This window comes from Cryptomeria japonica, chromosome 3 (genome assembly GCF_030272615.1).
Source record: "Cryptomeria japonica chromosome 3, Sugi_1.0, whole genome shotgun sequence".
In the NCBI taxonomy this organism is placed as follows: domain Eukaryota; kingdom Viridiplantae; phylum Streptophyta; class Pinopsida; order Cupressales; family Cupressaceae; genus Cryptomeria; species Cryptomeria japonica.
The window spans coordinates 689,618,477-689,762,655 of record NC_081407.1 but is presented as its reverse complement, the minus strand read 5'-3'; the positions used below and the strand labels follow the sequence as shown (position 1 = coordinate 689,762,655).

Genomic DNA, 144,179 nt, shown 5'->3' with positions numbered 1-144,179 from the left:
ATTTATCGCCTGATGTCACGATTCCTAGGAAAAGGGTCGATGTTTATCGAGCGGCAACCAGTAAACTCCATAGAATCGATTTCTAGCTTCTCCCTGATGCCCGATACTCACTCAAAGGTTGATATCGGAGCATCAAAAACTTTTCATCTCCCTTCTAGTCGCCTCAAAACTTACCAACAACCATACAATGCACGGTTCCTGAGGATCAAATCAAAAGGAGATTTGTTAGTACAATCATTTATGATAGGTTAAACAGTTGAGGGTACGTAAAGGTGGTGGCGTGAGCTGTTATTATTTGATATTATCATCTTTTTGTAGGAAAACTAAATGCACCACCTTTAGAAACTGTTCAAGTAACATATGCTATCATAAGTTTTATTTTCCTAGATGGTTCTTCCTCATGATGGTCAGCTGCCATTTGATAATCCAAACCTAAATTGGCCAACAACTGAGCAAGGGAATATTTCAGAATTGCGGTCTCTTGCATGGAAACAACAAAGTCACTTCGCCAGATATAGAGGGGTTATCACTCTTTTGGAAAAGATTGCAGAGCAAGCCAGAAATCACGAACAACGTCTGGAAGAGGAAATTGTTGCAAGAAGCGATATGGGTAATTAGCTTTTCAGACATGGTTCTTAAGGGAAAAGGACCTATGATACAACCAGATGTTGAACACATGCAGGATGACATCCTTTTCGACTTGAACGACCATGCTCGGGATCTCATAGAAGATGAGTACGAATTCTCAACAGTCCTTTGGGTGCTTATCGAAGAAGAAATGGAAGAAGAGATGATCAATAATCAAAACGTTGGTCAAAATCCAATGCCTGAGGAAGAAGAAGTGTGAATTTGATAGTTGTTTATAGTGTCAGAATTAATGTTAATGATGAAACCTTCTGGTAACTTTTGTTTTTATCTAAAATCATGTTTAAAATGGTCATTTTCAAGACCATTTATTGAAAACAAAAAAAGGGTTTTTTAGGTATAAATAGATAGGAGATAGGAAGAGTAAGAGGGGGGGGGTTCTTTGTGTTTACAAATACAGATTTGGTGTTGTTTTCTGAAAATTTTAAACTTACTAAATTTGAATGCTTTAATACTAAGAGATGGGATTCTGAATGGCTTATCTGGAATGATTGGACTTTGTGCTATGATGGATAAATAAGCATCTTTCTTATGTTGATGTTTTTCTATTCATGATCATGTACTTTTATTCATTAAGGCATGTGTTTTTTCCTTATCTTTCTACTGTTATATTATGGTTTGTCTTTGAATAAATATAAATAACAATTATTAGTGCGTTACAAGTTACTTTCTGCTTGTTCCTCCTCTCCCTTTCCTTTATGACTTTTGAGTCAAAAGTTTTGCCTTTCCTTCTTTCTGGTCAAAAGCATACCCTAGAAAAACCTCAAAACTTATATCATAAGAGGGAGTTGTACCTCTAAAGTTCAGAGGAAAGTTGCAGAAATAGTTGCAAATTATCCAACTATTGATTGATAGTTTGTTCTCTTGTGTGGGCATAGAGTCATATTGTTATATTTTTTAAGGGAACAAAATCTGTTAACCAACAAAGATCAATAACCAAGATTGGTCAAGACAGATTTGAAAAATCCCTGCATGCCCTTAAAATACTTGGACCAGTAAGAATACACCATACAAGATAACACTTTCCACGGTTGCCAATAGTTAGCACCATATGTTATGATTTTGTGCTCTTGCAATTGGATTTGGGACGCACCATTTTATCATCATGGGACCACACTAGGCTCTTCTTTGCTTAATAGAACACAAGGGGGCCACTCCATATAGTATGATCCTAGAACAACATAGAGTTGGGTAGGATCTAACACTTTTGACATTGAAGGGCTACATAACCAATCAAATGATGTTAAATTTGACAAAGCATGTGCATTTCATTGTGGTAAGATGGGGCCTACTGGACAGATGGCATCATCATGTAGCAATGCAACTTTAACAAAGTACAAATATCTAGAGCCCATGAGGTCATGCTAGTCATTGATTTTAGTCCTTATATAGGTCTCTGACACTTGGATAAATTAAAAAAGACAAAACTAGGTGGACTAGTTACTAGGAAAAGAGGCCAATAAAACATGACTCTTAGACACATACATTTGTAACTTAAGAGTGAGTAACCGAGCATAGAAAGCCAATAGAAAAACATAATACAAGGTTTAGGGCTTAAGGAAAACTTTGCTAAGATAATGGTTTCCATACGGGAATTTTTTTCATTGGGGCTTGATACACCATAGAGCCTAGGAAATTTGTGGGAGTTCCACCAATCTTTTTTGCTCTTATCATATTAAATTATTCTCATGGAAAGTTATTTTTGGGGGATTAGAACCCTTAGCTAGCCTACATCACTAGATAAGGGAATTTATTTATATCTAATATTTGTTTCCAAATCTATATGTCTAGACATAAATCTATTATTTGTAATGAAGATTTTTTTTTTGTAATTTCTCACTAACTAAGAAAGAGAATGTGGTTTCTTAGTTCATTTCTAGATCCAAGCACAAGCAAAGAATGTCGATTTGTAATTTTAATACTAACAAGATTTACTCAACCATCAAGGGATTTAATTGTGCACCATGAGTCAAGATCCTCTTGATGGCATTGATTACACCATGCCCCCCATCTATCACTTACATCTGCAACCACAACTCCAACTATGGTCATTTTTCAGCATCATCTATGTAGTGAGTACCTGATATGCTCACCTCCTACCATGAATCTATGAACTGTGAATCTACCACCGACAATGAATCTTCTACCTAGTTAAGTTATCTTAGTCGCCCAAGAAATGTAGAATCTTATGGTTAATTGATGTTGTCATGCTTGAAATTATAATAATCACCCTATTTTTTTAAGTTTTTAAAATTAAAATAAAATGAAATGCAATGTTTTTATCACTTTGTTCTTATCACTTTGATCAATCTTGATTCCCGATATGAGAAAGGTGAGATTTGTAAAAATCTGATGCCAATAGCTAACAAGATAAGAGGGGGGGGGGGGTGAAATATAACCAAAAACTGCTAAACATGCAAACTCATAAACACATAATCATCATAGCACATATATCACCAGATTTGACGTGGAAACCCAAATAGGGAAAAACCACTGTGGGATTTTGGACCCACTAAGAAATATACTCTTCTAGAGTATGCTCGGTTAAAAGAAAATCTTGTTAAAGATTACAAACACATTGCTAGATGTAACCCGGTTAAGGGATTTCCCTCATATCTGTTAGGATCTTCACTTTGTTAGAAGTGACCTTGTCAAAGGATTTCAAACACTCATTTAGAATGTCACCTTGCTATAGGATTTACAAATAAGACTGTTAAGTCCACTCGGTTAAGAGATTTTCTGTCACTTTCAAAATAATAGTAATAAAAATATATCTACAACTTCACATCTAAAATGCTAAAGCAAATTCTTATTTGCTCAAAACAATCTAGTCATAGGACTTATCTTGTCCCTCTGCTAGGCTCCCTACTATGTTATTCAAATAGGTCTTCAAGCTTTTGTTGCTCGATAATCACTATGTAGAATTCATGTGCTTACACTTGCTCGCATACATTGTTTATCAATAATTCCTTATTTATAAACAATTTGCTAACCGCTGAATCTCCTTGATCACATTTCCCATGATCAATCTTAGCCATCAGATCTTCAATCTTGACTAGGTTCAATGTATCCTTCAATCTGAAAACGTTTTACCTTGCCTAGGGACTTGCATTCCTTTCTTGGAACTTGCATAAGGTTATTGCGGTTCAATTTGCATTGTAGATCTTCCTGTCGATCTTCTATTGCCATAGATCCTTAACAAACTTCATGCACGACATACCAATCATTTATATAACTCCAACTCATCATTGTCTTTCATTAAATAATGCTTTTATCCATCCAATGTGATCTGTCATAACTCGGTTGCAACTCGGTAAATACTAAAATTTACTCGGTAGACATTCCACCTTCATTAACCGATATCGATAACCTTAGGGTTTACCGACTAGGTTCCTTAGGGTTTACTGACTAGGTTCCTTAGGGTTTACCGACTAGGTTCTTTGCTCAGTGACATAGTATAGTATTAACCTTACAATCAACAACATATGTAGGATATCAAAATAATCTAAACATCATGATCTCACCATTGTCTAACTCGGTAATAGTTTCCCATTGAATAACTTATTTCTCCCCTTATTCATCACATTCTTTTTGTGTCTTTTACCAACATCTTAATTCTCATCAAATCAATCTACTCAAGATATGGCAACATCATACTGAATCAGAAAATTAATTTCTTGACATCAATGACAAAATAATTATAAAGATAGTTATCATCCCTTTTTCAGTTATATCAATAATCTTCAACAACCTTCTCAATATCCTTAATGAATATCAACAATCTCCTTCTATTGAAATGACAACAATCTCCCCCTTTGGCATTGATGGCAAAACCAACTTTTAAATGGTAATACCAACAAGATATTCAAATTGATTCGGATTCAGATTGCTGTTAGCCTTCTCCTGTTATCCTTGAGCTGTTAAAATCTCCTGAAGTCTTCTCCCTTTTGTATTCTTCTCCCCCTATCATTAGTCTTCTGTTATCTTCTTCATTTAGGATTTTTACCATTTAGTCTTCTCCCCCTTTGACAACAATGCCAAAAAGTAAAAGAACTAAATCATGATTTCTTCCTCTATGAAGTGATTTGCCTTGTTGTGTATCATCTTAGTCTCAGTCAGAGCAACTTGTCTCTATTCACTATTTCCTGCACACCTTTAGAAAACCTTCTAAAGTGCATAAATCAACATCAATCCACACATAATATTTTGTAGATTCATCGAATTGATGCTTTCACCGAACTCGGTTCGTGAGTAGAAGGTAGGGGTAGGACCCCTAACTTGCTTCTGAGATACTCAAAAGTGTCCCTTGGTAGTGGCTTTGTGAAGATGTCTGCTAATTGCTCCTTTGAACTAATATATTCCAGCACAACTTTATTCTCTTGAACTTCTTCTCTGAGATAATGATACTTTATAGATATATGCTTTGTCTTAGAGTGCATTACAGGATTCTTTGAAATGTTAATGGCATTCGTATTATCACAAAATATAGTTACTGGCTCGGTAACTTTCTCATTTATACCTTCCAACAATTGTTTGATCCATGCTATATTGGTACAATTCAATGCTGCAGCAACATATTCAGCTTCTGTTGTTGACTATGAAATACATCCTTGTTTCTTGCTAAGCCAACTTACTAGTCTTTCTCCTAAAAAGAAAGCTCCACCACTTGTGCTTTTCCTGTCATCTATGTTGCTTGCCCAATCAGCATCAGTATAAACTTTTAAATCAAAATCATTCCTCTTTTCATATACTAAGCCATAATCTTCAATGCCCCTCAGATATCTAAAAATTCTCTTGATTGCTATCATATGGGTTTCCTTGGGATCTGCAAAAAATCTTGCAACAATACCTACTGCATGTGCTATATTTGGTCTACTATGCACAACATATTGCAACTTCCCAATCATAGATCGGTAAATTTTCTCATCAACAGATGCAGATTCATCATTCTTTGATAGTTTATAGTTAGTAGTCATAGGAGTACTTAATGGTTTAGAATCCTCCATTCCAAATTTCTTCAAGATTTCCTTTATGTAATTGGATTGAGTAATGAAAATCTCATCTTTCATTTGCAGTATCTATAAACCTATAAAATACTTTATCTCACCGATTAATGACATCTCAAATTCTTTGCACATTTCATTTCCAAAGTTCTTGCATAAGGAGTCATTACCACAAAAAATAATATCATCAACAAATATAGCTGAGATCAGTATTCCATTGTTCTCATCATTCTTTATGTACATGTTGTTGTTTTCACTTGTCCTTATAAAACCAATCTTGATTAAATAAGAGTGCAGTCTCTCATACCATGCGCTAGGTGCTTGTTTCAGACCATATAAAGCTTTGTTTAGTTTACATACCTGATCTTTACTCTTATCTTCAACAAATCCTTCAGGTTGTTCTATATAAACTTCTTCTTCTAGTATATCATTCAAAAATGCAGATTTAACATCCATTTCATATACCTTGAAATTTTTGAAAGCAACATATACCAACAATGTTCTTACTCCCTCAAGTCTAGCCACAGGTGCAAAAGTCTCACCATAATCTATTCCTTCTTCTTGAGCATAACCTTTGCAAACTAGTCTTGCTTTGTTTTGAATGACCTCACCTTTTTCATTTAGCTTGTTTCTGAAAATCCACTTTGTACCGATTACATTTTTGCCCTTCGGTCTTGGGATCAGTGTCCATGTGTCATTCTTCTTGATTTGATCAATCTCTTTTGTCATAGCATTTACCCAATCTTCACTGTTAAATGCCTCTTTTACTATTCTCGGTTCAAATTCAGATATCAGACATGTGTTTTGTCTCAGTTTGTTCCTTGTCATCACTTGATCATCCTTATCTCCTATAATCTGACTTGATGCATGATGTCTTCTGACATATTTGGCCAATATAGGCTTGGTAGGTTCTGTATGATCTTCTTCATCACTCGGTAATTGGACATTATCTTCATTTTCTTCAGCAACTTTTCTCGGTAGGACTTCTCGGTTGAACATAAATGAATTCTTCATAATCTTCTGGTTCTTTGGAATTTCCTTATTCATTTCTTTCTGCAAATTCATCAATTTTCACATTTGCACTTGGTACTATTTTGTTAGATGATTTGATCAGACATTTAAATGCTTTACTTCTAGAAGAATAACCAAGAAATGTTCCTTCTTCACTTTTCTAATCAAACTTTCCATTTCTGTCATCTTTGTGAACATAGCATCTACTTCCAAAGATTTTAAAATAACTTACATTAGGTTTCTTGTCATACCAGATCTCATATGGTGTCTTCATAGTTCCTTTCTTCAGTTGAACTCGGTTCAGGGTGTAAACTGCAGTGTTGTTTGCTTCTCTCCAAAATGTTTGAGGTACCATTTTTCTATCATCGGGGTTCTGGCACAATCTAGAATTGATCTGTTTCTTCTCTCAGCTATCCCATTTTGCTGAGGTGTTCTCGATGCAGATACTTGCCTTTTTATACCATGATCATTGCAGAATAAGTTAAATTCATCATAAGTGAACTCTCATCCTCTATCAGATCTAAGACATTTCAGCTATCTTCCTGTTTCATTTTCAACTCTTGCCTTGTACCATTTGAACATTTGAAAAGCTTCTGACTTTTCTTTTAAAAACATAACTGACATCATCCTTGAGTAATCATCCACAAACAATATGAAATATTTATCACCATAATAACTTTGAACTTTCATGGGACCACAAAGATCAGTGTGTACTAGGTCTAAAATTACTTGTAAAGCTTGATCTTGTCATCTTACCCATCTGGCATCCTTGGCACATAGCATTCTAAGGTTTTTCCAGACTCGATAGACCTCTTACTCGGTGCTTCTTACTTATTTTGATCAGATTATCAAAATTTACATGACAAAACCTTTTATGCCATAACCAGGTATCATCTATCTTTGCATAAAGACACTTGTTCTGAGTTGAGTCAAGATGAAATGTATTACCTTTTTTTTGTGTCAATGAGAGCAATGACACGATTCTCTCCTATCACACCCCTAACTCTAAAGGACTCATTCTTGTGAATGCTCGAGAGTTGAGCAGCCACTCCTCTGTCTTTTGACTAAGTTTCACGCCCTTTAGGAGCTTCTTCATACTCACTGTCCTCAATTTCAGTCTGTTGTTCTGACATTTTAGAATCTGATCCATTCGCAGAATAGCACTCCATTTGATGCAAATTGCCCTTCCCATGACACTTATGCCCTGGGCCCCAAGGTTTTCTGCAAGAATAGCAAAGATTCTTCCTCCGGAGCTCTTGACGAAGCTCATCATCCATTCACGAAGGAAACTTCTTGGTCTGATTTGTAAACTACTTCTTATCCTTTCGGAAAGGGAAAGGCTTGGACTGAAATTTGTTCTTTGGGGCAGCCAACTCCATGCTTCGAGCCTTCTTGATTGCATTAGCCAAGGTGGGCGGGTCAAAGGCTTTTACCCAACTTTTCACCCAACTTTTCAATGGTTCTTCAAGTCCCTTAGTAAATAGTACCACCAACCTCTTCTCTGAGATGCTACTAACCATAACTAGAAGACTTTGAAACTCAGTTATGAAAGTGTCCAAAGAACCTTGCTATCTGAGTTGAGCAAGTTCTCTAAATTTCACCTCCGGGTCCTTGGTATCCAACCTTTCAATGAGCTTGTTGGTGAAATCAACATATGTGGTGATCAAGTTATGACCAAGGGTGACCAACCTAGGGTACCACCATTCGTGGGCCACTCCATCCAAGTGCAAAGTATTGTTGTGCTACACTCAACAAATTGTATTTCAATCCTTCAACCCAGTACACATCATCACATTTAGCATTGTCAAGAAGTGTTATATATCCTTTACCTTTCACCAGACATGGTGCATCATTACCAAATCTTACATAGCCTCCATCATAGTCTTCTAATTTAACAAACTTGTGTTTATCACCTGTCATGTGATGTGAGCATCCACTATCTATGATGCAAGAATCATTATTATTTATGTGAGATATTAGGGCTTTTTCTTCATACATTTCTTCATCTAATCCATCTTTAATAGCCACATAACCAACTTCCTCAATATCAATTTCATCAGATTTATCATCATTGGATTCCTCATCAGCTACTAGGCATGTCTTTCTGTCTCTCCTTCTAAAGTCTCGGTGTCCTCTGTATTGGTTGTCTTTCTACCTGTTATCTTGGTATTCTCTCATTTCACTAGATTCTTTGTCAGGGCAGTTAGAAGCCATATGTCCTATTTTATCACAATTGAAACATTTTAAAGGTAGTTTTCCTTTATACTTACCTTTTCCTCTATGCAACCTTCTGGCTAACAATGCTTCAAACTCTTCTTGCTTCTTGATTTCCTCATACAGTTTGTGCACTTCTTCCATGTTCTTGTGAAATCTTTCACTTGCTCCACTATGATTCCCTTCAGAGTACTTACTCATTCTATCATTGTAATCATTAGATTCACCAATATGAAAAGAACTGAATGCAGATTCTACTTTATTTACCAAAGACCCACTGTTATCAAAATTACTTAACTCAAATGCATGTAGCTTACCAATAGTAGCATCCAAAGAAACGGGCATGTTAGGTACAGACCTCAATTCATTGATTGCAGAGACTCGAATGGCATAAGCAGGTAGAAGGGTTCTCAACAACTTACTTGTTACATCCTTTTCTTCAATAGCTCCTCTTGCTCCTTTAATTTGATTGACAGTCTCCTTTAACCTTGTACTATATTGGGTTATGTTCTCACCTTCATTCATTCTCATGGATTCAAGTTGTCCTCTTAGACTATCTACTTTTTCTCTTTGAACATGTTCATCACCACCATATACAGATATGAGCTTGGTCCACATTGCTTTTGCATCATTGTAGCCTTCTAGGTCATTAAACTCTGAGTCGGTCGATGCTGATGTTATTTCAATCATAGCTTGAATATGTTCTTGCTTTTCCTTTATCTCTTCCAAGGTCATTGGGTTGGTACTTGGTGGTATGTAATCATTCTCCAAATAATATGTTGCATATTCTCCAAATCCTGATAAATGCAGCTTCATCCTTTTCTGCCATGTGGAGAAACTTGACTTGTTCAGCTTTGCTGCATCTCTTTTATACATCTTCAGATCTTTGCCTCAAGTACCTTTAAACTTTTTCTTCCGGAGTCCAAAGCTCTGATACCAATTGTAAAGTTCTGATGCCAATAGCTAACAAGATGAGAGGGGGGGGTGAATCATACAAACTTAATCTTGCATAAAATCAACAGATTCAACCTTGGTAATTTATACTTCAGCAATATAACCAAAAGCTGCTAAACATGCAAACTCATTAACACATAATCATCATAGCACATATAACACCAGATTTAACATGGAAACCCAAATAAGGAAAAACCACTATGGGATTTTGGACCCACTAAGAAATATACTCTTCTAGAGTATGCTCGGTTAAAAGCAAATCCTGTTAAAGATTACAAACACATTGCTAGATGTGACCCGGTTAAGGAATTTCCCTTAGATCTGTTAGGATCTTCACTTTGTTAGAAGTGACCTTGTCAAAGGATTTCAAACACTCATTTAGAATGTCACCTTGCTAGAGGATTTACAAATAAGACTATTAAGTCCATTCGGTTAAGAGATTTTCTATCACTTTCAAAATAACAGTAATAAAAATATATCTGCAACTTCACATCTAAAATGCTAAAGAAGATTCTTATTTGCTCAAAACAATCTAGTCATAGGACTTATCTTGTCCCTCTGCTGGGCTCCCTACTTTGTTATTCAAACAGGTCTTCAAGCTTCTATTGCTCGGTAATCACTATGTAGCATCCATGTGCTTACACTTGCCCGCATACATTGTTTATCAACAATTCCTTATTTATAAACAATTTGCTAACCACTGAATCTCCTTGATCACATTTCCCATGATCAATCTTAGCCTTCAGATATACAATCTTGACTAGGTTCAATGTATCCTTCATCTGAAAATGTTTTACCTTGCCTAGGGCCTTGCATTCCTTTCTTGGAACTTGCATAAGGTTATTGCGGTTCAATCTGCGTTGTAGATCTTCCTGTCGATCTTCCATCGCCATAGATCCTTAACAAACTTCATGCACAGCATACCAATCATTTATATAACTCCAGCTCATTATTGTCTTTCATTAAATAATGCTTTTATCCATCCAATGTGATCTGTCATAACTCAGTTGCAACTCGGTAAATACTAAACTTTACTCGGTAGACATTCCGCCTTCATTAACCAATATCGATAACCTTAGGGTTTACCGACTAGGTTCCTTAGGGTTTACCGACTAGGTTCTTTGCTCGGTGACATAGTATAGTATTAACCTTACAATCAACAACATATGTAGGATATCAAAACAATCTAAACATCATGATCTCATCATTGTCTAACTCGGTAATAGTTTCCCATTGAATAACTTATTTCTCCCCTTATTCATCACATTCTTTCTGTGTCTTTTACCGACATCTTAATTCTCATCAAATCAATCTACTCAAGATATGGCAACATCATACTGAATTAGAAAATCAATTTCTTGACATCAATGACAAAATGATTTTATAAAGATAGTTATCATCCATTTTTCAGTTATATCAATAATCTTCAACAACCTTCTCAATATCCTTAATGAATATCAACAATCTCTTTCTATTGAAATGCCAACAAGATCATATAGTGTATAGGACCACACCAACTATCTACAATGAAACAACTTGAAAGAGGCGCACTAGGTAACAATACCAGCCACAACTTCACTTCTTTAGTGGAGTGTACTATGTAAGAACTGAAATAAAAAACACTTCCACATTTATTAAATGGAGTGTACAATTACAGTGAGCATATGCACTTCACTCTTATTCAATGGAATGCATTTGCAATGCGCAGGCACTTCGCACTTATTTATTGGAGTGAAATTACAAAGAACAAACACCTCTCACCTATTTAGAAAAGCTCAATAAAAAATCACGGACACTTCACATTTGTTCAATAGAGTGTAATCATAAAACACAATCACTTCCACTTGTTCAATGGTGAGTGTGATTACAAAAAGAGAAAAATTGAGACCACATGTGGGACTGCTATCCATGGTATTACAAAATAAGATAGAATGCATTACAAACATCATATATAAAGTTTAACTTTTGATATGTGTTGATTTAAAGTGTTAATCATAAATAAAGTATGCTACAACAATTCCAAAATGAATCAAATAACACGAATAAACAAAATACTCAAGTACCTAGCAAGGGTATACCTCTAACATATGACATTAGAAGTTGATTGAAGGTATGATATCTCTTGTTTCTACTGATAAATTGCCAAGTCAAAGTTGAATACATCAAGAGCACACTATAAACTATTGAAGACAATACTCGGAAGCACCCAACACAAAGTAGAACTAAAACATCATTTTAAATTATATGGCTAGTTAAAAACAACCCAAAACATCAAGGAACACCTCCAAAAATTTTGTCAACATTGGATAATGGTTGGCTGCTATTGAAGATGATAGGAGCTTTAATTTTACTAAGACAAAATAGTAAGATCATCCAAAGACTAGAATTTGTATTGTAACTCCTACAGATATGAAACCTATATATCAAACATCCTGAAACTACATACATGAAATATAACCTAAAGTATAAAGAAGTAAATGTCACTTATTCATAAATGTGTATTCCATCCCTTGTGCGCCCTCATGGTGAGTACATGTATGGCCAACAATAAAGGAAGCATGTCCCCTCATAGTGGGTACATATAAGACCACCAATAAAGGTTGCATGGCCTTCAAAACTACAACTACATCCTTCATTAGCATAGACAACTAAGTAAGAACTGTATGGCCAAGAATGATGCAAAATTTCTTAACAATTAATGTTAATGTTATTGCTAGGAGAATGGTATGGTCTACAAGAATAATTTGACCTGCTAAAATGGAATGCCCTCTCCTTAAAATCCTTCACAAACTCTTCAAAACTCATCAATATCAGTACCTACATATTAGAAAAATTAGAACACAACAAATAAATCTCTATAACAACAAATTGGTAAACTTTTCTTCAGCTCACTAGTGATTCTTGGATGAAATCACTCTAGCCAACTGGGGGGTTTCATCCATAAAAAACCAATATTTATTAGAGGGTTTTCATCTCAAGAAAATTGAAGATAAACACAAGTTCTCTCTAATGTAAAAACAAAAATCATAACATAGATGACCTCAACAACCAACTCTTATCCTCCTTCAATAATATTCTAGAGGATTTTTTTTTTAAATCCCTTTTTCTTCTAAAAATTAGTTTAAAATTAAATATTTATTTATTATGTATAAATGCCCCTATGCCAAGGCATCCTCTTGAAATTACAACATAAAATACTTTAATAAATAATTATACCTTAATTTCCTTTAAATATTTACTCCTTAGGACAACTTAAGTTATGATTATTTAATACATCACCCAAGTTGCAAAAGAATCAAAATGAGATAAATGTGAATTTATAACCATACCATAATATTATTGAGGATTTAAAACAATAAATTGGAACAACTTGGTGATTGTCTAAGAATAGTATGCTTCTCCAAGAAGTTTAGAAGCTCCCAAAAAGATAGATGATATTTTGAAAGCATCATAAGGATCACTAAGATCATCTGAACTCACTACCATGAACAAAATCACTGCTTGATCAATCTTGTGCTCTCCAAGAAAATTGGAGTTCTCCTTTTTCTCACCAATTAGCTTACAAAAAACTTATAAAATAGGCTAATTGTTCACAAATTGATTACGTTAGAGAAGGGAACACTACAAAAATTTACCAAATGAGCATGCTTAGTGGGTTGTGCCCAAAAGTGATAATCCTCCTTCACCCCCTAGTGTGATTACATATGCTATGTTGGAGTTTAAATTTGTGTTGTCATTTGTTTCTCTAGTTCCCTTCTTTGTGTATGCCTATGTAGCATGAACCCTCGTTGACAAACCAATCTGAGATAGTCTATAGGGGTCACCATATTGCAATTTACTTTTGGATGTGCATTTTTCCTTCCTTTCCCTTAGCTAATTCTTCAAAACTCAAAAAATCCACAAACTAGCTAAGTATGGGATATGTTTTTGTCCCCCATCTCGTAGTATGCCTTAATGGGGTACATGTGTTTCAAATTAGGGGAACTTTGAAGTTCATTTGTAGAAGTTATGTCTAGCTAAAGGTTTTCCTCTATCGATGCCTATAGTTGTTCCACGAACCACTGGAATCGTTGATGAGTTCTCAATTCCTTTTGTCTACCAAGCATCAATTTCTTCCTTTGTCCCTTAACAATTTTTGGGTGAAGTCCTTGTTGAAAGTTTCTCATGGTTCTCGAAACTCATTTCGACACAATAATGGCTATGTAGTTTTATATTTAGCACCCGATGTATTTTACGATTTTTTTCATGTTTTTCAAAATGAAGATTAAAATCATACGGTTTTTCAAAATCAGTTGTTCAAAAACACATCACATTCAAAAAATCATTTTTGAAAAACCGTATGTTTTTAACCTATATTTTGAAAAACATGGAAAATTTTGAAAAATACACTGGGAGCTAAATATAATGTTGTATAGCCAATTCCTTTCAACACCAATCTTATTCTTGAAGGAGTCTGGACTTTGAGTCACCGACTTGGCCAAAATGGGTAGGGTATGTATTGACTTAGATTTTAGTGAAGATCAGCACATTGGGGGCTTCCATTTTTTAGTTGACAAAATTTTGTGATTTTTTGTGCAGTTTTTTGAATTTGAATCTTTTGATGGTTCTAAGAACCACCAAAACCTTTGACTTGGTTCCACGTTCCTTGTTCCCTAGCAATCTTTTGATGGTTCTAAGAACCACCAAAACCTTTGACTTGGTTCCACGTTCCTTGTTCCCTAGCAATCTTTTGATTTTAAAGTGATGAGGAAAGAAGATGAAGTTTGTGTTGGGGCTTCCCATGGTTCCTAGAACCATGGGAACCCCCAACAGATTTTAAATTCATCTCCAACCACCAATGATGAGGTCAAAATTCTCTAAGTGTTTTCATTGTCAAGCTTTTAGTGTTCCACTTGTTCCTTTCACAAGCAATAGGTTTGAAGGTCAATTCCCAATGGCATAATATTTAAAGTTCTTTGTGGATTTTTGTGCTAGTTCCTACTTGTTTCAAGCCCTATTTGGTGTGTGATTAGTGTTAAACCCCTAACCTAACCCCTAAAAAACCTCTTGTTAGAGGTCTCAAAATTTTAATGCCTATTTTATTTTTGGCTTGTCTGTGCATTGGGAAAAAATTTAAAGTGTTTTTTTGGGCTCAATAAGGTTCTTGCTTATGTTTTTTGTGTTTTCCTTTGTTAATCTTCTCTACCTACCTACATTGATGATGTCCCTAGCTACTAAAGATGAATCTGGTTGGCCTTGCTTTGATCTAGGATACCCATTTTGAACGTGATTTATTTTGAGCCATAGATTTTGAAATGTTCTAGTGTTACCATATGGGGTTCTAGTGTCTAGGTTTATATGTGATAACAAGATTAGTGTTTGAGAGGTTGGTTCACCATGTGGTCTCTAGATGCCTAGAAAGTTGCAGACAATCACCAATGCCAATCTAGTTCATTGCATGGGAACAAGTCACTAGGATGGAAGAAGACAAGTACTAGAATGGGTTTTGTTGCAAAATGTCTCCTTCGCACTTTGTATGTATTTAGAAAGGATTCTTAGATGCGAATAGGGATTTTCCCTTTCCACACTTTCTATCACGAATGTAATTTAGAGCTGGATGAATATGACAGTATTCTGAAAAACATATCAAAGCTTGTAATGATCTTTCTAATGTTATGTATGGATATACATAGTTTTGTTTGGATAGCTAAGTATGTTTTGTTGTAAGATTATGTTCTTCTTTTCTTGTTTGTTCCTTCTCAATGTGTTATGGCTTGGTTTCTCAATAGATAGGTATTGGTCTAGGGCCATTCATTAATCTCAAATCATTCAAATCAAAACATTTAATCAATAGTTTATTTTAGGCGGTATTTTTTGTACACCCATGACTATCAATATAACCTAGGAATCATTCTTAAGTGCACAATCAATAACTATATTTTATATGGGACATGCTTGTATGGTCACATCAGCTATACAAGGGTTATATGCAACTAGTTTCTCTTGACCTAGTGAAAGCATTTGGGGTTAATATTACAATTGGATTTTTTAGTAGTTGTTTTGGTTGTCCATTATGTTTGATTGCAACGCCTATTAAGGCATACCCCAATGAATACCCTCTTGTGTCTAAGTTGAGCTTGAAGTGTAGTAGAGATAATCCACTCTCATAGAGTTGGCCATTAACCTTCCACAACCTATTGATGAGTTAATTTCACTTGTATGATGACAACCCTAACCTTGTGAGTGAGATTTGGTTCTAGAAAGTGGACTTGCATTTTTGAGACCCAATAGAATGGCATCATTACTAGGAAGAATTTAAGGGTCATTTATTGCAATTGTCAATGAAGTATGAGCTTGGTGCACATTTCAAATGCCTTTGCAACTTGCTAGATAATTTCTACTAATGGATTTATGTTGGATGAGTTTGGCATCTTGCCAAGTTATGCCAATAGAATGGTGCCATTGGTGGGGATATAAAAGGTAAAAGAATATTTTGAGAGCCCTGGTAGATTGAAGAGTTTTTTATTGTACATTGTACTGGATAAGTTGGCATCCCATCAACTATGCCAACAAAATGATCTCATTTCGGGGGGAATTTAAGGGTGGTCAATTGTCTTATCAATGGTAGATAGTTCACATTTTGTTATGTGTTAAATTTGGCATCTCATCAAATTATGCCAATAGAATAGCATCGTTGTTGTGTAGAATTTAAGGGTGGTTTGTTGTTGTTGCTAGTGGTAAGTTGTTTTCATTTTGTTGTGTTTAAGCTAGAATCTCATCAACCTACAACAACAAAATGGCACCCTTGCAAAGGATATGATTGAATCAACAATTGTTAGGTTGTGGGAAACTAGAAAAATCTTGAAGACCTCAATAATAGCATTAACCGATGTGTATTTTGTTTGGGTGAGCTTGATATTCCGTTTACTCGTGCCCAATAAAATGGTGCTTGAAATGTGAAAATGGTTGTTAGGTTTATATTAATTTGAAGACTCCACTAGTAGATACAATCCATGATAGAAATTATGCCTACAATGCTAATGTGTCTCAAGGTTTTTCTCACTATTGCAAGGTGATGACCCTACCATCAAATAATGAACTTTTACTGCTATTGTTCATGTTTCATGAATACATTTGAAGTGTTCTACAACCAAATGTAAGGTGCCTTTGTTTTTTTCTTATCTAAAATATGGTTTCTTTCTCCTCCCATTCCTACCTTGCATAAGTAGTTGTAAGCAACAATAGATATTTGGAATAGATGTATATACCCTTTGGGATTATGAGAGGATGTATGTCTAGGACTACTATAAAGATGAATCACCTTGTTATTCATATAGCCTAGCACAATGAAAAAAATCTCATTCAAACATACAATCATCCATACTTCAAAAGAAGTTGAGGATGGATGCCCTCCTCTAGCTTGAGGTGGAATGTGAAGAGCGAATTAAGGTTCTATAATCAGAGACACCCTTTTGTTACACAAAAATAGGTTTATTCATCCCTTGTTTTCCCACTTGATCCCATTTATTTGCATCTTGACCTCTCTTGGGTCAACTACGAGAGAAAAACGATGAGATCTTCAATCTATAGATTAATGCCCAAGTTTGATGGGTATGACCGGTGGGAAAAGGATGAACAAGTTGAGGTATTTTCAGAATTCATAGATAAAAATTAGTTTGAAGGTGAATACATGTTGATGAGATTATTTTTAAAGTCATTAGATGGAAGGGCAAGGAATTAGTACTAGAGTTTTCTTGAGCATTGTTTTGCTTTGTGGAATCAACTTGTGATTACATTTGAAAAGGAATATATATGTTTTCATTTCGACCTTTCTACTCTTGTTGAGGGATTGGAGAATATCAAATGGCAAGAGGGAGATTCCAACATGAGTTCAATCACAAGTTTTTTTGCTCTCTCCAATATCTGATAAAATTGAAAACCTAGTATACCTTCCTGTATTGACATGTTTTTTGGAGCCTATGATGTTGCTCTAGATTTTGATTCAGCATGAGAAGAGTTTCATTTAGTATACATGTAGCAAGCATATGGGTTCCTTGATTATATTGATGATATGAGAAGGGATATGGTTGCAAAATCATTATCCTCAAGAACAAAAAAAATTGTTGTTGAATTGGTTGTTGAAGATATCAATGACTTGGAGATGGTAATTATATTTGCAAGTGAATAGATCAAGATGTTGGTGCAAAATGTAACAACAATACAAATGAAGATGACAATGTGTGCACCGACCTCCAACTAGATCAATTATCTATGTATGATTGCGATGAAGTGATTAATGATGACATCTAAGTTGTGGATGAGGAATTTAACCTTGTCATTTGTTGAAACAATATGGACAGTGAAGAAGATGTATATACAAATAAATTACTAGATGAATCAATGTAGATATCTAATCTTAAATCTTGTGCACAAGTTGGTAATACAAATGGTAAACAAAAAACAATTTCCGTGTTTCATCTCTTGCCTTCTTTTGTTCTAGGTTCTAATTTTGAATTTGCTACTAATTGTTTGCATGAGGATAACATAGTGTTGGCTAATAGATTTATCACCTAACTCTATATTCTTATGCCCAAAAAGGTGACAAATGTAACCACAGTTGAACTAGTCTGAACAAACTATTTACTGACTGATTCTCTACTTATTTTACAAGGTGGCAACTACCTTCGGATGATATTCAATGAATAGAAATTAACTGAAATACTTTTAACCAAAAAGAAAATAAGGAAAGAGCTTTTGACTAGAAAGATTTGAAAAGGCATGCATAAAATACAAACACTTTTTAGATTTTCCAAGATTTTGAAAAAACAATATCGCTTCAAAATATCATTCAAAGACAATATTTTTGCAGCAACAGAAAACTAAAGCCATTCACCATCTCAAATACAGATGCATCCACTGATAACCATTCAAAATAACAGAAAGCATTCACACACCATAATTCAAAGATTATGAATATCTGAAGTTGCAAGTAAATTTTTTATATTCAAAATAGTAAACAGAAATATGCTTAAAGAAGTTTTTTGTTCTTAAGAGTAAAACAAAGTTTGCCCAAAAGATTCCTTCAAGATTCATTAATCTACTTATTTATAGCTACTAACCCCTGCCTTTTCCGTTTTCAAGAAACGGTTACTAAAGTAACGGCCTTGAAAGCGATTGTTTCAAAACAAAACTTATATAGAGAAACATCAAAATATAGACCATTTTACAATAGATAAGGCTATAAAGTCATCAGACTCAGGCTCCTGCGTCGGGCATCAGGTCCTGCCCTGCAACTCGTCTGTCGATCTCATATGCCTTCTCTTCTTCTTCAATCAACATCAACAAGATATCTTCAAATTCTTCCTCGTCAAAAATAGTAGCTTGGAAAAAGTCAGACAAGTCCAAAAGAATATGTCCCTACAATGTCTCAACATCTGGTTGTACCATAGGACCTTTCTTAGCTTGAAGCACTATTTTGTTGAAGTTAATTATTCAAGTTCCTTCATGTTGTGAGCTCGCTCTGTAAGCGTTGTTCATAATTTTCAGCTTGTTCTGCAATCTTATCTAATATGGTGACAACCTTCCTATATTCACTAAAATCAGTTTGTGCTTTCCATGCAAAATACCGTAACTGTCGGACTATATCCTCCTGCTCTTTCTTCGGCCAATTCAAATTAGGATTGTGAAACGACAACTCAACGTCATGAGGCAAAACCATTCTAATACGTGCACAATCATGACAATTTCCTCCTTCCATCTATCTTTAATGTTCTCTGCAAAAATATGGCATCATCAGGTGTAGTAACGCATGTTGCCACCTTTTTCGTATCCTTGGTTGCTTAATGGCCATTAATGACAGTACTTTGTAAATCTTCCCTTGATTTATTCCCTGGGCGCAGTGCATGACGTGGTAGAAAGAAGAATGGCAAGAGGTCATTACCCTTATCAGCCTAATAGGCTCATTTAATTTCGGCGGCGCCCAAGCATGACCTATGCTTACCATTACTTGTGTCGTCACCCCGATAGGGTACTAACATAACTTGAAATTGCATCACCAAAATGTCCTTACTTGCAGGAATTGGAGATGCCCCTTAAAGTCTCGAGGAAGCCAACATTGATCACAACACGAAGGATGTCGGAAAGTCAAGAGATCGAGCAAGTTCACAACCTTCAAACTCTTTCAAAAGTAACCACAAGTCTGACTTCCTGATGGCCCTGACTTTACGCAGACTTCCCCAAGTTGGTTGGGCGGTTCTAAAAGTTAAGAATCTCGTGACAGAAGTTAAGAAACTCAGACAAGTCATGACAAGGGAGGAAAAGGAGAAGAGTCAATAAGGGTTTACACCCTACTCGAAGTTTAAAAATTAATGAGTAACACATAGGCATAGGTGTACATGAAGTGATAAGTGCATAAACAAGCGTTTATACAACTGATGAAGTTCAATATGAAGAATTTGCACTGGATGAATGTGATATGGATGATCATAGGATGCATATGAGAGCCTCTTTCTTTGGTGTACAACTATAGTCTTCCTTATATGAAATACACTTTAATAAGGTCATATGGGAGTGTTGTTGTTAATAAGGTCATATGATAGTGTTGTTGTTAAGTGTGAAAGAAGAGGTGTGCCATAGATCTGGTTGTTGCAACACATGTAATAGAGCTAAGATGTGATTGAAACAAAGAGACAATTGGAAGAGTGTAGCTCCTCGCTCAAGGTTTCTCATAATTTAATTAGTTGTGCTAATGTAGTTTGCATAAGTTATTCCTTATTATGTTGTTTGGTTGTTGTCCCTAAAATGAATAGAGGTGAATATGAGATTTTCCTTTGTCATGAACGTGTATCTTCTTGTAGAGAGGATGAAAGTGTGCCTAAGTTTGAGTGCTTCACTTGGTCCCAACATACATCTTATGATGGTGTTTAGTAGAAACAACTTTTCTATGCTAGTGATCTGCCTTTTACTCAAGTTTCATAAATGTCCAAGCTCTAAAGTTCTAGTTTGAGTTGTCAAAGAATAAATTCCCTTCTACAAGTTAAAAATATGGAGTGGCCTACTTTTCTTTGACATGTATATTGAAGTGTCTTATTTTTGCCTCAATTCACTCGTGGAGGTCACCAAGTATGAGGATATTGTAGTTTCTATTGGTGTTGATTTAAGTTTACATTTGTTGCTCCTAGCTGCTATAAAATTGAAGAAAGCAATACAAGGTAGTATAGTGGCCTATGTTTAGTGGTTGTCATGCATTGGAAAGTTCAACAGTGAGGCAAGTCTTCACTCATTTGGTGGTAGTCATAGTGTTGTACTTGAAAGGAGAAGGTTGCACTTGTTGCAACTATGTGAAGGAAACAACTTTGGGCTAAGGGAAATCAATTCATTCAATGGGACAGTGTTTGACATAGGTAAATAATTCTTTCATCCTTTGCAGGCCTAATCTGCTTTGTGTTAAAATTTGTGCCATAGACATGCCTTAGTTGTTGGGTGTTTATCATACTAGTTCGTTGAGATCTCATCATGTATATAAGTTTGTTGTTTCTCATGAATCAATTCTGATATTTATTGTTCCCTCATCGTATTCTGAAAGATTTGGACCCTCACAATGCTTACAAGAGGCACATGTCCCCAACCAGAGCCATTGTTGGAGCTCAAATTCATGTTGCCCTTTTTTGCCCCAATTCCCTTCTCTGTGTATGCTTGTGCAATATGAATCCTCATTGATAACTGAACTAAGATAGTCTATAGGGACCATTATGTTGAAATTTTTCTTTGGTTGAGTGTTCCCCTCCCTTTCCATTAGTTAATTCTCCAAAACTCAAAAAACCCATAACTTCGTTATGGGATATGTTTTTACCCTTCATCTTGTAGAATGTCTTATCAAGTATTTTAGTTTCAAATTTGGCAAAATTTGAGTTATAGCCAATCAAAGGTTTTCCTAGTTCTAGGAACCTCCAACAGCTATTCTAGGAATAATTAGAACCTCCTACAATTTCTCAATTCCTTCCCTACTACCGATTCTCAATTTCTTCTCTCTATTCTAGTAGTTTTTCGATGAAGTTCTTATCGAAGCACTTATGATTTTGGAACCATGGTTGACCCATGACATAATTCTTAGAACTCATCTTGGTGCCAATTATTGTTATTGAAGGAACTTGAGACATTGACTTGGTCAAAATTGACAAGATATGCATTTGTTTGTTATTCTTCTGGATTTGACCATGTAGATTTTGATGTTGCCACAAGAAGAATAACAAACAAATCATTATGGACTATGAAAATTTCATGAATTCAAGATATGCATTGTTATAGTGCTACATATTGAAGATTAGCTTGTTGGGGCTTCCAATTTTGACTTGGCAAAACTCTATGATTTTTTGTACAAGTTTTGTGGACTTGACACTAGAACCATTGGAACCTCCAACTTGGTTCCACGTTTCTTGTTCCCTATCTATCACCAATTTCAAAATGATGAATAATGAAGATGAAATTTGTGTCAAGGATTCCTATGGTCTGTGGAACCTCAAACAAATTCGAAGGTCCTCTCTAACCTCTAACGATAAGGTCAAAATTCTCTTAGTGTTTTAGTCATTGAGTTTTTAGTGTTTCATTTGTTCCTTTGGCAAGCAGTAGGTTCAAAGGTTGATTCTCAATGGCTTGATAGGTGCAGTTCTTGATAGATTTTCAAAATTGTTCTCGCTTGTTTTGGGATCCTTTGGCACATAATTGGTGTCAAGCCCACAACCCAATCACTGACAGCTCCTCTTGTTGAGGATTGTTGAGGATCGGAAGATTTTGATGCTAATTCTATTTTTGATCTATTTCTACATTGTTTGAAATCATAAAGAGTATTTTTGGGCTCGATAAGGTGTTTGCTCATGTTTTTGTTAGGCCCAATATGGAAAGCTAATGTACTGAGAGGGGAGGGGTGAATCAGTACTCCAAAACTTTTCTTGAATAATAACTTTACTGTTATGCAAAAACATAATAGTGTAGTAACATAAAATAAAGTTAAAGCAAATAGATAACAATCATACATGATTCACTCCATAACACATATATTTTGGTTACGCAAAAACTCTTGGTTAGAGAGAAAAACTGCGGTGGGGATGGCACCCACAACTTCACTACTGCAATAATAAAGAGTGCTCGGTTAGAGCTACATTTTAGCTATTTCTGATAGCTTACCCTGTTAGGAGTAACAAGATCTATTAGATCTACCTTGCTAAAGGATTTTACAACACTTATTCTGAATGTTGCACCTGGTTAGAGGCTTTACAATTTATAGACTTGATTAGAGTCTTTTACCCTATTAAAGGTTTCTCTTTCAACTTCACAATATTACAATAAAATCATTACAAATATCTGCAACTTTACATCTGAAATGTTATAGCAGATTCTATGTGCTCATAATAGATTACCTAGCTTATAGCATACCTCGGTAACCCATATAGTAACTCGGTAAACCCTTCTGTTTACTTTGTTCTTCGATTGTTCTCTAAAAACCTTCTCGGTGACCTCTGTGTCTCTATAACAGTCTTCTTTCATGCATACATACACTTAACTCATGTTGTATAAATAGATCTCTTAAAACGGTGATCCAATTCATTGCTTCGATCTTACAAACAAGATTCCTCGAATGAATAACTAAACAAAATATTTCATTGGTTAGATTGATCTCGTAATCATACACAATCTTCGAGTGCAATTTCCAATGTAATAACGGTTAGATGTGCCTCGATCTTGTAACACGTTTTCATATGCATGTCCAGGTTCAATGTATCTGGTAACACATTTCACTTGGTGTATATCAACTCGATGTGTCATCTTTACTGCTCGGTAGACATAAAAAGATACTCAGTAGACAGCTCGGTGTGTACTACATTCTATGACTGCTTTCTGCTGTAACCGACTAGACTGTGCATACCGACTTCTCTATGTGTACCGACTGCATGATTCGGTAGTGCTAACCGACTAGAGTATATAGTATGACTTTGAATATAAAAACTAATGGCAACTTGATAAGTAGCAACAATCTCCCCTTTTGACATTAGTTGAGATGTTTGACAAAAACTACTTTCAAAGTCATTACTCAAAAATCTATATACTTTGCAAAATGACTATACTTGACAATATATACAATAGTCAATGAAATAGTATATTCAGCTATACTCCCCTTATCATTATTTTGTACATAACTTTGATTTTGCATGCTCGGTTCTGTGCTTGTGTGCTCTGCTTGCTCTGCATACTCTATATACCCTGCTCGGTATACTCCCCCTGTATACTATACTCTGAATATTGTATCAAAATTGTATCACTCTCCAAATATATTATATTACTCCCCCTTTTTGACAAACATCAAAAACTTAATTTCCATCTAGGGGCGGTAACTGATCAAAAATAGATTTATACGTTTTTCGGGCGTCGGTGAGAGCGACTGAGAGTGCATCCTTTACACTTTCCATTAAAGAATTTTGTGCTTGAATATCAGCCAATAGTGATATTAAGCCATCAAGAGTGCTTCCCTCTTGTGTAGTAGATAGGCGTGTAACTCGGTTAATCTATTCTTGAACTGATGAGAGATGAGGAAGAAATAATGTCTGGAGTGTCATTATATCCATCCTGATCTTATGTTCTTCATTTCTTAGTTCCAGTTGTTGAGCCATGAGCTATTGAAGCTTTATATTAAAATTCTGAACTAAATTGGGCTCAGTGGTCAACTTATTTGAGAGATCGGTGATCTCTTTCTCAATTGCATCAGTTTTATTCTTGATATCTTTAATGAATATAGAAAATGTGCAAAGTTTCTAAAATAAATAAAGAATATGCTTGAGTTGAGGGGACAACTCAGCAATGAATTTGACAAGCTTGACTTTCCCAATAGCTAGAGCTTTTTGTACCTCTTCTATCATTTTTGCAGTAAGCTCTTTGTCTTTTAGCTTGTTCAAGTACTCAGATGCATCAACTCTAGATGTTTCTATTTGATTAAGGAGTTCATCCAGTTGAATATGGATGGCTGCATCGGTTGACACTGTAGCTGAAGGTAGCATATCTGTCAGCAGTGTCTTTACCTTCTGTAGTACTTTATTCTTTTTTTGAATGGCCATCTGTTTTTCTTGTTCGGCCTTTGCTTTGCATAGTTCACCGAAATCAATAAGTGCTTGCCCCTTTAATTTTGAAATATCCACATTGGGCAACACTATCGGTTTAGTTAAATCAACTTTAAAACTATGCTTTTTCACCTTCTTCTCTTTACCTTTGGTCGGTTGTACCAAGACAATAGTTTGAGAGGCTTGTTGACCCTCGGTAGGTTGCTTGGTGGAGGCAACACTTTGCTCAGTTCCTGTAGCCGTTGTGGTGTCCTTTGGTGTCTCGGTACTGGGTGTCTCAACTGTAACATTTTCAATGCTTGATGGTGCTTGAGAGGTCTTTTCTTGAGTTGTACCTTCTGCTACTTCAGACTGGTGACCTTCGGTGCCTTGTGTTGTATCCTTAGGAGCTTTGGTAGAGACAGGTGGCTTGACCGGCGGGTAAGGCTGAACTTGTTCTAAAACAGATTCACTAGATACAAGTTTTGCATAGGTAGTGCCTTCTATCATTTCCTGCTCCGGTGCTTCTACATCCATGACATCTTCATCAATTTGAATAGTGTCAGCCGAGTCTTGCTTGGTAGCATCAGGAGCTTGCTTGGTGACATCAGGATCGTGCTCGGTAACATCAACAATTTCAACTTTAGATTGTTCACCGGCATTTTTTATTTTGAAGATTTCATGCCACTTTGCTTTTGTCTCATTTTCTACATCAATGTATAGCCCATTCATCAATTTTAAGGCTCTCTGTTTGACAAGAAATTTAGAATTGTAGGTTGTCAAATGCTCCTTTATTTCTGCCACAGACATATCAAGAAATAGATGGACTAGACTTCTTTCTCTAATTTGTTTCTCTGAGTCCATTGCATATTTCCACCTATTATCAATATGCAAGTAAAGTTCATTCGGAAGTGACTTTACTAGTTCTAATGGAGCTAGCCGAAACTTTAGAAGTGTGCAGATGACAGCTTCTTCAATTTGTCTCTTCTCATCATTATTCCTAGTCTCATACTTGACATATCTAAATCCTGCAAATCCACCATATTCTTTTAGATTGGCACAGAAGTTTTCAACACTATGAATATTTACCTTCTTGCTTTTTACAATCTGGAATTTGTTTGCATCATCGGATTCTATATCACTAGACTCTTTTGCCAGAATGGGTCTCCGAGTAGATTTCGTGTAGGTCTTGGTTACCTTGGGAGCAGTAACATTCTTTTGTCTCTTACTCGGTGATGCAGTTGATGCTCTAGTGTTAGGTCTCTTTGTTGGTGGAGTCGGTAGGGCCTTTGAAGTGTCCAGTTTCTTTCTTTTTAACACTTTACCCTTAGGCAACTCGGTACTCAATGTTATTGCTGCCTCTTGAGCTTCAGATTCCTCTTTGGTAATGGCAAGAGTGCCTTTGACAGGTGTAGAGGAAGAGTCTTCTCCGAATTTCTCCGTTAGAACCTTTATCATCTTTGTAGCCTTTCTTGTAGCTTTGGGTACTACAATGCTCATTTTTAACTTTTTCTTTCACCTCTTCATAAGTTCCATATCTTAGCTCGGTAGCATGCCTTGGCAATGAAAGATAGGCATCCATTTGTTGTTGTGTGATATCATAGTCAATCTTGTAACCCATTGGTGGCAAAGATTGAGTCCTTGGTTCCACAACATTCACATAACAGTAATCTATGTCTACCTCAAAGCATATATCATCCTTATATTTCTCTACCAGCTGTGGTGGAATCCGGTACCTGTTGTGCATCTTCTCTTGAAATTTGCTGAAGTAGTCATCCATGATATCATTAAAATTATCTCCCAACTTCTTGATAAAATCATTAATTTGATGGGTGATTGGTCGGTGTAGCTCCCAAACTACTTTACCGACTGAGGGAAAAAACTTCTCAAAGTAGAAAAACATGCATACAAGAAGTGAACCAAACTTCAGTGTATTTGTCGAGTTGTTCTTTTTCGGCTTCCTTATTGTGTTCAAGTTCTCAAACAAGTTCTTCAGTAGCACTTCACATAAATCAACTTTCATTCCCTTTTTCACAATTTTATAGGCTAAGTCAACTGCGACACATGGTACATTGTTTTCCCTTGCTAATTGGAAGAAACAGTAACCAATTACTCTAATTGCAAATTTAAGTTATGCATCAGTGACATTATTCAGTTTCAGTCCTCGGTAATCAGATTCTACTCCAGTTAAACTGATTAACTCCTTCTGTGATATCATCTTCTGTGCTCGTGCATGGTCATAGATAGGATACCCAGTGATCATATGAATGATTTCCTTGGTGATTTTGAATGGTTTCTCTTCTAGCCACATGAAATCATCATGAACTCTGCTCAAAACAAACTTAACCCACTGGGGTTTGAACACACAAGGATAGGTTAGGGCTTCAGTTAATCCTTTGATTCTGATGTGTTCATACTTGCTATCCATTTTGCCATCAATACATAGCTCATCATATGTGTCACTAATCTCAACATGACCGAGTTCTTCAACATGGCATTTGGTGAAGAATCTAACATCTTCAACTAACAAGACTTGATCCGGGATGAGTGAAAAGGCAGTTTTGTCATCCGGTTCAGAGGTGACTTTAGGAGTCAAAGTGTATTTCAGTGAGGGCTTCTCCACATTCTTGACAACTACGGGATCTTGGATCTTGGGTGCCATTTGTAAATTTCAGATAAAACTAGCAAACTATCCTTAGGGTTTGACGGTTTACAAACGGCAGACGTTTCACACTCGGTAGATAATAGCAATTTGACAAGATCGATAAACTAGCTTAACAGTGATGAGATTTGATGTAAATACCTTGGATTCACTCTGAATGAGGTTTTGATCGCCTTGATTCGCTCTGCTCTCTCGAAAACTTGGTGAATGAAAATGACCGCGAAGATGCTTTTAAATACACAAAATACCTTATCGGGCTCCGTGCGGGTTAGGTCAAAAACATTGAATGCACTCGGTTCACCTTTAACCGATTTACTCTCTTTTCTTTCGTTTTAACCGAGTAACCAAATTTCCTTTATTTACCGACTTGACAGGCTTCCTGTATACACCGACTTGACAGGTTTCCTATAAAGTACTTTTGATAGAATTCCAAACTTACTAATGCATCTTGACTATGCGGATTTTGAATTTAGTACATAATAGAATAGGAACTGTTATGATTTTAACTTTCAGAGAATGCAGTCCCTTCATACCTTTTCTGATTAATTTGGAATAGGTGCACCTAACTCGGTAGGTAAGGTGCTTTCTTCATTTGACACAATTTCTTTCTTTTTCCAAATCATCTTTTATTTCTCTTTTATTTCTTCAGTGTCTCCTCTAGGTTGATCTCTGCAATCTCCAGCTAAATGTCTAACCTTGTGACAATGAAAACATGCCATACCAGGATTTGTCCATGATCTTCAGTTGTTCATTCCAAATCTTGTAAAACAGTTGGCACTTATATGTCCATATCTTCCACAACATTCACACCATATCCTTGTATTGTAATCCCATGGTACTACTGCATATTGTCGGTAAGGATTTGTGTGAGTTCGGTAACCTCTAGTGTTTGCTCGGTGTGCAGACCATATGTAGTTCTTTTGCTTAAGCCAGCACTTCTCAGTACTATGTCCATATTTATTGCAGTTTCTACAAAACCCTTTGAATTTTGCTTTCTGATAGTTGTTAATAGACTTTGTCCTACATTGATTAAATGTGTGACCATATTTATTACAATTGTAACAATAATCATTGGACTTAAAGATATTCGGTTGCTTACCCTTTCTGATTTGGCACATGTTGGCAGTATGACCTTGATTTCCACAGTAGTAGCAAATAGGCTTCTTCCTTTTGATGTTATTCCTATTTCTAGCTTGCTTTGATGATTCTCCTCTCTCGGTAGTATGAATTCCTTTCTCGGTAGAGTCTTTTCCTTTGTAATCGAGTCCTGCATCTTTGTTGGGTCTTCTTGTATTCATTTGCTCATCCAACATCTTTGATGCTTCATAACTCTTCTTCAATGTTTCTTTGGATTTCTTCTCTATTTCAAGTTCATCAGTCAACTTTGATACTTCAAGTTTCAATGCTTGATTCTCATCATTCTTCAGAATTGCTTCATGATGTGCATAACCTAGTTGATCTGTCATATTTTGTTGAATCCGAGTCAACCTTATGATTTCATCATTTTTATCAGATACTAAGACTTCAAGTTGTTGTTTCTCTCTCTGTAGATCTCTTGCTTTATCCTCAGCTGTCCTCAATGCATCTAGATTTTTAGTCATCTGTGTACTGAAATGTTCATGTTCTCTTTTCATTGCTTTTAGTTGATCAGCCAATGCTTTGTTCTTTTCTTTCAATACTCCAATCATTTCTCCAGTCTCTTCAGATATACTATTCTCAAATGATGTCTCAATTTGTTCCACTAACTCTTGAGAATCCTACAAGTCATCAGATAATCTTCTTCTTACTTTCAGAGATTTTTGCATTTGCCTTTGCATGTCTGCAATCACTTGATTAGCATGATCTAGCTCTTCTTGCAGATATACAATCCTCCGAGATTGTTTATAGCCTTCCTTTGATAAGATCTTTCTCTTTAGGTAGTTAAACCCTTTTCCAAGATTTAAGCTCTGATACCAATTGTTAGGCCCAATATGGAAAGCTAATGTATTGAGAGGGGAGGGGTGAATCAGTACTCCAAAACTTTTCTTGAATAATAACTTTACTGTTATGCAAAAACATAATAGTGCAGTAACATAAAATAAAGTTAAAGCAAATAGATAACAATCATACATGATTCACTCCATAACACATATATTTTGGTTACGCAAAAACTCTTGGTTAGAGAGAAAAACTGCAATGGGGATGGCACCCACAACTTCACTACTGCAATAATAAAGGGTGCTCGGTTAGAGCTACATTTTAGCTATTTTTGATAGCTTACCCTATTAGGAGTAACAAGATATGTTAGATCTACCTTGCTAAAGGATTTTACAACACTTATTCTGAATGTTGCACCTGGTTAGAGGCTTTACAATTTATAGACTTGATTAGAGTCTTTTACCCTGCTAAAGGTTTCTCTTTCAACTTCACAATATTACAATAAAATCATTACAAATATCTGCAACTTTACATCTGAAATGTTATAGCAGATTCTATGTGCTCAGAATAGATTACCTAGCTTATAGCATACCTCGGTAACCCATATAGTAACTCGGTAAACCCTTCTGTTTACTCTGTTCTTCGACTATTCTCTAAAAACCTTCTTGATGACCTCTGTGTCTCTGTAACAGTCTTCTTTCATGTATACATACACTTAACTCATGTTGTATAAATAGATCTCTTAAAACGGTGATCCAATTCATTGCTTCAATCTTACAAACAAGATTCCTCGAATGAATAACTAAACAAAATATTTCATTGGTTAGATTGATCTCGTAACCATACACAATCTTCTAGTGCAATTTCCAATGTAATAACGGTTAGATGTGCCTCGATCTTGTAACACGTTTTCATATGCATGTCCAGGTTCAATGTATCTGGTAACACGTTTCACTCGGTGTATATCAACTCGGTGTGTCATCTTTACTGCTCGGTAGACATAAAAAGATACTCGGTAGACAGCTCGGTGTGTACTGTGTTCTGTGACTGCTTTTTGCTGTAACTGACTAGACTCTGCATACCGACTTCTCTATGTGTACCGACTGCATGATTCGGTAGTGCTAACTGACTAGAGTATATAGTATGACTTTGAATATAAAAACTAATGGCAACTTGATAAGTAGTAACAGTTTTTGGTGGTTTTCTTTGTTGACCTACTCTACCTACCCACACTAATGATGCTCCTCTTCTCAACTACAGAAATTGAATGTGATTGGTCTTGCTTTGATTTGGGACACCCATTTTTTGTTGCAATTTGTCTTGAGCCATTGATTTTGAATGTTACAGTGGAAATATTTGGGGTTATAACACCCAAGTTTATGTGTGGTAAAAAGTTATCAATTTTTGAGAGGTGGGTTCATTGTTTGGTCTCCAAAGGCCCAAAAGTTGCAAAGTAGCTATTGAGGCCAACCATGTTCATTGTGTGGGTGCAAGTCGTTGGGATAGAAGAAGACAAGTATAGGAATGGGTTTTGTTGCTCAATGGCACTTTGTATCTATTTAGGAAGGTTTCTTATATGCAAATGGGTTTTTTCCCTTGCCACACTTGTTTGCATGAATGTAATTTGAGTTCAATGAATATGATATTATTTTGAAAATATTGTAAAGCTTGTAATGATATTTCTCATGTTATGTATGAATATATGTTGTTTCGTCTAGAAAACTAAGTATGCATATTGTCAGATTTCATAATTGTTATTGCATGCATATGTATAGGTCCATGTTGTTTTCGTGTTTGTTCTTTTTCAATGTGTTATGACTTTGTTACCCAATAGATAGGCACCATATGAGGTCATTCACCAATCTCAAAACATTTAAATCAAAACATTTAATCAATAGTTTAGTTTAGGTGGTCATTATTGTGCACCCATGATTGTCAATATAACCTGGGAATCATTCTTAAGTTAACATTGTAAACCTATATTTTATGTGTCATGTCTACATAATCATATCAGCTATATAGAGGTTATATGCAACTAATTTCTTTTGACCTAGCAACAATATTTGGGGTTAAAATTACAATTGGGTTTAATTGTAGTTGTTTTGGTTGTCCATTTTGTTTGATTTCAATGTCTTTTAAGGCATACCTCTAAGAATACCCTCCCAAGTCTAAGTTGAGCTTTAAGTGCAAGGCAAATAACCCACTCTCATACAATTGGTCTTCTACAAAAAGTTTGTTCATGAACAGATTTCACTTGCGTGATGATAATTCCGGCCTTGTAAGTGAGATTTGGTTCTAGGAAGATTTCACTTGCGTAATGATAACCCTGGCCTAGCAAGTGAGATTTGGTTCTAGGAAGTAGACCTATGTTTTGGAGATCCAACATGCTCAATCGATCGTTTGGTTTTATAGGCTTTGTTGATCATGTTTTTTAGTAGTTTATTCTAGCCGACCACGTTTTTATGTAAACCTTTCATGCACTCTTTAACTTTTTAACATTCTTAATATGAATTTGTAGAAATGATTCCAATAAAATCATATAGAGAAATACAACTCAAGTTTATAATTATATTCACTATTCTTGTTATATCTACACCTACCATGGTGAGTTGAATTCCATAGCTTAGCTCTTGCAACTTTGTTAATCATTGTTGCATGTTGGAGGTGTGTTGTATACTTTCAATGTTGTATGGTCAACTAGAAGTAACCACTAATGATCAAAACTTTACCATTCATGTAAATTGTAAAACCACTGTTCATGTGCCTATTAGTATCTGCACATTGCTTCAAGATTAAGAGTTTTATTGTGAATGCCCGAGTTTTACTCAATAATAAAGAAGGTTATTGTGTTGGGATTTTTACTTTGTATTGTGTGTTTATTAATATCTGCACATGCTTCAAGACTAAAAAATTTATCGTGAATGCCCGAGTTTTACTCAGTGATAACGAAGCTTATTGTGCTGGGATTTTTACTGTGTATTGTTTTTATTTGCTTCAGGTACAGGTTTACTGAGCTTTTTTCCCTTCATTATAGAGAGCTCATTTAGAAATCCTCTGGTTCGGACATTCTCTTATCATATAGTGAATTGTTAGCTTGTCTTAATCTCGTGCAAAGAAGGCTTTTAATATTATATTTCATTAGGAGTATCCTTCTGAAATGGCAATTGCTTAACCCAGCCCAATTATATATTTTAAGGCCTTTCTCTTTAGTGAGAATAACCTCTAGCAGTGCATGGTGTAACCTCTAGTAGTCCGTACTCCGTAGAGGCTTCAAGTTTGAAATGTCTAACAATCATAATTGTGATCTAATGTTAATCAGTCATCGTTCTTTTTTTTATTAGTTCCTGCTCCGCTAGGAACTATTGTTGAGGCTCCAGTTTAAATAGTGATTAAACTCCACGAAAACAGCCAATCAGACTTTAGCATTTATGAAGATTAAATTTCCATATACTATTTTCCTAGTGAAGTTGCATATTTCTTAACACAAATATTAATTCAAACTTTTTTGGCACACTACTATTTGCTATATTTTCGGTTGCAGGAATGTCAGGTAAGATTCCTGTTCTCAATACAAGAGAACGCACTACCCTCTAAACAAATTTCTGAGCTGTCCAAGATTAGCAAGGTCAGTTAGTCAGTGCATTGCAGGGACAGACACTGGTTGTAGTCAGTAGGTGTTGCAAACTTAAAAACTCGCGATCTTCCACGTTGCTACTTACAAAACACTTGTAATTTGAGCAAGACAAGACTTAGGATCAAACATGCAAACAGTCTACTCACCGAACACATGTAATTGGCATTACATCTTGATGAAAGAATCTGGATTAATATCCAAATATCGGCATACGTAGGTCCTCGATAGTACAGGAAAATGATGGCCATATTTCACCATTCTCCACGCTTGTTTCCATAAGTGCCCTCCGAAGATTGCACTCATGTCTGCATAATGCTCTTCTCGTTTCCAAAAAGCAAAGCCTGTGCACAACAAGAAATTCACTAGCCATAATTCTTGGCATTTGGCCTACAGAAAAAGGTTATTTATGGTTTAACAGTATTAGTATGCACTTCTTATGGCAACCATTCTACCCCGTAGATGTTCTATTCTTGTATAAATTTGCAAGTTTCAGTTTTCTATTCTTGTTTTTATTGTACAGAGATATTTTTCTTGTGGAGCTCGGCCCCTTTTTTTTGAAGGTTCCCTCTCCTTCTACTGTTAATGTTTGTTTGGTTTTGAAAGCTTAAAAACCTGTAAGTGATAATGCTTACAGGCTTACCACTGGCATTGTCGTCGTGGTAGACGTAGACTGAATAACTCCAATTACAATTAGAAAATGTCTCTCTCACAGCATTAAGTTGAAGGAGGCGATGCACATTCTGCTTACTACACACAAACCCCCTGAAAACTACTCTGCATATCTTCAATTATTACAGACCTTTATTTTCAAGAACGCTTTTTTACAAGGGAAAAATGTCCACTCTTTCATCGCTCACAGGCGATTTACATTTTCTACACGCACAAATATTCATAATAAGCTTATTTCCTTGTATGTCAAGTGCGGAAGTTTGGTAGATGCCCGCAGATTGTTTGACCACATGAAAGAACGAGACAGGGTCTCATGGAATACTATTATTGCAGCATATTGAAGACATGGGTATTGTCGCGAGGCAATCACACTGTTTCACGATATGCAACAAACAGGTCTCCAACCCGACCACTATACACTTGCCAGCGTACTCCCAGCCTGTGCCAAAATGGGAGCTTTGGAACAGGGTATGGACATTCATAAAAGTATAAATGGAGGACTAATTTTGTCAGATATTGTAGTTGCTACTGCCCTGGTGGACATGTATGCAAAATGTGGAAGCATAGACAAGGCGCGTAAATTGTTCGATAGAATCCCTCAAAGAAATGCTTTCTTATGGACTGCGATGATTGCAGGGTATGCACATAATGGATTTGCTGAAAAGGCTTAAGAAATTTTTAAGCAAATGCAATTGGACGGTATAAAGCCGGACACCACAACCTTTGCCAGTATCCTCCCTGCCTGTGCCAAAATGGGAGCTTTGGTTTGGGGTATCGACATCCATCAAAGCATAATGGAAGGGGGGTTTTTGTCCGATATTATAGTTGGAAATGCTCTGGTAGACATGTATGCAAAGTGTGGAGACATAGACAAGGCACGCGAACTGTTTGATAGAATGCCTCAAAGGGATATCGTCTCATGGAATGCGTTGATTGCAGGATATGCACAGAACGGATTTGTCGAAAATGCTTTAGAAATTTTCAAGCAAATGCAATTGGCAGCTGTAAAGCCAGACTCTACAACCTTTGCTAGCATCCTCCCCATGTGTGCCAAAATGGGAGCCTTGAAACAGGGTATGGACATCCATCGAAGCGTAATGGAAGGAGGATTTTTGTCAGATATTATAGTTGGAAATACTTTGGTAGACATGTATGCAAAATGTGGAAGCGTAGACAAGGCACGCAAATTGTTTGGCAGAATGCAGCAAAGAGATATCATTTCGTGGAATGCCATGATTGCAGGATATGCACAAAATGGATTTGTTGAAAAAGCTCTAGAAACTTTCAACCAAATGCAATTGGCAGGTGTAAAGCCAAATTCCTCAACCCTTGCCAGCATCCTCCCTGCCTGTGCCAAAATGGGAGCTTTGGAACAGGGTATAGACATCCACCAAAGCATAAAGGATAGAGGAATTTTGTTAGATGTTGTAGTTGCAACTTCCTTGGTAGACATGTATGCAAAATGTGGAAGAATAGACAAGGCTTGTGAACTATTTGAAGAAATGCCTCACAGAAATGTGGTCTCCTGGAATGCCATGATTGCAGGATATGCACAAAATGGATTTTTTGAAAAGGCATTAGAAACTTTCAAGCAAATGCAATTGGCAGGTCTAAAGCCAGACCCCACAACATTTGCCAGCATTCTCCCTGCCTGTGCCAAAATGGGAGCTTTGGAACAAGGTATGGACATCCATCAAAGCATTATGGAAGGGGGATTTTTGTCAGATATTATAGTTGGAAATGCTTTGGTAGACATGTATGGAAAATGTGGAAACATGGACAAGGCACGTGAACTGTTTGACAAAATGCCACAAAAAAATGTGGTCTCATGGAATGCCATGATTGCAGGATATGCACACAATGGATTTTGCAAGGATGCTCTTAAAATCTTTGAATTAATGAAGCAGTCTGGAGCATATCCTGACGCTGTAAGTTTTTCTTGTGTTCTATTTGTATGCAGACATACAGGTTTAGTAGATGAGGGCTGTACATACTTCAGTGATATGCATAATCCTTATTGCATTACACCTACAATTGATCATTATGTGTGCATGGTTGACCTTCTTGCCCGTGCTGGTTATCTTGAGGACACCCTAAACTTTATCATTAAGATGCCAATTAAACCAGTGGTGGTTGTGTGGAAAATGGTACATGCTTTTTGTGTAGGAGACAGATCACATCCACAGACACAGGAGATCTATGCAGAGTTAGAGAAATTGGCTTTGGAGATGAAGGCAGCAAGGTATTTTCCAGATTCAAGACATTTATCTAATGACGTGGAAGAGGAGGAAAAGGAACTTTTTCTCTCTCGCCATAGTGAAAAGTTAGCAATTGCATTTGGTTTGTTAAACACACCACCCGGAACAACTATTAGAGTTGTTAAGAACCTTCGCGTATGTTCTGATTGCCACACTGCAACAAAATTTATCTCCAAGATTGTTGCAAGAGAAATTGTTGTGAGAGATGCTAACCGTTTCCATCATTTTAAACATGGAAAATGTTCTTGTGGAGATTATTGGTGATGCTAATATGGAGCAATTTGAAAAATAGGCTTGCACCATGTGCGGTGTCAGACCTGCAGTAATAATGAAGGGACGAGGTTTTATTTTCAGTCTCTAGAAAGTTTCCTGTCTTGTTTTGAGTATTTGGCATTCCAGACCATACTGTTGTTTCATAAATTGAGATGCATAGAGTGCAATGCAGGTCACTGGGTATATATAGATCAGTGCATAGAGTGCAATCGGATCAAAGGCCTACTTTATAGATCAGTGCATAGAGTGCAATCGGATCAAAGGCCTACTTTATGATAATCTGGATGCTTTATTGAATTGTTTTCACATAACCTATACATTTATAAAATGAAAAGTTGGAGGTGAGAGGGGAAAAGAACTAAGGTGAGGAACACTCAAATGCTTGGTCAGTAGAAAATGAAAGAGGAGAGCTCACAATCATTCTTGTAATTTTGTATAATTTTTTGTTTGGATTAATTATATTATATTTTATCTATGTCAAGTTAACATTTTTGAAATTAAATTACATATTTCAGATTTAGTATGTAATTTTATGTAGAATTTGTCTCATTTACAGTTAAATATGTCACATGTTGTTTAACATTCCTTCGCTTTGTGAGATAGCTAATAGATTTGTGAATTCATACACGTTTTTTTTAATCTAATTAGATTTTGATCTTTTTAATTTTACTTAGAAATAAGCTATAATAATTTGTATATGAAGAAGTGGAAAAAATTACAATTTTACAGGTTCTTTTGTGACAACCATATGAACCAATTTTACAGGAAGCTATGTTTAATTTGGGAATGCTTTATGATAACACAGCAATTTCTTTGAAAGGAATACATGTTAATAACCTGCAGAGTCACATCATCCTATATCTTTGAACAGAAGCTATGTAAGCTTTATGCTGGAATCAAGAAAAATCGTTGGTCTTGGATCATCAGAGACCTAACTTTCTATAAGGAAAAGCATCTGAGTGATCAGTATATTACATATTGGAATAGTAAAATATGATGTAATCTTGAAAGCATTTATTGCCCCGTCCAATCTTGCTCCCTGGATGAGTGTCTTGTCTTCTATTTATCCACACATAGGAGTGAGGGATCGTGTCCTAGCCTACTATCTTCATACTAAATACTTCTTTGAATTATGTCAGATCTTCGGATGGGCATGTTTTCTGAAATTAAAACCTCCCATGAATATATTAACGAAAGTAAAGCCGCCTGGTTATACTGTCGAAAAAAGACTAATTAGAAATGCCTCATAATCATTCCTTCCAAAAAGGACCTATCATTAGGTAGAAGGTAAACAGATCCCATGCATTAGTTGTCATGTTCCAAACTAAGTACAGCATGAGCATAATAACCATCCTCATTACAAATCGTTTTATCATATTCCACACTTGTGCAAGGTGGTGAAAGATAAAAAAACTCCACTGGATTTTATAGCCATGGTTTTCAGTTTGTTATCTTTCATGATAATATGATGTCCTCCATTACAAAATCTATTCTTTCCTCTTAATCATGCTTGGCCTGAAGAGAATTATGAAGTAATGGTAAAACCAGTTCACGTTTGTCTCTATTATCATGGTCCAAATTCTGCATAGTAAAAATCTACAATAAAGAATTTGTCCAATAGAAAACACATCATTTGGACAAGCATTGCAATTCGAAACGACAATTGATGCAGCTAGCCATAAAGTATAGTAGTCGATAGCAAAAAAGTAGTTGCTATAAATGTCCACTTCAAGATGAAATTTATTCATTTCGGTATCATTTGATTGTGTCGTTGATGTCACTTGATGTGTCAGTATCATTCAATCAGCAATACTGATTGTATGGCAGCAATGTAAGACATTGATGAGAGGATAAACATTTTTTTCTCACTATTTTCTTTTGGTTGCATATTTATAATTTTTCACTTGTAGAAACTAACTAGTATATAAATAGTGATATAGATATGCAATTATGAATTTTGATGAAGAAAGGGATGAAACTTATTTATGTTTCATATCAAATATATTTAGTGAACATAATGGTCTGGTTTCATTGGAAGTTTTGCACAAAGTACCCTCAATTATTTTTAACAGTTTTTTCTTATAGATTTAACACTTATGGTGGTATCGTGGCGCTTTTTATATACACAGATTTAACAGTTGCCAATGAAAAAAGATCAAATAATTTTCAGCCTTCGCAATATCATTGAGGAAAGTGCTGGATTAAGTAGCAGATCTGGCATACTTAAGTTGCATTATGTGCATGTACAAAATAAATCATTGAAAAATTTGGAATTAACATAACATAGAATAAAGAAGCAATTCCAGACAAATCCAAGTTTCTACAAACTATCGGTGCAGTTAGTGGCTTCAAAATTCAAGACTAGAATGTTTTCAGTGTCAATGAATTGTAAATGTTCTCACATGCAACGTCACTCATGTGGATTCCTTTGTTATTAAGGGTCATGCAATACTGTGATGCATACCTACCTTTAAAATACGAGTGTAACATATAAAAAGGGTATCCTGTAAACTAGAATTTAAATGCAAATTTTTAAGTATCTCTTTTGATAGATACAATATAATCTAGTTTATAATAAGAATTCCCACAAAGTAAAGATGCCTTAAAAGATAGAAAAAGATTCATTATATGAAATGCAGTGTAGCCACTTGTGATGATTGATTTTCTCTATTCTTACATGGTGACATTTGACTGTCCATGTCACCAATAAACAGTATTGGTACTTCAAATGACATAACCTATTCAGTGTCCCACCGCTTACACTATAAATGAAAAATTTGTATTAAATATATATAATTATTTTTCTGTACAATAAATTTAAAAGGGTGAAAGTAACAAATTTCAGAATGACTATAATAGTGAACAAAATAATTAGGAATGCTTTCAACTACAACTAAAAAAGTTTGTGTTACATATATATAATTATTTTTCTGTACAATAAATTTAAAAGGGTGAAAAGAACAGATTTCAGAATGACTATAATAGTGAACAAAATAACTAGGAATGTTTTAACTACAAAATGACAGACCCTTTCATCAGATTCCAATGGCATCTAGAAGCCGTGTGTGCTCTTCAACAGAAACCAAAGAATTAGCAACAATGGTACCACTTGCTGCTACTGCAGGAACCCCAATGCCTGGAAATGTTGAATCACCACAACAGTAAAGCTGTGGAATAGGTGTCCCTTGCCCAGGGAATAATTCTTGACCTGCACGAATAGCAGGCCCGTAAGTACCCCTATTCCTACGAAGAAAACGCTGGTGTGTCAATGGTGTGCCAACCAACTTGACCTCACATTTATCTCGGGAAAACCCAGGTCCTAATGCACGTTCAACAGCTTTCCACATCACCTGCATTGCATTTTACAAACAAATTTATATAAAAGTATACAAACACCTTGAACTTCTCATTGCACTTAGTATAGTTTGTAATTTGCCACAAAATTTGACTTGAATTATTTCAGGATACAAGTCTTCATCTGCATTGCATTCTACAAGAAAATTCACATAAAAGTACACAAACACCTTGAACTTCTCATCGCACTTAGCATAGTTTGTAATTTGCCACAACATTTGACTTGGATTATTTCAGGATACAAGTCTTAAAAGACCAAAAAATATCACCTCCAACCCCAACAGTATTTAACTGCAAGGAAACTAGATTTGAATATATATAACTTTATTTAAGTGGCACTTGTAATATGCAAAGAATATTAAGCTAGACCTCCATGTCAATCAAGATGTTAGCTGACATGTCTGCCAAAGACACTTAGTTGCTAGCCTTTTGCATGAAAAATGTCTAAGACTTCAAAAACTGAGACTTCTGTCAATTTGTCAGGCACTACCTGTATTCTGGAAAACACACAAATGCAGATCCTGATCTCAATCAACACGTTTGGTCTCCATAAACATCTAAATAGCCACTGCTTTCAGAAAGAAATCCTTTGGAAATTTCACAAGCAGTTCACTTCTGCCACTTCATAAGGCACCAGTTGTAGAGAGGGAAAACCACAAAAAAGCAGATCATGGTATAATTCAGTTTTGACACACTGTTTCCCTAAAAAGCTGATCCTGATCTCAATCAACGCATTTGGTCTCCAACAACAACTAAATGGCCATTTCCTTCTACAAGATCATTGGGACATTTCCTAAGCCTTCACTTATACCAATTCATAAGGCACTACTTATGTGTCATTTTCCTTTCTAGATCCACAAGAATCAATAATATTTTAAGTTGGGCCCAATCACTTTTTTTTTTTTAAAAGATAACTTAAATATTATTATAAGTCCTATGTAATGTTTAAATAAGTGTTTTTAACACGTTTCAGAATGTGCATTTGGATGTAATTTAAAAGTATTTTTGTATACTTAAAGGGAAAAATAAATTAAATAAAAATAAAATAAAATAGAGGGCCCAAATTAGGCGGCTATAAAAGAGAGGTTAAGACTTGCATCAAAGCATCCAATTTTATCATTTCATTATTCCTTCCATTTTGGAGATTGAAGCATTCAAGGATAAAAACCCTTGGTGTTAGATATCCAAAGAATAAAAACCCCCTTGGTTTTCCATAACGAGATTGGGAACAATAACCCTCATATCCTTTTAGGCGATTCCACTCAAGGATTGCATTTGGGTTTATTGATTGCGGATGTTCAATTCATATTTGCAAGCAAACTATAGCACATTATCAAATCAACATTTTTTGCCAAGTTTTCAAGTTTACATGTCGCACTAGAATGTCGCTAGAGTGATTTATTGAGGATTTTCAGCTTTTGGAGGGTTAGAATGATTTATAATTGTTGTTTGTGGATATTCCAGGCCTTGGACCAGTTGTTCTTTAAGGTTTTCAACCATTATCCACATCATTTTTATCTCTCTAAATGGCTGTGCCAGCATATTGTGAATGTTTTCAGCCACCCTTGGTACTACACCTAAGGTTTAGAGTGAATGTTTGTTGTTCTAAGTCAAACCAGTCCTAGGGTTTGTTGTATTTTTTAGAGTTATAAAGTTTTCAACATTGGTTAAGTGACCAAGCATCTAACATTGTTCCAACAGCCTAGCACCCATTGGTAGTCATTTTCATGTCACGACCCTCTTCATTTAAATTTTGTTTCCATTATTATTAATTATATTTTGATCAAACAATATCGTTATGCTTTTTAAGTTCTTTAGTGCAATAAGGGCTTAGAATAACTATGAGTGAAGTCACTCGAAAATTTTAGTATCATTTTTATTGATTCAATTATCTACTGTGATTTCTATAGTTTGATTTTAATTGTTAAACCAATAAATGCCTTTGTGCATTTATTACTCTACATCTTTATTTTATCGACTACATTCTTTAGTAACTGCAATTGATGGTTGGTCAATTTCCATTTGAGAGGTCTAGGAGCACTAGAAGCCAAGGAGGAGTATTAACAAATTAGGAGAAATTTCAAAATAGGCATGTGGATGATAGTGGTTGGGCTCCTTCTATGCTCTGCCCATTGTTTCCAACTGTATAATTGGCAGCATGACACAGTAGGTGCAAAATCTGGAAGTAAGTCATTTGTCATGGTATCAATCAGTTTTATTTTGGAAATTTGTAAGCGATCAGTTCATTTTGCTGCATCTTCATTGTTTTAAACCAATGTTGCTATTTTCATTTATGGTATTACTGTGATACCTAGTGTAAGATACCTGTTTGTTTCTTCATGTAGAGACATTTTGATTTGTGAAATGAAAACTTAAGTCCATTTGTTGGAGGTTATCCTTGTGAAGTTTTTCTAACAAAATTATTTTCTATTGGACGCATGCCAGCTACTGCTAATTCAGTAAATGTGACATTTGCCAAAAGTAAAACTATATTCACATAGGCTAAATAGTAAACAATCAAGATCACATGCTTAACTTATTGCATTCTGCTTCACAAACCTTATACACTGTACAACATCTTCATAGTGTTGCTTCTTTAAACAGTCACACACCTTGTCAATGCTATTACATTTTGTGTGTTCGAACCCCAATACTTTAAGACATTCTGTCAAACAGTTTGCATACCATGCCTCTGCTTCTGCATCTTGCATGCATGTTTACCAGGGCATTTGTATGGTTGAATTATTTTGCATGGATATTATGCAATCATTCCGTTCCAAAAGATGACATCTTTTGTAGCATTTTGCCAAAAAAATTACGTCTTGTATGTCATGCATTTTTAATGCATGACTACTACCAGTGCATTTGAATTATGATGGATGTTCATATTCTATTCCAAAACTCCTACTTTAGCATATAGTTAATAAGTTTCCAATGTCCATCTAACTAAATCCATTTTGTGATCATCTTGCAGTCATTGCATACCATACCTTTGATGAGGCATTCTATAACATAGTGCAATGTTTCCACATTTTTCATGCCTAGGATTACATTTCTTTGAGGTATTTTGTCAACCAATTCTTGTGCTTTGTTTACACTTCCACATTTTGCATAGACAATACTTAGATCTTGATTGCATAGTTGGTCTCAAGTGTGATTCAAGGTTGGCGATTATCATTCAAATTCTTTCCCTAAAATACAATTATATAGATCCCTTCATGGTAAGCTTGTTATTTCATAGGATGTTATCATTATAAAATGGTTGCCGGCTATCAATGATATACAAACGGAAGCTTCATTGAAAAGCAAGAAATGAATCAACCTTATACATTTACTTAATGGTGAATATATTTAAAGGTAATTATCTAGGTTGTTTAGGATGATCACAGATGCCAAAGTTACTTTATTATAAAGAAACTATAGCATTAATTAATGTTAGCAATCAAAATCAATTTGATGTTATTGATCTTAGTCAATAGTCATAAAGCAATTCTTTAGTAAGGAATTGTTAGTAATTTTAGTAATTCTCAGAAATAAAAAAGGAATCCTAATACATGTTATTGGTTAATGGAATTTTGGGAATATCGAGTCATTGTTAGCAATGGATGTAAGGACAATATCATCAATACTTTGATAGATTTAATATGTTTTAAAGAAAATTAGAACTAATAGGTATTATGAATGAGCAACTCATTGTGATCAGCTTTATGTTGAGTTCAAAAGAAAACCCTAGTGTAAAATGAAATAATTTTGATCATTTGATGTTATCGTAGAGCCTAGTTAATCTTGGATTTGATAGTTTTGAGTAAGCTAGTTTACTCCTAGATAATTTTAATGAAACCTTGAATTATTTTCATGTATATACTATGAGTTATTTTAATTCCAACTTTGTCTCGATGTGGTAGTAAAACCTTTGTCCATCAATCCATGTCATACATTTGTGTTTCTATTCTGGGTATCTTCTTACTTTATATCTAGTTAAGCTAAAAGGAATATACAATATTAGCAGGAACTTTTATGTATTGGAAATTATTTATATTTCTATTATGAATGCCATATGTATGTATGTGAGGATTAGAATGTAATGTCCCCACTTTGAAATAGAATTTAATAATAAATAATAATAATAAAGTTAAAATATTAAATTAAAATATAAAAGAATATAATTCAATATTATTAAAAAATTAGTTCAGTTAATGAATGGTCAAAAGACATAAAATGAAAAGTTTGGACTCCCTCAAACATGAGATATAAAAGGGAGAAGAAAACCTCATTTGATGGGGGATAATTTGGGAATCAGAAGTGCAGATCTGATTGTGAAAGGTTGTGTCCCTTTCAAAGGGTGCTAATGGTGAAAGGATGTGTCTCTTGCCAAAGGGCATGCGTGATGAAGAGGTGTGACCTCTCTCTCACATTTAGAGGTTTAAAGGAAAGGAATCAAAAGCATCCAGTGACATCACCATCGAACAGATCAGATCAGAACTGTTATTAAGTTACAGGCAGCAACATCCTTGTTCATGGTGATATGCATGAGGATGTGCTTAATATGTATGTTTAATATATGAAGTCTGATAATATTCTTATGCAGAATTTAGTAGTAATATTAATAATAATAATATAGACTGCAATACATATGACAGTCATAATTAATTTCATATATATTCATAATAATTGAAAGACGAATATATTCACAGTCTAAGTACTTAATTAATTCTAATTCTATTCCCCAAGGGAGACAGGTGCTGTTAGGGAGAGGCAGATCAAAACCACTCCAAGATAAAAGAGCCCCAAGGATGAAAGGACTGATGTTTTTGACATCTGGGCTGAATTAGGGAGGTGGTGTCATAGCGCCCTAGACAAGCCAATGCCCTCTTCTGGGATTAAGAATGAGAAGGGATTAGGAATTAGGAATTAGGACTGGGGTAATGACAATATTAAGATGAACTATGGACAACTTTAATTATCTAATCTGAATTAATGTAATATGCTAGGTAGTAATATATGTTGCTTTTTGGGAATTGACAGCCTCCTAATAGGGCACATTACATAGGCTGAATTAGGGAGGTGGTGTCATAGCGCCCTAGACAAGCCAATGCCCTCTTCTGGGATTAAGAATGAGAAGGGATTAGGAATTAGGAACTAGGAATTAGGACTGGGGTAATGACAATATTAAGATGAACTATGGACAACTTTAATTATCTAATCTGAATTAATGTAATATGCTAGGTAGTAATATATGTTGCTTTTTGGGAATTGACAGCCTCCTAATAGGGCACATTACATAGGATTTAATCATGTGTGTTCATTTAACCTTTATATTAGATAGTCTTTAGCTAAGTTGTATGACTTAGACTTTACTAACTAGCTTGATTTTGAATATGTTATTTCGAGTTAGAAAAAGCCTAATTGGAATGTAAACCTGTATAGATTGAATGTACTAAGAACCATATTAAGAAGTTACTATTAGAGTGAGATGGGGTTCTTGTTGATGTTTGTAGCTAGGTCGGATTCCTTCTAAGACTGACCTAGCAAATAAATGACCAATTGGCCTATCGGCCTTAGTCATTTAAAGGTGCAAAATCAAAATATAAAATACTTGTTTTGCTATGTAAGCTGACTTGTTTATATAAATGTGATTTATATCTTGCATGGCCGACCAGGACAATTATGGGTCCGAGTTATATACCTTTATGTGAAACATAATGTATCATATGCGGTTTGCATATTGTATTAATTGTAATCAATTATCTTGTGAATGGCCGACTTGGATGTCTGCCACCTCTATGCATTGTAATGTGCTGTTTAGGAGAAAGCCAACCCTTGGTGAAGGGTCATATGCAATGTATTTAAGGGAGATCGAATCTCCACTCATAACCACCGATTCAACACACACAACAAGCAAGTGAATAATTCCAGCAGAGTGAATACTCTCCTCAGGGAATTCATTCCTTGGGCAGTGAATTCATTCTTCAGCAAGTGAATTCCTTGGCATAGCGAATACATCCCTTGACAGAGCAAATACCTTCTGTGTCAGACTATGGCAAACCGAAGAAATTCTGTGGCAGACCTAAGACATTCCTGTGACAGTCCGTGAGTCCTACAAAGGTTCAGATCATAGGGTGAATTGTCTCTTTCATACAGCTTCAAGAAGTGAAGCGAGATTGTAAAGATATACTCAGATTTACTAAATATATTCAGAGATTTTGTTGCTGGGTTTTTCACCTTCAAGAGGAAGGTTTTCCCAAGGTATTTTGGTGTTAATTTGTTTAATTGCTATCAATCTGATCTAAGAAATCAACAATTCTAAATCTTATTAGCTAGGATATTGACTTTGATCCCTAGCTTATGGTTAATGGAGTTGTCACTATTTAAAAAACTCAAGATATTACTCCATAATGAACTTGTCAATAATGACTAAGTGGAGGAATAATTAGGAACATGATTTAAGGACCTATGTCAATTTAATTTATGAAACTAAAAACTTTATCTGTATTTCAGACTTAGATTAGAGTTTATTAACATAGCTTAAGCTTAGATTACTTATTTGTTCTGATTTGAATGCACTAAATCAAGATTTGTGTATACAGATTGGATTTTTATTGTGAGCAGATAGTATAAAATATTGATCTGGTTGTAATGTCCCTTAGGGAAAATAACTGGAAATGCCCTAGTTATGGGTCCTAGTAGGGTTGAAAGTACGTACCTTAATTTCTGCTTGTCCAAACCTGCAAAACCAGGTTAGAAGATGCTATGAATTATTTAAGTAATTAACATATAAGTAAGTATATTCAGAATTAATTATAAACTAAAATTAAGGTAGCAATGTCAAAGACTAAATTATAGGTTAGGAATAATGGGAAAATATACTAATGTAGGGTGTCTTATCAACAGTTTCCCATACTCAGTACTATCATGTAGGGTGCCCCATAGCAGTTCTCCCTTCCCAGTGATCTTGTAGGATGCCCTATATCAATTCTCCCTACCCATTTATCAGGTAGGGTGCCCTCCAGCAGTTCTCCCCACTTAATGATCTCGTAGGGTGCCCTATAGCAGTTCTCCCTACCCATTTATCAGGTAGGGTGCCCTATAGCAGTTCTCCCCACTTAATGATCTTGTAGGGTGCCCTATAGCAGTTCTCCCAACCCATTTATCAGGTAGGGTGCCCTCCAGCAGTTCTCTCCACTTAATGATCTTGTAGGGTGCCCTATAGCAGTTCTCCCTACCCATTTATCAGGTAGGGTGCCCTCCAGCAGTTCTCCCTACTTCTTAGGGATGGATTTGGTTTTTGTTAGAGCCTTGTGACCTTCCTGCATCAGTATTGTCAAGTTTGTCAGTTTTGAGCATTATGAGTCATTGTGTGCAAACCATGGTTAGAACGGAGTCTGGACACCGTCAAAGTTCCTAGAAAGGCCAAAGGACGAAGATTGCAATTGATTTGAGCTAATTTGGACAACTTTCTATTTTTCGAAAGTTTTGCTTTTTGCTTTTTCCTATTTTTTTTAGGAAGTTTTGTTTTTGGCATTTTGACAACGATCCCCGAAATGGCTATTTTTAGAAAGTTTTTCCTATTTTTTAGGGAACCTTTCTTTTTCTATTTTCAGAAAGGGGTCTAGGGTTCGCACTATTGACACTGAGATGCACTGAAAACAATCATCAAATTCCTCCAAAATCCAAGTTTTGACCTATTGTGACCTTTTCACACATCGCCCCATTGCTAATCGGGACCCCCTCTTTCCTTGCTTTCTGCGTTGTTAGGTTAGGGTTTTGGCTGCTTGGTGGGCAATTTTGTGTTTCTCATGTCCGAGTCTCAGAGTTTTGATCATGCCTAGTGCCGTTTAGGATTTTTGAGGTTATAGGATCAAGTGCGTAAAATTGAGATTTTAATGATCCTAGTTTGTCTAAGTGTTGACCCTTTTGAAGTGTTAACGTGTTTTTTTTTAAATGTCCTCATCGGTGATTTTAAGTGCTAAGGTGTTTTTAGACCTTTTGGAGTTGTTTTCTCGCTCCTAGAGAATTATTCAAGTTGATTTCGCACTTTGTTCCGATAGATTCCCTTGTGTTACGCTCCAATTTCTAATGAATTTGCCTAAGTCCAATTGAGTTTTATTCAGTTTCGAAGTTTCTAAGTGATTTTGAGTGGAAAAATTATCATTTTCTGGAGTAAAATCCATATTTCAAGGGTTAAAAGGTCAAAATTCCACACTAGAGGTGTTTTTCCCCTCATATTGTTGACTACCCATGGTTTTCCCCTCATATTGTTGACTACCCATGGTTTTCCCCTCTCAGAATCCAGACTGAACATGGATTTCCCCTGAAATCCATACTTGCTCCATTTTTCCACCACTGTGAATCCATACTAAGGTCGTTTTTCCCCTAGAAGCATAAAATTTGACTAAGTGTCAGGATTTGTCCTGACTACCGACATTTTTCCACCAGGGAGGTATGGACAAGGTTGCGGATGACATTTGCATTCATTCCACACCTGGGTCGATTTTCCACCAGGTCTTTTGTGACAAGTTTTTGAAGATTTTTGTCCGGATTTTCATCTAGACTCATATCGATTTTCCACTGAGTACTTTTCATGGTTTTAGAGTCCAGATTTTCATCCAGACTGAGGTTGTTTTTCCACCAAGGGGTATTTTTGAATGTATAAAGTGATTTTTGTTCGAAATTTTTATTCCACACTCAAATCGATTTTCTCCTAGCCCCATTTTGTGTGCATTCTGATGGATTTTGTTGGGAAATTTTGTCCATACTAAGATCGATTTTCCCTTATGGGGAATATTTTGACATTTTAAATAATTTTGATGGGATTTTTTAATCCCTACCTGGATAGATTTTCCCAAGTGGCTCAAATTTTGAATTAAATTGCAATATTTTAATAAAGTGAGCCTTGTTTTAATTGTTTTTCAATAAAGCAACGATTATTTAATAAATTTAAAAAAACAATTAAATGATGAAGCAAATCAGTTTCACCCAAGCAAGTATAAGAACAAGTGTTTTATCCCACATTGCTTGTGTGGTGAAAGTTGGTGATGAAGCAAGTTTAAAGAGAGGAGTCTAGCATTATTTTATTATTAAGTTTGCCAAGTGTCTCCATGCAAGGGTGATTTTCTCTCTTTTTGGCGATTTTTGATGAAGTGTTTTGGTGGAGTGATTGGTTGAAGACTTCTATTTTATTCCTCCATTTTTCCAGCTTGGCGATTCACTCCATTGCTGCCATTGAAGTTCCTTGACTCCATTGTTTCAGATTTTCGATTTTTGGGAGTTAGCGATTTTTTCTATTTGGCAACTTTGATCATTTTAGAGGGCTCCTACCTCTAAGTTGGCGATTTTCCTTGGGGCTGCTATTTTTGCTGCTGTTATCAGACTGGTTTGCTTCCATTGAAGACCCCCATACAACGATTTTGGTGAAGTTCGCCATTTTTGGAAGAAATCCACGATTTTGGTGAAGGGTGATTTGAGTTTCAACTCCGAACTTTGACGATTTTCCTTGATATCGCCTAGGTTGCTTGCTGTTCTCAGACCTCCATTGTGCAGATTGTGTGCAGATTGAAGTAAATTTTGAAGACATTTTCAGACTTAAGTGTTTGGTGCCATGATTGAAAAAATGCGATTTTGATTTAGCAAGAGTTTTGTGCCTTTTTTAGGTGGATTACCTCATGTTTGGTGGTCACCATTATTCCCTACTTGCTGATGTTGCTTCAGATCTGAGTCTTAAAGCCATTATTGCAGTTGGTTCAGCCTCCATTGTTGGCTGGTTATCTATTTTCAGACTCTTACTTTCATTGCCAGCCAGCTCCAGCTTCAACGATTTGCCTTTGGGAGGATTTTCCAAGTCATTTTCAGTCAATCACTTGACCATTTGAGGGCTGTTACAGGTCTGCAACTTCGCCATGGCTGCTTGTCCTCTGAAAATTTAACTCTTACCAGCCATACCTTTATTCCCGGATTTGACTTGCTTTCATTGTATAAGTTGATTTTCATCAAATTTATGCACATTTAGATAATTGCAACATATTTTGAGAGGTTTATTCATATAGTTGCAGGTTGTCTTCAGATTTGTGACCTCCATTGTTGACTGCAGAAGGTGTCTTCACACATAATTTTTTGTGAAAACACAACCTTTCACACCTTTCCCTAGTCACTCTAGATCCGGTATACTCCTTTGCACTATGATTTGCACGAAATTTCTAAGATTGAGGAGGTGTTGATTTCATGAGGGTTTCATACCCTAATCTTGTTACGTTTTGTATTTAAATTGTTAAGATCTACTTAGAGTGTGAACTATTTTCCTAACTTCATACCCTAATTAGCCTAAATCATTAAGAAGTCGGAAATTCTATTCAGAATATTGTATTTTTTCCTAAGTTCTAACTTCAAGCTTCGTACAGGTGCGATGTTGACGTCCGGATTTAAGGAAAGAAGAGAACAACAGAAGATACTGGAGACTGGATTCTATCCAGAATCCAAGATGTCATCCAGATGGAAGGAGATTACGGATACAAACATGCATTTCATGAGCCTAAACCTAATGCAACAACGGATGTTCGGAGTTGGAAATCAAATTCCTTCCCCAACGTATGTTACCATTATGAAGAGTGGTATTTTTCAAGCCATTGGATTTCCACAGTCCATACAATGCAGTGAGCTTATCCTGGAGTGTGCATGATGTTATGATCCTCGCTCGCGAATGATCAAGACTCCTAAGGGCATTGTCATTGCCTACCTTGCTAAAGATGCGATTGATGAGGTGATTGGAATTCCATGTGGAACAGATATGAAGAATGCAACTAAGGATGAATATGAAGAGCAGTACATGAAGAAGATGGATGCGTGTAAGAATATAATAAACAAAGAGTGGATGATCGAACCTAGGCTTCATCATTCCAAGACTCCCAAGATACTCATGTGCACAGACTTCAAAGAGGAATATAGTGACTTAGTATTCCTGCTCAACAGAGTGATGGGGACGCCGCAGGGTGCAATATTCGATGGATGGATGTTCTACTTCATCCAAGATTGTCTTAGAGGGGCATTGGTAAATTGGTCTAGAATCATAAGTGACAATCTGGACTTTCAGCTGAGGAATGTAGAGCAGTCCAAGTCTTTCGCCATGACTTCCTACTTGGTATACCTGCTTGCACGGTTTGTTTCATACAAAGGATTGATATGCAGAGGTGAAGTCGAGAATGGGCAAGGACAATTCAGGAGTCATGAGTGCTATCCTCAGCTAAACATGTATAGAATTGAAGACTATAAGAGAGTGAATGGCGTATTCACAATGTACATCACGCGGATTCTACAAGGCGGAATCCACAGAAGATTGTCCAAGGAGGCAGCAGAGCTAATAAAGAAATATGGATCATGGTATATTCTGTTTCCCACTTTCACGTACCTTAGGATTCATGGGTTTCAATCCAAACCCTACAAGCTTCCTAGGTATCCGTCCGACAAGATGATCTTGTTGGAAGTGGTGAGACAGCTTCTAGAGTTTGATTCCATTCAGAGAGAGAAGCATAGGACAAGCTTGACATTCCCTATTTCAGTTGGAAAGACGTTGGAAGTTTGTCAGTCTGCCTTAGCTGCCAGCATTGCGAGTGAGGAGCTTGCATTCTATCAATTTGCAACCTTCAAGAAAAGAGAAAGATTTGATCTAGATAAGAAAGTTGGAAGGATCAGGGGAGAGAAGTTCATCCACAAGGTAGACATAGAAGATTAGACATAGAAGATTATTGGGCCAACCTGATGGACGAGCAGGCAGTGAAGAGACGAATGTGGTCCAGAATGTCAGTAGATTTCATGAGGAAGTGTGGACTTTTTCTCATTCCTGATCAGGTGTTAGATGACAGGGATCATATGCATCCACAGTATGAAAATGAAATGAAAATGGCAATCTTATTGCCTAATTGGTCATAATCAGAAGAGATTGATTTGAATGTATTGATGAGAGAGGTCTTGAGTTTCTCCCGTACATGGGTAGATATTCAGATGAATAAGTTAGTTGATATGGGTGTTTCCTTCACTTATGAAAAGATGAAGTTGAAAGAATCTACTTCTGAAGATGATCAGAGGACTATCAGTGATGTCAAGATTCATGCAAATGAAGAGAGTCAAGCTCCCAAGAGAAGGAAAAACATGCCAGGAGGAGTCAAGGCCAGAGGGAAGAAGATTGAGGAGGTCAAGAAGAAGAAACAAAAGACTATCATTCCTTCACCACCTCTCAGTGTCTCGTCAATTAAGGAAATTGAAATAACAGAACAGAATAAGGAAACCCAGCATTGTTCCAACATAGTGATACTACCAGAGAATATTCAGGAGTTACATGCCACAGTGACAACTACTCCACCAAATGAGAATGATGATCAGCCGAGATCCCCTACTGTCCTTTTGGAGGTTAGTTTGGAAAATGAGATATATGATTTGACCAGGAATAATCCTGATGATGATGATGATGATGTTATCTCAGCATTGAGAGGACTTGATCGAGATATGTGTCTCGATAATTGTATGGAGATGGCCTCTATTCCTGATTGGCTGATGAAAAGTATGGAAAAAAGTAAGAAAATGATAGAGGTGCAGCCTATTGATAACATTGATGACTACCTAGCTAGGAGCAATAAGGAGAAAGAACCCAAGAGAGCTGAGATTTTGTCGCACATAGCTAGAGATGAGACAGGAATGTGGATTGCACAAGTGGTTGTTCCTATTGGAGGTGTGACGGCAGACATTGCTACTCCTATGGATTTCCAGATTACTTTAGTTGCCCTTGGCCATACTACAAGAGAGCAAGAGTTTCAGGAGGTTGGTGATAACCTTAAGGTGATCAGCGTAAGGTTGGTTAGAGAAATTGAAGAGAAGGAGAAGTACGGAGAAGAGAATATCAGACTTAGAGAGTATATTGTGGGGATAAGGCGTGAGAATCCCACCCTTATTTCCCCTATTGCGATTGATCATGGACTACATTCACACTATGAGGCAGCAAGAGATACACTCTCGAAGGTGGAGAAGTGGATTGAGAATGTAAGAAAACAAGCAGATGATTTCCTTACTCAGTTTGTCTAGGCATATGATAGGACAATAGGGCTCATGTTTAGAATCCAATATTTGGAGGGAGTTTGGGAAGAATTCCGACCTATTCAGGAGAGGACTATTCCATGCCTCAGAGCTTTGAATAAGATTCCTAAGTCCACATTGATCAGCAAGAACATTGTGCACAGTGGAGATAGATACGATTTCCATGGCTGGTATTGTTCATTGGCCGTGAAGAAATCAACTTATGAGAATGCCCAGTTGAGTTGTACAGAGATGGAAGGATTGATTCATGACATTCAGATGAAGATCCTTGCCTCAATTGAGGAATTATTGGATGTTGATGTTAGTGATGCTAGTGGTTTACACTTAGCCGAATTAAGAGACAAGATAAAATTTATGTATTTTTGTCAATTGGACTCTTTGAAGAAGAGTCAAATAGATGATTTGGTCTCTTTGTTGATTCATGTTCATAGTTCGCAGAAGCTCATGCCAGATTGGGAGAACACTTTGGACGCTTGCTCGGATTCATTGGACGTGATTGATTTGCAGCAAGATACCTTGCCTAGCATTTCCATGGAGGAGTTAGATTCTGTATTGGCTAGATTCTTGGAGTTTGCTAGGAGAGAGAGAGAGATGCAAGGAGGAATTCCCTATTTGATGACTAGGTATCTTTTTATTGGGCCATATGTTGGTGGCGCCATTTTTTATGTAAACCCTAATTAGGGCAATTTTAGGGTTTTGTTGGCATGATCTTGGTTGCTGATCTTGGATCAATCTTGGCCATCCATTTTGTAAGAGACTCTATATATACCTCCTTGTCTCTCATTTGTAGGAGAGAGTTTTTGTAGAATTGTTGGTATATGCTACAGCTATTTGAATCTAAATCGTTGTTCAATTGTTGGTGATTTTGCCCTTCAAATGTTGTATTTGCATTCATGGTTATCAATTCCTCCAAGTTAGATTAGAATTTGTTTTCATGTTTATTAAATTGAATGAAAGATTTGTTGAATATATTTGTGTGGAAACCTTAATCCATACCACTAGCCTCTTGCCGCTGGTAAGTGCGCCTTGTGTGGTCAACTGGAGATTTGAGTAAGCTTAACTTCAACTATTATGTGTCTCTTGACAAGCATCAACTTGGATGGTGTCAACGTTTGATGGTGATAGTCTGAAAATCCTTGAGTATACCTTAGACGATTGCACTAAGCTTATGTCAATACCTGTTTGTGAGACCTTGCCTAGTTTGATTCCACTAAACTTGTTCATCATTTCCTACATTCCTAGGCCTAGAATAGATTTCTTGAACCCTATTCCTTTTGCCCATTTTTTTAGCAAGAATTAAGTCCAAAACTACATTGCTAAATCCTAAGTTGTCAGCATGCCTATTCCGCATATTTCATGATCGAAGAAGATAATCCTAACATTTGTGTAAGTCCCCAAGTGAACATAGCAATTCACATCGACCATTGAGTTACCCACTTGTCAAGACCTGACATGTAGAAACCTTGGAATCATTTTAGTTGATCTTACCCTTAGCATCTGAGGTCATTTTGTTCAAGAGGGGGTAAATTATTTTGGTATTTTATTCTGAAATGTTATGTGCATAAAACACACATCAACATGACCCAAAAAGCCAATTTCCTAGATTTTAGGGGTCCTGAGGAGTTCAATGGATGAAAGATGTACGAATTTCAAGCAGATCTGGAAAAAATTGCACTGTTATGGAGATTTCAAGTTTTGATCATGTGGTTCTTGAAGTTCATGAAGTCCGCCCTTGGTCAAGGTTGTGGAATCCATGAAGTCCGCCTTCCTGACAATGATAAAGTCCACCCTTGGTTAAGGTTGTGGTTCCTGAGATCCACCAAGTTCGCCTTGGAAAAGGTGAGGTGGGTCATCAACATTTTGAACTCCGCCCTTACCTTGGTGCACAAGATTCTTGAAGTCCACTTATCCTTGGTTCCTAATAATCACAAAATCCGCCCAAGGATATGAAGATGTTGCCTAAGCCAAGTAAAGTCCGCCCTTCATCAATATGAAGATGGTGCCCAAGTCAAGCAAAGTCCGCCTTGAAGAGGTACACAGTGCACAAATTTGATGAAGTCCGCCCCATGATGGAGAAAGAAACTCACAAAGTCCGCCATGTATAAAGGTGAAAAGGGAGAGAAGCAATTCAAGTCCGCCTTGAAGTGTGTGGAGACAGCAAGTCAGAGGTGCATGAAGTTAAGAAAGTCCACCCAATGGTTAAGGAGGCAACAAGCAAAGAGGTGCAAAGGATTGACTAAGTCCGCCCTACATTGATAAATCTGATCAGCAAAGAGAGGTGCATGAAATTCACCAAGTCCGCCCTCCTACAAATCCAAGTGCATGAGCTGAAGGAAGTCCGCCTAGGACTAGTCAACACAATGGGAAGCATGCTAATGAAGTCTGACTTGAAGTAAGGAATGATAATAGGCAAAGTTTCTTAAGTTTCTTTAAGTCCGCCCTTCCCCTACAAGTTGAAGTGCAACAAGTTGATAAAGTCCTCCTGAAACATGAAGAATGGTGGACAACCCAAGGCAAGTCCGCCTAGCAAACAAGCAATGTGGCATGAAGTTAATAAAGCCCGCCCTAAATCAGCATACACTTGGTGCCTAAGAACAGCAAAGTCCGCCCTTGGTTGAACTGAGATGCATGAATTGGATGAACCCCGCCTATGGAGATAGAGCACAATTCTCACCAAGTCCACCCTATGGAAAAGAGTTAAGAAATCAAGGAAGTCCGCCCTAGAGAGAGTGTATAAAGTTAGGCAATCAGTCAAGTCTGCCTTGGAGGTGGTAAATGGTGCACAAAGTTAGTAAAGTCCGCCCAACCTACAAGTCTATGGTTCCTGATTTCAATAAAGTCCGCCTTGGAGCTGTTAGGAAAGGTTTTGAAGTCCGCCCTACCTCAAGTGCAAATAGAAACAAACTTCATGAAGTCCGCCCAAGTGAATGAGAATGACATGGTATGAAGTTAAGAAATCAAGGAAGTCCTCCCTTGATCAAGGTATGAAGTGCATAACCTTCACAAAGTCCGCCCTATCAAGAGTTGAGTGCACAAACATGATGAAGTCCGCCCTAGCATGATACATGGTGCCTAAATTTCACAAAGTCCGCCCAACTATCAAGTATTTAAGTTCGAACAAAGAATTCAAGAAAGAAAGTTTCAAAATTCGAGCTAAGGGAAAGAAGAAAGAAAGATGGAGTTTGATTCATGAACTCAAACTGAAAATAGAAACTTTCTCAAGGAACTAAACTCGGACTAGAAAGAAAATCAGAACTTTCCCAAGTGACTAAGTTCGACTGGATTGAAATTAGAAACTTTCTTAAGAGACTAAACTCAACAAAGAAACAAGACATGTCTAGGTTCTATGAATGGAAGAAAAATAGAAACAAAATGAGTTCAAGATTTAAATGGCCAGTTGTGTTTCTAATTGCAAAAATTCGAACTACTTGAAGGTTTATACAAATGGTCATTCATTCATTCATTTCATTCATGATGAAAGTTTGAACTTGAGGAGAACTTTAAGAGTTTTTCTTGGCACGTCTCAAGAGTTTTCAACAAGTTTTGAGAGTTTCAAAAGATTTCAGGAGACTTCAAGAACAATTCGAAAATTATCAAGAAGCCGAGGCATGATTGTGGGGTTTTCAATCCACTTTTCAAGATTATTGGGAAATCTTGGTCTGATTTTCACATATTTTCCAGAATTTGAATATGATTTCACTTTAATTCACAGATTTTGGGGACTGAGTTTTCCATTTTCAGGTTTCTTGAGGACCAATTTCAACTCCAAATTCTCAAATCAGATCAAGTTCCCTGAGTATTTCCAATTTCTAAGTGTTCGCAGCTTGTTGAAAGCTAAAAGTGTTGAGGAAGTGGAGAATCAGAGCACACTTTGCCATCAAACCTTCAAAATTCACGCTCAAAATGAGGATTCTAACTTAATTTCTTTTGGTTTTGCAGGTTTTGGATGAGAGCTAAGGTGGGATCATTGCAAAAAACACAAATGGAGTATCAAGCCAAATTCAGAATTGAAGACAAGTCCACGAGCAAGGTTCGTCCAAGCATGGAGATGGCCAAAATTTGGCTAAGTATGAGAAATACTTTACGAAGGGATTCTTTTTAAATTCAAGGCACTTGAAAGAATCTCAAGGCATCAAGAAAGAAAAGTCCTCGGACTTAAGGATTTCCGACTTCTTAAAGGATTTCATCTCCTGAAGAGTCAAAGACAAGCTCCCAATCAGAATCAGATGATGACAAGAAGAAACAAATTTCCATACTTAGACGATTTCTTTGCACAAATTGGAGATTTTGGGAAGGACATCCAACACGCTGAGGTGACACCTCATCATCTTCCAACCAGTCAGATTGTTCCAAGTCAGCATGTCCAGGTTCAATGAACCTGACTTATCCACAGAAGCTTCTAGAGGGCACACTTCACAATGAAACAACCTTCTATTTTCATTGTTGGTTCATATTTAGCAAGAAGGACAAGTGTCCCCATATGTAATTTTCTCATTGGTTGAGGGGTGGTTAGTTTTGGGAAACCCTAATTAGGGTTTTTATCTTTCAATCTAGGCCCTTGATCATTGTTCGATCTCGGTCGTTCATAATTTCTAGACTCCTATATAAGGTTGCCTCCTCTCATTTGGAGAGTGGTGAGGTTTTTGAAACATTGTCGCGAGAAGGTCATTTTCAGATAATATATTACTTGTGTGCTTTCTCTTAAGGCTTTGTAATCTCTATTATTTGAATGATTGGCGAGGTTTTCAATTTCTTCAACACAATAGTTTAGAATTTATTTCATGTTGTTAGATTGAATGAAAGATCTGATAAGTATTTGTTTATGGTGTATCTCCGCTCATACTTTTGGTGAATGGATGATTTTCATTCACCGTGCAAAGTTAGTCTGAGCTTTCCTTTGTGCATGTTTAACTTCCAAATCATAAGCACGTCCTTTGAAGATTGCACCCACTTTGTGTAGTTGTCATGAATGAGGCGAAGCAAACTGTGGTTTATTGAGGTCATCGAACCAATACCGTCTCTTGAATTCCTAGGAATAGATTAGAACTTTTAAGCCCTTCCTTTTCAGTTTTTTTTTTCATGATCCAAGTCCTAAATGATAAAGCTTCATTGTGAATTGAACAATCCAAGCGTAAGTCCCTTTGTGTATTACCAACAAATCACAATGCCCATTGAGCTTATCCACACGTCAAGACCTGACAAAAGAAACCTTGGAATCGCTATTTGATCTTCTAGCTATCTTAGCATACGCGGTGATTTTTCAAGAGAGGATAAATTATCTTTGGGTATTTTATTCTAATGTTTGGTAGATGATAAAATAGACACCAACAGGACAGAAGATAAAATTTTGGTTGTGTGAAAAAAGAAAGAGAAAATTTGTGAATCTTTTGAGGTACAACTTGATGGCTGTTACATTTCAGTCCTAGCACTAGCCATACAGAAGCTATTTGCACAAACCTACAATCATTACAGTGTGATTTCGCATTATTCAAGTGGCCATACACAACACCCTTGCTGAAATTAATTGATTGGATCACCATACAGCAACATGGAGTTTAATCTCCTCATTTGTAAGTGGAATTACATCATTTCATGTTGGTATTTGAGCCGATCATAAATTGGTAGTTGGTTGTAAACAGCCCTTGCTGCTGTTATCCCTTCTATTTCTATTGTACCTTCTCAACCATTGAAGATTACTTCTGTTGCAATATCATTTATGATTAATTGTGAGGTTGCATACAAGATTTACATATTTGTATCAACTAATAATTTCAGATCTGCTGTGTACTTTTTTAATTTGCGCTTGAGGGTCTCTAAAAATAAAAAATCAGCATTGTGAGATGTTTTTGCTGTTTGGAAATCGCACACTTGGTTGACAAGGGTTTGCAATGATCATATTTTGCTAATCATCATTAGTATCAGTCACATTTTGGCATCTACAATTGGACATTGGTATTTGTTTATCATTTCAACTTGCATATTGTTTGAGATTCCATCTATTGCCTAATGTTGTCTGATTAAGGACATTACATTGCATGAGGCACAACAAAAAAACAAATCATAGTATGATTCCCTGTTTCCCTCGAAACATCCTATGGTTGATAGGCGTTCAGTGAATTTGAAGCAAATTTGTTTTATCCAAGACGAACTACAAGTCATGTTTCTAGTACGTAAGAAACAAGTAAAATGGTGTTAGAATGGCTGATAGATACAATTCATTTACCGATCCCTATAAATGACAATTGGATAGTAATGAAAATTAGAGTGATAGCCAATTAACCTATCCTTAACCAGAGAACCTATAACTAAGGGGTGACATTTTAGTAAACGAGATGAATATGACAGAATAGGATTAGGTTATTGAGGAGCAATGAACATTTATTTTGCACATAGAGCAAGTGGTCACATTTGTGTAGCTGATTCAGAGCCATGTTGGATCTAAGAAATTCATGTTTTACTTCTATACCCCTTTCTTAAGGTCAAGAACTTAGAAAAAGAAATCCATGTTTTACTTCTACACCCCTTTCTTTAGGTCAAGAACCCAGAAATGGCGTGTGCGCCACATTTTAACTTTGAACAGTAATTTATTAAGTGGAAACAAAGGAACTTGTAAGTGCTCAAAAAGCTTAATGTTTCTTGATTTTGTGATCAATTACAAAATTTTAAATGATAGCTAAACTTTCCAATGTTTGCATTCATTATTGCTGAATATTTGAATGTACATGTGTGTACCAGTCTACTTTTTAAAATATAAGTCCTAGGTGATCACAATTTTGCATAATGTCAATTGTCTTTCTTATGAAACCAATATGCTCTATAGTCTAAGATGATGAGGAAACAGTTCAATGTTGATATGCTAAATAACTATTAAAGATGCCAGTAACGGCATAGTGTAATGGTTAATTTGTGGTGTTGTGGTTCTTGCCACCGAGGTTCAAACCCCTACTGGAGTGTTATTGCTGAGTGTCAATGTTGGGGATATGGTCCCCATTTGTAGCCTCACCAGTTCATAGCCCCAGTCAAAAGAATTTACCCTTTGGAAAAAAAAAAGATGATATGAAAAGGCTAAGGAAATAATATACAAGATGCTAAATGCAGGATTAAGGTGTATGGAAAATATGTTGATTCAAGCATAGTTGTTACAGGCATATGTTGATTCAAGCATAGTTGTTAAAAAGTAATCCATTTACCTCAGAACGCTGAGCCTTGAGCTGCTTGTATTCGGCACTCCTACGATCCAGTCCTGCCCAGAGATCATATGGTTCTGTTCCAGGGGTGTACGCATGTAAAACATGCTTCCCTTTAGGTGCCAAGTTTGGACTTACTACACTTGGTATAGAAATTAGAACAACATTTTGCTCTGCATCCACACCTGCCTTCCAATCATTTACAACAATATGATGTAGGTCTAAATCTTCTGGAACGTCCTGTAACAAAATAGGATGGAGAACTATTAATTAGAATGCCATTGGATAATTTGGATTCCTTACCACCTCTTTCATCTACATATTGTACAAGACTATGAGTTACAAAGATTGGTATTAGAATAAACTTACTAGACATCTAAACAATTGTTGAGTTTTGATTTTTAAAAAAGTGAAAAGAGACTCCATAAAAGGACCAAAAGCTTGAAAATGGGATAAGCTAGACTTGGACTTCACAACAATATCTTTACGTACTAGGCCACATGCCCTAGCTAATTCCTACAATGTTATCTAGAGAGTAGAGATAAACTAATGATTCAGCAAGCTCTTCTTTGCAATGATTTCAGAGCCTGTGAATAATTATACACCATTGTTAAGCTTGTGGACAAATAAAGAGGTACCTAGAGTCACAAAAATATCCCCTTCAGTGACCCTTAGCCATGGGCCTGTGGACCCAGACAGTTTGGTTAAAACATAATTTCATCTGTTGAAACTTAAAGCCTTTGTTGTTCGTGGATGCTGACCTAATCTCTAAACCCATTTCCAAAACATTTCAATGAATAAAATACTAAAAAACTTGTTCAGGAACTCATAACTTTACCTTTGATTTAAATGACCTTCCATGACATTTATGTTCTGTAAATCAGTTAGTTGATAATCTATCTAGACACCATATGCATCCCCTTCTCAAGTTCTTGTGATGAATCCATAGTGTTATAAATATATGGAATTTCACAAATATGTACAATATTAGGTTGATCTACAACCCATCATATTCTTTGCACTTTATTTTTGAAGATATTCCTCAATGTTCCCAACAGGGGATGTTAGCAAAAAAAATGCATCTTCACAATGTCTTTGGTGACAGGAAATGGGAAAGAAATAAAGAAACTTTTCTAGCCCTGGAACTAAAAATGTATGCACAAAAGCCAGGTGAAATTATAGTTGTGTGGCTGACCAGTATTACATGTATTAGTCTCCGAGTCTGATTCCTTTTCAAAGATTTCAAAAAGATTATATGTAGTTAGATGTCTGATACAAAATTCAGTGAGTACTGATATATGTTGGAGGTGAAACGAAGTGGATTACTTTGCCCTGTTTTTCCAATCAAACTGACTTCTTTGGGCTTTGTGAAGGGGCTAATGCATTCAATATGTAATCTGGATAGGACAAATGCTAAATATAATTAATCAAATCCGGATAACCTGTTCATAATGTCATACCTTTGCATCAAAACCAAGGTGGAGATGCATAAAGGATTCACATTGAGATGTTTTCTGTACTTTTTCCTGATATGATTTTGGAAGTTCTGCTGTGGGCAGCAGCTTCAAAGTGTCCCACATTGATGCATTGCTGACTACTGCCTTCTTTGCACGTATAAACTGCAAGATGAGCATACACCAAATATTTATATAAGGTTGGCAAATTGTTTGCAGATCTTTAGAAAGAACATAAATCCCTTTTCAACAATTTCACCAGCTTACAAGTCCACTTGTCAGCCTGACACCAACTGCCTGCCCACCTTCAACAACTATTTCATCAACATGAGACCCCAGGGAAAGCCTTCCTCCAAATTTTTTCATTCCTCGAACAAGAGCATCAACTATTGCTCCAGAACCATGAAGAGGATATTCAAGAACACAACCTGGTTTGTACCATTCTGCAAACATATACACCTGGAAAAGATAACTTCATCTTACTGCATTAAAAGAAATAAATAGAGTAACTGCAATAGAAAATAATAAGTATCTAGAAATTTCTCGAAAGAAAGAATTTTTGATGAGTTATATGAAAATGAAAGCGAATATATGATGAAAGGATAGGGATGGGACAAATAATTTCCATTCGTAGTAAACTCAATTTTGAGATGCTTCTTTCCTTTATAAATGAGAAGTTATAACACATAGGACAGGAAATAGAAGAGGCATGAGGAGCTGAAGGAGAACAAATGACACTGTAGATAAGTAAAGAGAAACAGTTCAGGGACTTACAATTTCTGCAGCAAGTGTGCCGTCAGCTTTCAATCCTGAAAGCAAAAAACAAAGGAGATCCAGCCAGTTACGTATAAATGGATCCTTCAAGTTCAATGAGTCAATGATCTCTGAGAAAGGCCGAAGCAGTTTGGTAGCACCAAGTGCTCGTTGAGGCCCCATCTTTATAAAAGAATCAATGAGGGAAGGTGCATATCGTGCCACTGCAGTCAAGAGAACACCCAAATCTCCTCGGATAGCTGCAGGTGGAAGGGCCATTGCTGCAGTAGAGAGGGGAAGCACTGCATCCTGCAGCATAATTTTATCCCTTAATCTAAGACTAAAAATAAGACATAAACTTAGATAAGTTTCAAGTTAAGATAAAACAATCATAACATTCATTGTGAAAGTAATCTTTTTGAAAGGGTAAATGAAAAGATTACATTGCAAATTTATAATCAGAACATTAAACATAATTGCACTGTAGGAGAAAATGGTAGCACATGGTAGCACATCGCTAATAAAAGCATTTTACAGCCAAAATGTGATCTAGAGTCCACCAGAGACCTTTCAACACAATGCACAAGTATTGACAAGCATTTAACATTTAAATGGAAATCAATATAGATGTCATTATAGATACCCATGTACCATCAATATTACAAGAGTGGACTGGATATCATGTCCACAAGAATTTGTGAATGTCTCATACAAGGTATAAAGAGTGCAATGCTAAACTCTACCAAGTTATAGGATATTCAAACCAGCCCTTACACATTGACTATATGAATGTATAGTGTGAATGGTAGTTGCTACAATTATAGTTGATTTGTCTTCTCTTATTGGATTCTTGCTTGTGTCTTTTTTCTTGGCACACAATAGTGAAAGGTTATTGTTGCAAGTTTTTGCTGGCCTGTGGGCCCAATAAACCTTGCTTTGCTCTCCTTTATCAGATTCAGATCTGCTTCATTTATGTTTACTCTGGTTGTATATTGTTGAAATCAGTCAGGCTTCTCTCTACTTGAGTTTCAATGCAGCAAACAATATGTGAACATTGTTTTATGCATTTGGGAGCGGTGAAAAGTTAATCATCATTGCTGCTGTACAAATTTACTCTTTTTCAAGCAATTAAGGGCTGAAAGAGAGAAACAAACAAAATGAATATTTATCAATCAACCCAATAAGAAAGTACATTGCCTAGATAGAAAATGCATGGAATGTATAATTCTACAATATAAAGATACATGAACCAAAGGTCAAATTAGGACTGAATGGCCTGGAGACTTGAACAAAACTAGAGACCTAAACCCCAAAAATTGACAGGTACAATCTCATGCATGAAAGTGCACTTGAGTCATAATTGAATAGCACTCATGATCATTCCACTAAAATAGCATCCCCTGTACATATTATATCTCAAGAATCATGTTGTGACGTAATCACACACTGCCCCATTGCAAATGGGGACCCCCCACTTTTTTGCTTTAGGCTTAGGGTTTTAGTGTTGTTGACTTGGCTTAGTGTCAATCTCTTAGTCTTTAGCCTCTTGATGAGAGGAGGTAAGTCTTGTGAGCCAGGATTGCACATTGTCATCAAGAGTAAGAAATGTTGTCAATGTCGTCAATATCATCAAATGTTGTCAAGTTGCAAGATATTTCCCAAAGTACTTGGTTGCTAGGGTTGATTTGCTTGAGTGTTGGAGTCGGAGTTAGATGAGACTTGCATGATTAAGTTGTATTAAGTGATCAAGTCACCAGGATCTCAATCGTAAACGTGACTAGGATTTTGCTCAAGCCATGGTCCTTGCCTTGAGCTACGTAATTTGTGCAAATGTGGCATGAAAAGGTGCCTGAGCAAGTAAATTTCATACAAATGCATGCCTAAAATGCACCCTAGCAACAAATCTTGTGCAATCAAGCACCAAAGATGTGCCCTCCCTTGAGTTTTGTACAAATGATCATACAATATGCGCCCTCCATTTGTGCAAATGACCCATGAAAATGCACCCTACCAAGGAGTTGTGCAATTCAACATCATTTTTGCACCCTTCCATGAGCAATTTGTGCAAATCAACGTGCAAAATGTGCCCCCTTTTGTGCGATTAAAGGTAGAAAATCTGCCCAAGCAAATAGGGCAGGCCTAAGGTCAAACATTTAGACCTAAAATGCAACTAAGAGGCCCTAATTTGAAACGTGTGCCCTTAAATATAGGGGTAATCAATCATCAAATGTGTGGAGGAGACCTAAGTAAGAATAAGGTTTTGACCTAAGTCAAGCGTGTGGCATAGGGCTAGACCTGATTCAAACGTGTTGCGCATGAAGACCTAAACCAAACATGTGCCCTTAAATATAGGTCTAAACCAAACATGTAGGCTCAAATATAAAGGAGGGCCTAAATCATGGAGTGCAAATCAATCATGAAATGTGAGAATCGATAGGTCTTGACCCAAGCAACGTGAGGACCTGTTGTGACGTTTTCACACATCGCCCCATTGCAAATGGGGACCCCTGTTGTTTTTTGCTTTTTTAGGGTTTGCTTTTTAGGTCTTTAGGGTTTTGTTAGCTAGCCTTTGCATTTTGAGTATCGCCCGGGGATCACATGGGTAGCAAGTCTGGCTTGAGTAAGGTCCTGATCCTGAAATTTGGCTAAGTCTGGAATGTCCTGATCCTGAATTTGACTAAGTCTGGAAACTGAAAAAACCTCCAAAAACTAGATTTTGCAATATAACTCCTGGAGGTCTGAAACCACTCTCAAACATCCTGAAAGTATATATGGAATATAACTTAAAGTATAAGAAGGAAATGTCACTTATACTTAAATGTTATATTCCATAAAAATTATCCTGATAGAGAGTGCGAAAAGTCAAATTTCGCTCGTGTCCTTCTCCAAGAGTCCAGAGCGAAAAGCGCTCGTGTCCCTCTCCAAGGGACCAAGGCGAATCGCTCGTGTCCCTCACCAAGGGACCAGAGCGAAAATGCTTAGTTGAGCCATTCCTGACCTTGTTTGGACGAATCGAGACATCAAAGGCATGGTGAAGGACGAAATGAGCATGATAGAGCATCCAAACTTGATCAAAAACAATGAAATGATGAAGTTTTTGCCTAGAGGGTCAAATTCGCTCCTGTCCCTCACTGAAGGACCAGAGCGAAATTCTTCATAAGGTACGATCTGGGCAAAGATCAAGTCAAGTTTATGTTTGAAGGCAAGGAAGGAGGTGAAATGAACTCATTGAAGATAAATTGAAGATTACCAAATGCCATCAAAGGACCGAAATGCTTAAGTTCGCTCCTATCCCTCAGGAAGGGACCAGAGCGATTTTTGTTATAGATGATTTTCTTGCCAAGTTACAACCGATCTCAAGGCATGAATGAATGAAATGAAGTATGGCGAGACCATTGAAGATAAATTTTGAAGGTGATAAAGTAAAATGAAGCCCACAAGAGCAAGTTCGCTCCTGTCCCTCTCCAAGGGACCAGAGCGATGTTTATTATATTAGCCAAATCCCTCAAAAATCACGTAAGGTCAAGGTTTTGCAAGGTCGTATGAGGTCCAAGGCATGATTAGAAGGTGATATACAAAGACTTCAAACGTTAAAAGATCCTTAAATTGAACACAGAAGCTATATCGCTCCTGTCCCTCTCCAAGGGACCAGGGCGATTTGCATAGGATCCTTCATTTTCCTTCAAATGCATGTCAAGGCAAGTTTACGCAAGATCAAGGACGTCCTTTAAGAGGCAATGAATGAGGAACCAAGGTTGGAAGATGACGCATTTTGGCTAGAGCTTCAAGATCGCTCCTGTCCCTCTCCAAGGGACAAGGGCGATAATCTTTCTAAAGTCTAAATGCCTTGCAAAAGTCAAATGGAACCAGCATGGAATGAACAAACAATGTTATTATTCGCCCTACAATGAAGATTAGAGATCAAAGATGCAAGATTAAGGAGAAATTATGAGGATCGCTCCTGTCCCTTTCCAAGGGACCAGGGCGAAATTTGCCAAGACACATGTTATCCTTTAAAGATCACGGCAAAATAAAGTTGCACAAGGTTCGAAACGTCTTCTAAAAGGTGATGAAGGAGGAGTTAATATCAAAAATGGAGAATTTCAAGTGAAAATATTTGGATCGCTCCTGTCCCTCTCCAAGGGACCAGGGCGATGATACATCCAAAGGCACTTGTTCACACAAGCAAGACACTCAAACTCGAAGGACCCGACAAAATGGTCGATTTTGAACGTGGAGATGAAGACCTGGGACGTAAAATTGTAAGAATCAAGACAAAAGTGATGAATCGCTCCTGTCCCTCAGTCAGGGACCAAGGCGATGAGGTTTGAATCTTCCCATTTTTTCAATTTTGGCGCTAAACAAACATTTTGAATTTATTTAAATGCTAAGAAAATCGATAATTTTTGAAAATTCAATTAAATGGCATTTAAATATTGCACTTAATATTAATTAATTGTTTTTGCCTTCTAAAAAATCGAAATTGTTAAATTAAAAAAACGTTGGCAAATAATAATTAATTATTTTAATTAAAATTGAATGGAGCGCTTGGTATTTTAAAGGTCGGCTTTGTTATTTGTTTTAAAATCGTTCAAATTGCCTTATTAATTACCAAGTCGGCCTTAATGAATTGATGGTGTAAGCGCTTATATAAGGAGGTGAAGATTTTCATTTTTACATTATCATTTTACCATCTTCATTCAAGTGCGATTTGAGGAAGACAAAGGAGAAGTGCGAGTTGTGTTTTGAGGTGCGAACTTCATCAAAGGGAGGCATTAACATCAATCTAAGGAGGTGCGAACCTTAATTTCCATTTGAGCAAACTTGTCAAAGGCTTGAAGATCACGTCAAAAACTTGAAAGGTGGCGAAATTGCTATTTTGAAGGGAGATCACGTTGAAGACCATCTTATTTCAAATTTTGCCTAGGCAAATTCCTCATTTTGCATTTTAGAGTTAAGCTCTTAAGTGAGGTATGGCAAGATCTCTTGTTTTAATTTCGAATTTTGATCGTCATTGCCTTAAAATTTGAATTTTTGAAATTTTGAATTCCAGTAGCCCAATTGTTTTTTTAGGAAATAATAACTCAAGGATTTATTATGAAGTTTCCTAAAAATTAATTTAATCTATGTTATGCATTGCAAAATCATGTTACTAATTTTGAAATGTTGTGTAGGCATCAAATGGAGATCTCTTCAAGGAAAATCAAGTCGGATCAAGGACGGTCTTCGCCAGGACATGGGCGACCTCTTTCAATCCAGCGTTCCAAGGCAAGGTACATCATCATCCTGCACATCAAGGACAAAAGGAGTTAGAACAAGAGTTAATTAAAGATAGCCTCTCAACGACATCAAATTGAATATCTAGCAAGCTACAAGTGTCAGATGAGGTGGCGTCCTAGTCATCATTTCTCCAATCAGTGAGGTCCACCTCAGCATGTCCAGATTCAATATACTTAACTCATGGAAGGTGGCACAAACTCCGATGTACCTACCCCGGCTATCCATTGGTCGATTTTTCTAGAAGGGACATGTGTCCAAGCAATACAATTTTGTCATTGGTCAAGCATTAAATGTTATGTAATGGTTGTAACAAACCCTAATTAGGGTTTTCATTGTTGAATCTTGGCCATTGATCTTGAATTGATCTAAGCCATCAAATTGTATTGTGGGCACTATATAAGCCCAGGCATTTCATTTGTAAAGGCTAATGAGCAATTGTTGGAGGTAGTATGTATATAGCTAGAGAGTTAGGAGATAGTTGGAATAGTTAGAAGATAGAAATAGAATAGCAATTAGAGTAGAATAGGAGGACAAGGCAAGAAATTGTTGCCATTGATTGTAAACAAACTCCATTTTCATTGAAGTAATGGTGAAGTGTGTCGTTTCTTGCAATTTGCATGGTTTCTTGTTGAGTCTTCAATCTTAGATGGTAGATGATTAGATGAATGGAGGAAATGTGATTGATTGATGGTGGAATTCGTATATCCATACTACTAGCAGTTTGTTGATTGCAGACTCGCCTTGTGTAGTCAACTGGAATCATTTAGCTTAAGCTCAATTTCAATTTGTCGCTTCTTCATTGATATGCATCAACTTGGATGGTGTCTATGCCTGCGGTGATGATTTGAACATCATAAAGCTTCCCTTAGAAGATCGCACTAGTCTTGTGTAGATGTTCCATTGATGTCAAAACAAGATCTAGTTAGAGTTTCATCAAAAATCAAGTCATTGCTCCTACATTCTTAGTATTAGGATTAGATCCTCTCTTCGCCCTTATCCTTTTTTCATTTTTTTTCAAATCCAAGTTAGTCAGAGCTTGTGTTCTAGCAAAGTAGATCGGAAATTCAATCACCAAATGTAAGTCCCCTTGTGATTCCAGCAAATCACATCATACCACGGCGAGCTTATCCACACGTAGAGACCCTACATCAAAGAACCTTGGAGTCTACCTAACTGATCCTTTACGCGAATCTTCAGCAGTTAGAGACTATTTTCTCAAGAGAGGATAAGATACCCTTAGGTATTTTATTCTGTGTTAGGCTGTGTACAAAATACACGTCAACAGGACCCAAATAATGAAACATGTAAACGAGGAAATCCTAAGGCCGGTCCTAATTCACATTAGGGCAGAGCAAAGTAATTAATGCAATGGGAAATGTGATAAATAAGGTACACCCAACCTCACTTAGATACCCATCCAATGATGAAAACAAATAGAGCCGACCTTGTTAAACAACAATGAATTAAACCTTTTCAAAGCAAGAAATGAGGAAACATGTGAGCAAATACATAGGACAGCCGACTTCAAAGAGGGAAAATATTAAGCGTAAAGGGTAAGATGAATAAACTAGGGCTGTCTACCTATTAAACATTCAAATGAATTTTTCAAACATCAGAATGTAAGTCGGCTTGGTAAGAGAAAGAAGGTAAGAATGCCTATAAAATAAAGATTGAATGCCTCATTTGTCCCAATTCAGAACAAATTTCATCAAACTTAGAAGGCAGACTTGAGGTTATTGCCAGCAAATCTTATGAAGGCAGATTCAAACAAGATGAGAGACATTAAAGGTAAACTCCATCAGAATTTAAAGCAAAGTGAGGAGCGAAGGGTGTTACAAGGGAAGGCATTAGATATTCATTTTAGCAACGCACATACATTCTTTAAGGAGCAGTGCAAGCATGGATCTTAAACGTGCTCTGCAAGCAAGACCCTCAAATGTGCCCATGTGTCATGACTTGCGCAGGGCTGCCTCCAATATGTGCTCAAGGGTTTATTTGGTGCAAGGCACCCTTCCAAATGCGCCCTTATACTCCATTTTTGTGCACAGAGCCTACCTAAACCCGCTGTGCAGAGACAGGGTTCATATGCGCTCAATAGGAGAGGAGGTAAGAAGTGATCAGGTCAGATCAGACCTTAAAACATAGAGCTCAGGTCTAAGATCAGACCTAGAATATGAGCAATCAGGCTTTGAAAAGACTAAAACTCATAACTCAGACCTGAAGCTGCAAAGATCAAACCTTGAGAAATCAAAACCGCATTTAGAATCTGGTCTTCCTATCCTAAATTATACCCTAGTTTGCCAGAGCAGACCTGACCTGAGCAAATGAAATCAGACTTAGAGCGAATCAACATCAGAGGTAAATCAGAATTAGGAGCAGATCAGAGCAGAAAACCAGAGACAATTACGTTGCAACTTTAAAAGCAAATTTTATCAAATATTGAGCAAACTTAAGCAGCATTTGCACCTTTTGAATCAGACTTTTTTTTAGCTGATTTCGTAAGAGTTCAAGGTAGATATGATCAAAATCAGAACTAATTAAAGGGGAATCAGATCTAGAAGGGTGGGATCAGACCTGTGACATCACCATGTTCAAGTTCTGAAAGCATGATAATTGTAGTATTAATGTTATCTCATGTATAAGTTGAATTATATTTCATTACTCTTGATTCTCAAATATGTTCTTTTCAGATTCGATGCATGGATGAAGCAAGGAGGCAAGTACATAGAGCCTGGGGCTAAGGACCTCACCACTTGAGAGAAAAACCAATTTATTTGATGAGCCGGATGGAGGAATTCAACAATCATTGCGACTTAAAAGTGAAACATGGATATGGATACCATCAAATTAGGGAGGCAAGTCAGCATTGTGAAGAGTTCACCACATTCAAGGCTTCATCATATCATCCCTATTATTAGGACTTCAAGTTATCAAGGATCAACATCAGGGGTAAAGCGGGAGGTGAATAACATCAGGATGAAGGACTTAAGCAAGGATGCAACCACCACATGAACATAAGTTCTACAACAACATGACATTCAATGCTAGCATTACAACATAAGGAGCAAAATTCATTTCAAGCTTTATTGCATCATGGCGACATGAGGGAGTCAAGTTGATCAAGGCAAGATAGGCAAGCAAGGGTAAAGGGTTCACTTGACTAAGATGATGCTTCCCATCATCATCACACCAAGCTTGGAGATGTTGAGTATCAAGAGATATTGCTCAACTATTTACACATGTGATGAGGTACCAAATCTATGGAGCGAATTGAGGTGGCATCCTTGTCAACACCAACCAATCAAAGAATTCCACGTTAGCATGTCTAGATGCAATGTACCTAACTCATTCAATGGAGGCACAAAATTCAACATACCTAACCTCATTTTCTATTGGTCCACAATCAATATGAAACATATGTCCATCATGATGTAATCATTTCATTGGTCAGAAGGGAGTTTGTTGTCACAAACCCTAATTAGGGTTTCTATTGAATTATCGTTGCCATTGATTTGAGAATCAATCTGGGCCATTGAATTATATTGAGAACACTATAAAAGGCTCAACTCTCTCATTGCAAAGGTTAATAGTGGAGTAATAGATACTAGTTAGTAGCAGAAACAATCAAAAGTTAGCAATTAGAGTAGAGTAGGAGAAGGTAAATATTGTTGCCAAGAGCTTGTTGTAAGAGACATATTGTTTTCATTGAAGTTATGGTGAATTCTCTATGTTAATTCAACTTTTCCATGGTCTCTACTTCTCATTTATTTTCATGTTGATTAGATGGATGGAAGCTATTGTGGATGATTAATTGTGGAATTCGCATGTTCATACTAGTATTTCGCTGATTGCTAAATACTGTGTGGTCAACTGAACTCTTTATTCATGTTCAACTTCGATTGCTACTCACCTATTGATATGCATCGCATTGATGGTGTCTATGTTGTTGGTAGTAATTTGAACATCATTAGCTATCCTTAGAAGATCACACTAGCTTTGTGGAGTTGTTGCTTTGCCTGGCAAAGCAAAGTCGAGTAGAATTTCACCAAGTCATTCATAGTCTCTTACATTCCTAGGATTAGATTAGCTTCCTAAACCCTGTCTCTTTTGCCTTTTGTTTTAAAGTCAAAAAAAATTTCACATTCTACCAACATTCAAACATTCAAGTATCAACATAAGTCCCCCTTGTGATTCTAACAAAATCACATCAAACATTGAGCTATCTACATGTCGAGATCTGACAATAGAAACCTTGGAATCATCTCGGTTGATCACATAATTTAGCATCTGAGGAGATTTTGATCAAAAGAGGATAGAGTGCCTTTGGTATCATAGAAACGAGACTCGGACTCAACAAGGATGACTCGACTCAGGACTCTGGACTCGGATCGGCCAAGACTCGGCAGGACTCGACAAAGTGAAAAATCCAAGAAATTTAGAGATTTTTAAGGATTTAAAACTTGTTTCATGCACCCTTTATTAAACAAACCTTAAATACACAATAACATCATCAAATAGAAGCTAATTTGATCACATACACAAGTATACATCGATCACATTAGTATAAACACAAATTGTAGCTGAAGGAAATAGCAACCATAGATATATAGATAGTGTAATGTCCCTGCTAATTAGAGATCTCAAGCCTGCAAAACAGATTGTTAGAATACAACATATACATATATACATATAACTAAGCTAGTTTGCAATTTAACTTAAAAACACTTAATTACATAATCACAATTCTCATCTAACAAAAAGGATACGAATGCCATACGAAAGTATGTCCTTAGGCGGCATGAAGCTCGCCTTCTTGGAACCCCTTGGTTCCAAGCCCTTCAAGAAGTCGAAGTTGAGTTTGAATCCTGTCTTGGGTGTAACCTCTTACACCCAAGCCCTTCAAGGAAGACCCTTGTCTATTCCTTGCCTTGGTGATGCCTTCATCATCCAAGTCCTCAGAGGGGACCGGCAAAATCCGTCTCTTCTTGGTTGAGTTTAATCAACCAAGCCATACATATGCATATCGATTTTCAGTATATACTGCCCTAGGGGTTATCATAACCCCTCCTTAGACTAAGGGAGTTTCCTCCCTATAGCCTCCATCATGTGAATACATTTACATTATATTTTTGCTTCCTTATTACTATTTCCATATAACCTTATGTACATAGCCCTGAATTCACATGTATTATATACTTATAAAATGTTCATTATCATTACCCATATGTATTTTTTGACATGCATTTCTACTATCCTGATTTGTATTTGTTATTTATGTATATTAACATTCCTTAACATTTAAGCACCCTTCCTTACATATGCCTACAATAAGTTCCTATTTAACTCTACTAAATTATTCCTATATTCATCCCTATACATACTACATGTCATTGCCTATTTGAATACATTTATATCTGTTTATACATTAAACCTTCCCTATATCCCTTGATATATTTTTACCATCATTGCCTATTTATACCTTATATTCATTAATATGCATGTGTTGATCTATTCCTATATTCCTTAGTTACATGTTAATTATTATTATCTATTTTAATATATGCCGCAGACCTCTTACCTGTCTGACCGCAGCGTCCCCTTTTTCCTTCACCCCGTATCTCCTCTGCGCCTTCCTTTATGCCCCTTGGAACCCTGCATTTGCTGGTTAAATACCCATGGAGTAGACGTGTCCCTCCACGGGCACCCTCCCGTGGGAACGGTGGTGACGGCTCACAGCCTAAGCTGCGGCTACCGTCACACCATTTCCCTTCCGAAGGAAGGGGTGTGGCGGTAGACACAGCCTGGGCTGCGTTTCCTGTCCCACCGCTTCCCACGGGGGGGGGTGGCCTTACTAAAATAGCACTTTATTAAAAAGAATGATCTCTATTTAATATTTTAATAATCATTCTATCTATTAAGTGAATTAATCTCATTAATATTAATAATCACTTAATTTATTAAATGAGTTAATTCCTATTTAAAATATTTAATAATTACTTAATTTATTAAATGCCTTAATCCTATATTTAATAATCACCTTGATTAATATTAAATATTAATATACTTTTAAACCTATTAATTATATTAAATTAATTGCATATCAATGTTAACATTATTACCTTATTTAATAATTGATTTTGTCTTTATTTTTTTAAAAGAAACCTTACATCATGCGATGTGGTAGGGATATCACAGATAGTGTCAAATGTAAAAATATTACAAAACTCATGGAATATGAAATCCATGACATCAAATGTTCCACACATATATCAAAAGTAAAACAACTACAAGTCTATGGCTCAAAAGAGCCTAAGTCCTTCCTACAAAGGCATCTAAGGTAGGTCCTAGATGCTTCAGCAGCCATACTCTCTGCACGTGACTCCATTCTACCCTCACCAACATCACTCTGGCTCTGGCTCTTCTCATGCTCTAACCTCCTCCTCTACCATGGCTACAGCCTCAGCCTCTCTATCTTCCTGGTTGATCCAATCTAAGTCCTCATCACTAAAGATAGGATCTGTAGCCTCACTGATCCACTCAAATTTTGGATCGACCTCCTCTAGCGTGATCGAGGTGGTGTCATGGTCCATAACCTGTTTCTGTCTAAGGCGAAGGTTGTAATGAACAAAGACTAGATCATTCAACCTCTCCACAGACAATCTATTGCGCCTCTTGGAGTGTATGTGCTCAAACATACTCCAATTGCGCTCACAACTGGAAGCACTGCATGGTTGGCTCAAAATACAAATGGCTATCCGCTGAAGATTTGGTGTTTTAGGACCAAACATCTACCACCACCTATCTGAGATGAGAAAAAGGAAAAAAAATCAGCCTCATTTAATAATTAATAATAAATTGAATAACGTATAATTAAAATTATGCTCTTAATTTCTTAAAATATACATTTTACCTGGCTGCATTTTTTGTCCGATTTTCTTTGCAAAGTTGGCGAGAGAAGACCTCCCCTTCTGCATTAGAAAAAGCCTCTAGCTCCTCGATTATACTACTGCTATGACCAGGCAACATTCGCTCTATCACTGAGTAGAGCCCACTAAGAACCTCCTCATCTGCCTTGAAATCAAGGCAGAAATGGAATGTCGGATTGAGGTAATAAGCAGCTGCATGAAGGGACTGGCGAAGCTAGGCCTACCATCTCCTATCAATGATATCCCAAATGGGACGATACTTACTCTCATCCCCTTCATAGGCAGATCTGATGCCCTCCTTGGTCCTATCCATGCCCTCGTATATGTAGCCCATTACGGGCTTCCCCCATCAGCAACACGTAGGAGAACTACCAAGGGCTCAATGAACTACAAATATTGTGAAAAAATATCTAATATCAGTTAATGTAAGTGTGAAATTGTGAATAAAAATAGGCAAATATAAGAAAAATACGAATAAAAATTAAAAGTTAAAAGTTAAAACATAATCTAGAATGCTTAAAAATTTTATACTGTCCCAATGTGATTTGTTGAAGAAATTTTACTCCTTGTTGGTTGCCCTACTATGCTCTCTTCTTTTTCCTCACAACTCACTCTTCTCCTCCTATTTTTCCAATAGAATGAAATGAGATGCCTTTTACAACTAGAATCAAATATAAATGAAAAAAAAAGCAACTTAAAACATTTTTTAATGTGTTTTTTTTTTTGCTTTTTAGGTGGTTGCCGCCGGCCGAGTCCGAGCATCGAGACTTGTCGGGTCCGAGCCGAGTCACCGATTCCTGTGACTCGTCATGACTCGCCCAGGATTTGACAAGTCCGGGTCCGAGCCCCCCAAAACAAGCCTAGGGTCACTCAGCCCGTGACTCGCAGAGTCCTGGCAAGTCACGGAACTTTGTTTGGTATCTTATTTTGTGTTGCATAGTGCATAAAAACACATCAATAAATCCCTATGCACATAAAAACCTAATGTACTGATACAAAGCTACATATCTAGGACCCACAAATAATGATCAAGTATAAACCATTCTGCCAACCTGGCTAAGCTAAAAACAAACATAGTTTTGAATGTGAAATAAAATTCACAATTTTTAACTTTGAAACACTTTGAACAAAATCATATATTCAGAATTTCAGTGTTTGATAAAAATGTTACAACATAAGCTTGATGCTTGAAGACTATCTAGCTTCAATATTAGAACATGTCAGATACTGATCTACGGTGATAATATCTGTTGCAAAAGTTATGGAAAAAAGTGAATAATTGTCTTACAAGTAATCTTTTCCATTCTTGCACTGCATTTGGACCTGCATACTTCTCAAGATCCTGTCATCACAATACCCAGAACAATCTATTTAATAATTATACTACAAATATTAGTCCTATTTAGAATTGCATTTGTCAGCAGCATGTTTTCTGAAATAAAGAAATCACTATGACAAGGAAAAGCACCTTACATGCTTGTATTTGAAGAAAATGTTATCAGATGGACTATGCACAAACAATGAAGTACTGGTCAAAATAAAATAAAATATTATCAATGTATACGAGGACCAATTAAAAGGCATGCAATGAACAGGGGCTTCAAAATAATAATGTAGATTAGCAAGCAAAACAAATGATATTGATAGAAATGCCAAATGCAAAATAAAAGTTGCATGCAATACAGGAAACACACAATTGGACAGGTTTAACTGATACCAGCTTAGGAGGCCGCATAACTCAACCAAATGGATATCTTTCCTTCATGGGATAGAAATGGCAGAAATTCAAATTATTCATCTACTTAGTCTCTTGATGTTGATGTCAATAACCATTGATTTTTTAAGATAAGAAGATTGTATATTATATTATATTAGAAGAAAGAATTCAAAACTGTACAAGGGACTGTCCACATACACAACCTTGTATACAATCTCTCAATGAAATTACTTCCGAATTACAGGAGTCGACACGGTGACTAAGCTGCTCATTAAAAGATTAAACATGTCACTAGTTAAACAGATTTTGGCATATCCAATCCCAAAATCCAAAATTAATGTCCATGGTTCACTAAGACAAGAAGCGTTATACTCTTGTTGATCCAGGACGATCTAGGACAGTCAGAAGTGCATAACTCTGCCAGTGCCAACACTTGGCTTTCATGGCTTTCAACAGCATCACCATCACCTGCAAAACATGTGGCAGCAACACAACAATCTAACTCGTCTCCAATATTGCCATGCCAATCTGATGGCATCTGTTCTATGCAGACATTTGCAGCAACATTCCTGAATAAAAGCAACACAAAGGAATCTAATAATTGGAACCAGCTTACTTCAAAACTGCAGGCAATCTCACAACTACCCAGCCACTCCACCCTCCTCATGTATAAATAGTAATACTATAAATTACCATTATTGTAATAGTGAGAAGTTAGTGGTAGACAAGAGAAGAGCTTGGGCATTCAATACATTTGAACTCTCAAATCATGTACAGAACTTGGCACAATAAAAATTTCCATTATAGTTCTCATTGAAGTGTCTAACCTTTTCTATCAATCCTTTTTTCACTAGTCTGTTTGCGCTCTAATATAGTTCTCCACTTTTGTCATTCACGTTAATGATTCCACCATAGCAAATTTAGCCTACTAAGTGTATGTCTATCCACTGGGTTCAATCCTGGGCACATTATCACTTATCATAATATGACTGCTATTAGACCTAGACTCCAAACCAAACAAAAATTAGAGGACCAGTGTTAAGACTCATATAGTTTGGGTACTGCTCTAGCTAAAGTTGATTACACAATGGATATTTTCTATGTAAATCTACATATGCTCAAACATTTTTCCAAATTTTAATTCCTGATGTAATAACACTCAAACATCTTTAGTAACATAGTAAACATAAGGATCATTGTTTACGAACCACCATTTGTGCCCCTATTACCAATTTTCCCTGCCGCCAATATTCCTTTGCCTAAAATTATAGTGCTTACTCCTTGATTTTATTCAAGAGACCATCCACAATGTAATGTCCCCTTCCTAATTTGCCCTAGAATTTGCCCTAAAATCATAATTACAACAAATCAGGGTTAGGGTTACATCTTACCAAGAAATTATTATCTTTAATAATGCGATCCTGGATTTGAATCCTGCAATCATGACATAGACAACATATGCAAATATACAGATATGTATATTAAAATCATTGGGGTTGGGCATACCACATCATATTCATAGATTACCAATAATACTACACAAGCACATTAGGTTTTGGAGGAAGAGACATGATGGGTCCGCCCGAAGCCATTGCTACACCAAGCCCAAGAGTGGATGTCTACCACAGCTCTCTTGCTTGCTTGGCAGCTTGTACCTGCTTTCCCCATCAATGTCTCATCTTCCTAAAGACACTTGCCATCTTGTGGAGTTGGGCGGGGCTCGTAAGTGAGTTACTTGGCTCTCTATGTAAGTGCCCTGTGGTCCTAGGAGCCATTATAGTCAACTCTAGAACGGCCTACTTACTTAGCCTTGTATACTCCTTTTGCTTACACCCCAAGCCCTTCCTACAAGACAGGTTTCAGTCAATCGATCACTCTTTATTATGCATAAACAACATGTATACTTATAGAAGACAATGATTGGCAGAAATATCAAGTATACCACTGAATATATGTTTGATAATAATAAAATCTGAAATGACTAGAATTCTGCTGTGATGAATTGGATTGGTTTCCTGTGTGTGTGCTGCTCCCTGTCTTACGGCAAATGCTTTTGCTGTGTGATCTTCTTAATGCATTTGACCTGCTTTTAATGGTTCGATCTACTGGACTGATTGATAAGTTCTTTTAATGATTCACTGATCATGTTCAATCTGCCTTGTGATTTGATTGATTGCTGATTTGCTGATGTCAATATTGATGTTTCTGAAGATATGTTTTTGGATGATTGATGATGCCTAAATCTGTATTGGTTCTAGGTATATGAACTTCTGCTCTGATCTTGTTTTTATTCTGTTTAATATCTGATTATCAACTACTTATGTTATTTCCCATTTTTGCAGATCATGCTGCCTTATATTTGTTCAGAACCTCTTCCCTTATCATCATTTCTTACTTCAAATTAGATGCCTCTTCCATTTCCATCTGATCCTTTTTGCTGTTATGTAATTGTTAATGCCTCCATTTTTCTGTCCTCCTTCATCATGGCCTTCTCTATATACATGTCTTAACACGTCCCTGAAGATATGCATCTTTTGGAAGTGGCTATCCTTTCATAAGGGATCATGTCTTTTTGTGGATACCTATTCGTAATTATTAATTATCTCAGGTGATTCTCTTAATCACACTTCTTTTATGTTTGAATTGTTGTCTAAGGGGTCATTGTTCCTAAACTAATAATCTCTGATTTCCTTCTTTAATTAAGACCACAGCTTGCTTGCATTCCAAGCGTTGTTTCTGTCTATTAGCAAATCGATCTCTGTCCGATGGTGTTTGCTTTTTTCTGTTTTCTGACCTTGCAATCATGTGTCCTGGTCGCTCCTTTAACGTGAAGTCTCGAGGCAAGATGATTTTTTGTAAGGCATTGATATCCCCTTCAGGGTGCGGACATGACACACAAATACCTTTATTTCCTCAAGGGTAAAACTATAAAATAATCTCAAAAATGGCTCACCATTATACAATCTTGTGTCATGAAATTGCCTCAAGTCCAAATGCTCACCCAATACACTAGTTAATTAATAGTTAACTCAGCTTCATGCCCTATTAATTTTGAGTTTTCCATTTTCTTATCCAATTTTCAATTCTCAGCACAACATATGATAGACAACCATAGATGGATGAACTATAAGAACAATAAGCGTATAGAATAAACACAAAGATTCAATGGAAATAAAATCACTAAATCACACAAAAAGACAGACAAATAGATTCTTTTTATAATCTTAATGATGAACAATATGAGGCATAAACAATGACAAACAACAATTGAAAATAAATTTGATTCCAATGCATCCAATTCACATAAGTCCCCTACTCCATCAAGTAGGTGCTTGGAACAATCATTGTCAATAACCATTGTTGGGCAAAGGTGTCTCAACCTTGCATTCCTAATGTTCAATTATAATACTTTGTAGGCACTCACTATTTCATCTTTTGTATATTTTGCCTTAATGTTGGAGAGTTGGCGTCCCATTTGGAAGTACATGGATTTTGTTATTAGCGAATTTCGTCCTTAATGAAAAGGTAGGTGTCTGTAATGTCCCCTTCTCAGTGATGATGCATTCAATGGTCCACTGGCCTATTCCGGAGACCCGTAGGCTATTTGGAAAGGAGAATTAGGGTTTCCAACTTTTGTGGAGTTCTGCATGAGCTTTTTAGGGTTGTCAGGAGGGAATTCTTTTGTTCTACTTTGGGTTTCCTTCTAGGTTTTCCATGAACTCCAGGGTGGCATAACATGCAATTGATTATGCGATGAAGTGTGAACTTACTATTTTTAGTAAGTTACGGTTTGGCTGTTTGGATGATGCAGTTTTACTGAGCTTTCCAAGATCTCACTCTGGGTGCGAAGATCATGCTTTTCGAAGCAATATTTCATGACTTACTATTTTTAGTAAGTGGCAGTATTGGGCATTTCTATTTTTAGTAGTCTTGGACAGGGTCCTGATCTAGCGCAGTTCAGTGGTCTTCATTGCTCAACTTCATTCTGGACTTTTGTTGATAATCAATATTGGAGTTATAAGTTATTCAATTAAATATTATTTCCTTATCCTCAGGTTTAATATTTAATTATTTTATTACTAATTAATGATATTGGGAATTGTGCATATTATGATTTATCCTAAGTCTGCTAGGTGAATTATTGGTACCATGAAGGGGGACGCCAAAATGAATAAGGAGACTTTATTTTATTTGACAAAGTATATTCTATGCCAAAAATCGTGGTCCCCTTTGCTAGGCGTGATTTTGACTTAAGGGGGAACGCCATACTTGGGTCCACCATTGGAAATGAAATGCAAATTGGAGAGGTGAATTTGGAGGGAGTTGAATTTGAATTTCAAACTTGGAAATCTATATATACAGGTGCTTGGCTCCTCATTTGATCATCCAGAGAAATTATAATGTTATGCTGTCGAAATGACTCCAAACTTCTTCGAGGGTGAAAACCTCCTAGATTTTCCTTTGCAGTTTTGAGTGTGAGACATCACTCCTAGCTGTGGTTCGATTTTGTGGACTGTTCGGTGTAACTATAGATTGTGTTTGGTGTGGATTTGAAGAGTTGGTTGCTGCTGTAATTTTCAGTGTTGCTGGTTCTAGTGTGGTTGAAGCAAAGATTTGATCCTACCTCCTTGCCTGTGCGACTTATTATTCTGGGTACTGGCTCAAACTATTTCTATGCACTAGGCGATATGTTTTGTAAGTTTGCAGCCCCTAATTCTGAGTCTTTGATTTTATAATGCAAATCGTACTTTTCCAGCTTAGGCGTGGGTTTTGGGAGTGCATTTGGATGCGTGTCGGGCGTTTTGGGGTGTTTTGAAGCTCATTTCCAGTTGGTTCTTGGTTGTTTCATTCCTAGTGTCAGTTTGAGTGTGTTGTGGGGAGTGTTGAGTGAGTTTGATGAGAGTTGGGAGAATTTTAGTGTGTTTTTGTGCTGCTGGTTATGCATTTCCAGCCTGCTGTCATTTATATCAGATTTTAGGAAGTTGGTGTTTGAGTTGGTTTGGTGATAGTGATCTTCTGTGATCAGCATTATTCTCCTATTCTATCTTTCCTATATTTTGTAAGGTTGAATAGTAGTACTATCAACCACTTTTGGATTGTATTCATACCCGCTAAACAAGTGGAAGAGGCTGGCTTGCCACCTATATTTGATATTTGTAACCTTTGTCCTCCCACTGAATAAGTGGTTGAGTGATATTGTCCTCCCACTACAATATGCGGTAGAGTGATAAGTTTTATGTAATGTCGTCCCACTAAAATACGCGGTAGAGTGATTGGGTTAAGTTTCTTGTTGTTCTCCTTGGCTGGTTTACCGCCAAGAAGTTTAGTTTCTACCCTGCTGAATAAGCAGAAGGGGCTGGCTTGCCGCCCGTGCATTGTAATTTCAGTTTGGTTTTTGGTGCTAACGACCCCCGGAACACCGTATGCTCTGGACCTCTCAAATTGGGCTCTCAGTGAACAAAAGGTGAAAGGGTTCCCTTCAGTTGCTTTGGATTATTTCTCTAGCCTTAACGAGTTATTGTGTTTGCTCTGTAAATCTCATTGAAAAAATAAAAAAAAATTAAGGGGAATATTACAGTGTCCCACGTTGAGGTGGCATAGTTTGGCCATGAGTCAACATCTTGTGGTGTAAGGTCATCATAAAGGGAGTTACATATGACAGATTCTTATGATTCGTAAAGCATTTAAGAGGGTAGTTACATTGGAACATTGACCAGCATTATGACAAGCATGGAGACTTCTTATGGCTCATATTTGAATGGTTGAATGAGGACAAATTGAGGTGCCAAGTTTGGGTGGTCAAATATGATAGTTTAAGACAATGACATGTTGTAAAGAATGTTGCTAAAAATAGGTGAGAGGATCTTTTACGAAGGAGGGCATTTGAATTTGGTGTCATACCTCCTATGGTATTGCAAATAGTTTTCCCAAACCATTCATGGTTTCTAGTTCCTACTTCATTTATTTATTGGTGCTTGAAGTTGTAGTTTGTATGAACAATTTTGGAGGAACCGTTATACTGTCAGAATCACTCAAGAATTGTATTTTGGTGAAACTCCAGTGAAGGCTTGCTCTACAAGTGCATTGTAATCTTGTTAAGTTTACTGAATAATGCATTGGGTTGATTTGGAGTATGGGGTTTTTTTCTCATAAAGAGTTTTTCCCATGTGTACATGTGCTATGGTATATTGTTCATTTTATGTTTATGTGTATGTACTTAAAAATTTAATAATTGCACAACACTCACCTCAATAGATTAGTGTAGGAAGCATTTCTGTGTACCTTGCTTCCTTTCAACCATTGCTCAACAAAAAATAAAACTTCATCACTGCATAACAGGACTCTTTATTATGCTCCATTAATGGAATAAGAGATTAACAATTTGCTAGAGAATTTTCTATTGTTGAGACCCTCAAAAGGATTTCTAATGATTGACTTTGACATAGACTCTAGGGGCAATCTGAGTCTTATCGATGCAAGTGTGGTTCTTAGAGATGTGCAGGCCTTCTTGTTCACAGTAGTTCTCTTTTTCTTGGCTGCCAAACAAATAATGAAGTGGAATGGGAGGTTGTGGTTAGGATTTTATTGGCCTCTTCCCTTGGTCTAAAGAAAGTTGTGGTTCAAGGTGACTCTCTTGACATCATCAATGGCCTTCATAAAGGCTTTTGTCCTAATACATAGGCATTTTCAAGAAGAGGTGCAAGCTCTTAGTTCTTCCTTTGATGAAATGGTTTTCTTGTATTGTTTTCAAAAGGTGAATTTGTCAGCCGATTTTTAAGCCAACTTGGGAGTGGATCAATATCCTTTGATGGTATTATATAATTCTTGGTCAAGACATAGGGAATGGTTTGGTTTTCAGCCACCGTAGTCCCTTTTTATTTCTTGCTCAGACCACATAGCGGGATCTTGGCTTGTACATTTTGCTCTCATTTCACTTCAACAGCAGCTTGTGTGACTGGTGTGCATAGGGGGTGACTTGATAGAGAGCAATGTTTTGATGAATTCATAGCTTGTGCTTTTATAGTCAAACCATGCAATGATAATTCTAGCTGGTTGCCGTGGCTTCTTTTCTTTATTGCTCTCTTGCTTCTCTACATCTGGTGTGGGAGTTGGGATGGGCAATTGACAGTGCAGCTAGTGCAACTTGGCTTTGGTCGCATTCTCTTGTGTGGATTTGTGTTTTAATGGCAAAATGTCATGCCCCCGTCTTAAGACCCTAGACAAACCCTGATTGCAGCTTTATATGATTAAAAAAGCGATTGACTGAATGCAAGGGGGGCAACCCAAGGTAAAATACATTTAAGCAATTGGTGGTGATCAGTTTTGAGAAGGCCGACCAACAGCCATCGGATTGTATTAAGAACAGGCCGACTAGACTGAGGAAACATAAATAATTATCAGGCCAACTTCAAGTTAATAGCATGCATATATTAATATCAGCAATTATCAAAAGGCAACAATTGAAAAACTAAGGCAGCAATTACAGAAATCTAAGGCAGAGATTGCAGAAGACTGGGTAATGATTACATTGTCTACAAAACAGCAATCTCATTAATTTTAAAACAGCGATCCATATCCATAAGATGGAGAAATTGTTAACAGAAACAAGCATTATTGAATACCATGATTAATCAAAATGATGGTAAGAATGGGTTGTGTTAGCATCACTAAAAAGAATAGGCCACTTATTATAAGGAAGAAGCATGAATTAATCAAGTTGCTGGTGTTTATTAAGAAGAGGTGTGAATCTTAATAAGGGTATCCTTCTTAAAAGAGACGTCTTCCTTCATAAGGGACAGGAAGATATAAATGGAAAAAGAGAAGGAAATCAATGGGAAAATGAAAAATAAGCAATGGGGAAAACACCAAGAAATCAGAACAGAAATTGGAATACATATAATCTGCATATAGGAGGAAAATAGAAATATAAGGACGAAATCTAACAAGTTCAGATATGTACATATATATCTGCATATATTCAGAAAATTGTCTTATTAATAAGACTTCGCAATTTTCTATAATTGATCATCATTGGCTTCAAGTAATTCCAACAATCAGTGAAAGGGAGATAATATCCAGAGTAGAAAAAGATGTGTATTAGCAGCAGATACACAATCAAGATCAGACTTCTAACTGATCTAATTCAGATCTCTTATACAAACAGCTAACAGCTTAACAATTATCTTTGTTTAATGATATCAGATTTCCACAATCCATAATGTATAATCTTAAACTGCTACGCAATCTAATCCAGAAAGTTTAAGATTATAAATTATCTTTGTGGCATATGTTTAACCTATGCACTATATGCTAGTATGTATATAATCTGTTATATATGGTGAATATAAAATACATATACATGATTATGAATCTGTTTGTAAACCCCAATCAGGTAGGGCAGGAAGGAGGTGTAAGGAAGGGGAGTAATGATAAGATCTCCATCTAAGTAGGCCACCCCGAGTGGATGTCCATGTTGCCTGCCACTAGGGCCAAGAGGGCAAAGATCCACTATTGGGATTAGATAGGAAGATTAAGAGACCCCTTATTACAATCTCCTCTCCTAACCCTACGATGATTGAATATTGACCTAACGGGATAAGGCATGGATAGGGAAAGCAGATACAAGTATCCCACTAGGTAGACGACCCTGAGTGGATGTCCATGTTGCCTGCCACTGAGGCCAAGAGGGTGAGTGTCCGCTCTTGGGCTTAGTGCGGGGATGGCTTCGGGCAGACTTATCATGCTTCCTCCCCCAAACCCTAACGTGTTTGAATAGTAGGGAGTAAAATAGAATTTGTCTATTTATTAAAGTGAGATTATTGCATGAGATCATCTAACCTTAATGAATTGAAAAGTAAAGGATCGTCTTGTTAAGAATGGTATTTTATTTGGTAAACATATAACCCTAACCTTATTCATCTCTTTCTTTATTGCATTTGTGCTTTTAGGGCAAATTCTAGGATAATTCCAGAAGGGGCCATTACACAAAATTTGGCAGATCTTCAAAGCCTTGTGATCCTTTACTTACATGGCATCGTATCCAACTGCCATCTAGAAGTATTTTCCATTGCAAGGGCATAGTTGTGCTTGGGTTTATTAAAGTTGTGTTTGGAGATAAAGAGGTTGTAAACTGTGATCCTTTGTGATCCTTTGGAGATAAAGTTGTGTTTGGTGATAGAGGATGGGAGCCTTATTAGTGATTTTGGTTGGTTGGTATTTTTTTCAGAAGCTGGGCTCTTTGTGGCATGTTTTGTTTTCTAGTTAGCTTCTCATTTTACAACCTTGAGATCTTGACTTATGTAATCAATTATGTTCAATTTTGGGCACGGGCCCCAATAGATCAACCACTACTAGATTTTAAAAAAACAATTATCTTTATTAAAATTCACTTTATTTTTTATTTATGAACCATGTACAATGCTCTCATGTTTTCCTCCATTCATAAACTGAATTAAAAACTTATGAAAATTCATTACTTGGCTTCAGAAAAACATATTCTATGTGTTCGAACTCTCAAATCAACAATGTCCACTGGTAAATTATAACACTTTTGATTAGAAATGAGTGCTTATTTTTTAATCAAAGTTTCAGATCACACTCTGTGATCCATCATCAGGAAGAGGAATTAAATCAAAAAATGAGTGCGATCTGAAATGTTGATTCAAAAATTTACACACAGTTTTTACCAAATACATGCTAATTTATTGTCATGGGGAGTGCAAATATAACATCTATAAACATGAATTGAATTGCAACTTTCATGTCTAGAATAGAAAGGAAAGATTAATTCCTACCAAAACAACCATTATTTAATGTCAGGAAGTATTATCTTAGGCTTTATTACATTTGATCCTTCAAAAATTAAAGTTAAAACATAAAGCAAGAGTCTATACCATAGACAATAAAAACTTGATATCGAGGCATTCTAATCGAAGAGAAAGAACATAATGCTATGACTGTATACCTTGAAAAATTCTGTTGGTCCAATTCGAGACAAAAAGTCACCTTCTGGGAGATAAACCATCCAAGAGTCATAAGGAACACAGGGAATGGACTCACCCAAGGCATCCAGTACCTACAGATTTACACAGTTGCAAATTTAAGCAGTTGGTTACAGTCAAAAATTTTAATTATTTATGATGAAACAAAAAACAGAAGATTAACAGACTTTCATTTCCCATATACTATGGTTTCCAGTAGCTATAAGACACCACCAATTTATCAAAATAGCACAAAGAAATGGGGTAAAACTACTGAAGTTTCCCTTAACATTCAACTAGATTACTAAAATTAAATAAAATTCACAAGCCAGAATCCAATTTATATGGACAAAACTCCTCTGCCAAGCCCAGCCCAGGCCCTATGGTATATTTGCACAATCACCTGGCTGTGGCAAGTCTTCTGTTCAATTGAGTACTGCAATTAACCGGGTTAGTTCAAATAGGATTCCTTTAGCTTCAGGCATTCTAAAATCTTTAAAATGTTCTTTCAACAACATGATGAAAATTTTATTTTCTTCATTTCTAAATTGTTCTTGTGAAAAAACCAAGAGAGGCCCCTAAAAAAATTCAGCAACCAAATAGAATTTACACAACAGGTCACCACAAAGCAGCCAGGTGTCAGAGTATATATGTTAGTTGTGTCATATATGATAATTTTCCTAGTTCTAGTCAACTTGGAAAGTTTCAAGTCTTTCATGCTTGTAACTAAACAGAGCTATTTCACTCCCCTTTTGTAATAATCCTGCTATTTGCTCCACTTTATCAAAGATTCAAGAGCATAACAATGTGGAGTTGAATGCAACATACACAAAAAGTGGTGAATTTATATGATCAGGATTTTTGCAGTAGGGCTTTTGGTACCCATGGTGCATCAAATTTATAGTCCTTCACTTAAGTAATATGGTTGGTAGTGGTACTCTATATCACAGAAGGATAGACATGGACATGAGAAGTAGAAGGTATTTTTTCCAGTGCATAAAATTTTGATGTTTTTATGATTTATTAGGATTCAATTGTGCATTTTTTGAGTCAAACTCATTGACCCATATTTCATGAGTAGTGGTTCACACAAACCCATCTCTCATGAGCATGACTGGTCCACTTAGCACATACTGCATCAACCAATTGGTTTGACCCAAAATCTATGCAGTTGAACCTGATTGATGAAATGAGTGCTGAGTGTATGGTTAATGCTAATGAGAAATGGGTTTGTATGAGCCACTACTCATGAAATACAGATCAGAGAGTTCGACTCAAAAACTACCCAGTCGAACCCTACTAAAAACATCATAGTAGGCATGGACATGTCAACCTGCATTGATGTTCAATAAAAAGTCTTTTTATACGAATGGCTAAAGCGGATTCAGGCCATATATGAAGCCTGCATTAAGAGAATTTATTTAGAGTTGCAGCATATGTTTTGGAAGACTTCAAATTAAATTGCTTTCTAATTTTGGTTTAATGTAAAAAAACTATTGTTGGAAGAAGTTGTCTTTGCTTTTTAAATTTATTATTTAACTAGAAAGACTTATGTAGAGGAAATTTAAAGAGGAATTCTTGTCAGTGGTACTGAGTCCCGTTGACCTATTTTTGATTATTCATGCACATTAACATTATTGATTTTTTCTTCCTTTTAATGCATAAAGTCATTCCATATCTGCCTTCATAAGTTGGTATATTTAAGTTTTGAATTATAAGGGCTTCAGCTGCTCTGACATTAAATTTAATTCAGTGAAAAATATATCTGAAACATATTTACAGCAAAATTTCTGATGTAGTTGTCATCATAGGCACTCACCTTTAGCGATAGAAAGTGCAAATTTGTTTTTAGAAACTTGCCTTTTGTATTACTGTGCAAGTACTAAGTTCTAAAACTCCACTCATTCTTTTCATTTGACACATTCAACATTTCTGCAGACATTTAGATGAATTATTTTTTGAATGATGTCTCTTACCAATATTATTCATATGGATTTTATTATGCTGCACCAACCTTATAAAACTGAGTGCTAATTCTGTTCCCATACTATAAATTGAAATACAATATTCATTAACATTCCAGAGATTTCCACTCCTACTGATAATTAATGATGAAAGTAGTTGAACATTAAAAAAAGAGGTCAGAAAATCACAACACTGTTCTTAAATCATCCAGGCTATGAAACTGTGTGGATCTATGTAAGCATGGTGAACATTGGGAAATGGAAGTGCAAATGCTTACACATAGGCACACAATTTAACAAAAGCACTTTAATAAGCATCACCTGAGCAAGAGGATTGGCTTGAGGGCCTCTTGATGAAAGACCAGAAAACAGGGATGGCCCTGAGTCAAACTTATAGCCTTTTACTTGGAATGAATGGGCTGCTCCTCCAGGTAGATCATGACTTTCTAAAACCAGAACATCTTGGCCATATCTAGCTAGAAGGCTAGCAGCACTAAGTCCCCCAATTCCACTGCCAATAACTACCACATCTGCCTCAGGCCTTCCTGGAACACTGCACTCATCAGCTTAGCTAGGTGGTCCTTCTCATAGAAACATGTCAAATCCTTCTAAGATGGAAAAACTAAGCATTAAAAAAAATAACGAAAAGCAGTAAATCTAAATGTTCAGTTTCTTTACATCAAAGATTCTGAAAAACCAAAAACCCCTTTATACCATCTTGGTGTACTACAGAACTTATGTCAATTGAAAACAGAAAATCATTAGAAAAGAAAGTTATTTGGCTGCATCTTAAGCTGTATAGCAGTTAACTTCCTCTAAACTAATGATTTTCCATGGCTCAATCGACAAGCAGTCAAAAGCTTAAAAAGTTGCAGGATTTCTAGACCTGTACCCAGAGAAAAATCCTAACATAGCCATCCAACCTCTTGTGTAACTTTTGATGGAGTTCAAAATAGCCCACTGAAAGGCAAGGTGGAACTAATTGACTTGTTACAAAGTAGCAGTAGAAGTCCAGAGAACCCATCAAATAAGTTTGGTTTAAGGCTCAAGGGTCACACTTCAATAAAACTAATCAAAGACTTTTGGACTAGCTTCTCTGTACCTGCATATGCACATGGAGTCTAGACTTTTGTCAAAATTGTTATAGTAAAGTATAAACCTACTCAAAGACTTAGAGAGAGAGAGAGAGAGTCTAATTTCTACAAGTTAATGAACAGCAATATAACATGACAACGCTAAAATGATGCTGGATGATGTCTGCAGAAGCCAACATACCAACCACATTCCAGAAAGAATTTGTTTCTACTTCTCACACAATACCACACTATACGAGACCATGGAAAATGCACCTTTAATCCCTTTTGCAACTAACAATAATAATTGTATCTAATATCATATCACAAATTTAAGTTTGATGCTTTTTTGAACAATGAAATCAGAAATCCAAATTATTGCTGTTAATATTAACTGTCATATAACTTATATTGTTAACTATGAATCTGAATCATAATATATTTATTGCTGCTATGCTACATTTGTTGTTGTCACTGTTGTCATGATTAATTTAACTGCTGTCATAGTGTTGTCATGATATATTTATTGCTGCTGTTATTTTGTTGTCTTGTTATACTGCTGTTATAATGTTGTCATGATATATTTAATAATCTTTTTTTTCATGTTATGAACAATTTTTTAAACATTATTTAAAATCATCTTTCAAAAAGGGGCACTTAGCTGTCCCTAGGATGGCCAAGGGATGCCTAAGACATCCCTGGCCGCCTCGAGGATGGCCAGGCATCCCCTATGTGTTTCTTGTTTTCCCAATTTTGGAGATGTGTTTCGAGACATTTCCACATTTTCTCAACAAAGTTCCCCTCATCCCCGAAACACCTTAGGGGACAAGGATAATAGTTTGAGGGGTGGAGACATGTCCTCGTGTAACACAAACACACAACCAATGTAATCTATTATGATTCTATATCCTATTTAGTCTTATAGACAATTAAAATCACATCATTTCATCCATGCATACATGTGAGCGCACACACACATCATTTCATCCATGTATACATGTGCACACACACGCACATCATGTCATTCATGTATACATGTGCATGCACACACACACACACTCTATCTCTCTTACAAACACATATTGTATGTATAGACACATTGTATATACACAAACATATCATTTCATTCATGCATGCATGTGCATGTGTACACACACATTGTATATAACATCATCTCATTCATGTATACATGTGCACACACACACAAAAAAAAAAATTGTATATAATATCATTTCATTCATGTATAAATGTGTGCATGCACACACACATTGTATATATGCACACACTTTTCATTTGATTCATGTATATGTTGGCGGCATTATTGTACACGGGAATAACATTAGTTAATTATGTGTAATTGTTTTGGTTAGTTGGCAACTGAGGGGTGGAAGTTGCGGTGCGACGGTTGGCGCTCGCACCCCCTCGGTACCCTTTTATACTCCGGAATGTAACTTGTAAAAAACACTTGTTATGAAGAGAACATTTGATACACTTTGTCTGATATTTATGGCATTATTCTGCGTTATGTCCTTTATGTCTTAAGTTATTCACCCGAGAGGGCAAACATTTGGCATCGTTGCCTAGACAAACTCGGGAACGGAAGACACGGATGGCGCACAGACACAATGGGCCTACCCGTTGGTGAAGTAAACCCGGAGGCCGACGACGCGCGGACAGAACTTTACACAAGAGAAGACACGGCAACGCGAGAATTTTCAATTTTGCTCCAGGTAGCCATTCAGACATACGTTCGACGAGAAGCGGCGGAGGCAGAAATCCCACCAAGTGCCATGTGGACAGCGCTGGAGGTTAGCCTGACAGTAAACCGGTTAATGAACCACCTCCCCCGGCTGCTTGCACAGGCATCGCTGGCACAGCAGGCCCACCTGGAGGAGATTGCCCAGGAGGAACGACGACAACAAATCCTGCAACACTACGAGGAGAACAGCCGACGGGACACGGAGAGAGATGGCGCCAGGCCAGGAGGGAATTGAACTGTGAACTTCTTATTTTCAAATAAAAGTGTCATTGACACGAGTTGTACTTGAGCAGATGAACTAATAAAGATATGTTTTGATTTAAGAATTGAGAGTTATGGAGATGTGTGACAATTAATGCCAAACCTATTGAATAAAGATAGGAACAGAAAACCGGAAACGAACGAGTGGGAGGCCGCGCAGAGGGCTTTGATTCTGGAGCAGCAAGTAGAACGAAGACGAAGGCTAAGGCAACTTGCCGAAGGACGACCTGCCGAAGGGGGGCCCGAGGGGAACCAAGGAGGTGTCACGGAAGGTGCAGAGGCCGACGAAAATTTCTACGCGTCGCCAGATCATCGTAGGACGCGGAGCCACGAAGAATTTCTAAAAGAAACAAGGTTACGGCGAAATCTAGTCGAGGAGACTCGGGATCAGTTTAGGAACTTATCCCTCACGCCACGGAGTGAAGATCACCAACGGGAAGCAGGAGTAGGAGCGTGTTAGACCGAAGGGGAGGGCAACAGTACGGGTGTAGGTGCCACACGTGACAGGCAAAACACCGTACCTCCAGGACACACCACCAACACTACCGGAGGTAGCAGCGCAGGGCCGCAGACACAGACACAACCGCCTCCAGGAAGACGACCAGGGATGGCGAGCAAACAAAAGTTACCAAAGTTCACAGGGGATGGCAAGGAAGACCCCTTACGGCACTGCCGTACATGTGAGACCATTTGGTCCGCCAACGGAGTAACAGACCACGATGACTGGGTACAGCAGTTCCCAGCCACGTTACGTGGAGTCACCATAGATTGGTACTCCGATATAGATAAGCAAAAAGTGGCCACATGGGCTAACTTACAGAAGGAATTCACGGAGGAGTTTCGGTTGCTCTGTGACGACAACGAAATTGTAACAGAGATATATAGTACCAAGCAAGGTGCTAAGGAGACAGTACGGGCATACAGCAGGAGACTGAAAGAACTCTTGGGTAAAATGGAGAGCCAGCCTGCTAAGGGCTTAAAAAAACGATGGTTTGTGGAAGGATTGAAATCCTCCCTATGGAAAAAAATGAAGATTGTACCCCCGACGTCATACGATGACGCCTATAACAGGGCGATGGATCTAGAAAGCGAATACAAAACATCAAGGAAGAAGAAAAGTAATAGATATTCATCTAACGATGATGAAGATTCTGACGGAGAGAGCAATAGCAGTAGCGAATCGAGTAAAAAGGTACACGTGCTCCAAAAGGACATGGAACGAATGCTGAGAGAATTCAAGGCCATGAAAGGGAGTACAAGTAAGACGGAAGAAACTGAAGTATGGTGTACAGACTGCAAGAGTGATGGACACACAAAGGGTACTTGCCCGAAGAAGGCATTCTGTGAGATTTGCCAAATGATGGGACACTCCACCAAGGAGTGCCCATACAATATGAAAACCCGAAGCCCGAACCAGGTGTTGTTCACAGTGCAGGCCACAACATCCACACCAGCGGGTACAGGCCAGCAGACTAACACAACGGCATCATCTGGAGGATACCGGGATAATAGACGCGGCGGCGGCAGAAGAAACAATAACAATAACAACAACAAAAACCGGATCCAGTACGATGCCAAGGGCCGGCCGATGATTCAATGTAGAGCCTGCAATCAGTGGGGCCCACCGACAGTGGAGCCACCATGCGGTGGAACCACCGACGGTTAAACCATCGTGCGGTGGAACCACCGACGGTGGCACCACCGTGCGGTGGGAGCCACCGAAGGCCGCGAAAAATATAAAGCGCCGCATGAAGACACCGCCGCGCAAGGTTAAAACGCCGCACACCGAGGAAGCCACCACGCCGCACGAAGAAGCAACCACCACGCACCGCACAATCAACACGCGCAGCAGCCAAAGGAAAAAAGGGGCCGCACAATCCCACGCACCGCACGGCCCAGTCAACACGCGCAGCAGCCAAAGCCAAAAAGAGGGAGACCAAGCCGCACAACTCCCACGCAGCCACAGGTAGACCAAATAGCAAGGGTTACGCGCAGCAGGCGCAAAGGGAAGAATAAGAGCCACAAGTAGACCAAGCAACCGCACGATGGCAGCCAAAAAGAGAGGGCCGTTACGAAGGGTGGATTTTTTCTAAACAAATCAGTTACAGGGAGATCGATGGATTCAGCCGGGAAGAGGAGTTGGAAGAAACAGCTGCACGCTTCTTCCAGTAGCAGCCAGAAGGATAGAGATAGCAATATCAGGATCTTAGCTTCAGGAGTACGTGTTGCAGGCGGCACCATGGATGCCAGCGCTCGGCAAAAACAAAAACAGAAAGCACCACAGGTTGCCGCAAGTGCGAAAAACACAGTGACGCCACAGAATATTACTTTCGAGGGCCTGAATGGGTTGGAATGCCGAAAATGGTGGCAGGACACCCCCGATAATGACTTGGTAAAGCAAAACCTCCGGAAGGCACAAGTAGAGTGGGCTATTCGGATACCCGTGTTCCCTATCCGGGAGTACGAGGGTGCCCTACGCTTCATGGTGGACACCTTCGACAGGCATACATGCACAGCACGTTTGAATACCTCCAGAGGGATGTCACTATATCCTTCAAAGCAAGGGATTTCACGAGGGTATTCGGCATTCGGCAGCCAGGGCAAGAAAATAGACTTGAAGGCCAAGAAGATGACACAGGAGGAGAAGGAGCGGTGGATTAAATTAGTCTCCCGGAATTTGACCACAGCGGAGTTGGACAGCGTGGCTAGAGCCACGAAGAGTTGCGGAATCCGTAAGACTTTTGTTGCGGAGGGCCACTGGAGATGCATTATGGATGTCATCAAGAGCAGATTGACAGGGTCGGGTGGGGCGTCGGACATTGCCCTTCCTCAGATTATGCTGATGAATGGCATCGTATATGACTGGGCAGCGTTACTGGCAGAGCGTATGTATGAGTTTTTGACGCTCCAGCATCGCACATTCTATATGCCTCATTATGCTATAGGTTTATTCCTGGAGGCCACGCGGGAAGTAGTGCCGGAGGACGAGTTGGAGGTACGGCCACAGGGACCGTTGGCAGTTATTGGAGGCACTTGGACATTGGGCACTCTTCCGCAAAGCGGAAACGGGCGGTGGATAGGGCCTCGGCCTCAGGGGAGCCTGACAGCGGAAGGGAGTCCAACAGCACGGAGGATTCGGAGGAGGAAGATGAGGAGGACGATAGCAGTCAGGCAACGGAGGAGCCTGTACGAGTCCGGTTTGCCCCACCTCTGTTACCGATGGGCACGACTGTGCCAGCATCTGGAGTAGGCGGCACCTGTATTCCGACCTTCGAGCAGAGCCATGCGCCTGTTACACTTGGTCCCCTCCAGCACGAGCACCAGGGAGCACCATCGGGCCCAACCATAGCGGCACTTCCCGAAGACATGGCAGAGTCAGGGACGGAGGAGTCACCGCATCCGGTAGTGGGGGTTGAGGAGCAGGGGCCGACGGAGGTAGAGGATACCGAGCCTCACGTACGGTTGGACGTCGTGGGTAGTGACGCTGTGGTGACTGTTTCGGCTTCGTTGTTGGAGGAGCCGACGACAGCGAACCATCCACTGGTCACGGAGATGCGTGCTGACCTCGAGGCTATGCAGAGCTGGCTCACACAGCGGTTTCAGATAACACTGGCACAGCCGGAGGGAGCTGTTGTATTCTCACCGTGTCGAGAGACTGGAGCGAAGGTAGTCCACTTGGATGACTCGTCAGGGGAGGCACATGGACTCACAGTTGGGCACGAGGCAGGGGAGGTCGCCTCTGGGCAGGCACCAGGAGATGGTGCACCTTCGGTGGCGGAGGCGGTACCTTCACAGCAGGATACAGTAGTGACCGTCCCACCAGGGATTTCCCAGTCTTCGGCACAGACAGGGGAGGATGTTGAGACTTATCTCGCTGACATGGCTGATATGGTAACGAGGGGTAGGCGGGTGGTGGCCGCCGCCCAGACGCAAGCATTGCAGCAGGTGGTGGTGGAGCTAGAGCAGGTCCTACAGTTTATGCGGGTGGGCTGCCCGACAGCCTTTGCTACCTGCTTTGAGTCTCAGGGGTGGCCGACTACGGAGACAGAGGAGATGCTCCAGGCTTGGAGGCTGCGTCAGCCCGTTGTGGAGAGTCGGGTGACGGCAGTTGTCCGCGAGATCGAGCAGGTCTACCGGGATGCCTATTATACATTGAGGCGTACACAGCATGAGTCTGCAGTCAGGGAGGCTGCCCGAGTAGCGTTGGAGAGAGAGGTGGCCAGTCAGCAGGCCTCATGGGCAGCCGAGAGGGCGCAGTTGTTGGCACAGCTAGAGGTGGCCCGCACAGAGACGGCTGAGATCCGAACAGCGAAGGCCGAGGTAGAGACCCACCTGGCAGCCGAGCAGACACGGTTGGCCTGCGCAACGGAGGCAGTGGATACAAAAGAGAAGGAGTTATTGGAGGCAGCACACATGGTGAAGACAGCTCTAAAGAAGGTCCTCATAGCGGAACGGGATGTGGCTGCACGCACTCAACAGGTGTATGATCTTCGTGCCCGCTTGGCGACCCAGACACCGCCATCTCACACTTCTACTTCAGGGACGCTTTCTCAGCCCCCTCCCTAGTCTTTCAGATATCTTGTATAGGTTGCATTATCTCCATTTTTGTAAGTCGCCTGGAGACGACTTTTCTTTTTGGGGGGGATGATGTTGGCGGCATTATTGTACACGGGAATAACATTAGTTAATTATGTGTAATTGTTTTGGTTAGTTGGCAACCGAGGGGTGGAAGTTGCGGTGCGACGGTTGGCGCTCGCACCCCCTCGGTACCCTTTTATACTCCGAAATGTAACTTGTAAAAAACACTTGTTATGAAGAGAACATCTGATACACTTTGTCTGATATTTACGGCATTATTTTGCGTTATGTCCTTTATGTCTTAAGTTATTCACCCGAGAGGGCAAACAGTATACATGTGTGCGCACAAAGATACACACGTATCATTTCATTCATGTATACATGCACACATGCACATTGTATATATACACACACATATCATTTCGTTCATATATACATACACACACACACAACCAATGTAATCAATTGTGATCCCATAAACTAATATGATTGCATAAACTATTCAATCTTCTAGTTATAATCATATCATTTCATTCATGTAGACACAAACACAAATCATTTCAGTCATGTATACATGTGCACATGCACACACATCATCTCATTCATGTATACATTTGCACGCACGCACACACACATGCTCTCTCTCTCTTATACATACACACATTGTATATACACACAAACATGTCATTCCATTCATGTCTACATGTGCACACATGCACACACTGTAATGTCCCCTACTAGGAGGCTGCCAATTTCCTAATAATCAATACCCATTACTTAATATTATCATGCCTTAAATTAAGTTATTAAACTAGATGACCATACTTATTCATAGTACAATTGATAGTGACTATATTCAAGCCCCAATTCTTACTCCCTTCCTATTCCTCAACCTTGGATGGGGATTTACTTGTCTAGGGTGCGTTGACACCACCTCCATAATTGGGCCCAGGTTTCAGGAACATCCATCCAGACCACCCTTGGGGCTCACCTAATTTGGGATGGATTTACTCAGCCTCTCCATAATAACATCACGCCTCTCCTTATGGGCGGGGGGCACAATAGAAATGATTAAGTAATTGGGCTATGCATATAATAGTCTTTCATGTACTATGAATGTATATGAAATTAAGAACGACTGTCATACATATTGTAGTCTATATTAATATTAATATTAAATTCTGCATAAGAACATTATCAGGCTTCATATATTAAGCACATCCCCATGCATAACACCAAGAACAAGGATGTTACTGCCTGTAACTTAATAACAGTTCTGATCTAATCTGATCGATGGTGATGTCACTAGATGCTTTTTATTCCTTTCCTTTATATCTCTCAATGTGAGGGAGAGGTCACACCTCTTCATCATATATGCCCTTAGGCAAGAGACACACCACACCCTTTGAAAGAGTGCAACTCTTCATTATTTCTGCCCTCTGAAAGGGACATGTAATGTCCCCTAATTAGTTATACTTTAAAATTAACCTAAATTTGCTCAAATCTAAAATAGGTAATTAAGTTTTAGGGGAGTACCTTTGTATACTGTTTTCCTGCAACACAAAATTAGAGAACAAATATGAAGTAATACTTATAAACTGAAAACATATGCTAACGAATTATATTGAATGATATCAATTTTGTTGTATTAATTACCATTAGTATTATATTTGTTAGATAGAATCAGATTATTATATTTCTTGGACGAAATAAGATTGGTATGCTTGTTAAATAAAATCAGATTGTAAGTTAGTTGCCAATCTTTATTATCCAATTTCTTAGTACACTAGGGTAGGCTGGTCGGATAGGGTGTCCAAGAAATCCTCCCTCCTAGGCCCAAGAGCAGATACTATATCCCTCTTGGCTCCATATGGCAGGTGTTAAGCATCCATCATGGAGTGGCGTACCTGTTGTGACCTAATCACACATCGCCCCATCGCAGATGGGGACCCCCTTGTTTTTGCTTTTTAGGGTTTTGTCCTAGCTCTGCAATTTCATAAGTCCATTTTCTAAGAGAGTTTTAAGTTAGAGTTTTTGAGGTCATCCTGAGTCAAATTGAGAAATCTTGCTCATAATTGCATTTGAATGTTGCCAAAGCGCTTAGAAGGTCCGAAGGACGAGGATCGTAATTGTTTTGGGTCATTTATGACAACTTGCTATTTTTAGAATTTTTTGCTTTTTTTAAAATGGCATATGGGTTTTTTCATTGAGTGATTTTATTACTACCCATTTTGTCGGAATTTGAAAATCTTCTCTAAATATAAAAAGTAGGGCTTCGAAATTTTTGCTTTTTTCTGAGACTAGGGTTTTGATCTTCAAGTTTTTTTGTCCTGCCCATGTCTTCGGATTCGAGAAATTTTGCCTCTAAGTATAAAAAACAAGGGTTTGAAATTTTTTGCTTTTTTCTGGAATTAGGGTTTTGATCCCCATGCCAAATAATTACTACCCATGTTCTCAGATTTTGAAAATCATGTCTTTAAGGGTAAAAAGCAAAATGCAAACCCTAATTAGGGTTTTGTTCCAAAAGATCAGCCATTTTATCAGTACCCATGTTCTCAGATTTCAAAAATGAGGTCTCCAAGTGCAAAAAGCAAAGTGGAAATCCAGATTAGGGTTTTTGTTCCAAATGAACCAGCATGGTATCAACACGGCATAAACATTGTTGATCAAGTATGGAGAAAGAATTTAGATATGGCACATTGAAAATTTCGCCTAAGTTGGAAAAGTAAAAATGGCAAGTTCGCCCAAGCTCAAAGTTAGACAAGTGGAAAGGCAGATGGTCAATCAAATTCGCCCAAGAATGTCAAGTATGGAAGATCTTCAAGCATGGTCAAGGTTTGCCTAGGAACAATGAAGTTGTCCAAGTATCAACAAACTCCTACCATTGGTCAACTAACTCATGGCAAGAGTTACTCTAACTCCTACTTGAGGTTAAGCTTATTCATATATAAAAAATGTCTGACAAACTTCTAAGTTCGCCTTGGTATGATGGCTTCCAAGTTGGTATGACAAGGAAGGATGAACTCAAGCCGAGCAAAAATGTCAAACACATGTTAAACTCCTACCTTCGGTTAGCTAACTCATGGCGAAGGTCAATTAAACTCCTGCCTTTGGTTAAGGAAAGTAAGCCAAGCAAAGGTTGACATGAACATGTCAAAGCATATATGTCATGGAAGACTCAAACTCCACCTTGGCATAATAACCTCAAAGTCCGCCCCTGTCTAAGGCAAGCACAAGTTAAAGTCCGCTTTGACCATGAAGACTATCAAAGTCGGCATTCATCAAGTTGGCATCACGTCTTCAAAGTCTGCCTTGGGAGAAGGAAGCATAAAGTGTGTGCCACAAGCAAAAAGTTTAACATGGCAAGGAAGTCTCAAAGTCCGCCATGTCCAAGGGTGTTCAAACTCTGCCCTATGCATATAATCCAAGTCCACCTAGGCAAAATTGAAGTTGGCATGACATGAATGAAGTTCGCCATGTTAGAATAAAATAAAGTTGATAAGAGAATTTCCAAGTTGGCAATGAAATGATGACATGGCACTCTAAAACTCGCTTGACAAAGAGAAAGATAGCAAGTATGATGACTTGGCATTTAAAAGCAATTAAAACAATTAAACATGTGACATGTCAAGAACCTTCTTCAAGTTCGCATTCTAGAAGGAGAATAAAGCAAATAAAGCTTTTCAAAGCATGATAGAAGCTTCCCAAACTCCCTTCTAGAAGAAAGCAAAGGGATTCTAATTCCTTAAAGATGGAATAAAACAATTAAACTTTCCCAAAATGAAAAGCTTCTAGAAATCACCTAAGAAGCTATAAGACAAGGTTTTATTTCATTATTTGCCAAGCAAAGAGTTCGAACTTCTCAAGGATGGAATAAAACACAAAACTTCTAGAAACCGCCAATCATCTATAAAACCTGGTTGTGCTTCATTGAAACTCGCTAAGGATGATCAAAGCAAGCAGCTCCAAGCATGAAAGAACCTGATTTCAGACAGAATCTGCCATGAAGATAAGAAGGAAAGCATTTCAAGGGTTTGGAAGAAGCAATTGAGAAGTTCGACATATCCAAAATCCTCCAAATCCGCCATTGACAGCAGATTGAAGGTCTGCTGATAAAACAATAGAGCATCTTCCTCTTGTCATATTCTGAATTCGCCTTAATCATCTCCGAAATTCACCTTGGAAAGGAGAGATTATTCAAATCTGCACATGTTTTGACAGTCTCCTAAATGATCTTCCAAGCAAATACAAACCTACCCAAAGCATGTAAACTCCACCAAGAAAAAGGCATTCAAGCATGACAAAGACATGACAAAAAGCAAGACAAACTGTCTGGTCATCACTGGAATTCACCATGAACAGCAAGCACAATGACAAGGCAATTTCCGAAAACACATGCCCATCATGACCCAAAAGACATATGACTGTCCAAACCCTACTAAACTCCGATCTGCAGTCAATAAAGATGGCATGAGTTAATCAAACTCCTACTTAGGATTTAAAAGGATAACATATTGAAAGTTTGCCTATAAAGCATCAAGATCCACCAAAGGATGATTGTCCATAGATCCTTCCAAAATCTGATCATAGACATGAATTCAACAAGACAAACAAGATTCAAGTTTGCTGAAGGGAAAAGAAAGTTAAAGAAAGATGATTGTCCAATTGACATGAAGCATGCCAAGGCATAAGAAGTGCAAATTGAAACAAATTCCTTCCAAAAACTCAAACCCTAAGGCATGAAGAAATTGTCCAAACCCTTGCAAGATTGATCAAACCCTTGACACAAATTGATTCATCTGGGCATAAATGGAATATGTGAAGATGCCTAGCTAGAGACCTAAAATTTGATCCATCAAACGTGAAGACAATTAATTTGCCATACCAAGAGAGAAATTTTGATCAACAAATTCACATGAAATCAGACCGGCGTTTTGGAAAATAAATTTGTCACACAGATTATTAAAATTATTTTCCAAAATAAAAAATAATTTTCAGCACTTGGAGAATTTTCAAAATTCAAGATTTCTAGAAAGTTCTAGAAGATTGCTTGATGAGATAGAAATTTTGAGAGGAAAATAAAACTTAATTCACTATTCAGGTTGAGAATTCAGAGAGCGATTGAGAAGAAGTTTTCTCTCAAGTTTGTGAATTTTTTTTTATTTTCAAGATAAATTTTCAAGAAGAGAAAATCTTCCAAGTGTTGGAGGTCAAGAAATTAAGTATTTTCTCTGATTATAAGACAGATTTTCAGAATCAGAGGTAAATTTCAATCATCAAGAGAATTAAAAAACTCAATCAAACTGAATTTCGTTCACTTTCTGTCTTATTTTCCTCATTCTTTTATCAATTTCTTGATCAAATCCTTCACCTTCAGTCTGCTTTTTCGCAGAAACTTAGCCATTTAATTGAAAATCAGGATTAAAATCAGAAAATAATATTGTTTTCATGTGTTTTGCAAGGAACACCATTCAGGAAGCATCAATGAAGTTTGCCAGCAAAGGGAAGCAGATGGAATCCAAGATCAAGTCTAAATGGAAGAATGTCACAGATACTGACCATGGACATGTTGACCTTGAAGAGTTCAAAAAAAGAATGTATGGTCTTGATGGACACCTGCCAACACCCATAGCCTGTCGGATGATGAGGAATGGCATTGTCCAGGGAGCAGGATTTCCTCTCGCCAAGCAATGTGTTGAGCTAATGGTTGAATGTGCTAGACACTACAAAGCACAGTCAAGAGAAATCGTTGCACTTGATGGAAGGGTTTTAGCCAACCTTTCAAAGCTGTCCATCCAGGAAACATTTGGAATTCCAAAATACAATAAGACCACCTACAAGACAAAAGAGGATACTAGAAGGATTTATGATGCTTAGTCTGAGCTCTGTGTAGCCAATGTAAACAAATCTTGGTTGGAAAAGAAGAGACCTCGGGGAAAAGTGCCTTAAGGTCCTGTTGCGCCCGTACTTCAAGGAAGAATATGGTGACATTATCCTGCTGCTGAATAGGCTAATGGGCAGCCCTAAGGGTACACCATTTGAAACATGGATGTATTACTTCATGGACAAGATCACATCAGGAGTCAGGATGTTTAATTGGTCTCACATAATCAGCAATAACCTTCATGAGCAGCTGATAAATTTAGAGAAGTCAAAATCATTCTACATGAATTCTTACATAGTCTATCTGCTAGTTGCAACCTATAGATATTCTAGATTAATTTGTAGAGGCATAGTTGGCAATGGAGAGAATGAATTCCGGTCTTATGATTGTTACCCACAGCTGCAGCTTAAGGAGAAAAGCTATCGAGCACATGATGCATTCTTGATGTAAATTACAAGGATGTTGCAAGGAGGAACTCACCAGAGATTGTCTCCTGAAGCTAAAAGTTTGATCAGCAGGTATGGACCCTGGTTTATCCAGTTTCCAAAATTTACATACATAAGGGTCCAAGGCTTTGAAGGTCGTCCTTATAAACTTCCAGTTTACCCAACCAACCGGATGGTTCTCCTTGAAGTCCTCAGGCAACTTGAGACATATCAAAATTTCAAAAGAATAAGGCAGAAGGCAGCAATCACATTTCCATTCTTTATTGGAAATATGGAAGAATATTGTCCGACAGCACAGGTAGTTGAGAGTGCCAGGCTAGAGATGCAGTGGTACCCTTTCACGTTCTATTGACCTAGAGCAAATTATGATCCCCATGACAATATTAGATCAGCAAATGAAGGAAGATTCAGACAAAGGGTAGACATAGAAGATTTTTGGGCTAATGCTGCAAATGAATTTGATATCAGATAAAGGTTGTTTTCCAAACTGTCAATAAATTTCATCAAAATGACTGAACCTTTTCTTGTGCCAAATCAGTTGGAAGATAACGAAGAACATACTCAGCCCGACTTTGACGAGCATGCACCCCTTCCTCCTATCAAGTGGTCAGAGTCAGAGCATGCAGATTTAACCACTTTGATGCGGCCAGTTATACAGTATACCAGGTGGTGGGTTGATCAGCAGTGTCACAGGCTAAAAAGGAAAAATATAACTTTGACATATACTCTGATGGGGGCAGCAGAAGGATATTCCTCAAATAAAATAGCAACTAAAAGTGTTAGTGCTAAAAGAAAGGGGAAAGCAGTTGTAAACGAGGAGCCTGCTCAGAAGAAGCAAAAGGTGGAACCCTCTTGTTCTGCCACATCTAAGAATAAAAATTATATATTAACTATTGATGAGTCATTGGGAAAGATAGACATTCCTTCTTCAATTCATGAAGAAAATGCAGAACCAGTACACCAAGAAGATGAACAGCCACGGTCCCCCACTGGCACAGAGATTATAGAATCAGAAAATGAAATAGATGCTGAAGAAGGAGAGTTTCAAGAAGGAATGATTTCTGCCCTTCGAGGTATTGGATTTGAAGAAGACAATCAGATGGAAGGCATTGAGCAGCCCATTGTTCCTGATTGGCTGAAGGAGAGGTTGAAAACAAACACACCAATAATAGAGGATGATATGACAGATTTCTTAGCTAGACTAGAAAAGGTTGCAATGAAGAAACCAGCTAAGAAATTTTCCACCATCCAGAGAGATGAGGCAGGTAACCGTACAGTGCAGACAGTCGTGCCAAAGGTTAACAAAGCAAAGGGAGACATTGCTCTTCATGAGTATGAGATCACCACTTTTGACTTAGGCCCAAGCACAAAGACCCAAGTAAAAGAGAACTTAGACAATTCAGTTGCTTCTATGAAGGCAAAGTTGGATGAAGAGACACAAAAGAAGAATGAGCATAAGAGAGAAGTTGAGCGCTTAAAGAAATACATTCGGCATTTGACTACTAAGCCACTTGATCAAGCCAATCCAGAAGCTCTCCCACTTTTGGATTCACAGCAGGTAGTCAAAAGTTCTGAGGAAGATGCAGTAACAGCCAATGAAACTAGAGATTGGTTGGAAAGTATAAAAGAAGAAGAAGCCAAGTTTATGGAAGGAATATCATCAGCATATGAACAAACTTCTTCTTTACTTTCTAGGATCGTGAACATGGCAGAAGTATGGACTCACTTCTAGGATATCCACGATAGAATCATTACATGCCTTAGAGAGCTGAAAGGAGTCTCGCCTCAGGAGTTGGTTGATCAAAATATAATTTAAGCAGGGGCTGCTTATGACTTCAATAGTTGGCACTGGATGCTGGTTGCACAGAATGAGGTCTTGGAAAAGGTGAAAGTTGATGCTAATAGAATAGAAGGACAGATAAGGGCAATTCAAGACAAAATTTTCCTTATAGTTGCAGAGGTGCTTGGAAAGGAGATTATCAGGGAAAGTGATATGCAGTTGGAGAGTTTGAAGGTCAAAGTTCAAGACATCTTCTTTGCCATTACTGGACCACTCTTGAAAAGTAATTTGGCTTAGGCGTCGAACCTCCTATCCATCGGAGATGCCTTTCAGAAGCACGAATTTAGACTGGGAGATCGCCTTTGCTCTGTGTGCAAATGACCTGGAAGGGTTAGAGTTTAGGATCAACATGTTGCCACATGTCACAATGGAGGTTGACCAGATTCTGTCCAAATTCATTGAATATCAGAAGAAAGGGATGCAATCCTAAAAAAGCCATCTTGTGCCACTTGTCTCATTTGAGATTGATCTTTGATATTATTATGGGAAACTCTATCTAGGGTTAGGTTGTCTAGATCTCAACCGTCAATCTTAGATTGATCTCAGCTGTTTATTTTGCTTTCAAAAACTTTGTATAAACTCGCTCTCTCATTTCATTTTTGTGTGGAGAAATTTATGAAATTGTTGCGTAGAGCTATTTGAGTAATAAAAAGTTCGTTATCAGTATTGTTTTGAAGTCTTATTATTGCCAAATGGTTGCATGGTTGCATATTTTCTTCAACACTTGGATTAGATTTGCTTCCAGTAATTTGCTTTGAAGTTAGATGAATGATAGATTTGATAGTTTAGATTGGTGAAATTTTGCTCATACTTTTGTTCGATGGATGATTTTCATTCGATGTGTAAAGTTAGCCTGAGCTTTTAAATGTGGATGCTTATCTTCTACTTTGAGTAATATTGTTCAATTGTTGGTATTATTCATGAGTGTGAAAATCTTAAGCACAACCCTAGAAGATTGCACCCACTTTGCGTAGTTGCCCGAGTGTGGCGAAACAAAGCGTCGTTACTAGTTTCACTCAGTCTTTACCGTCTCTTGAGTTCATAGGAATAGCTTAGAAGTAGTATAGAATTCCTAAACCCTTATCCTTTTTTTTTTTTTGATGGATGGATGATTTTCATTTGATGTGTAAAGTTAGCCTGAGCTTTTAAATGTGGATGTTTAACATCTACTTTGAGTAATATTGTTCAATTGTTAGTATTATTCATGTGTGTGAAAATCTTAAGCACAACCCTAGAAGATTGCACCCACTTTGCGTAGTTGCCCAAGTGTGGCGAAACAAAGTGTCGTTACCAGTTTCACTCAGTCTTTACCGTCTCTTGAGTTCATAGGAATAGCTTAGAAGTAGTATAGAATTCCTAAACCCTCATCCTTTTTTTTTTTTGAAATCCTAAATCAAAAAATCCAAAAACAAAAAGCAGTCATTGATAAATTCGCCTAAGTCTGGCTTGTGAATGATATCAGTTGTCAAGCGTAAGTCCCCCTTGAGATTTTCAGCATACACTACCCAAAAAGCTATCCCACTAAAGTCGCTTGTTCGCACATATAGACCTTGGAGTCACCCTGTGGTCTTTCTCGCAATCTTGGCACAAGTAGTGATTATGTTCAAGAGAGGATAGAGTATCCTTGTGGTATTTTATTCTAATGTTTGGTGGATGATAAAACGTACACCAACAATACCCAATGAGGTGTTCTATCACCGTTCCCCCTCATCCAACCACCTCCTCTCTTAAGCCCAAGAGCAGATGCTTCATCCCCCTTGGCTCCATGTGGCAGGGATTAGGCATCCATCATGGAGTGGCATACCTAAGAGATGGTCCCATATTAAGTAGTAATATGCAGTTGATTTGATTAATTAATTAAACAATCTCATATAAATTATAAGTTCCAATGTACAGTTACATCAGTTTACTGTTAGTATCATCAAATTTATCAAAGCCTTACTTATCAATGATAGCTTAGATTTTTGTATTATATCAGATTCTGTGATAGTCTTTAGATTACACTTATTATCAGATTTATGGTAAACTAAATTCATTCCATTATATTATCACATTTTTATGCTAACAGCATTTTAGAGTTCATCTTCATCACATTCGTATTCCTCACTTATGACATTATATTTGATTATGCTCATTAACTGTCTTCAGTATTAAATTATATTTACAGATCATTTACCGATTGCATGGTTAAACCATATTTACTGTGGGTGATCATTTACCGGATGATCGTTTGCATTGTCGGATTGTAGTGACTGTGTCATTGTGTATATATTTCCAAGTAAGACTAGGGTAACACAAAATCCATACCTTTGCTGAGTGCGGTCTGATGGAGCAGCTCCTCTGTCGATCCCTCCTCTCTTTTCCTTCCTGGCAGTTTCTATGTATATTCCTTGCTGGCAGACTTTATAATTTCCTCAATGTATTATGAATATATATGAAATTAAGTATGACACCAAGAACCAAGATGCTACTGCCTGTTACTTAATAACAGTTCTGATCTGATCCAATCCATGGTGATGTTCCTTGATGCTTCGATTCCTTTCCTTTATATCTCTCAATGTGAGGGAGAGGTCACACCTCTTCATCATGCATGCCCTTTGGCAAGAGACACGCCCTTTCACCATTAGCATCTTTTTGAAAGAGTGCAACTCTTCATTATTTCTGCCCTTTGAAAGGGACATAACCTCTCATAATCAGGTCTGCACTTCTTATTTAAATCAGATGTGCACTTCTCATTTCCCCATTTATCCCCCTCTAAAATGAGGTTCTCTTCTCCCTTTTATATCTCATTGTTGAGGGAGTCACAACTTTTCCTTCCATGTCTTTTGACCATTCATTAACTTAATTATATTTAATTATATTCTTTTATATTTTAATTAATCTCTAATATTTAAATTTTATTATTATTATTTATTATTAAATTCTATTTCAATGTGGGGACATTACAGGACACAACCTTTCACAATCAGATCTGCACTTCTGATTCCCCACTTATCCCCCCTTCAAATGAGTTCTCTTCTCCCTTTTATATCTCATATTTGGGGGAATCGCAACTTATAATTTCATGCTATTTTCATGGTTTAATCCGAGGGCAAATTTCAATTTAGTTATAATACTAGTATCCTGGTATATTTTTAATGCACGATACAGCCACTTTATAATTGAGACTTTTTTGGTTTGGTTAATATCTTCATCCTTTTGAAATACTGCAGACAATATTGATGCAAGCTTGTAGATATGGTCACTGGGAAGTGGTTTACACACTAGTGCAGTATAAGGCAAATGTAAGATAACCTCAACCATGCTATCAGTGTCTTTTGCTGTGTTTTATTCTGGAACAAGATTTCACCAATACTAAGGATTGTTCTCATTAAAGTTTCTAGCAGTTCAGGTCAACAGAGCAGACTACCTTAATAGCCGTATAGCTCTTCATTTTGCAGCAGCAAATGTTCATTCTTGATGCGTAAGACTTCTTTTTGCTCATGTTGTGCCTACCCTACCCAGTTTCCTCCATAAGGACAATTGCTTCACAAGAAGGTCCACTAGTTGAATTTGATCCAAGGCAAGTAGCATTTAACTTGTTGACCTTATTTTGAATAGCTATCTTGAAAACAAATTTTGACTTCCTTGGTGTTTTGTTTCAGTCCTTGCTCTAGGATTGTAAACAGACCAGCAAATGGAAGTATTACTGCACTTCACATGGCATCACTTAATGGGCATGCAGAATGTGTACAATTACTACTTGATTTGGGGGCCAACGAATCATTTTTGACTATTCAAGATAGGTCAACAATTGATCTGATAGGTGATTTAGAGTCTTACGATCAAATCTCTTAGCCTTACCAGCTAGTTTTCAACTTTACTTACTTGATTGGTTATAAAAGAAAGATTCATGGTAAAGATTATGAAGATCCAGGCATTATTGTAGTTATTACTGAAGTATAAAAGAATATAGCACAAATTTGAACTATTAATTTAAAAGACAATACAATTCTATAAGACTGGAGATTCCAACATCTTGATTTTCTGCATTTTGAGAGGTGCAAATAGCACACCTCTTCATTATGCTGCTTATGGTGCAAATGTTCAATGTTGCCAGGTAAAATTGCTTGCATCCAAATACTGATAATTAGCTATTAAGCTGTAGCTGGTTGATTATTTTGAAAATTAAATAGGATGCATTTGGGATGACAAGTATTTTTCTAAAATTCAGATGCTAAAATTTAAATGCTCCTGGAGCAAGTTGCAGTGCTCAAAATGCCAATGGGTACGTGTTTTATGCATGTAGTACTGCTAAGTTCTAGTACCGGATGCATTGTGAAGTTTCAAATTTGATATATGGTTGCAGCGTTTCCAAGCCTTTAAAGTTAATGTCGAATAAGAAATCTTGGGATAGTAGAAGTTACTATTTTCTTAACGAGTGCTGAGAATTACTATCGTTATGATACCTACAGGTTCTTGCACAACTATAAAGTAAAACACAACATTACAATATGTAACGTATTTGGTGTGCACACATGATTGTAGAGGAATAGGAAAATGCAAGTATAACAGACATATTTGAAAATTTTATGTATACAAAATTTCTTGGACTAGTTGAGCAATAGGGAGTAAAAAGCATATGTTGAAAATTGTCCATGGAAGACATGTTGTACGACCATGTCATATTGACAGCCAAACTTCTCAGCTAGTTGATTCTCAAGTGTTATATGCTACGTTGTCATGGTACCAATGCCTTGGACAAATGCAGTGTAATCTTTTGAACAGAACCCTCTTCTGTGTTGTATGATACTAGGGGCACAAGTTATATATGCCAGACACCTTTATCAACAATTAAGGTCACTACCCAATTTTTCTATCAATCTCCTCTTACGCCAGTTAAGGTGTGGTGCTTTGTTAGTTGCTTATTTTTTGGGTTTTTGGAAGATGAAGAGCACAACACCATTTCTGTAGCATCTCCCTCGCAGAATTTGACCACTTATCTGAAAGTGAAGCAACAAATTATTTGAAAGTGAAGCCTTCTTTTCACAGAAAAAGTTACCACAAATTTAACAGGTCCATCTCTAGAGTGGTTAAAAGATTTTGTGATTATCCACAAATTCAACTAGCTTCACTGTGAATTGGCAACAGCATTCAGGATGTTTCTACAAACATCAACAGGCATCACTCGTGTGGGAATCTAGCATATGATGTGCTGCCTTGGTGTGGAAAATCTTCTCACCCTTGACTACTGTACTTTCATTAACACTTCTCAAATTCCAGTTTGACTTCATTGGTAAAACAGTTATGAAGGGCTATGTGTATACTTTTCTTCAATCATTAAAACTACCATGGGCTTTGTATATGCATTTCTTTATTTTTCATTAAATCGGGAAAACATAATCTCTTTTTGTGTGTAGGGTTTCACATATTTTTCCTACAAACTCTGCCATTGGCATCGTTGACAGCATGACACAATTTGCGCAGAATCTTAAGGTAAATCATTTGCCATAATTTCAGTGAGTTTTATTATTTGGAATCTGTATGCTGTTAGATCAATTTTTTTTGTTGTGTTTTATTTGATTCTAAAATGATTGTGTTGTTATTTGCTCACACCAGGAAAAACAACTTTGAGGCAGCTGAAACTTTCCTTGCCCCATTTTGGTTTGAAATTCGATGGCTTCTTATTTTCTTTTGTTTTCTTTGCTATAAGTAAATAGTGGGGGAATTATTTTTTATTTAGATCTTTCCATTTACATAAAGAACAAGAACCAAATGTTTAAGTTCTTCCAGTATTAAGAAGTTTGCCTTGAGTAGTTTTTTGACATCGCTTTTAGCATACCCTCTTTGCATATTACCATTATGGTTATTAACTACTTTGACCCTTCTTGCTTCATTGGTTTGACTTGTATGGCTGCTTCATAGTTGAATTTTTATGTTTCATTTAGTTCTTAGTGCTTTTCCTATCCCTTAATTTGCTAGATCTGTTTGATTCAAATGAGAAGGGTATCCAATTATAAATTAAATACGTAAATGTTATATTGTTTATGTCTATTAGGTTATTGCTGATTTTCCCAACAAAACCAGGCACACAGATCTTAAAGGATGAAGATATGCCCTACCTGGTGGACTAGGGTCTCTCTTGGCCAGTTGATTCACTACTTTTGTTCAGTTTTAGTTCAGATTGTAGCAAAAGTGAAATCTTTGCACTTAATCTATGTAGGAAAAATCATAAATTTCTATTTGGATTGAAATGTACCTTACTTTGAAGTTGGTGGAGAGATGGCTGTGCGTCGTCCTGCGTTCTGGGAGTTTGCAGGCTAGGGCTTGCCCCTGGCCTCGCTCCTTTGCCCGTGACTGCGTTTTTCTGCTGTGTGTTTGTTGCTGGGTTGTTTTGGGGGTGATTGCTGCATTCTGGGGTTTTTTCTTCAGGTTTTGTGGGTGCTTTTGGGTGCTTCTTCGTGCTGGCTGCAGGTTTACTGTGGGTTGGATGCATTTGTATCTCTTTGGTGGCTGTTTGATTTGGTTGCCGTGTTTCTCCTTCGGTCTTTGTTTATGGTTTTCGCTGGTTCTAAGTTGGGGTTTCTTTTTTATCAAAGCCCTTGCTTTCTGGTGGGCGTTTTTTCTTGGCTTCGCCCTACATGGCCATGCAAGGAGCTCCTTCTGAAGGGAAGGGCTTGCATTTTAAAGATGCTGTGATCGGAAGCAGGTCTTCCCCGACCATGCACAATACCGGCTTGGGGGAAAATTATTCTCAAATCGGGGGTTTCAAACCTATGAAGGTAAATGGATGCCTGGCAAAGAGTGACAGTAGGCCTGTTCTTGTGATTCAGTCCGATTCCGTGGGAGATGACATTAATTATTTGTTTGCTCACGCCTTGATTTGTAAGTTTATGGGGATTCGAGTGTCTTTGCCCTTTTTGGATTTGTGGGCTCGTCGCACATGGTGACCAGAGGGGGAAATGGAAGTACTATTGGCTGCTAATGGTTACTTCCTGGTGATTTTTTCATGCATGTTAGACAAAAACAAGGCTTTTGAAGGGGGGCCTTATTTCTGCAATCCGGTTGGCCTCTTCATCAAGCCATGGCATGTAGGGTTCAACCCTACAAAGGAGCTTCTGTTAAAATTTCATGTTTAGGTGAGACTTCTATGGTTCCCTTTGGAATTTTGGAGAGATGACATCTTCAATTTAGTTGCAGCGCAGCTTGGAAAGCCAGTGGACCCTTCACATCAAACTATGTAGAAAAAGGTGCTTACCTATGCTCATATCTGTATTGAAATTGACTTGAATAAGCCTTTACCTGATTCTATGGATATTCGGTTGGGAACTAGCTCATGGATTCAACAACTTGATTACGAAACTTTGCCATTTCGTTGCCGCATTTGTCATGAATATGGGCACTTGCAATGGATCTGTCCCAAATCTAAAGTTGTTGGGCCTTCTAAAATTGGGCAATCTAGCTGACCTCCTAATCAAGAAAAAGGGAAGGCTCCTACAATGGAAGACAAAGAGGGTTTCATCCAAATTAGAATCCGTAATAAGGGACGAGTTAAAAAGAGGACTTTTAACGATAGGCAGGATGATGGGGTTTTTAATAAGTTTGATGCTCTGGATGATTTGGACCAGTGTGAATGTGTTATTGTTAATCTGTCTAGTGGTCAAGATCTTGTGGAGACTGGGGAATTAGTTGGTGAAGAGAATAATGCTATTCAGGTTAAATCATAGGAGGATGGGCTAGGTATGCAAATGGACACAGATCTTCCCTTGGGGACCTCATATGTGTTGGGTACAAGTGGAGGTCAAGTTATGAAGGACAGTTCTAGGCTCACTTGTTCTAGGATATGCGCGGTGAAGGATTCACAAGATGGTAGTAAAAGTAAAGGAACCCATCCCGATTTAAGAATTCATCAAAAAGCTCTTAAAAGGGTGCTTTGGAGAAGCTTCCTATGGTGGGAAAGAAGAAAGATCAAGAAAAGGTGAAGCTAGTTGGTGAGACATTAGTGGAGTTTGGATTTGTCAAGACTATTGACTCTCATTTCTCCCCATCTCAAAAATGATCATTCTTTCGTGGAATGTAAGGGGATTGAATAGCATCCCCAGACAAAAGGCGATTCAGGAGTTGATTGTTTCTAATTCTCCTGATGTTGTTTTTATTTAGGAAACTAAGTTATCTGTTGATGGAATGTTAAAAAAGGCATCAAAAATTTGGGCCCGAAGTCACTATTGAAGCATTGGGGCTCAAGGAAGCTCAGGGGTTATGGCTTGCATGTGGGACCCGCGTAAGCTTGTTCCAATTTGGTGGATTTCTAGCAGATCCTCTATCTCAATGGTAGCTACTTGTGAGGTGAGAATCTTCTTTTCACTAATGTCCATGCTCTTATGGATTTTATGGGAAAAACCTTGCTTTGGTCGCATATAAGAAATGTTTGTTCCCTTGCTCCTTTATTTCCTTGGATTTTGGCAGGGGATTTCAATGCAATCTCAAGTCTGGATGAGAAAAGGGGAGGTAATACAAGGCTAGACCCTTCTGCGGGTCTTTTGAGGAATAATATTGAATTCCTGAAGGATGTTGAAACTTCCAATGGATTGTTTACTTGGAATAACAGAAGATGTGGAGTGGAGGCGATAGCTAAGAGATTAGACAGATTTCTTGTTTCGTGCTATTGGATGGGGGATAATTGGGTTACTACTTATGAGATCTTAGATTGGAGAGGTTCCATCCATTGGTCGATTAAGTTCTCTGCCTCTAATTTCCGAGTCTCAAAAAGCCTTTCCTTTAAATTTCAGCTTATGTGGCTTCGTGACCCTTCCCTGTCATGTCCCCTCCTTGATCACTATATATCCTAAATGAAGCAATTGTTAATATTAATTAATATAGTAATTACCATCAAATGATTATTTGAAATTTATTAAATATCTATTAATATTTATTACTAATAATATTCTTGAAATATTCAAATAAAAAATAAATTAACATTATAAATATTATGAACCTAATCTACATATTCTTAATTATAAAAAACTAACAATCAAGGAAGTGCAAAGGCAATGATCAAGAGATCTCAAATATCCCCATCTTATTTACAACCAAGTTCTACAATTTTGTAAGTCTCTGGGAGAGACAAAATTGTAGAAGAATAGAGAGATCGATTATGGTTTTGGCCATCATGATAATGAAGGTCATTCACTTATGGATATAGACTAACGACATATGCAATTGAAGGAAGTAACATGAATTGGGAGATATCGATTTAAGGCAAACTTATATATTACCGTTTGAAGGGGCAAGAGGACTATTGAATTCATTGAATATATAATCATCATGGCCACTCAGTACAAAATCAGAGGATTCATCAAATATCAATGGATGTCATGAAGAAATTGTGAACAGGATGCGGTTATGGTTCGATTAGGAGGATTAAGAGTCACTTTGAGTATGGTGCGGTTACAAACAAGAATTTAGAATGGCATCGATTAAGATTAAATAATAAACATTAATACCAACACACAATTCCGATTAGTTAACCTCTGGATGACAGCGAATTAAGACCAATGATCAAACATCGCTAATACTAGCCAGAACATATCGGTATCATGAAGTAAGGCAATAAACCAATTTGTTTAAGAGGTGTGATTGGCATATATCTTAAGAGATACGATTTACTTAATAAACTAAACTGCCTATGTTAGGGAGTGACATGTATTGTGGACATTCAAGGGATGCAACCTTTGAGTCTTGTAAGATATATATATATATATATATTGGATATCAGATCAATATACGAAGGGGGAGGAGGACGGTACAGCTCAGATCGGGACTGTTATTAAGTTGCAGGCGGAGACATCCTTGTTCTTGGTAGTATGTATGGGGATGTGTTTAATAAGTATGCTTACTATATGAAGTTCAATAATGTTTTTATGCAGAATTTAATATTAATATTAACATAGAGTGCAATATGTATTATAGTAATGCCTAATTTCATAATAGTGGCAGACCAGATCTGACATACATCAAAGCTGTCTACTAAATATATTAATAACTAATATTTTTAAGCAGTGGTAGTATTAATAGTTTATAGAATAGGTAATTAGCAAATACATAAATTATTGGTAATATTATTTAATTCTATTTATTTATTCATCTATATATATTCAAATTAGAATAAGGAATAATATAAGGGTTATAAAAATAGATATTGATATAATGATAGATATTAATATAATAATTATAATTAATATAATATCCTTAAGAAACTGTTCTGCAGTAATGCATAATAATTCATATAACTAGTAATTAACAAATAAATAAATGATTTATAAATGAATCAGAATAAGATTAATTATCTAGTATGGTAAATTAGCAAGTACTTGATAGACTTAAGAAAGGTAGAATATCACAGATTTGATTCATGTTAAGATAGATTTGACTCTTAATCAAGTTAGTTTAAGTCATAAGTACTTTGAAATTGATTAATTATGGTTAAAACATGCCTAAACCTAGTAGGAGACATTACATTCCCTTCAGGACCTTATGTTGGATTGGTGGTTTGAGGGGAAACTCGCTTTTGGTAATGCAAAGTATTCGTTGGTCAAACAATTCCAACACACAATTCGTTTGTCAAACAATTGCAACACACAAAGTATAAGTTTAAGAGATGGAATAGGATGTGCTTTGGTAATATCTTCTTGGCAAAAGGGGATGCTCAATCTTAGATTGAATCTATCACTCACAAAATCAAGGATCAAGGTTTATCAAAGGATTTGTACAGAGAGGTGTCTGCTGCTATGAAAGAGCTGGAGGAATGGGAGCTCCATGAAGAGATCTATTGGAAGCAAAAGTCACAGGTTGACTAGCTCCAAGAGGGGGACGGTAACACTAAGGTTTTTCATAATATTGTGAAATATAGGAGACACGGGAATTCTATTAATTCTCTCATATCCTCAGAAGGGGTTCTTCTATCTTCCTACAGGGAGATTGCTCAGGAAGCCATGAGATTTTATGTAAGTTTGTTTTCTGATGATTCTGTTCCTAATAGGGAGGAGGAAGGGCTTGTGCTTGTATCCCTGCCATTGTTAGTAATGAAATGAATGAAGATCTTCTTAGACCCATTTCTTTATCTGAGGCTGAAATGGTGGTGTTTGGCATGAAGAAGGGTAAAGCTCCTGGTCCGGATGGGTTTCCTATAGAATTTTATCAAGATTTTTGGGATATTATTCAGTTTGACCTCTTGGAAGTGGTGCGGGAGTCTTACGAAAATAGGCAAATGCTCAGGGCTATGAATGCTACTTTCCTTGCTCTTATCCCTAAAATGGAAGGAGCTAATTCTTTTCACTCTTTTCGGCCTATAACTTTGTGTAATGTGATTTATAAAATTATCACAAAACTGATCGCGGAAAGACTCAAGCCATGGCTCAATAGACTGATATTTGAGGAGCAGGGCAGGTTTGTTGCTAGAAGACAAATCTTGGATGGGATTATCATAGCTTCAAAAGCTATTCACTCTATGGTAGTATCTAAGGAGAACGATATGTTTATAAAATTGGACATGGCTAAAGCATATGACAAAGTCAAATGGAGCTTCTTGCATAAAATGCTTGTTGCCTTTGATTTCAGAATGGAGTGGATCAATTGTCTGATGAGTTGTATCTGTTAGATTTGTGTGAATGTTGTCATTGATGTCAAACCCGATAATCCAGTTGGACCGGATGTAGCATAGTAAGCAAAGCAGTGATATTATAATGAGCAGCTAAGTATGTATGATCTACTGGAGTTATTTCCGAAAGATCCTCTTCTCCAGAATCTTGTGTTTTGCTTATCATGGTTTGTATCAAGTTGTGTCTGTTGTATTGTTGAATGTTTGTATTGCATTATGATTTATGCTCCAGAATCTGCGTCATCTGTATCTTGAAGATAGGAGTTGTGCTTTGGATTTGTGCTTATGGGTCCAATAGACCCTTGTTTTGTTCCCGTAATTGAGGCGTGTATTTCGTAATTGAAGTGTGTGAAGGAAGCGTGTACAAGATCAGTAAAGGCTGACTTGATTACCTATTTTGATCAGAACATATTTTGGTAACGTGTTGATTCGAGCAATGTATAATTGTATAAATCAGTTGTGGTTGGCCGACATATTATCTCAGTGTATGTGCTTACCATTATATATATATATATATATATATATATATATATATATATATATATATATATATATATATATATATATAATAGAAGATATGTGGAAAAGTAGAGTATAGTGTGTGATGAATAGCAAAGTAAGAAGTGTGCGAGTAACAGAGTTGTGGACAAAAGAGCAGTAAACAGTGTGAGCAGTAGATTATGACGTATGAGCGAAGGTGTATGTAGGAAAGTCAGAGTGCAAACAGTGTTGTAGTAATCCCTTATCGGATCAGTTGCAAGCAGTTGAATTAGCAAAGTGCAATCACAATGTTGCAGCCCTTACCGGATCTGTTGTGAGTTGTTTTAAGTTGATATCTGAGCTTATCTTGGAACTGACTTAATGCATTTGGAGATGCAACTTTCCTCAGTTCACTTATTTGTATTGCAGTGAGCATTCCGACAGTGAGCCGTTTTTGTATTCTAGCAATGAGCCATCCGACAGTGAGCCACCCTTTTTGTAAACACCATATAACTAGTTATATTATCTTGAGAGTTAACCCTCTCCGTGGTTTTTCCCATTTGGGTTTTCCACGAATAAAAATCCGGTGTTCATTTTATGGTTGTATTGTTTACTTATTTTGCATTTGCTGATTCATGTTGATGAGATTAACTGCTAGGGTTAAAATAAAAGAAAGTTTTAGAAGTGTGAGAATACCGATTCATCCCCCGCCATCTCAGTATTTCGATCATTTCAACCATTCAACAATTGGTATCAGAGCTTGGCCCCTCATCAGCTAGCTTAACTGCTTGAGGCAGATCCTTGTTGGTTGAATAATGACACCGATGAGTATGATTGAAGATTATCATCTAGATAAAGAATTGAAGACAGCTCTTGAAGATCAGGAAAGTGTGGAATCTGAGAATGAAGAATTTAAAAAAAAATGTGAAGGTAGCAAATTAATGTGTGCAGAAGCTAAGAGAGCAAATCCAAAAGTTCAAATTGAGACATAAGGAAGTTAATAATTAGTTAAAACAGGCGAATGAAACCATTAAAGATCTGATGTTGAAAATTGAGGAGAAGAACAAGATAGAAGAAACCCTGAAAGATTCAATTAAGCTAAAGACTGAAGAATGTGAGAAGCTAGAACAAAAAATGAAGAAGCTGAAGGCAGAGAGTAAAGTTCTTGAAAGTAGCAAACTTTTGGAAGATTTGATTAACATGCAGAAAGCTCCTTTAGACAAGACTGGACTAGGATTTCAGGCCAATGAATGTTCAAATCAAAATGACAAAGACAATGGCAAGGAAGTTAAGGTTAAAGCAGAAAAGAAACCCGAAGATGCAAGCAAAATCCGGAATCAGAGATCTACTGCAAGAAGACTACCGGTTCGTCAACTAAATGCACAAAGGTACCCATCGTTTAATGGTTATTGTTTTCAATGCAATAAATTTGGTCATAAGGCTATAGATTGTAGAAGCATTCAATGTTACAATTGCAAGATGTTTGGTCACAAAGCAAATTACTGTACAAATCATGTTGTGAGTCAAAATCATAGTCTGGTTGGAATGAGTAGAATGAATAATAGTAACTTTCATGAATATTGTCATCTATGCAATGGTTATGATCACAAAGCTAATCGGTGCAGATCTAGAACACATTCAGCAAATTCAGTGCAGACGAACATCAAATGTTATAAGTGCAAGCAATCCGGGCATTATGCTAATCAATGCAGAAATGAAGTTGGGATGGAGAAGAATGAGGTCAAGTCAAGTGAGTCGAAGAAGAAGGAAGTTATGGTATGAAGAAAGAAAGAGGCGAACAATGAAAGCAAGCCTGGTGTATCGAAATCTAGCGCAAGCACCTCTTCCCCGGTAGCTGAGATTATTGTTTTGGCTCAAGGGGAGCTATCAAGAAAAATCTTTCTTTCCCCCTCTCCGGAGTAATTCATGCTGGGAATCTGGCATGACTGTATTGGATATGTAATCCGGTTATTTAGTGAGTATGTTGACGTCATCGACAAGACACTTTTTGGCGGCAAAACTCTAGCAGAAACTGACAAGATAAATATGAGAATTTGAAATCATCTTTCTACATTTTGCGAAGAAAAGAATTTAAGGAGCAGAGCAGTAGTTGAAGAGCGGAGTGCAAGTAATCATAGAATCGAAGATGATCATCGGGGAATTGAGCAGCAGAGGATTTCAATATTTGGAAAAGGTACGGTTAAATGAATTTGACACTGAAAAGATCAGAAAGATGGAAAGCAATTTAAATGAAGTAGATTTACAAAAGGTTAAGGATTTAGGGCATAAAGGATTGGATTTGTGGAGTGAATTCTCTTGGTTTGACAATGAGGATGTGATCAAATTAATCCTAAGTTGAGTGCAAAAATGACTGTATCGTGTTGGACAAACCCTATTTGATTTCTAAGGATATCATTTCAGCTGTTACTAGTCTATGTGACAAAGGAAATGTACGGTTAAGAAGATAGTAAAGAACAAGGAAGTTGAAACCCTAACTGGTGTGATGGGAGATCAGAGAGCATTATTGATCAACAAAATTGTTAATCTCGTGGTGAGGTATGTTGCGTATGGTATCTCTTATAAGATTTACTTCAGAAATAGGGAAGTTTCTACTTCAGCTATTGTTGTATATGTTGCACACATGATTGCTACGGAAGATGCAATATTCGATTTGTGTGAATTGTTGAAAAATCAGTTGTTAGAGAACGTTAAAATGACAAAAGATCAAGGCTATCCCTTCCGGTTTGGATCGTTGCTTGTATGTTTAGTAATGTATCTTCTAGGATCTTTGCCGTAAAAGAAAATGTGTTGTGGGAGTCTCAAGTCCCGATTGCTAGGCAGATTTTGTGGTATCTAAGTGGTTTGGAAAGAGAGAAGAAGCATGTGAAGGACCTTATCAAAATGCATAAATAAAATGAGAGATTGTATCAATAGTGCTAGCAGAGTTTATAGGTATTGTCTACAATGGCCGCCTACTATGGTGAAGTTCAAAGCAAAAGTTGAATCTGTTGAAGAAGAGTTGAATTCTATTGGTAAGTCATTTGATTTTCTGAGCGACAAAGATGGTGAGCAAAGAAAGAAGGTAAATTCCCTGTTGTCTGAGCTACCATCTTTACAGAGGCAAAAGGAAGATTATGTGTACATTTTCTAAAAAGTGAAGGAGATTGTTGTATCTAAGCTGGAACATTTCTCAAAATTGCTTAATGATGCAGTTGAGTAGGAATAGAATCCATCCATCCCAGACAGTTTATCTCATGCTATTGATGTGTTGGTTGAATGCCAAAGTTTATCTGTTAGCATCAAACTAGTTGTGCATTCCTAGAAGGTTCTCCTTCGGGAGCTCAAGGAGAAATATAAGCAGATTTTTCAAAAGAAAAGCAGTTGACAATCCTTTTCTTGTTGACATACAATTTTGCCACTTTTTTTATTATTGAACGCATTTTTCTTTTTCCTTTTTTTCATCAAAGGCACCCTTTGTCCTTGATGTCAAAAGGGGAGAAAGGAAAAATGGAGAATTAGGGAGAAAGGTTAATGGAGAAATGGAAAGATATGAGTCATATGAGTAAGGGGAGTTATATGCATGCGGACATGTTTTTGAGATTATTCTTTTTAAGATGTTTTGCCATCAATGGCAAAGGGGGAGATTGTTAGATTTGTGTGAATGTTGTCATTGATGTCAAACCCAATGATACAGTTGGATCGGATCTCGCATAGTAAGCAGAACGGTGATATTATATTGAGCAGCTAAGTATGGAAATCTACTAGAGTTATTTCCGGAAGATCCTCTTCTCCGAAATCTTGTGTTTTGCTTATCATGGTTTGTATCAAGTTTCCAGTATCAGTTGTGTCTGTTGTATTGCCAAATGTTTGTATTGCATTACAATTTATGCTCTGGAATCTCTGTCATATGTATCTCAAAGATAGGAGTTGTTGTGCTTGGGATTTGTGCTTATGGGTCTGTATCTATGGGTCCGGTAGACCGTTGTTTTGTTTCGGTAATTGAGGTGTGTGTTTCGGTTATTGAAGCGTGTAGAAGATTGCTAAAGGCCGACTTGGTTACCTATTTTAATCAAAACATATTTTGGTAACGTGTTGATTCGAGCAATGTATTATTGTATAAATCGGTTGTGCTTGGCCGACATATTATCTCGATGTATGTGCTTACTAGTATATATACATATATATAAGATATGTGGAAAAGTAGAGTGTGGTGTGTGATGAATAGCAGAGTAAGAAGTGTGCGAGTAACAGAGTTGTGGATAGAAGAGTAATATACAGTGTGAGCAGTAGATTATGATGTATGGGCGAAGGTGTATGTAGGAAAGTCAGAATGCAGACAGTGTTGCAGTAATCCCTTATCGGATCAGCTGCAAGCAATTGGATTAGCAGAGTGCAATCACAATGTTGTCGTAGTCATTTACTGGATCTGCTGCAGGCAGTTGTGGACTATTTGGAGAGATCCTTTACCAGATCTATTGTGAGTTGTTGTAAGTTGATATCTAAGCTTATCTTGGAACTGACTTCATGCATTTGGAGATGCAACTTTCCACAATTCACTTATTTGTATTGCAGTGAACATTCCAGCAGTGAGCCGTTTTTGTATTCTAGCAATGAGCCACCCCTTTTGTAAACACCATATAACTAGTTATATTATCTTGAGAGTTAACCCTCTCCGTGGTTTTTCCCATTTGGGTTTTCCACGTATAAAAATCTAGTGTTCATTTTGCGGTTGCATTGTTTACTTATTTTGCATTTGCCGATTCAAGTTGATGAGATTAATTGCTAAGGTTAAAATAAAAGTAAAAGTTTTAGAAGTGTGGGAATACTAATTCACCCCCCCCCCTCTCTCTCAGTATTCTGGTCCATTCAACCATTCAACAGTATCACCTCCTCTTCTTTTGCAGTTCTTATCAACAGTGAGCCCACAAAGTTATTTGGTGCTTCCAGAGGCCTCCGACAAGGTGATCCTCTCTCCCCATATTTGTTCCTTCTAATGGCAGAAGGTTTGGGAAAATTTATTGTCTCGTGTTAGGCAAGGGTTGATTCGGGGGTAGAATTGGGGTCATGGTCTTCCTCCTTGTTCTCATCTGCAATTTGTGGACGACACAGCTTTGATGGGTGTTGCTAGAATTAATGAGGCTTCCAATTTCAGAAATCCTTTGGATATTTATTTGAAAACTTCAGGACAAATGATCAATGAAGAGAAATCTTTCATTTTCTTCTTTGATACCCATATTCTCATTTAGGCTAGAATTGCCAGGATTTTGAGGTTTCAAAATTGAGAATCTTCCTTTTGTCTACCTTGGAATTCCTCTCCCAGCTCACCGTCTGCCTGGAGGACTTTGGCAGGAGATATTGGATAAGCTTCATCCAAAGGTTAGTCATCGGACTAATCGATGGCTCTCCACTGTAGGAAGAGTGACGCTTCTTAACGTTGTGGTTCAGGCTCTTCCTATTTATAGATGTTTTGTGCAGACGGCTCCTGCAAGTTTTATTACAGAATTTGATGCCCTCTCCAGGTAATTCACTTTCTTCAAAATGGAATCTGGTCAAGTGGGATTCTGTTTGTAGGCCAGTGCAGGATGGTGGTCTATTATTGTGTCTGGCTAGCATAAATGGTCGTGCCCTGGCTGCTAAGCTTTATTGGAGATGGTGTATCAATCAAAATAAAGGATGGGCTAAAATTCTTAATGTAAAGTACCTTGGAGGAGAGGATAGAAAGGATGTCACCCGATACAATCTGGTTGGCAAGGGTTCCATGATTTGGAATACTCTTAAGCAGGGAGCTCAATTAGTTAAGCAAGGTCTTTTCTGGATTTGTAATAAGGGTGTTGAAGCTATGTTTTGGAAGGATTCTTGGGATGGGTTCCCTCCTATTCTTTCTCAATTTCCGCATTTGCAATCTCTTTGTGATAGTTTTCTTGAAGCTAGATGGAGTAGAGTTGAGGATTTTAAAGCTACTTTTAATTTAGGTCAAGGGGAAATGGCTAGATGGAAAGAGCCACATGAATGGCCCCCTGGAGGATCTTGTTGTGACCATTTCACACATCGCCCCATTAGAATGGGGACCCCCTCTTTTCGCTTTGTTTTGCTTTCTCTCTGCTTGTTTTCTCTCTGCTTTTAGGGTTTTGAGTGAGTGAGTTGTCTGTCTGAGCTAGGGCTAAACCTTAGGGGTTCCTTTTGATATCATTCAGGCTGAGTCCAATCAAATTTTGAGAATTGTTAAGTGTCCTCCCGAAGAATTGAGATGATTGAAATAAGGTAAGCCTTTCAGATGGGTCTTAGGTTAGGTCTAATAAAGGTTTTTTAGGGTAAAATCCAATTTTGACTAAGTGTTAGCATTTTTGAAGGAGAAATTGTGTGTTCTTGCCTGGGTAGGTTTTGATCAACTTTTTGAAAGTGAGATGATGCCTAGAAATCGCTCCTAACCCTCAGAGAGGGCCCAAGGCGAATTTCATCCTGAGTGCAATTTCTTGTTTTTGATGGACTTGCTAACTGGTTCCTGGCCTTGAAAATGACTTGACTTTGCCTTGTGAAGTGGTTTGAGACTTAAATTTGAAGCAGTTTGGCCTAAAAGGGTAAACTCGCTCCTGACCCTTGCTGAGGGTCCAAAGCGAAAATATTGTTTAAGTCATATTTGTCACTAACTTTTCTAATTTGTTTTGTGTAGGGTCTCCCGGAAGGATGATTGAACGTTACTAAAGGCGATTGAAGTTTTGAAGACAGGAAAAGTGATGATTTTTGGAGACTAAAGGAAAAATCGCTCCTGACCCTTACTGAGGGCCCAGGGCGAAACCTTCATTTTGCAGTGGAAAGAGACCAAGTTTTGAGTATGAAGGGGAAATGAATGACTTTCTCCACCCACCTGAAGGAGTTTTTGACTTGAAATGATGGAGGACCTTGTTGAAAACAGAAAAATCACTCCTGACCCTTACTGAGGGTCCAGGGCGAAAAATCTTATAGGGGTCATAGCTAGCCTTGTTTGATCAATTTGAGATGTCAAAGGCGTGGTGGAGGATGAAATGAGCATGATAAAGTATCCAGACTTCTTGGTTGAAGATGATGAATTGAAGGAGTTTTGCCCAAGCAAGGTAAAATCGCTCCTGACCCTTCCTGAGGGTCCAGAGCGAAATTCTTTGCAAACACAAGTTTTTGACTTTCTTGGACATGAGAACTTATTCATAGCATGAAACAAGATGACATCTTCCTTAGCAAAGAAATTTTGAGATGAAAAGTGAAATATTTTGGTCTAGATAGCAAAAATCGCTCCTAACCCTCAGAGAGGGTCCAGAGCGAAATTTTCAAATGTGCATTTTCTTACAAGGTCAAAGTGATTTTGATGATTGGAATGGATGAAGGAAAGTATGTTTTACCCGTTGAATATAATTTGGATGATCAACAAAAGAGGCAATCAGGCCAAAAATGAAAAATCGCTCCTAACCCTCAGAGAGGGCCCAGGGTGAAAAGCCTAATATAGGATCTTTTCATCCAAGTTTGAGAAAAGACAAGCCTAGACATGAGCTCGAAATGATGTTTAAATTGCCTTGAAGTGAAAAAGGATTGTTGGGAATGAAGATTTAGAAGGCAATTACAAAAATCGCTCCTGACCCTTGCCAAGGGTCCAGAGCGAATTTTCATGATTCTCTCCTTTGTTTGTGGAATTGAGACAAAATCTTGTGTGGATAGGAAGAGGATGTGATGTCTTATGCCTTAGAGGCAATTTGAGGTCCGAAGCATGAAGAAGTATGCCTAAAACTAAAAAGTTGCTCCTGACCCTTGCTAAGAGTCCAGGGCGAAAATCACAAAAATTGCATGTTTTCTTCAAAATTGTGCTAAGGCAAGGATAGGCTAAGGCAAAGGGACCTCCAAAAGCATGATGAATAATGTTTTGCTTTTGAAACTTGATGATTTTGGTCACAAAATGAAAAATCGCTCCTGACCCTCGAAGAGGGTCCAGAGCGAAAATGTTGAAAATTCTCATTTTTCCTAACAACAACGAAGCAAATTTGGATGGAGTGGTTAAAGCAAGGACGTTGCCTAGTGGTGAATAAATTTTTAATGAGAAATGATGGAGAATTAAGCCCAATTTGCAAAAATCGCTCTTGACCCTTGCTGAGGGTCCAGGGCGAAATCTCCTCTAAGGACATTATTTCTTTCAAAATTGTTGATGAATTAACTCTATAGCGCAAGGAAATGGATTTTAGAAGTGACATTGAAGGGTCAACAATCAAGTTAAGGTGGATTCCAGCTAGAAAATGAAAAAATCGCTCCTGACCCTTGCTGAGGGTCCAAGGCGAAATCCACATTTCCACCTATTTTTCCTCACGCAAAATGTCAAATTTGAAGTGCAACACATTAACTGGATATCAATTTACCCTCCAGGAGATTTTCAAGTCAAGATGTGAAGTATTCAAGGCTAAAATTAGAAAATCGCTCCTGACCCTCAGAGAGGGTCCAGGGCAAAATCATCATGGAGTTTAATCAAGCCTTGTTTTAAAAATTAATATTCTCCAATTTGCGTTTGATCGCCAAAATTGCTAATTTTGAGGCATTTGGAAAATTAAAATTAAATTAGCATTAAATTAAAAGCATTTTGGCATTTAATAAATTAATTTTAAGCCTTAGAAAATCGAAATTTATTTTGGAGGCATTTAAAATTAATTTTATTGAATTAAATTTAAAAAATAAAGCGCTCAAGGCACTATTTTGATTTTATTTTGCCAAGTCGGCCCCCTTTTTTGGAATTTTATTTATTTTTTTACCTCCTTTTTTGCCAAGTCGGCCTAGAGGATGCAAGGGGTGAGCGCTCTATATATTGGAGGAGTTTGTTTCACATTTCAAATCATTCAATCATTTCCTTAAGTGCGAAATTGGAGAGCTAATTGGAGGTGCGAAATAGAGCTGATTTGGAGTGAATTTCTTTCAAGTGTTGAAGGCTAGAAGGAGGTGGAGTTTATTCTTTTCCAAGCTAGAGGAGGCGCAATTCATCCAAGAGAAGACTTTGATCTACACTTTGCCTAGCGAAATTCATTTTTTTTTGCATCATTTCTTAGAGTTTAATACTCAAGAGGAGGTATGGCGAAATCATCTTAACACCCTTGTTGAAGATTTGATTTTTGGACATTTGTTTTGGAAAAGTCTAAGTATTGCATGGTTAATTAGGAAATGATAACTCAAGATTTATCATGAAGTTTCCTAATTAAAATCTTAAATCTTCCTTTTAAGTCTAGATTTCTACACTTCAAGATATATTACTAATTGTGAAATGTTGTGTAGGTGTCAAGATGGCGACTCCAAAGGCAGGAGCATCTACTAGTCGCCCGGCTCTCATCAAAGAAGATCAGAAGAACGACGAATTGGAGACCAAGATCATGTCCAAATGGAGTAATATCGGAGACACCCACTTGGGAAACTTCAATGTGAAGAAGTTTCGAGAGGTCCCCTACATTGGCAAGCCATCACCTGTTGCGAAGAAGATAATTGAAAGTGGCATCATCAAGGCGGCAGGTTTCCCTCCAGTAGTCCAGTGTCATGAGCTGATGATCGAGTGTGCTCGCCATTATGACTCACAATCAAGGTCATCTTTTGCAAAGAGGAAAATGTCATCACAGATGAGCAACGAGACCTGATGTTCACTACCATGCTCCTGATTGAGAAAATCAAAGAACTCGAACCTGGATGGGAAACAGCTCTTCTCACTGCTTTCGATCAAGTCATTCACTTGGAGGAACGAATGAAGAATCTTCCTGAAATTCCTATTGCTGAGATTGAAGGAATTGTGTCTAGATTCGTTGGATATGCTAAGAAAGAGCATAGGAAAGGGATCAAGGTTCTAGAAGAAAGGTTGTTATAGGATGATGTGGCATCTTAATTATCATTGGTCTATGTTTCCTCGACTTTTGTGCCAATTAAATATTTGGCTATGCATTTAATAATGTTCATCTAAAAAGGGAACTTTTTGTAATAAACCCTAATTAGGGTTTAGGTGTCAAAATCTCAACCTTTGATCTTCTTTCGATCTGGGCCATTCATTGTAATTGAGGATGCTATATATACCCTCACTCATTTTCATTTTGTCATTAGAAATTAGAAGTTAGATGATTAGATATTAGAGAGAGATTAGAAGAGCTTAGAGAGAAAGTTATTGTGTAGCAAGATTGAGTAGTGAAGAAAGAATTTTGAGCAATTGTTGTCCATTTGGATTTGAGATCAATAAAATATTGAAGTTATGGTGTTTTATTGCAATACTTGTGGCTATCTTCATGGTTGTTTATCTTCTTGAATCATTCTCAGTCGAAGTAGTATTTAAGTTTGAAGGACTAAGTGTTGTGCTTGATCTTTGGTGAGATTCATATCCAAACCACTAGCTTCTTACTGATTGTAAGGACGCCTTGTGTGGTCAACTGGAGATATTGAGATTGCTTGAACATTCAATCATTATTGAAATATTGATATGTATCTTTATGATAGTATCTATAGTCTTTGATGATTTGAAAATCACTAATCACCTTAGAAGATCGCATCAATTCCAGTAAAGTTGTAATCCCTTGGCAATACTGAAATTGGTAGAATCTTACCAAGTCTAGCCTACATTGAGTCATTCTTAGGATTAGATTAGAATTCATCTCTTGAAAACCCTATCTTTTGATCTTTTTTTTGAGAATTTGTTAGTATTAGGAAAAATCCTGTTCCTGCAGTCGAGTGAGAGCAACACGGACCAGCTTTCAAAGTGCGTAAGACCCCTTGAAGAAACAGCATTTACAACGACCACTGGTGCTTATCCACACATAGAGATCCTACAATGAAGAACCTTGAAGTCACCCTGATTGATCCTTTTCGCGATATCTTCAACATTCAGAGGCTTTACTCAAGAGAGGATAAGGTACCCTTGGGTATTTTATTCTGTGTTTGATAGTGTACAAAATACACGTCAACAGATCTGCAAAGGATAGCGAGGATCTTGCTAATATATTGGCAAGAAGAATGTGTAATTCCTTGAAAGGTGAGGATATTCTTGCCTGGGGCCTATTGATGTGTATTTTGTACACGACCAAACACAGAATAAAATACCCAGAGGTATCTTATCCTCTCTTGAGCAAAGTTTCCTAACTACTAAAGATCTCGCCGAAGGATCAGTCGAGGCAACTCCAAGGTTCTTGTATGTAGGTTCTCTACTCGTGGATAAGCTCTTTGTGGTATGATGTGATTTTGCTGGAATCACAAGGGGACTTACACATGGTGACTAAACGTCTGATTTGCTTTGAACATTGCTAGAACACGGGATTTCACTAGCCTAGATTTTTTTTTAAAAAGGAAAAGGATGAGGGCGAGGAAAGGATCTAATTCTGACACTAAGAATGTAGGAGCAATGAATAATCTTTGATGAAATTCTAACTAAGTCTTGTTTTGACATCCCAGGACCATCTCCACAAGGTTAGTGCGATCTTCGGAGGAAAACTTTTATGATGTTCAAATTATCGCTACAGGCATAGACACCATCAGGCTGATGCATATCAGTGAAGAAGCGACAATTGAAGTTAAGCTTAAACTGAATGATTCCAATTGACTACACAAGGCAAGTTTGCAATCAACAAACTACTAGTAGTATGGATATACGAATTTCACCATCAATCCAACACATTTCTTCCACTCATCTAATAACATGAAATCAAATATGAGAAGTATAGAGACCATGCAAATTGTTGAATCGACCCATAGATTTCACCATTTCTTCAATGAAGTTTTACAAGTCTTTTACAACAACATCTTGGCAACAATCTTTGCCTTCTCTTTCTATTCTACTTTAATTGCTATTCTATCAACTGACTATTCACTATTTCTAACTATTCACCTTCTAACTACTGACTCACTATTCGCCTTTACAAATGAGGAGCCAGGGCTTATATAGCACCCTCGATACAATTCAATGGCTCAGATCAATTTGAGATCAATGGCCGAGATTTTACAATGAAAACCCTAATTAGGGTTAGTTACAACAAACTTAATTCTGACCAATGAAATAATTGCATTATTTGGACACATCTTCTCTGGAATATTCGACCAATGGATAGCCGGGGTAGGTACATCGAAGTTAGTGCCATCTTTGATGAGTCAGGTACATTGAATTTGGACATGCTGAAGTGGACCAACCCGACTGGAGGAGTGATGACTGGGATGCCACCTTGTCTTTCCTTCAAATGTTGGACTGGAAGAGGTCGTCCTTGTTGATGCTGGGCTGGAGAAGGTCGTCCTTGTCCTGGCCTGGTCTTCTTTCATCTGCCAAAACAAACCAAAAGATGATTAAGGACACATGATAAATTCATTTCAACATAGCATTTTCAACTTAAATCATCAACAAAAAGATATTAACATGAAACTTGCCCAAGATTTTCTCCAGGAACAAACCCTATAAGAATTTCGCCCTGGACCCTTTGGAAGGGTCAAGAGTGAAATTCCAACTTTAGCTCAAAATTCACATTTTTGAAGGCCAAACATCTTTCCAAGGCATTCCAAATAGCTTTTCTCACCCTAGTCCAGGTTTGACTTTGCTCAAATTTTGGAAGAAAAGATGGTTTTTAGGATTTTTGCTCTGGACCCTTTGGAAGGGTTAGGAGCGAAAATCATTTTTAGGCTCAATTCCTTCATCTTTCATGGTTTCTAGCAACTTAAAGTCACTCTCAGGGGCAACTTCTCCTTGATTTTACCTTAGCCCACACTTGATCTAGCAAAAAATTGATAGCAAAGAGAGGTTTTGAGAAAATTCGCTCTGGACCCTTTGGAAGGTTCAGGAGCGAAAATCTCATTCTTGACCCAAAATCATCATTCTTTCAACTTGAAACTTCTTTGCAAGGTAGAATCTCATCCTTCATTGCTCTAGGAACAAGGTTTCATGTCCAAGAAAGGTCAAAAAGTAGGCTTATAAGGAATTTTGCTTTGGACCCTTTGGAAGGGTCAGGAGCAAAATTTCCTTTCCTAGCTAAAATCCTTCATTTTCACAACTTCCAAACACTCTCAAAGGCAAGATCATGTCCATTTCACCTTTCAACATGCTTTGGACATCACAATTTGGTCAAATAGGGAAGGAAATGAGGTCTAGGAGGATTTTCGCTCTGGACCCTTTGGAAGGGTCAGGAGCGAAAATCATGATTTGGGCTTGATTCTTCCTTTTTCCAGCTCAAAATCACCTCAAGAGGTAACTAAACATCATCCTTCACCCAAGGGATAAGGTCTTAAGCCAAAACAAGGTCAAAAGAATAGGCTTGCAAGGAATTTCACTCTGGACCCTTTGGAAGGGTCAGGAGCGAAATTCACCTTCTTGGCTAGAATCCTTCATTTTTTCAAAGCTTTCAAACATTTCCAACATCCAAACATGTCTACTCTTCCCTTCAAAATGCCTTGCAAATCAAAATTTGGTCAAATAAGGCAAGAAATGAGTCTTAGGTTGATTTTCGCTCTAGACCCTTTGGAAGGGTCAGGAGCGAAAATCTTGATTTAGGCTTTAATTGCTCATTTTTCAAACTTCAATCTTCTCCTGGAGGCAAATATAGATTGTTTTCCACTTGAGGAACCAGGTTTTAAGCCCATTCAAGGTAGCAAATGAGGATTATAGTGAATTTCGCTCTAGACACTTTGGAAGAGTCTGGAGCGAAATTCCTAATCCTAGCCAAAATCCTTCACATTTCTACATTCCATCACCTCAAAAGGCAGAGACATGTTATTTCCTTCCCAAATTCGCCCATGGAACAAGGTTGGTATCCAAAACAAGGGAGCAAATGAGGCTTATGAAGAATTTCGCTCTGGACCCTTTGGAAGGGTCAGGAGCGAAATTCCTATTTTTGGACAAGATCCTCACTTTTCAAAACACTTCTCAAGGTAAGAACATATCAAGACTCGCACACAATGCCTAATAAACCAACGCCCATCCAAAACAAGGAAGGAAAATGAGGGTTATAAGGATTTTCGCTCTAGACCCTTTGGAAGGGTCAGGAGCAAAATTCCTCTCCCAAGCTAGAATCCATCATCCCAAGGTCTAAAATCTCTTCTCCAAGGCAAAGTTGTATCAAACCTTCTCAATTATGCCTCAAAAGTCTACAAACTTGGTCAAGCTAAGGAGAAAAATAGAGGAAATATGAATTTCGCTCTGGACCCTTTGGAAGGGTCAGGAGCGAAATTCGCTTTGGACCCTTTAGAAGGGTCAGGAGCGAAATTTGACATTTTGAACTCTCCGTCAGGATCATTTTATGGAATATTCCTTATATCTTTCTTCTTTCTTATACTTTAAGTTATATTCCATATATACTTTCAGGATGTTTGAGAGTGGTTTCGAACCTCTAGGAGTTATATTGCAAAATCTAGTTTTTGGAGGATTCTTCAGTTTTCCAAACTTAGTCAAATTTCAGGATCAGGACATTCCAGACTTAGCCAAATTTCAGGATCAGGGCATTCCAGACTTAGCCAAATTTCAGGATTAAGACATTCCAGACTTAGCCAAATTTCAGGGCATTTGAAGATCAGGATGACATTCCAGACTTCATCACTCACCAACTCGACCTAACTCAGACCTTCAAGGATGATACTCACTCACCAAGCAAGACACAATTAGCAACAAGAGCAAAACCAGGCCCTAAGGAAGACTCTCAAAGAAACCCTAATTCTGGGGCCCCAAAGACTCACCTCGCTCAAGCAAAGCCTACCATCCTATTGATCCCCTGGCGACACTCAAAATGCAAAGGCTAACAGACAAACCCTAAACACCTAGAAAGCGAACCCGAGAAAGCAAAAAAAGTAGGGGTCCCCATTTGCAATGGGGCGATGTGTGAATACGTCACAACAGGGCCCCAACTTGAAGGGGAAATTTTTCGTGACCTTAGGATATATGGAGTTGGATAGGCTGACCTTTGGGATAGAGAATGTTTCGTGGTGGAAGCAAGTTTGGAATAGATTGTCTTGGCCTAAGTGTAATTTTTTTCATGTGGTTAGCTGTGCAGAATAGATGACTCACTTGGGGGAGTCTTTGGAAGAGGGGGTTTCATGGGCCTTTCACTTGTGTTATGTGTCATAACAATGGGGAGAGTACCTCTCATCTTTTCTTCCAATGTTCTTTTCCTCGGGAGACTTAGCATTTCTGGTGGGAAGCCTGGGGCATTCTTGTATTCATGCCACCTCTATGGTGGAATTCTGGTTTAGTCTTGGCAGGCCCCCGACTAAGACTTCCTTCCTCCATGTTGCTTGGGATATTGGGCCATGTTTTATAATTTGGCAATTATGGCTAGAAAGAAACCGCAGGATTTTTCAGGATAAGAAGTTATTGGTACAACAAGTGTGGCTACGTGTTATTCACATGGTTTGGTAAACTTTGATGGCTAAGTGTGATCTATCTGTGGATGTGGACCCTGGTGATTTGCATATTGTTTAGAATTTGAATATCTCTGGGGAGGGTTTTGGTGATCTTTTTGGAGAAGACAGATTAAGCATCGTCATGCCAAAAAGAATGCTCAACGAGATGGTAAGTGGTCTCCTCCGCATTCGGGAGTTCTTAAGATCAACACTGAAGGGTCTTCCAAGGGAAATCCTGGGGAGAAGGGAATTGGAGTTGGTAGAGATAGTTCGGGAAATGTGATTTTCCTCTTTTTTGTGTACAAGGGGCGGCAGACTAATAACCTTATGGAGGTCCTTGTTGTCCTCTTGGCTATGGAAAGAGGATGTGCTCTTGGATGGTGCAAGGTTATTTGTGAGTCTGATTCTCAAAATGTGGTGGATATGCTGAATAAGCAAAAGGCGGAGTGTTGTTGTGACGTATTCACACATCGCCCCATTGCAAATGGGGACCCCTACTTTTTGTTTTCTAGGGTTAGCCCTTTTGGTTTTGTTGTTAGTCGTTTTAATGTCTTAGCCTTTGCATTGAAGGGATTGAATCAGGTGGATCTCCTCAAGAGGTCGGGTCAATTGAGTGATTAGGGGTTATTTAGATCATTCCTAGGGTGTTTTTTGTGTACTATCCAGTCGCACTTCAAGTTGCTAAATCAAACCTTGGTTGAATGCATAATGTCCTCCTAGGTCCCATCCCTTACATCAAGGACAAAGCGAATTCGCCTTAAGGAGTCTGGAATGTCATCCTGATCCTCAAATGTCCTGAAATTTGGTGCTGTCTGGAATGTCATCTTGATCCTGAAATTTGAGTAAGTCTGGAAAATTGAAGAATCCTCCAAAAACTAGATTTTGCATTATAACTCCTGGAGGTCCGAAACCACTCTCAAACATCCTTATATCTTTCTTCTTTCTTATACTTAAATGTTATATTCCATTTATGAATACAGAGCGAATTTCAATTTCGCTCCTGACCCTTCCAAAGGGTCCAGAGCGAATTTCCTTATATCACCCTTCTTGGTCCTAATTTGCCTCATAAACCTTATCCCTATGGCATGGTTGAGAGTGTATTGATGTGTGAAACAAAGTGAAGTGATGAAAGTTGAGGAATTTGAGCATAATTGCAAATTTCGCTCTTGACCCTTCCAAAGGGTCCAGAGCGAAAAAATTGGAAGCTCCTGACCCTTCCAAAGGGTCCAGAGCGAAATTCCCCAAAAGACCTATTTCTTCACTAAGGACATCAAACAGTGGACATACATGGCAAGGAAAGGATTCAAAAGATCAAGTCTAAAGCAAAGATGAGTGAAAAAGGATGAGAATTGAACCTGATTGAGCAATTTCGCTCCTGACCCTTCCAAAGGGTCCAGAGCGAATTTCTCCATGAAGCATTATACCTTGCTCCAACGGTCCAACCTACAAACTAACTCATTCCCAAGCATTTCTTGAAGGCAAAAGGCTTGTTTTTTATGATTGAAGGATGAGAAATGGATTTTTGTGAAGGAAAATCAAGTAAAATGTAAATTTTGCTCCTGACCCTTCCAAAGGGTCCAGAGCGAAATTCCTAGCAAGGCTCTCTATTTTGCCTAATGCGCTAAAAGGACCTTGTTTTAAGCTAAATAGATGGCGAATTGACTTGATGGTGATAGAAGGAGGTTTGACAAGTTAAATTCAAGGCAAAGAAAGGAGAAAAGAAGTGTGAAATGAGCCTAAGGAAGAATTTCGCTCCTGACCCTTCCAAAGGGTCCAAAGCGAAATTTCTTAAAACACTATTTTCCTCCTTGTTCAAGCCAAGATCTTTGTTCCTAGGACATGGTGGAGAGAGGATGGATATATACTTGCCTTAGGAACTGAATGGAAGTAAAAGCAATGATGGATTTGAGGGTAAAAGACAAATTTCGCTCCTAACCCTTCCAAAGGGTCCAGAGCAAAATTTTATAGAATCCTCCCCTTGCTTCAAATTTGAACTAAATTTTGTGCCTTGAAACCTTAGTTAGGATGTCATCATGCCTTGGAAGCAATTGAGGAGTGAAAAGGTGGAAGAATTTGTCCTAAAATGCAAATTTCGCTCCTGACCCTTCCAAAGGGTCCAGAGCGAAAAATTTTCAAGCTCCTAACCCTTCCAAAGGGTCCAGAGCAAAATTCCTAAAAACTCCTTTTGCTCCCAATTTTGCATCAAGCCTAATGTTGATTAAGGTGTATTGAACTTAGAGGCATCCTTAGGCATGCATTTGAGTAAGTTGTGGTCACAAAATGTGAAGAATTTGTCCTAAAATGCAAATTTCGCTCCTAACCCTTCCAAAGGTTCCAGAGCGAAATCTCCTAAAACCTCTATTTCCTCCTTGTTCAAGCCAAGATCTTGATTTCTAAGGCATGGTTGGGAAAGAATTGATATGTACTTGCCTTTGAAAGGTGATTTAAGGCAATGAAGTGATGGAATTGAAGCTAAATCACAAATTTCGCTCCTGACCCTTCCAAAGGGTCCAAAGCGAAATTCCTTATAGGTCCTGTCCTTGGCCAAGGTCCAAAGCGAAATTTCTTAAAACATTATTTTGCCCCTTGTTTGAAGCCTAGAGTTTGTCCCTATGGCGTAAGATTGATGTATTCTTGCCTTGAGAAGAGATTTGAGGCAAAGAAATGATGAAAATTGAGCTAAAATGCAAATTTCACTCTTGACCCTTCCAAAGGGTCCAGAGCGAAATTCCTAGGAGATCTAAAGTTTTGACTAAGTCCTTGAGCAAAACCCATTCCTAAACAATTTTGGAGGCGAATGATTTGATCTTGGTAAGGTAAGGTTGAAAATGAGGTCTAGTTGAGCAACTTTGTCCAATTTCGCTCCTAACCCTTCCAAAGGGTCCAGAGCGAATTTCACTATAGGGCTTGTCCCTGGAGAGGATCCTGAGCGAATTTCATTCTAATGCCTTCTTGTTGATGATTTAAGGTGAGAAATATCATGTTATAACAAATATATCATGTATACTTAATCATCCTTTGTTTGTTTTGCAGATTAATAAAATCAAGATGGAGGAGGATCAGGCCAGGACAAGGAAGACCTACTCAAGTTTCATCATCATTAAGGACACTTCAAATGCATGAAGGAGAACTCAAGATGCTTTTAAAGCGTTGGAAGGCTTCAAGTGTTTGAGGAAAGCGTTGGAAGACTTCAAGTGTTCAAAGGGTCGCAAGCAATAGAGCGAACTATCCTCAAAAAGATCGCATGATATCAAAAGAAAGATCCTATAAGCATTTCAAGGCGAAGTGGGCTACTAAGGAGTGATCTGACCATAAGGAGGCTTCATCAAACATATGAGAGTCAAAAGGTACATCATTCATCAAGTACATCAAGGACAGAGGACGATCAACCGAGGTCAGTGCAAAGGAACGTTTAAGGGGCAGATAGTTTTAGAAGAGTTAATCAAAGTTAGCTTCTTAGCATCACCAAATTGAGTAACAAAAGAGATATGAGCAAGTATCAAACAAGGTGGCATCCCAGTCACTATTCCTCCAGTCAGATAGCTCCACCTCAGCATGTCCAGATTCAATGTACTTGACTCACCAGTGATGGCACAAACTTCGAGGCACCTACCCCTGATATCTATTGGTCCACATTCATGGAATGTAATTTTCTCATTGGCTAAGGAGAGTTTCTTGTAACAAACCCTAATTAGGGTTTTCATTGTAAAATCTTGGCCATTGATCTTAAATTGAACTAAGCCATTGAATTGTATTGAGAGCATTATAAAAGGCTCAAGCTCTTCATTTGTAAAGGTTAATAGATAATAGTTGGTTAATAGAGATTAATAGCTAAGAGTTAGTAGCTAGAATAGTGAATAGAATAGCAATCAGAGTAGATTAGGAAGAGAAGGCAAGGAATTGTTGCCTTGATTGTAAATGAACTTCATTTTTCATTGAAGTTATGATGAAGTGTGTTGTCTTTGCAATATGCATGGTCTCTTGTTGAATCTTCATTCTTAGATGGTAAATAATTAGATTGAATGAAGGAAGTTATTGAATATACTCGCGTGGAATCCGCCTAGTCCAAACCACTAGCCTCTTGCCGATTGTAAGTGCGCCCTGCGTGGTCAACTAGCATCGAATGAGCTTAATCTCGAGTCGTTACGCATCTATTGTTCATGCATTAACTTGAATGGTGATCAGTGTTTGACAATGATGATTTGAACATCTTCAGAACTACCCTAGAAGATCGCACTGAGCTGGTGTTGAATTGTTCAGTTTGATGGTAAGACCTAGCCCAGTAGGACTCCACCTAGTTGTTCATCCATCTTCTTGCATTCTAGGTCTTAGAGTAGACTTTCTGAGCCCTATATCTTTTGATGTTTCTTTATCTTTCAGCTAGTAGATAGGACTTGAGTTCCAGCAAATTAGATGCTCAGGCATTCGAATGTAAGTCGTCTTGTGATTCCAGCATAATCACATCGGACCAAATTGAGCTTATCCACACGTAGAGACCCTACATATAAGAACCTTGGAGTTGCCTCGATTGATCCTTAAGCGAAATCTTCAGCATTCGGGGAAACTCTGTTCAAGAGAAGATAAGATACCTTGGTATTTTATTATGTGTTCGCATGTGCATGAAAAACACATCAACAAGTGTATGGAGTGGCATCTGACCATAGTTGGTAGACAGATTCTTAGTTTGAGGGAATTCTTTGAATCGGTTTCTTTTTGCTATGCTCCCTGGGAGTGGAATATGGCAGCTGAATATTTGGCTAAGTTAGCCTATGAACGAATGGACGTGTGGGATATTCGTGAGTGAGGCCAGCTGCCCCCGGAGTATGCCATTGAGTTTGAGGAGATTATTAGGAAAGCTATGATGGATTAGCTTTGATCTATTTATGGTCACCCTGGTGATGTTGTTTTGGGTTGTGCTTTCTTTATGGGTCTATCAACCCTTTGCTTTGTGCTGCGCTTTCTAATTCAATAAATTTTTACCTCTTTTTCCAAAAAACAAAAGTACCTTACTTCAAATTGTGTATGAATTTCACCGATGATGCAACTTCACATTGATGCTTGCAGCAAATCTTGTTAGTGGGAAATGACTACAGAAATATGTAAACCATAAGATCTTAAATGAAATACATGAAGACCCTTTTTGTGTTGTTTAACTCACTTTATATTGACACATCAAAACCACAGGGTAATAATTAATCATGAGTATCTCCAGCATTTAGAGAAAGGCTTGAAGTAGTTTATTTCCTACACCTAGACTAAGCAAAAGGTTAAATTTTTAGCCTTTCCTTCAAGGGAATTGATTGTTCTCTATGTTCTAATGCTATTTTGAACACATTTTGGAGCTTATATAGGAAACAGAAGTTTGTGAATTGTTTGGAATTTTGGTGGGGTCAAATTTTACATGCCTTCCTTTAGATCAGCACATGCTCAACACTCTTTTGCATGGACATCATAGGCATTCTTGATGAATCAGTTGATAAAATAGTTGTCAATACTTTTTCTTTGAGTCTAAGCTTTACGCAAAAGTTTAATATAGCTTGATGAGAAATCTAGTCTCCTGAAATGAATTACATCGCTATTGACTCAAGATATACATTTCATTCCATACAATATCAATCTAATTAAAGTACAAGTGCATCATGACATGAGTGACTCCTCTACTGCAAGTTTCACTTGTACCTAATTTGAAGACCTCATCAGATAGTTTGTATCATTTGTTCAATAAAGTATTTATATATTTAATTATAAACATTTTTGTCAAATTTATAATTATATAAATTGATTGACTCTATTCATTTCTCTAATAATGAATGTGACAACAACCTCTTCATCTCAATAATTCATCTGTATTTTACTATCGACATAACCATTGCACCTCTTTTTGATGCAAGTGCTAATTTAATATTTGTTATGTCAGTTGTCTCATGTCATAGGATTAAGACATTTCTCATGATCTTGTCTAATCCTATCTCTTACCTTGCCTATATAAACAAGGTATCTTGTAACATAACATATCTCATTTTACATTGTATGCTTTGCATTCTTATTGAATAGAATACAGTTTATTCCGTCTTATTTCTGACTTCTAGCTTTGCTTTCCTTCATTCATTTGCATTTTGGGTTGGTTTTTCAGCCAAAGCTTACACCATGTAATCTATTGTAATCCCATAAACTATTTGGTCTTATAGACAATTAAAATCATATTAATTGATTCATGAACGCACATACACAAACACAACCAATGTAATCTATTATGATCCCATAAACCCTTCAGTTTTATAGACATAATTAAAATCAATCATTTCATTTATCACACATATTGTACATATAGAAATATACAGTGGGGGTGGAGGGAGGCGACAGTTACCACATAGAAACTAAATTTAGTATAGAAATAAATTACCTTAAACGCGTTATATGCAATAAGGTTTACTGCATTAAAATCTGATTTAATACAAACATTTGAATTTATTGCATAGAAGTTTGACACCCACAAACACCCAATGTAATCTATTATGATCCCATCAACTATAGACACAATTGAAATCATTCACGTGTACATATACACACCTTATATTAGTCTCACGCGAACACACTAATCAATTATGGTCCCATCGGACTGTTTGATTTTATAGACATAATTAAAATCATTCATGTGTACATGTACACACATTATATATACAAATATACATATACACTAGAGATAGAGGAAGCCCACGGTTTACCACTAAACTTATTATTGTACAATTTTTTTTAAATGACTTAAACGCAGTCTATATATAAAAGAAAATTTACTGCATTAAACCTTGATTTTGCACAAAAATTTGAATTCAATGTAGAGAACGTTTGGCCTTAATACATTGTAATGTCCCCATTTTGCGAGCATCAGAGTTTGTAAGAATTAGCCTATCATTTGACCCTCATAGGCTAACAATTATTGATAGAGGACCTCGTGTGGCAGTTACTTGGTGATTAGAGACATTATTCTTCAGCTGGATTCAGGTTTTGGCCTTTGCACAGGTTTTTTGACTCAGATTGGCACACTTACTATTTATAGTAAGTTACTATTTTGGGAGAGTCAGGGTTCCTATTAATAGAAAGACACCTGAGCAGAGCTTATTGGCAGTGTCGACCTTGATTGGGCCTTTGCAGCTATTTCTAGACTCAGTTCCACATACTTACTATTTATAGTAAGTCACTATTTAGGGTTTCTATTTTTAGACAGGCATCCAATCACATGGAGAACAGGGAGAGTCGACTCCTGGCTCAGACGGCTTAGCAATCAGACAAGTACATCAAGAGATATTAAAGTTTAAGTGACTTAAGTGATTTATTTAATATTTTAATATTATTATAAAGTTCTAAAGTAACTTTATAATAATAAAGTCACTTTAATATAATAAAGTGCGTTAAGTGAATAATTTAATGTGGGAATAAATCTTTTATCCCACATTGGCCAGGAAGGTGTTTGAGCTCTCTTAAGGAAAGAATAAAAGGAAAGGCAAGAGTTCATTCTCGGCATCTAGTTGATGAATAGTATATTGATTGATTTTTATTGTGGAGCCTAGGGCTTTCGCAATTTTCTTCTTTGATCATAGGAAACGAAAGCTTCCTATTGATAGCAATTTTGAAGGTGTGAAATAACACCTGAATTATTGCAGTTGTGAGAAAAAATACTTCAGTTCTTTCATTTGTGCAAATTGGTGAAGTTTTCTACAAGGGTTTGAAGTTTATTGTTGAAGAACATTTATAGTTGGTTGTGAATCATCCTTCTTTGGCACATGGAGTTATATCATTCTTGTTGGGAGAGATTATCAACAAATTATTCAAGGTTTTAAGAGCAGATTGCAAGTTTTTTCATCCACTGCTACAGTACTCGCATGAATAGTACCCGTGTGAATAGTGAAACGCTACAGCGATACGTGAATAGTGAAACGCTACAATGATACGTGAATAGTAAAATCGCTACAGTGATTGTTACAGTGAGATGCTTGAGTTTTACTCTTTCCCATGCAAAGTCTCTTTTCTGACCTGCATTGGAGTTCTGGGTGTTATTCTCCAGTCCTAGCGGATTAAATCAGGTTCTCAATGCACTCTGTTTGCTTACTTTAATTTGTTTCAGACTTGTAATCAATTTGGTAAATGTTCAATGATTGCTGTGTAAGTTCTAAGGATATCATACTATCGAATTAGTGCCATTATTACTAATCAGAATGAATGCAAGGTTGAAGACCAGTTTGATCATGTTATGGACGCTTTGTTTCAGACATTCTGTAGCTTATTTCTGATCTGTTGTAGCTTCTAAATATCATCAGAAATCTTTTATTCTGCAATTATAATCTGTTGTTACCACATAATCACAGTTGGAGATCATAAACTGGTATTTACCTTTTGTTACCATGCCTATTATTGACTGAAATAAGTCCAGAATTACTGCTGTGTACATTTCTGGGTGCTATCTTACCATGGCTGTGTGTGAATAATGTTCTTGACTGAGTCTTTTAAGTGCTGTTCAAATTCTGAGTTAATCTAGTTTGTGACAGTCATGCCTTCACTCAGAAAATCCACGAAATAATTGTTGTTCCAGTCATTGCTGTTAAGGGTTCAGATTTGCATACTTCCCGTATGAACTCATAATTTCATGAAATGTAAAAGATAAATCTGTATTAAAGTCTCTTGTTCCTTGTAAAGGATATTACGGATTTGTTTTCCAGCCTTCATAGTACTATCAGCATACCAATCATATTTGATCATTGGCATATGTTATTTGCACTTCCTTTATTCCTTGGTGAAACATCATTGAAAACTCAAGCAAAACCCAAACACTGAAAACATTGAAAAACCAAACAAAGGCAGAAAATCGTGGTTGGTTAGAGTCCACCAGGTGTGAGTTCTTACATACATAGTGTAAGGCTGGGTCCTATGGAGGGGGCTTCCTAAAAATTAGAGGAAGTTGCTGAGATTTTTTAGGAAAATTTTAAAGCTGGTCCCATGAATTTTGTATTATAATTTAGCTTAAAAATTTAAGTTCTAAAATTCATGAGACGAAACTCCTCATGGATCCCGCCTAAGCCTGATTTTATTAAAAAAAAATTCTCCTATTCTAATGTTTGAAAAGTTTGAAGGGCGGCTGATTTGAGCTTAAATACCCGGAAAATCTTTGGGGCGTGCAGGTACTCCGTCGATTTGTTTTAACTGTGATTGATCTTCTTCAAGAACGTTTCCGCTGCGAGCAAAGGCCACTCCGCGTCTTCTGCTACATCGCGTTTTTGAGAGCAGCCGCAGTGAAGTGAGGTGAGGATGTAATGAACGTCTCTGATTGAAAAGAGGGCGCCAAATGCTTATGACTGCGTCCATGACTGGATTTTTTAATTTAACCTCTTCCCCATTGCAGTGGGGTGCCCACACTTTTAAATTACTAACATCGAAAAATCAGACAGGAGATTAAGCGATGACGTGGAATTTGGACATTCACTAAGACGGTGGCCATCTCCCACCTCTGGTAATGTGATTGGGATTTCTGTTATTTTTCATTTAGTTTTGGGTTTATATTGGAATGTTTTAATATAATTGTATATTAATTAATAAGAAGTATATTTATCTTATTTTTAATCTATATTTTTAGATATTTATTCTTGATTTCAGAAAGTTGGTATTTTTCATCTTAGATTATGTATGTGACACATTAGAATGATCTCATAAGAGGCGGATCTGACTTGTTAGCTCTTACCTTTTTTCATTAATCGCTAGGAGCTAACTCCATATACATTTGTGCCATAATTCGTTGTCTTAAGTATTTGAAGGCATTCATTTAGACATTTTTAAAACATTTATGATAATCATCCGAGTATTATAGAATCATCAAGGTTCTAACTTAATATACATATTGTTAGCTCTTACCTTTTTCTATTGACCACTAGGAGCCAACTCCATATACATTTGTGTGATAATTCATTATGTTTTAGTATTTAAGATATTCATTTAGACATTTTTTAAACATTTATGGTAATCATTTAAGTATTATAGAATCATCAAGCATTGCCCATATTACAAGGAGCATTCCTAGGAATGTCTAGACTTGGAGCACCAAAAAGATTAAGTATTTGCATCTAGACCATTGCATACTTGTTTGTTGTCTACCAATACTTGTGTGTGGTTGAAAGTTTGGTCATTTAAGGGGATTGATTGAGGAGAACACGAAGCCTCATAAGTCAGCAATCTCTCTAAAGTATTTCTAAATGTCACTAGTTGTTACATGTTAGCCAAATCATAGTAGTATGCATTCCACCAAATTAAAAGCATGCCCTAAAGATCAAATTTATATTGCACATGATCAATCCCCAAGTCATAGGATCAACCCACAAAGACTTTTATGTTTATGCAAGGTTCAAAAATAATCAACACTCCAAGATCATTAACTCTTGATATCATGTTGAACAAATTGAGTAAATTATTAGTGCCTATATTTCATTATTAATTCAAAACTTAAATACACATTTAATTTCCTAAAATAATAGTTATTATTCTATATTTACCTAGGTTTGATTGTCATAACCCTCTTTTTGGAACTTGATATGACTTGCTAATATTATTATTATTATTATTATTATTATTTTATGAGTAATGTTAGAAAGAAAAGATAAATTGAAATGAGGTTGAAGTTTTTAAATAAAAAGAAGAATTAAATAGTGGTGACAAACTCGTGAGGTCATAATTTACTTGGAAATTATTTATTTCCTCAATATTCTAATTGAGCACATGGTGTAGGAGAAATAAGAAGATTCTAGAAAAGCAATTTTCAAATTCAAAATATCAAAGAATAAATATTATATTTAGCAAATATATGACATGGGAGTTATAAATTATTCTATGACAAGAATAATTCTATTCATAGTTCTTTGTATGACAAAGGAGTTACAAAATTTATTTTTGATAAAATGGAGGAGAATTCAAATTTGAATTTTAAATGCATGGTCAAATGTAACCCCCACTATGACAACAATCACTTTTGCGATAAATTAATTTAAAAATAATTTATTTTCTCAATATGTTATTTAGCACATGTTGTAGGAGAAATTAGAAGCTTCTAGAGGAATCTTCATTCCTTAATTTCCTTGCATGTAACTCCCCCCACTAAAATATTAATCAATTTTGCATGGATCCAATATTGGAAAAGAATCATTTCTTTCAATTAATTCTCTTGATAGTGGAATTGAGGGATCTTTTCTATAAAATGTATGCAAGTTTTCGAAAAGAGGGGGTTGGTTATTTTGAAGAAAGAACTTTTCTCAAGTTATTGAAAGTAGTAGGTTTCTCTTTGAGTCACATTTCATTGTAGGATTGTCAAGTAGTTGTTTTCAAGAAATTTCACAAAGTTGCTTGGAAGGATCAATGGAGGCTAGCTTGAAGAATTTGGAGGGGATTCTACATCGAGCTTCGAGTATCCAGGTTCTCCTCTCTTTGCATTCTTTTAGTTGACATAAGTGAACTTTGTATTTTGCAAGAAATAGTTTATTTTCTCTCTTAGAATTTATTTCATATAAAATATCTACCATCTTAGTTAATTAGAAAAATTAATAAAGGAAATTCTATTAATTCAAAAAAAGAATATATATATATATATGTATTTGTTGTTTGTTTTTTTTATATTAAATATCGAGAGACCAAAATAAGGAGAGTTTATACAAAAACGAGCATGGGAGGCAAAGCCTCAGCCATCAACCAGAGAGATTATCTGACTGACATAGACATCCTCCTACCCAAAAAAAAGTTACGAGAGAGAGTATATACAATGATCCATAAACATCAACTAAAGAGCTACTAAACACTTATTGTAGAATCTCATCGTGGTTTTCCAACCATGTTGTCCATCCTTGTGGGCCTTCCATCCACACCACCTTCTTCCGCTCCAGGACCTGGGTAAACATCTTGAACTTATCAAAGTAGGGACCTCTGTTGTCCCTGAGTTCCTTGATCAACTTCTTTAGAGCCTCGTCGAATGGAGTCTGGTTCTCTACAATTCTAGCCCATTCAAAGCCATCCTTCATCTCATATATGAACATGGTTGCCCAGCCATCCCTGAGGAAACGCAACAGCTTCTCCCTCTCAACATTCATCAAAAAACATACCTGCACAGCAATTTTATAACGTGTGAGTTTCTTAAAAAACCCAGTAAGAGTCCTATCAATACCTTGGAATTTTTCCTCATTTCTAAGTTTCCAAATAAACCAAAGTATGAAAGAAGAGAATATGTCAGAACAAGTTAGCATCCTTCTTGAGGCCATAAATGAATCCGGTAATAATATCAAGAGTACAAACATGTTCAGTAATGGAGATTCCAAACATCAACTAGACCTCTCTGGCAAAAATGCAATAAAAAAAGATGTGTCACATAGTCTCAGGCTTCCTACATACAGAGCATAGGTTGAAGGCAGCAAGGTTATTCCTAATAGACAGTCTATCCAGCATTAGTTGCCACCTAAAGCATTTGATTTTAGGGGGGATGGGGGACTTCCATAGTTTCTCAAACGTTTTCTGCCAGGCAGAGGTATTAAGGTCAACATACCAGAGGGAGTTAACATGATCTATCACCGTGGTATCATGAGTGAGCAGTTTGTAAATAGATTTGGCTTTGACCTTGGAGAGGAGGGAGCCAACCTTCCATTGGAATGAGAGGTATCTATGACTGTCTACATCAGTGTTCCTAGGAAGATCTAGGACAGACGTTTTTAATCATATTGTAGGTTCTCTTATGCGAGGCAGGGAGGCCAAACTTATTGCTAAGATCCTCCCAGCTGATGAGATTATCATGTTCCAAGATGTCCATGAGATATTTAATGCCCTTATTATACTAACACCTAGCAGAGCATCCTTGGGTTAAAGCAAGGGGT

General features: G+C 37.4%; 2 protein-coding genes across 4 annotated transcripts; one reads left to right on the top strand and one right to left on the bottom strand.

Moving 5' to 3' along the window:
- The first annotated feature begins 33,118 nt into the window (after window positions 1-33,118).
- Window positions 33,119-36,782, top strand: LOC131034369 (putative pentatricopeptide repeat-containing protein At3g23330). The gene has a single exon (XM_057965840.2). It carries the CDS (start codon window positions 34,461-34,463, stop codon window positions 36,294-36,296), a length of 1,836 nt encoding a protein of 611 aa, XP_057821823.2. The 5' UTR covers window positions 33,119-34,460; the 3' UTR covers window positions 36,297-36,782.
- Window positions 36,783-39,158: 2,376 nt separating this feature from the next.
- On the bottom strand, window positions 39,159-140,807 carry LOC131034368 (prolycopene isomerase 2, chloroplastic). 3 transcript variants are annotated; one of them, XM_057965836.2, is made up of 9 exons: window positions 140,439-140,807; window positions 88,319-88,542; window positions 86,018-86,128; window positions 75,625-75,678; window positions 62,152-62,439; window positions 61,645-61,836; window positions 61,384-61,542; window positions 59,927-60,163; window positions 39,159-39,655 (listed from the first exon to the last, which is right to left on the bottom strand). In XM_057965836.2, the coding sequence occupies exons 1-9, from the start codon at window positions 140,644-140,646 to the stop codon at window positions 39,341-39,343; spliced, it is 1,788 nt and encodes a 595-aa protein (XP_057821819.2). In that variant the 5' UTR covers window positions 140,647-140,807; the 3' UTR covers window positions 39,159-39,340. The 3 variants fall into 3 exon arrangements, with proteins under 3 accessions (XP_057821819.2, XP_057821822.2, XP_057821821.2); XM_057965839.2 differs by having other exon boundaries at window positions 88,319-88,550; window positions 140,439-140,576; XM_057965838.2 differs by lacking the exon at window positions 59,927-60,163 and having other exon boundaries at window positions 140,439-140,801.
- Window positions 140,808-144,179: the final 3,372 nt, after the last annotated feature.

Coding starts and splice junctions, on each gene's coding strand:
- LOC131034369 (XM_057965840.2), top strand. CDS start 34,461: ATGCAATTGGACGGTATAAAGCCGGACACCACAACCTTTGCCAGTATC.
- LOC131034368 (XM_057965836.2), bottom strand. CDS start 140,646: ATGGACGCAGTCATAAGCATTTGGCGCCCTCTTTTCAATCAGAGACGT. Junction 60,164..61,383: donor ACCTTGGTTTTGATGCAAAG/GTATGACATTAT, acceptor ATTTTGTTACAG/GACGTTCCAGAAGATTTAGA. Junction 39,656..59,926: donor TCAAGGCTCAGCGTTCTGAG/GTAAATGGATTA, acceptor AATGCAATGCAG/GTGATGTGGAAAGCTGTTGA.